This window comes from Musca autumnalis, unplaced genomic scaffold (genome assembly GCF_047663935.1).
Source record: "Musca autumnalis isolate F117 unplaced genomic scaffold, ASM4766393v1 scaffold_1, whole genome shotgun sequence".
In the NCBI taxonomy this organism is placed as follows: domain Eukaryota; kingdom Metazoa; phylum Arthropoda; class Insecta; order Diptera; family Muscidae; genus Musca; species Musca autumnalis.
The window spans coordinates 100,660,167-100,803,824 of NW_027411644.1; the positions used below are offsets into that span (position 1 = coordinate 100,660,167).

Sequence of the window (143,658 nt, forward strand, 5' to 3'; positions counted from 1 at the left end):
TCGGATCTCAATGAAATTTGAAATGTGTGACGGAATTTGGTCTAGAAATAAGTGTGCCAAATTATATCAAAATCGGTTCAGATTTGGATATAGCTCCCATATATATTTTTTGGCCGATTTTTGGTATTTGGTGCACGAAACACGTGATATGTATTTCCGATCTCAATGAAATATGGATTGTGTGACGGAATTTGGTCTAGAAATAAGAGTGCCAACTTTTATAGAAATCGGTTATATTTTTACCTATTCACAGTTGTTTATAGAAAAGTGCAAGTCTTGCTAGATTTCGGAGTACGGGAACGCATTTGTAACACTAAAAGTGAAAACTACTGCAAGTAGTAATATTTTGCAGGTTCTGAACACAACTTTTATCTATCAAAATTTATTATTATGATGTCACAACGATAAAATATTTTTTTTTTTATTTTTTCATTTGTTATTATTATATTATCGTTTTTTTTTTATGACTAATTCAATTTGCAACAGCTTGTTTTGAAAATTCATGTTCGATCAGCTGTGCATATTCATCTACCTTGATTATTGTGATATGTTTGATATCAACAAAAGAATAAGTGTAAACACCGAGATGTATTTCAGGATTTCGCGAAATCCAGTGGATTTTGGAGCGTAAGTGTAAACTTGGTATAAAAGAAATATTGTAGCTATGAAAATTCTTTAGAAGATTGCCCATTATGATATTACCATTATTGAGAAATAGAAGTTCAAATTGGGACAATGCATTGACAGTATCGTCTCCTTATAAAACAATGTCATGATAGCAGTTTCCCAACTTAAACTTATATATCTCAAAAATGGTACAAAAGGTACGAAAGCCAATCTTGTAGAGAATTTTCACAGCTATAAGATTTTCTCTACTCACATTTCGATAAGACTTACCGTTTTCAAGCAAATCGTGGAAACGTAACAAAAAAACCTACAAATGTGAACTGAACTTCTACATATATCTCAAAAATGGTAAAACCTATGAACAAATCATAATGGCCAGTCCTCTAGAGAATTTTCACAGCTACAACTTTTTTTATCTCCATTTCGATAGGACTTGCGGTTTCCAAGCAAAATCGCGAAAACCCAAAATAATCCTAAAAATGTGAATTTTGACCGCGATTTATTTAAAAAAAAACCCTGCAGCGATTTTTTTCTTGTTTTTAGATTTTTTTCATCTACGAACATTGCTGTTTCAAAATCTGCAAAAACTTTCCGGGTTTAAGCGGTTTTCACTTAAAGTTAGTTAATGCCCACCATGTATGACATTGTTTTATAAGGAAGAGATACAGTCCATGCATTGTCCCAACTTGAATTCTATATCTCAATAACGGTAAACCCTACAAAAATATCATAAAGGTAAATCTAGTAGAGAATTTTCATAGGTACAATATTTTCCTTTGTTCCATTTCGATAGGTCTTGTGGTTTCCAAGCAAAATCGTGAAAACCTAAAAAAACCCCTAAAAATGTCAACTTGAATCGCGATTTATTTAAAAAGCGCTCCGGGGGTTTTTTGTTTTTTTTTATTTTTCTCATCTATGAACATTGTAGTTTCAGAATCCGCAAAAACTTCCCAGGTGTAAGCTCCTTTCATTTAAAATTGGTTCAAGAGCACCGTGTTATGTTGACAATTATTTGTGAAAAATTTTATTATCAAGTTTTGTGGCCACTGGGAATTTAAGAAGTCAAATTACAGGGAGTACGGTCAGAAAATGTGCCTCAAAATCCTAAAAATACTGGGAGCTATACCGAAACATGGACCTAGATAGGAATTTGTTGATGGAAAGTTTTCGGACCTCTGGAAATCTCAAGAGATCTGTTAACAAATGTAGCTAAAATCCTCAAAATACCGAAGATCGAGAGATATCGTTATATGTGGCTATAACAAAACATATACCTATGTTAAACATTTTTAGTGGAGAAGTTTTGTGACCACTGGGAATCTCAAGTGTCAAATTACAGCTAGTACGGCTCAAAATTGAAGCTAAAATCCTTAAAATTCTGAAAATCGGCAGGTACCGTTGACACTTTTTTTGAGAAGTTTTGTGGCCACTGGGAATCTCAAGTGTCAAGTTACAGTGAGTTTGGTAAAAAAAAATGTAGCAAAGATCCTGAAATTTCCGACAATCTAACTTACCTGCCTATTGAGAAGGACACTCGGGTGCAAAAATATAAGGTTCTCAATTACACTATGCAAAACTGGAAATGCAAACAACTTCTAGTATGCAATTTTTGAAAGTACATATTGAGACAACAAAAACCCTAGTAGGTTTTCTTCCTGTCAGATCCAGTTCGGATTTTATGGCCTCATCTAAACCGGACTAAAACGACAGTTTCTTGTATTTATCGGGCCTTTATCTCAGAAACAAATAGGAATTTAGCCTTGCTGTCTTTGGCAATATTGTAGCCCTAAACTACACCTTTTCCACGTGTAATTCGAAAGATTCCAGTTGTAGTTCGTAACATTTCATTTGTAATTCGATTATTTTATTTGTAATTCGTAATATTCCTTTTGTAAGTCGAATTATTCTACTTGTAAATCAAATTATTCTATTTGTAATTCGAATTATTCCATTTGTAATTCGAATTATAAAAATGAAATAATTCGAAATACAATTAAGATAATACGAATTACAAATAAAATAATTCGAATTACGAATAGAATAAATCGAATTTCAAATAGAATAATTCGAATTACAAATGGAATAATTCGAATTACTATAGAAATGTTTCGAATTACAAATGGAATTCTCGAATTACAAATAAAATGTTACGAATAACAAATAGAATTAAAACTAAAATTATTCGAATTACATCTGAAAAAGGTGTAGTAGATCTTATGTTTTGAACGGATAGATCTTATGTTTGGATAGAACATTGGTTGCGTCGTTTTTATTTGGATAGCTGATACAATTTTTTTTTTTTTTTCAAAATAGTCTGGCTTAATCCCGTTGTTGTTAGTTTATTATTTTAAAACAACTAATTTATTAGTGGAAAATGTTGGCATTGTTCACCAAGGGGTAAGGCAGGGAAGACTAGTTTCGTTCCACGCCACTGGATCTCATCAGTTCCCTTGTTTCTTGTTTGTGGATATTCTCCACCGAAGTTATTTTTCAACAACTTCTTCAACAAAAAACTTGTTATGCCCAAACAACAATCGTCAGCTCGAAGTATAAGGGCGGACAACTAAAAAACTTCAATGAGAAGTTTGCCAAACTTTTTCCACTAATAAATTAGTTGTTTTAAAATAATAAAATAAAACAATGGGATTAAGGCAGACTATTTAGAAAAAAAAAAACAAAATTGTAATTTTTGGATGTTCAAAGTTTCGGTGAAATCGGATGGTTGAAATTTTGTGTGGGAGGTACCTGAATGACTCGAAGTTTGGACAAAATATTGCGATATCCAAAATGTTTAGGAATCAGTGCACAATATTTTTTTGCCATCAAAACTCACGGCCTTTAGTTATAATTATAAATAGTTTTTTGTAAAAGTTTACCACATCTGACTAAGGATATGTGTAAATTCTTAGGGTGGTTCTATCCTGGTGAACCATTAAAACATGCTAATATTTTGACATTTTTTCATAAAGCGTGTAAAAAGTACCGTTATAACGCATATGTGAAACATGTTAAGTATTGAAAATATCGGCTACTATATACTATACATGCCCACAAAAATATAATTTACAATTCCTTTTCTATCGTCAGATATAACGGTATTTGTAGTAGAGGTGGGCGCGTGTCGTGCCGTGAGTAGTGCGTGTTCGTGCCTTCCCGAAAAACGCCGTGTTTGTGCGTGTCGTGCCGAAATACATTTTTGGCCGTGCGTGATTGTGTTTTTTTGTTCGACACGGTTTTGCACGACACGACTAAACACGATCTGCACTATGTGACACGATCGTGCTAAATTTTTGGTCTGCCTTTAGAAGTCGTGCAAGAGACCATATAAAACACGAAAATCGAACAAGAATATAAAACCGACCAAAAAATGCCTGTTCCAGCAAGAAGCTACTATTTTTTACTACGATAACATTTTTTCCTTTATGTTACACTATGCGACACTGAAAATGCAAACAACTTCTAGTATGCATTTTTTGAAAGTACATATTTAGACTACAAAAACCCTAGTAGGGTTTTCTCTTGTCAGATCCAGTTCGGATTTTATAGCCTCATCTAAACCGGGCTAAATCTACACTTTTTTGCATTTATCAGATCTTTATCTCAGAAACGAATAGGAATTTGGCCTCGCTGTCTTTAGCAATATTGTAGCCCTAAACTAGTAGAATTTATCTTTTGAAAAACCCACATAAGAAAAACTCCATCTAGGGCATCAAAATCGATAAAATATAGAAGATTTCACATAATTGCTGAAATTCTGTTCAGTATCAGCTGAGCTATTTGGAGTTGAACCAACTAACCTTTTGCGAAAATGTTCCAAATAAAGTTCTCAGCAATTCTTCAGAACATTCTGAAACTCTAAACTGCTTACTTCATGTTGTTTCAGTGGTATTTTGCATCATATCTTTGACAACACGTATTTCAAACACAGTTCACACAAACAGTTTATTCTCACATTTCGGATTTCACCACATTATTGACATTTTTATTAAATCGTCTTTGAAAAATATACAAAAAACAACGTGGTAGATGCATTTTACATCAATAGCATGGGTTGAAGAGTTGTGTATTACATTCCAGCGAATATTTTTTCAAAAGAAAATATTAAGAAAAAATTAACGGTTTTGGAAATACGGTGCGAAATGTATACAAATTATGGAAATTTCCGATTTTTTTTTAAATTTGAGGCTATACACGTGATTTTTCGAGTTCATTGTTTCAACAAATATTTTATTCTTGCCCTTATCTAAAAATTTGCTTCAGAGGTGAGATAAATATTCACATAGATTTCAGAGATATAGCCCAGAATTGTTGAAAAAAAGTCAATATTTAACCATGTTAAGATGGGGCCATAAAATCCAAGCTGGATCTGGCACAACAAAACCCAACTAGGGTTTTTGTCGTTTGGGTCTGTACTTTCAAACAATCGTCAGCTCAAATTTTTTGCACAAGATTACCTATAAATGTTGCACAGTGTTATTGTGGACACTGGAGTCATTACAAGGGAGAAATCTGCTCAGAATTGTATCCTGAACATGTATATATGTATATATACTTTATATGGTCGCAAATGATTACTTCAATGCGTTACGAACGAAAAACAAACTAAATATACCCTCCGTACTATGGTGTAGGGTATAATAACACGAATTTAAAATTTTTGTTTGCTTTTTTTATACCTCTCTTTTAACATTACACCGTAAATTTTTCGGCTATGGATAAACCTCGAAAATATCTGCCACTCTTATAAGACCACTCTTCTAATAATACACATAAAAATTAACTCACGACTTGTAGTAATCCAACCAAATGAAACATCCCACTTTCTTCTAGAAAATCAAAATGCTGCATTTCAATGTTGACGAATAGCATCACGGTCTCGTTCAAGGCTCCGACAGGTCTCGACGATTGTTGATAGTTTGCTAGCAATGTCTTTTTGAGCAAATCCTGAGCAATGTCGGCTGTTAAGGCTATAATATGAAAGTTACTGCGACATTATGGATCGTTGATAATATATTGATAATGAGAAAACATACCTTCTTTCACTCCATTTGCAGATACTGTCACTCCAGCAAGAGCGTAAAATATTAAGAAAAATAACATCATTTTTCTACTGACAATTTTTGCGACAAAGCGAATGTGTCTGTCTGCATCCGCCTAATAACTGAGACTAACGACGACTACTGCTAGTGCAAGTCGTAGACTTGCTCAATTAATGAATGGATAATATTAGAATACTGCTTTTGTGTGTTTTCTTGTGTAATTCAATTGAAGTAATTGTCTAATAAGCTAAATGGAATAGGTGGGCATCACATATTGTCGTCTCATATGTTATACTTCTCATACTTCTCGTTCTTAAAAACGTTTTATCATAAAAAACACAGTGGTACTAGGGAGAATATTTCCAAAAAAATATGCTAAAGAGAGTATGCTACCTCTTGAATGTACGCACATTAGGGTGATCCACCTTGCAATTTTTTCAATTTAATCCAAAAGCCTTAAATATGAAATTTTATTGCGATCGGTTTAAGTTAAATTATTGTCGGTTTAAATTAAATTATTGCTGTGGTTAAATAACGAATCCTACAAAAATCCGAATCCTGGTCATGGTTCCTTGTGTCCTTGTTTACAGTTAATATGATGGCCTCGTGAACTAAAAAACTCATAAAATGTCTTAATTATACCCTACACCACCTTGTTGTAAGGGGTATTATGTCTTTGTGCATTAGTTTGTAACATTCAAAAGGAAACGATATATACTCATAGTTCCTTTTAGGGATATACATAGAATCACTTTCTGAGTCGATTTTCGCATGTCCGTCTGTCTGTCCATGTATTTCTGTAAACAAAGTACTGGGCTATACGAAACGGGCTATAATTGTTCGATTTCAATAAAATTTGGAATGTGTGCCGAGATTCGGTCTAGAAATAAGTGTGCCAATTTATATAGAAATCAGTTCAGATTTGAATATAGCCCCCATATATATTTTCGCCCGATTTAAGGCATTTGGCGCACGAAACACGCTATATTTGTATGTCCGATTTCAATGAAATTTTGAATGTGCGCCGGTATTTAGTCTAGAAATAAGTGTGCCAAATTATATAGAAATCGGTTCAAATTTGGATATAGCTCCCATATATATTCTCAGACGATTTTAGGTATTTGATGCACGAAACGCTCTATATATGTCCGATTTCAATAATTTGGAATTTTTGCCGGGATTTGGCCTAGAAATAAGTGTGCCAAATTACATCGAAATCGGTTCAGATTTGGATACAGCTCCCATATATATTTTCGACCGATTTGAGGTATTTGATGCACGAAACACGCTATATATGCCCAATTTTGATGAAATTTGGACTATGTGACAGAATTTGGTCTACAAATAAATGTGAATAATTATATCGAAATCGGTTCTGATTTGGATTTAGCTCACATATCGTCTGCTCCGTCGGAAAAAGGTCGTAAGTCCATTTTTTTTTGGAAATCGCGTTTTTGTTACAGGATGATAGTACAAGTCAAAACACGTCGTATGATACAAAGAAAATGGTAGTATGTCGCGTTTTTCTATACGTTTTGTCCTTGTCGGAAAAGGTCGTAAGTCCACAAAACGTACAAATTTGAGAACGAAAATGTCGTAAGTCCACAGGAAAATGTATACTTAAAAAGAATACTACAGCTAATGTAGTTCAGATATAATGTTTAACGTCATCCATGGTTGGGGTACAATGTAAAGAACTAGCCTACACCTTTGTATGATAATCGGATGATATTTGGCGGAGCCTGTGGACCAAACTTTTGAACAAAAATGTGATAATTTCTATATTGCAACGAAAATTTACATTTGAAATCTATTTTCCCCTATAAGCGAACTAATTATGAAAGATGGACTTCTGGCCTTTTCTTTGATACAAATTGGGATGCTGTATGCGTTCAAATACCTCATGTATTGAAAAATTTGTAAAAAAATCAAAATTTTTACTGTTTTTTCTGTCGTATATCTTACTTAACTTTATCAACTGGTAATTTGTGGTTTCTCTAAGGACATTTATTCACATAACGAGATTAGTTTTTAATCTGAATTCAATAAAGTAATACCTTCTAACGGACGGGTAAGTGCAATGTTTATATTATTAAATGATACTAAAATAATAACACTGTGCTACAGTGAAAATTTGCAGGGGTTCTGATGCATAAATTCGGTATCGTAGTAGTCCATGGAGGACGAAAATACCTTTGGTTTCTTTGGGTCACTTCGTTTTTTGATTTTATAACGGTAAAAGTAGTGAAAAACAGGGTTTTTTGGATATTCAACTTAAAACGGACATAACTTCTTTTTTCCGCAACGGATATTTACAGCTTATTTTTTATTTAAAAGGTGAAAATCATGTCTTTCGTACAGCCTAGAGCACGAAGAAAAGCATTTTCCTGTTTTTTAATTCGTTTTTGTCACACTTAAATCACTACAACGTAACCATTTGTTACCCGATTTTTAAAAATTAACGCCTCTTCGCCTGTTTTGAAAAAATCGTTATTTAAAAAATAGGGCCAGCCCCGCCCCTTCCGAAATTCAAACAAGTAAGCAAAGGCTATAGTCGGACGGGGCCGACCATGTGATACCCTACACCACAACCTCTAGGAATTAGCTATATGCAACCACCTTGCACGCTGAATGTCCAGGTGTGATTCCCAGGCCTGGCCACATCAAATCAAACGGTAATGCTGCCGATACTTTTTGAGTATTTCAGCCATGAAAAACTTCTCTACAAGTGGCAACTTAGGACTCGCCGTTTTGGATTCGGCGATAAAAAATACGCCACATATCAATTACATAACATAAATCCATTGGTATAAGATAAGCCTCCCTTGTCCTTATTGTGATATATGTGGAACAATTATATAAATTATACTTACATATATACATATATACCAAAATTGGAAATTTAACATTGATTGTGGGTTTATTAAAGATCTATCGTCCTCACATATGCTTGGTAATGCAAACAGTTTTGTGATTTTCAGGGCATATCGAAAATAGTTCATTGTGGTTATATACATATTTTATACCGATAGAAATACAAACAAATTTATAAATCCCAAAATTATTCATATTCAATTACACACCAAGTAAGATAGTATAAGTCAGCTCCGCTAACGGTGATATACGTATGTACCTTCAGCATCTGACCAAAAAAGAAACAAACACAATAATTATGCCGTATAGAAAAAATCTATATATTTTGTATTTTGTAGGTATCGTAATGTAAGGCTATACCAAATCAATTGTAGTAAGCTAGCTTCTGATCTTTGAAAAAGTTTGAGAATTATTTTTGGAAATTTTGGACCATTACCTCAGGAAGTATGGACTTACACCGTAAAAATTGTACCGTTGTACAATGGTCCCAAATCCAAATTTTCTGGCCAAAACTATTTCAACGACCATTTTGTATTGAAATTAATTATTATTTATAGTAAATGTGTACGAACAGCAATTCTTACGTTTTGTCGACCAAAATTACCAAAAACTGCCAAAATTTGTTGACAAGGTGGTCCCGTTGTGTGGGGTCTAAACCAAAACATTGACCTATGTTAATAATTTTTGGTACGAAGGATTCATATCTTTCAAGAGGTCAAAATACCAAATTTCAGCCGATTCGGTCATAAAGTGTCGCTAAAATCCTCAAAATATCTAAACTCGGACATTACTTTTATGTAGGGGCTATGACAAAAAATTGACCTATTTTCACGAAAATTATACATACTTGTTTTCTACACTCTGAACCCCTTAATCTACACACTGAAACCCTTAAATATGAATTTTAAGGAAAATCGGTTGATATATGTGCGTATTACCGTTCTATTTCAATTGGATACTACGTACAGTCACAACAGGTATTTACAAAAAATTCTCCCATCTTAAAATAGAAAAATCCACTTTATTTTAACTGTGGCAAATTTGAGCACGATTTGACTTCTGAATTTATTAGTACAGACCCCCTGCTATCTTTCAAATTCGATTTGGAGGCGGACATATTTGGACATTTTTTTAAAAGGTTAAGTATATTTAAAAAATATTTGTAAAAAATAATTTTTAAAATATATAAAAACATTGATTTTATTACGCTAATTTTACAAGTTTCATCGTTCTTTTTGTAAATATTATGAAAGTACTCATTAACAGTATCCCGATTCATAATAACTCTTGTCTCACTTCTGTATATTTATGCAGCGAAGCAATACAACAAAAATTGTATATTTTACAGCACAAAGTCTGTTTTATTTTTACATAAAAAAGTGTCAACTTTGGTACTGCACCAATCAACGAATACTAACGTTATTTACAAAAACTAATTATTTTCAGATGACTTGATGTGTTTTTTATTATTCTGTGCAAAAAAAATTAACATTTCGAAACTTCAAAAATAATGTTTTGGCCAAAATTTTCCTGATTGAAACCTATGTGCGTTGCAATAGGTACCGTGAAAAGAACCTTCTTCAAGCAATTCAAATAGATCCAAGACTGATCCTCAAACTGCACTTTTCCCAAAATTTGTGTATGAGGTACTCGAAGGACGGGACCGATGTAGTCCATATTCCAACCTGATACATTTCTAAATGAAATAATGCAAAGTTTGGACCAAGCAGAAAATCCCCTTGAGGGTTATCTTGCGAATTTGCCATTTTAGTTAGGTTTCTTGCTTGTTTTCAGGGTTTCATGGACCTTTTCTCCCATAATCTCTGGAGGTATGGACTTGCCATTGCAATTGTACCATCGTAAAGGGGGCCGCAAGGACAATCTTCGATAGGACTCTTAAATTTCACTTTTCCAAATTTTGTGTGGGAGGTACGCGAAGGTGTGGACCGATATAGTCTTACCCGATCTATATCTGGAAGGAATAATAATATATGGAAAGTTTGGACCAAATCGATTTCGCACTTCGACAGTTATCGTTCACACAATTTTTCAGAAAATTTTTAACTTTTGTGGGGGAGGTGCCCAAAGGAAATTAAACTATGTTTGGTCAAAAAACTACGAGGAGCAAAATTTGGTTCGAATCGGTAGATGCGTTCGGGAGTTTTTCTCAGCTAGACAGTAAGACAGACAGATGAACGGACAGGGCTAAATCGACACCAAATTGTTTGAAACAAATTTCGTCCAAACATACTTGGGGTCTAAAACCATTTTTTCGATGGGCACATCTTTGGTCGTATTTTGTATATTTTATATTAACCTAAAGGCTAAGGGTATAAAATAGGGGGCGAAGCGATCCCATTTGTATAAAAATCCAATTGGACAATTGAACTGAAAATTTCTCTGTCATCATTGAGACAATTTGTAGTATGAGAGGAAATTGTGGTTCTCTACACAAAACCCATTATGTATTAGACAGTAGGCCAGTTATCTAGCAGACACGTTATTGCAATTTGCATCAGGGGAAATATCAGTATTCGTTTTCCCATATGAAGGCTACTTTGCCGGTATGAGCCCTCCAGGAAGTAAAATATGGGCCAAAAATAAAATTTGTATATTTTTTATACAAAAGTAATGGTCCATTTCACCCGCTAAATAATATCGGATCATCATACAAAATTGTAGGCATCTTCTTCGATCTAAACCCTTACATCGTGCAAAATTTCGTGACTTTTTAGCTATAATTGCGACCTCTAGTGTGTTTTTGATTATACTTCAAGCAAAAAACTGGATATATTAGGCTGTAACTCTGTTATCTGAGATCAACGTAATTGGCATCAATGGAAAGGTCAAGCGTTCCTCTTCCAAGTATAGCGTACTTGCCCGGAATGTCTCTTCCGGGAAAAAAGATATAAGCTGTATATTAAAAATTTTCACAATTTTCACACAAAAGTTGTGGTCCATTTAACCCTCTAAATATTATCTGATCGCCATCTCCAATTGCAAGCTTTTTCTTTGTCATATACTCTTACTTTATTTAAATTTTCTAGGCGATCGGACTATTACTGCGACCTACAGAGCAGCTACAAAATCGAATAAAAATTATGTTTTTGGTCCATTTCACCCGCTAAATATTTCACGATCATCACCAATTAAAATAGCGATCTATTCTGATGTGAAACCGACCTCCATACCAAGTTTCGTGACGATCGGTCCATAATTGCGGCCTGGAGTTTGATTACAATTTATAATGGACAGACGGACACACGGACGGACGGACGGTCACACATCTCAAAATCGCTTTATCTCGCCGAGATATGAAGATTGGTATACCACATTGGGGGTCTCCGATGAATATTTCGCGGTGTTACATGAATTTTTACCAAAACAAACTTATAATACCCTTTCCACATAGTGGTGTAGGGTATAAAAATATAAAGCCTATTTTCACCTCCGTTGTTCCTTGTATATTCTCTGAAATTTTCAAAAAATCGGTTCAGCCGTTTTTAAGTCTATACGGAACATACAAACATACACACATTGTCTTTTATATAAAGGATTTCACATAAACGTTTTAGTCCATTAAACCCGCTAATAATTATTTCATCACAATGTTAAATTGCAAGCTTATTCTTTGTCTTAAACTCAAATCATTCTTAAAATTTCGCTCCTATCGGAATACAAAGTCGGGTAAAAATTGTGGGTTTGGTCCATTTCACACCTTTCGATCATAACCAACATCTAATGGGGTCACTTCTGGTCGGAACCCGACCTCTCCACAAAATTTCGTGACGATCGGTCCAAAATTGAGGCCTGGAGTTTTATTACAATTGTTAATGGATGGACGGACACACATAGCTAGATCGCTTTATCTCGTCAAGATATGAAAAAATGGCAACGGGAGGGGTTCTACGACGAATACTTCGCGATATTACACGAATATTGGACAAAACAAACTTATAATACCCTTTCCACATTGTTTTGTAAAGTATAAATATTTTATTTTAAAAACTTCCGTAAATTGTAGGAAAAGGTCGTAAGTCCCTACCAAAATACAAAACTGTACAAGTAAAAGGTCGTAAGTCCAGAGACATCCAATTGTCTCCCAAACGCGACGGAATTTTATCAAACAAAGTAGAGGTATTGAAGCGGAATAAATAAACGAAAAATACTGCCTTTACCACCATAATAAAATCTTTAATACAGAAAGCGCTGGAATGTTTTTTCTTCCTCCTGAAAAATTTATTGAGAGGGACTTACGACCTTTTCCGACGGAGCAGACGATATATATTTTACATATTCACAGTGGTGTATGGTATTATATAGTCGGCCCCGTTCGACTTTGATCCTTTCCTTACTGGTTCATGTTTAGAGATTCCTGGCGATTGGATATGATTTACAGATTTGGTGTATTCTGAGACCTATAGTAAAATTTTATGGCGAACAATTGTGTAGAATATGTGGATATGACCACATTTCAAAGGAGTTTTTGAAAGATTTTCGAAAAACGGACCAAAAAGACCCCTTTCATGAACCGCATAAATGTTAAAATTTTTAACAAAAATATCCTCTGTATAGTTGCCAAAGACACTATATACCTTAAATGCAAGGTTTACAAGATATCTTTACTCGAATAGTTCGAAAAAACAAACTAGAAATGGGCGGAACTTTCCCCGCCTACTTAAGTTACTTTTCGACGTAAACTTTAAAAACGCCGATACACGTGTCTCATATTTTTAGCTCTACTTTCATCATCTACTCAGTTTTTCCCATCATTTTGAAAAATGTTGAATTTTGTTGCACAGTGTTATTGATAAATTTCGTACTTCAGGAAATGTATCAGCCATGTTGTCGCAGAACATACAATAGCAAAATGCTTACACCATTCCGATGCTGTCATATATTCATTAACCACTTATTTATTCATGAACTTTCAAACGTATTGTTAATTATACGAGGGCAGTTCGGAAACTTCTTAGCCTAGCACAAAAAGCGCGGTATAAACAGAAAAAAGTTAAGTGTTTTGGAAACTTCCAGCTCTGTTATGAACATATGTTAAATTTTGTTTCGATCTGGCAACTCCTTCATATAGAAACAGGTGTTCAAAAAAGACGCATCCGCAATTTTTTTACAATGGAAAAATTAGAAATGCTTGCTGTCATTAAATATTTACATAAAAAAGGTTTATCGGGACAAGAAATTCATAATGATATGGTGAATGTGTTAGGTGAAAGTGCTCCTTCATATGCAACAGTAAAAAATTGGGTTGCTGAATTTAAACGTGGTCGTACAAGCATTGAAGATGAACCACGTAGTGGACGTCCAAACACAGCAACCACAACAGAAATTGTAGCCAAAGTGCATGATATGGTATTAAATGATCGACGAATAAAAGTGCGTGAAATTGCTAATATCATGGGCATCTCAAATGATCGAGTCCATTTAATTTTGCATGAAGAACTACAGATGAAAAAACTTTCTGCAAGATGGGTGCCGCATTTGTTAACAGTCGATCAAAAACGCATAAGAATGAACATTTCTCAAGCTTGTTTGGATCGTTTTAAGCGAAATAAAATGGATTTTAAGCGTCGTTTCATAACTGTTGATGAGACATGGTTCCACCACTATACTCCAGAGACAAAAGAACAATCCAAACAATGGACTGAAGCTGGAGGAAGTGCCCCAAAGAAGGCAAAAACAATTCAATCGGCTGGTAAGGTTATGGCAACGGTTTTTTGGTACTTCAAAGGTATTTTATTGATTGACTATCTTCAAAAGGGTAAAACAATAAATTCAGAGTACTATTGCAACCTTTTGGATCAATTAAATGTACAAATTCGAGAAAAACGACCTGGCTTACAACACAAAAAAATAATTTTTCATCAAGACAACGCACCAGCGCACAAGAGTGTTTTAACAATGGCTAAAATCAACGAATTAAAGTACGAGTTGCTTGACCACCCACCTTATTCTCCTGATTTAGCTCCCAGTGACTTTAACTTGTTCCCAAATCTAAAAAAAATCCTTGCTGGCAAGCGTTTTACCTTAAATGAAGATGCAATTACAGTTGTAAACCACTATTTTGAAGACCTTGAGGAAAACTATTTTAATCAAGGGATAGAATTGCTAGAAAAGCGTTGGACTAAGTGTATTGAAGTTTCAGGAGATTATATTGAAAAATAAAAATATTTTTGAAAAACTAACTATTCTCTTTCATTGATAGGCTAAGAAGTTTCCGAACCGCCCTCGTATTCTTACTAAATATGTTTATTATATATATCCATCCTTTTATCTATGCAGATCACTCTTATCATATATTACAATTATACACAGTGCTGTCATACAAGTTCATATAAAAACGATGCAATCGGGTCGGTCAATAACTAATTCCAGGGACATTTGTTATAATCTGGTTAGAATCCTATCTAAGCAAAAAGAAGGATTAAAAATCCGCAATTTTAATTCACAGAGTCTAGTGAACAAACTTCAAACATACATATCTTTGAAAACTCAGGCGTATACGTAGTGTGTATTTCTGAAACTTTGCTTAGCTCTTCGATTCCTAATGCCCTAGTCAACTTCTATGTTCCGTTCAGATAGAGAACGTCGTGGATGAGGAGTAGCTATTCTCACCAAAAACAATGTTAATGCTATATTTATTATTAAATCCAATGATGGTGATGAAATAGAATATGCGTTCATTGAAGTCAAATTAGCAAACAAAAAAAAATTTAATTGGTTGTATATGAGGCTCTCAGCGCCAATTCGGCCTAACCCACATGCCCAAAAAGATCAAACTGACTACAAAGATCTAACCGGAATCTTTTGAGATAAATACTCAAAAAAACTCCATATTTCATTGTATAACACTAGGATATACTACCTGCTAAAATAATGCAATTTGGAGTTTTTAGTATTTATTTCAAAAGGTTCCGGTTAAATCTTTGTAGTCAGTTTGATTTTTTTGGGCATGTATGTTAGGCCGTTTTGGCGCTAAACACCTCATATATCGTCCAAACAATAATATCGACCTTGACATTCTCCAAAACACTCCAGAACTGAAGTGTGTTAGAGTATTATTGACATAAAATCAACTGGGATGAAACATATAATTTAAATTCTCTTGATCAACAATTACAATTCACTCAATAAAGTATTATCCTTCTCTATAATGATAACATACCGTTAAAAACTAAACGTGCCGCAACAAATAATAAACCCTGGTTGAACTCAGATATAAAAAACTTTATTGTAGATAGAGACAGAGCTAATAACAGGTGGAAACAATATAAAACACCCGAGCTCTACAAGGAATTTCCGTTCGTAAGACAGTAAACTACCACATTTATCTTGCTAAAAGTGAGTATTATTCAACTAGGATCAATCGTAAATGGAGAATTATAAATGAAATTGGCGTTGGTAAAAATACGGGTTCTGTTTCCTTTCAAGGCGATCCTGATGACCTCAACAAATCTTTCATCAATAAACCCACCATCCCGGCTAATCCTACTTTCTATAACACTTATAATATAAACACTGAGCGTATACTTGATGATAGATGTTCTGAGTTTAGATGCGTTACCATTGACGAAGTAATTCACAGCGTTGGAAATGTCGGGTCAAATGCAATTGGTTCTGCCTCACATGTTACCGTATTTAACCTTTCTCTTTAATACTATATTGACTTCAAGTATTTTTCCTACTTTTTGGAAACATGCGAAAATTGTTCCTGTCCTGAAATAATCTCCAGAATACCACCCCATTGCAATTTTACCCTATCTATCGAATTTTTATGAGAAACTTTTACATAGTCAAATATCTGAATATCTTAATAGAAATTCACTATTAGCCGATGTGCCCTCAGGATTTAGAGCCGACCACAATTGTATAGGGGGATTAATATAAATATCAGAATCAATAAGGAGTGATGTCGACCAAAACAAGACATTTTATTCAGTCGACCACTGTAACCTTTATATAAAAATTCAGCGCTTTTTCAATTTTTCTAATACGTCGATGAATTTTTACAAGTCCTATTTGTCTAATAGATCTCAATCAGTTTATTCCAGAAGCTCAATATCCAAACCTCTACCTGTATGTAGAGGGGTTTCACAAGGATGTAATTTAGATCCTTTATTATTCAGTATGTATGCAAAAGACCTCCCCAATTAACTAGACCACTGCAGTGTGCACATGTATGCTGATGATGTGCAAATATTCCTGACCACTAATGAGTATGATGCACATCATTCCATTCATAACCTAAATGATAATCTAGACAAAGTTTGTAAGTGGGCTAGAACAAATGGTCTTCTACTGAACCCAAATAAAACAAAATGTCTGGTTATTCATAAAAATAAAATATAATTTAAAAAAATTAAGTTTCAGTGTTTTATTTAGAAATGCACTTAAAACTAGGAAATAATTTGTCGCTTAGCATCAGTAAACATATTCATTCTCATGATGGAATCTCTCAAATAAAACGCTTGCCGTTTAATTTTGCCACCATTTATAATTTAAATGCAAGTGTTTCATTTGAGAGATTCCATCATGAGAAAGAGTATATTTATTGAGGCTAAGGCGGATTTTTATAGACATGCTCAATACCAGTGCTTCAATATTAAGTACTATTTAATACTTCTAGTACACTTATTATCTAGTACACTTATTATCATTGGAAATGCCAAATGACAGCTAATTCGGGCAAAAATGAAGATAAAATCCTCAAAATAGCTGAAATCGGGTGCTACCGCTATATGGGGGCTGCTTATATTTATGTACTGTCATCCAAATCTGAAAAGTGTGCAAAGTTTCAGTTCGATTGGTCAACTGCAACTGTGTGGAAAATGAGTTACCAGAGTTGAAATGCAAGTTAAATAAAACTCCGTTAAAGCACTGTAAAATGAACCAATCTTTGTTTTAATTTCATGTTCATGTATTGTCTTCCAAATCTGAAAAGTGTGCCGATTGGTCAACTGCAACTGTGTCAAAATTGAGTTACCAGATTAGAAATGCAATTTAAATAAAACACCATAAAAACACTGTAAAAATGCTAAAAATGGACCAATATTGGTTTTGATTTCATATTCATTTATTGTCATCCAAATCTGAAAAGTGTGCAAAGTTTTAGTCCGATTGCTCAACTGCAACTGTGACAAAATTGAGTTACCAGATTTGAAATGCAATTTAAATAAAACACTGTGAAATGGAACAATCTTTGTTTCAATTTCATATTCATGTATTGTCATCTAAATCTGAAAAGTGTGCAAAGTTTCAGTTCGATTGGTCAACTGCAACTGTGTTAAAAATTTGAACTAAACGGACCAAAGCAAGTTAAATAAAACACTGTAAAAACCGATAATGGAAAACATTGATATACTTGTAAATCAAGAAGAGATTGAATTTGTCTTTAGTGCCAAAAACCCAGGTGTAATATTTAACTCTACACTTAGTTGGTCAAACCTATACACAATTACGTGCCTTATGGCTAACATACTCTTATACCCCCTTTAATATACGCCGACTTTTGGCTAAAATGTATCTGGGGTACCTGGTCTGATATACGGCTCTGATCTCTAGCAAACTGCGACTCTGTTTGTAGACGTAAACTGAATGCGGTTTTTAAAAGCATAACACGTTAAGTCTTTGGTCTGAGAAGAACTCAGCATGTATCCCAATACTCTTCCTATCTTTATGGTAGCAGTCTCAACTCTCTTCTTAATATGAAAACTTTACTATTTATATATCAACATATGATTATTTACAAAGGAAAACCAACATATCTGTTTAACAGGACACAATTTGCAAGATCAAATCGAGAAAATAAGATCATTCCCTTTAGACGGAGGAGTAGACTATCTGAATGGCATTTTTATCGGAATAATACGTCTCTGGAATAACCTACCCCATAACATACAGCGTATGTATATTTTTTAAGAAAAGGATTCATAGTTATTTTCAAAATTTGAATACTGTCACATAATACGAGTATACATTCTTATATTCATATTGTTGTAAATTTATCTATATATAATTAACAATTTTTTATAAATAAATGATTAAAATAATATTTTTGTATTAGATTAAACTGGGGATGTCCCTTTATAGTTGGAAACCCTCACTGTAATTTATAAGATATTTTGCTTGTTGTGCAGGAAGAAATAAATAAATAAATTTCCTAATCGATGCGTTCGTAAGAAAATCCCACCGCCGAACGCTTCATGTCAACATCAAGTGCTTTGATTTAGAAGATATTGCATGATAGAAATATTTTTTCGGTACTTATACAATGAGCAAAATAATCAAAATTAAACCCTTTCCTTTCGTAAAAGTTAACATCAGCCTTCTCCTATCTCTAAGTTGTTTCTAAACATCAAATGTCTTAGAACCTTTTGAAATTCCAAGGACTTGATGGTGACATGGAGCGTTCGGCGGTTGGATTTTCTTTATTTTTTGGAGCTATAGATAACCACAGCCAACGAAACTGGGTGGAACCCATCGATTTGCATTCACTTTCCTGAGATAAAATATCAATTTTTGGATTGGAAAGGTAGAAATTTGATTTATCTTTACTATATTTCCTCTGTTTCGGACTCATAAACCTATCAAATGTGACTTTTTTTGTAATTTTATTGTAGTCTAGGAAATTTTGAACATAATTCAGTATAAAATTTTGACTTTATAAATTGATTCTACCGACTTCTGCATATGAATATTTTTTGGAGCTGTAAGCTTAGTTTTTCATCAAATTCCAAGAACCTAATGCAAATTTTTTGCACAATATTTTTTGGCAATCAACACTCACGACCTTTATTTATAATTATAAATAGTTTTTTGTTAAAGTTTACCACATCTGACAATGGATTTGTGTAAATTCTTAGGGTGGTTCTATCCTGGTGAACCATTAAAACATGCTAATATTTTGACATTTTTTCATAAAGCGAGTAAAAAGTAGTAGTAACAAGTAGGAAAAGCGTTAAGTTCGGTCGGGCCGAACTTTTTATACCCTCCACCACAAATTTCAGCCATTTCGGTGGATTAATGTTGCCACAACCTTCAAAATACCGAAAATCGGAAGGTACCGTTCTATGGGGGCAATATGATGGCGTGGACCTATACCTAAAAATTTCTGGGGGAAAGTTTTATACCCCCAACGAAGACTAAATGCCAAATTTCAGCCATCTCGGTGTGATAATGAGGCCAAAACCTTCAAAATACCGAAAATCGGTAGATATCGTCCTATGGGGGCTATATCAAAACGTGGACCTATATAAACACTTTACGATTTCTTAGCCTCCGGAAACACAAAATACAAAGTTACAACCGATTCTGTTGTCAAATGGGACTAATACATTCAAAATATATTAAAATGACGCGTGCTTTATATGGGGCGTTATATGGGGGCTATACCAAAACGTGGACATATAAAAACCAACTTTGGTAGGAATGTTTTTTGGCCTCTGGAGACACAAAATACCAATTTACAACCAAGTCGTTGGTAAAATGGGACAAATACCTTAAAAATTCCTTAAAACGACGACGCGTCACGCGTCATTTTATATGGGGGCTACACGAAAGCGTGGACCTAGATAGCCCACTCTCAATACCAAAAGTCCTACGTACATATAATAGATTTTCCCAAAATTTCATCCACCTGCGTCAATCCGTTCGGACGATAGAGTGATTTCTACAGACGGACGGACATGGCTATATCGATGTAGAATTGCACGCTGATCAAGAATATATATATACTTTGTGGGGTCTACAATGATTGTTTCGAGTAGTTTTAAAGGTAGTGACAAACTTAATATACCCCCATCCTATGGTGGAATGTATAAAAAGTGCATATGTGAAACATGTTAGGTATTGAAAATATCGGCTGCTATATACACTACATGTCCACAAAAATATAATTTACAATTCCTCTCCTATCGTCAGATATAACGGCATTTGTAGGCAAATATTGGTTGGTTCTATTCAGATAAACCGGAGTGTATAACATATTTAAAAATGGGCGTGTTAAAATAGCGTTAAAAAGGTTCACTCCCCCGTGAACCCCGCACCAACCGAAATTCAACAAAATATACATATGGTAAATTTCAAATTTCTTTTGCAATTCCATTGGAAGAAATGTAAAAAAAATTTTTGCGAGCACATCCGCAATTTTTGGAACAAAGATTAAGAAAAAAGTCGTGGTTTCAAATCTGTTCGCGTTCACAGAATTGGATGCTGCGCTCCAAAGTTATGGGGGTTTTATTCCCTTATAAAGAACAAATATTTAAAAATTTCATTTTTGCTGTAATAAGAAAATGTATATATAAAGCGTTAACAGCATTTAATATCTATCCGTAGATGCCTAAAAATAACCAAAGAAAATCGCGGTTCAATGCGCGGAATCATCAAAATATAATTTTGCAGAATTTCCTACTTTCGAGGTATCTATAACCGCCGTTTTAGTGGATGGATTTGAAAGCGGAAGGGTTCATTAGATCCGGCGCGTAAAAAACTAAAATCACGCGGGGTTCAAGGGTACCTGAGTCACAGTTGTAAATTTTGAAGCCAAAAAATAGGTTTTTAAAGAAAATTTACGCATCAAAATTTCGACTTTGGGCTCCTATTACTAGGGAGCTGTATGAAGCACACTCATAAGATATACATCAAACGACGTGGAATCACGAGTTCTACAATCCAATAAATAGTTTGGGTAATTATCTAGTTGCGCCCTCCAATTATAAGAAAAATTCAAAAAACCCAGATTTCAAAACTTCAAAATGTCAGCATCGATTTTAGGGGGATGCAGTGTATATATCGAAAAGTCGTAGATTAGAACCATGTTGCCCAAGGGGTATTCTTCAATTCTTTCTTTGAGCTCAGGTCTGAATTTTCCGTGGTTTGACCAGAAATCAAGAAAGAACACAAAAAAACTTGTAAACTTCAACACATTTTTACCCATTTTAATATTACCACCAACACAGCTTCCACATAAATTATTTGTTATGGTTCATTTTATGCGATCCCGGCTAAAACACTTCAATTAATATAAATATATTCATATTGTATAAAATATATTGACAGTTCGCGACTTATTAAATGGTGAACCTCAACTTCAACGATTGTAAAACATTTTTGAATATTACCATATCGACGCCTCCAAACAATAGTATGCTAAGTCGACTTAGCATGTTTTTAAGTTCTTTACATTTTTATATTTAACGTCCTTTAACTTTAATTCTGTCAAATTTTGGTAATGATCGGACAATCCGAACAGAAGTTATAAACAAATATTTACTTAGCATAGTACTGAAGGTCAAAGAAATTTCCAAACTTTGAGAGCTTGTGCTGCAAAACGCGCTTTTCAGAATTAGCAAACTATTATTTGGAGGTGTCGAACGTCCTTTAACTTAAATTCTGTCTAATTTTGGTAATGATCGGTCAATCCGAACAGAAGTTATAAACAAATATTGACTTAGTATAGTACTGAAGTTAAAAAAAAATTCCAAACTTTGAGAGCTTCTCCTGCAAAACTCACTTTTTAGACTTAGCATACTATTATTTGGAGGTGTCGATATAGCCTATTTTCACCTTGGGTCCTCCCTGTACATTCTCCGAAATTTTGAGAAAAATCGGTTCAGTCGTTTTGGATATATAACATATTTTGAAAAGTGGGCGTGCTAAAATAGCGTTTTTAACAAAATAGGGCATAGGAAATTCGACAAAATATATAGCCTATTTAAAGAAAATCGGTTCAGCCGTTTTTTTAGTCTATACGGAACATACAAACATACATACTAGGGTTATAACTTTTTTGCAATTTTTGCAAATATCAAAAACACCACCGCATAGCCGTGTAGAGCATGAAAAATTGCTATGAAATACGGTGTCATTTTTTCTCTATCGCGAAAAAATTAAATTTTTCAAAATAGCGTCATTATCGCGCTTTAAATTGCCGTCAAAGTGAGAATTTCGAAGAAGAACTAATAAAATATATATTGTAAGGCAAATTTCAATGTATTTAAAACCGCGATAAAAATAAACCAAATATAAATATGTATATGTAAAATGGAATAGATTGGAAATTGAGAGAGGAATTTATTTAATATATAATATAGCTTAAATAAATATTTTATTTTTCTTATACTCACTTAATATACTCGTATATAATATACTAGCAAAGTGCCCGCTACTTCGTATGCGGAAAAGGGTATAAAAACAAATAACAATATATAATATGAAAATGGCGAATTTTAATCAATATTTATTTTAGTACTGTTCGTCCCTTTTTAGTTCGATTTTCAAAAAGATCAGCCTTATCTCACCTTTACACATTAACAGCGAGACAAACGTTGCAATACTCACTCTAACTCCAAAACATACAGATTCCAGCACAGTCCCTACACCCAACAAATTGAGTACACTTATAGCACGTTTTTCGACGATATGTCTCAATCCTACACTAACTTGAATACAAAATAAAAACAGTAATCGTAATTCTAAATCTCAAGATTCCAGGTGTATCCGTTCATCCAACTCCAAACTGTATCATTTCGTACTGTTCGTACCCATAAGTAAGGTTTTCGAAAACTACCTCAATTTTTCACTAAACAGTAATCTTAATTCCACATTTCAGAACTTCAGCTCTACCCGTTCATACAAATCCAAATTGTACCAAATTTAGTACCAGTTAGTACTTTTCGTACCCATAAGTACAAATTTTCAAAACTATCTCAGTGCTATGTTCAAACAATAACCTTAATTCCAAATTTCAGGATTCCAGATATATCCGATCACTCAAATCCAAAATTGGTACCATTTAGTACTACTCGTATCCAAAGTACGAGTCTCTAAACCTACCTCGATCAACACTCCAACATCAATTTTAATTCCCAATTTCACGATTCCAAATGTATCCTATCAATGAAATCCAAATTGTATTATATTTAGAACCATTTAGTACTTATCCTACCCATAACTAAAAATTTCCACAACTTTATCAATGCTACACCCCAACAGTACTCCTTATTTCAAATCTCGGGATTTCAGCTATATCCGTTCACCCAAATCCAAATTGTACCAAATTTTGTACCTTAGTATTATTCGTACCCATGAGTACGAATTTCTACAATTACCTCAATCCTACACGCCAACAGTAATCTTAATTCCAAATTTCCGGATTACAGCTGCATCCAATCACCGCAATCCAAATTTGGTACCATTTAGTAACTTTCATATCAACACTCTAACAGTAATCGTAATTCCGAATTTCAGGATTCCAAATGTATCCGATCACACAAATTAAAATTGTACCAAATTTGGTACCATTTAGTACTTCTCGTACCCATAACTACATATTTCAAAAACTTCATCAATTCTACACACCAACAGTAATCCTTATTCCGAATCTCGGGATTCCAGCTATATCCGTTCACCCAAATCCAAATTGTACCAGATTTGGTACCATTTAGTACTTTTCGTACCCATAAGTACAAATTTTCAAAACTATCTCAGTGCTATGTTCAAACAATAAGCTTAATTCCGAATTTCAGGATTCCAGATACATCCGATAACTCAAATCCAAATTTGGTACCATTTAGTACTATTCGTATCCAAAGTACGAATTTCCAAACCTACCTCTATCAACACTCCAACATCAATTTAAATTCCGAATCTCACGATATCACTGAAATCCAAATTGTACCAAATTTAGTACCATTTAGTACTTTTCACACTGATAACTAAAAATTTCCAAAACTTTATCAATCCTACACTTCAACAGTACTCCTTATTCCAAATCTCGGGATTCCAGCTATATCCGTTCACTCAAATCCAAATTGTACCAAATTTTGTACTATACGTACCCATGAGTACGAATTTCCACAACTACCTCAATCCTACACGCCAACAGTAATCTTAATTCCAAATTTCAGGATTACAGCTGCATCCAATCACCGTAATCCAAATTGTACCAAATTTAGTACCATTTAGTACTTTTCGTATCCAAAGTACGAATTTCCAAACCTTCCTCTTTCAACACTCCAACCGTAATCTTTATTTCCAATTTCAGGATTCCAAATGTATCCGATCACCCAAATACAAATTGTACCCAATTTGGTACCATATAGTACTTTTCGTAGCCATAAGTAAAAATTTTCACAAGTATCCCAATCCCACACTCCAATAGTAATCATAATTTCAAATTTCACTATTCCTGCTCTATCCGATCACTTAAATTCATATTGTACCAAATTTGGTACCATTTAGTACTTTTCGAACCCAAAAGTACGAATTTCCAAAATACCTCTATCCTACACTCCGACAGTAATCCTAATTCTAAATTTCAGGATTCCAGGTTCATCCATTCCCCCAAATCCAAATTGTACCTTATTTGGTACTATTTAGTACCTTCCGTACCCATATGTACGAATTTCGAAAAGTACCTCCATATCTCAAACCTACACTCCAACAGTAATAGTAATTCCAAATTTCAGAATTCCAACTTTATCGGTTCGCCCAAATTCACATATTACCAAATTTAGTACTATTTAGTACTATTCGTACACATGAGTACACATTTTCAAACCACCTCCTTATATCAACTCATCTTCTAAACCTTGATTTTCATTCCAAATTTCAAGATTTTAGCTCTATCCGTTCACGTAATACCAAATGGTACTAAATTTAGTAACTTTTAGTACTTTTAGTACACTTATAGTTCGAATTTCCAAAAATCCTTTGGTACACCTTTCTAACTCTCCATCAGTGAACCTCATTCCAAATTTCAGAATTCTAGCTCTTCGCGTTTGCCTAATACTAAGGGTACCATATTTAGTACCTTTTAGTACTTTTCGTACTGTTCTAGTTCGAATTTCCAAAAACCGAGCCTTATCTGACCTATTCGGACCATGAGTGACCCTCACCCAAAATTTCAAGATTCTAGCTCCAGCCGTTTAGCCTGGGCGTTGATTATCAGTCAGTCAGTCAGTCAGTGAGTCATCATTACTGAACTCTTTTAACTATAAGTATAGATAAGTCTTTCCACAAACATCCCATAAGGGACAAGGGAGACTTCTCTCACTTAATATAGACTTATACTAAATTGGCCGTGATTTCTCTACCTAGAACACATTACTGAAAGTCTTCTGCATTGGTTTGGTGGTTTCAAAACCCGATTTTGCCCGTTTTTTTTATTTATGAGATTTTATTAGGTTACTTCTCAATAAAAAGTCTTAAAATTGTGGAAGTTTGGTCTGAGGAAATAAATAACACTGTGCAGCAAAATAGAGGTGAAAGTCTGGGGCACGGAAAATTCCTCTTGGGGAAGAAAGGCCCAGGTGAGTATATTAAGAACCCCGAAGGTTGGATCCGCCGTGTGTCGAACTTCCGCGTTATGGCGTGATGAAGTTTTTGCTAGAGACCCTGTAAGCCATCAGGAATTAGCGTTATATCTTTGTTCACTGTTGCTTCAGCTTATTTTTGAGATGACATGTCTTCAGTCAAATCGAATGACGATTATTTTTGTAGAGCACTTCGACCTTCTAAATCGCTTTCTTCAATGCCCTTTTCGTCCTTTATTTTAAGAGCCGCTATAAAAGTACCACAAGATGACGTTTTTCAGCTTCGAAATGTTCTGCAAAAATGTCGCTCAGAAAATTTTAGATAAGGCTCTCATTGACAACTAATCGATTTTGTCGCGTATAGGTATATCATTTGTATACATATATAAAAGAACTTAGTGATGACTGAGTGAGTGAAGGAGTGACTGACATATCATCGCCCAGACGAAACTGCTGAAGCTAGCATCTTGAAATTTTGGATAAGTGATGACTGAGTGAGTGACGGAGTGACTGACATATCATCGCCCAGACGAAACCGCTGAATGTAGCATCTTGAAATTTTGGTTGCGCGGCGAGATAAGGTTTTGGGAAATTCGAACTAGAAGGGTACGGAAACTACTACAAGTTACTGTAAAGTGTAGCCTTTGTATTAGGCAAACGTGAAGTGCTAGAATTCTGAAATTTGGAACGAGGATCACTGATGGAGTGTTAAACAAGTAAGAAAAGTCTATAGTCGGACGGAGCCGACCATGGGATACCCTATATCACTATCCCTGGACAATCGCTCTCCACGGAACTTCTTTTCAATGATTGTGAAAATTTAATTATCAAATATCAGAGATGCAATGTATAATACTTATGACCAAAACCAAAAAGTTATCTAGCATGACAAAGACATTTTTGTAGCAGGAAAGGAAAATTTAGTTCACACAAACTAAAATATAATGAAACCCACTTATGTAGTACTACTACTTCCGTTGTTTAACCGCTACGTTATTGAAATTTTTACAAATTTCACACAAAAGTTTCAGTCCATTTAACCCGCTAAGTATTCTCTGATCTTCACGTTGGTTTGTACGCTTCTTCTTCATCATAAACACAAACTTTGTTCAAAATTTTGCGGGTTATTATTTTGACCTACAGAGGCGCTACAAAATTGGTTTAAATTTTGTTTTTGGTCCATTTCCTCCCCTGAACATTTCACGATCATCACCAAAAATTAATCATTTCTATTCTGGCCCGAACCCAACCTCCTTAAAAAATTCGTTACAATCGGTCCATAATTGCGGCCTTAAGCTTGTTTACAATTTTGAATGGACGGACACACATTGCTAAATCGCTTTATCTCTTCGGGATATGAATTTTGGCATACCAAATAAGGGGTCTAAGACGAATATTTCGTGGTGTTACATAAACTTTTGGAGAGACAATATGTAGAATGGGATACAAATGTGGTTCTCTACACAGAACCCATTATATATTAGGCAGTAGACCCGTTATCTAGCAAACACTTTATTGCAAATTGCATCAGGGGAAAGGTCAGTCGTTTTTTCCATATGTATGCTACTTTGCAAGGAATTATAATATCGACCAAAAATAAAATTTTTATATTTTTCGTACAAAAGTAATGGCCCATTTCACCCGCTACAGAATATCAGATCATCATTCAAAATTGTAGGCATCTTTTCGACCTATACTCTTACCCGGTGCAAAATTTCGTGACTATTGATGTATAATTGCGACTTCTAGCGAGTTTATTATTACACTACAAACAAATAACGGAATATATTAGGCTGTAACTCTGTTATCTGATCATGCACACCAACATAATTGGCATCAATTGAAAGGTCAAGCGTTCCACTTTCAAGTATATCTCACTTGTCCGGAATGTCACTTCCAGGAATTAAGATATAAGCTGTATATTAAAAATTTTCACAATTTTTACACAAAAGTTTTGGTCCATTATTATATATTATCCGATCGCCATCTCAAATTGCAAGCTTCTCCTTTGTGATATACTCTTACCTTATTTAAAATTACGCGTTGATCGGACTATTATTGAGACCTACAGAGCCGCTAGAAAATTGTATAAATATTATGTTTTTGGTCCATTTCACCCGCTAAATATTTCATGATCATCACCAGTAAGAATAGGGATCTATTCTGATCTGAACCCGACCTCCACACAAAATTTCGTGACGATCAATCCATAATTGCGGCCTGGAGCGTGTTTACAATTTATAATGGACAGACGGACGGACGGACGCACATCTCAAAATCGCTTTATCTCGTCGAGATATGAAGGAAGATTGGTATACCACATTGGGGGTCTCCGACGAATATTTCGCGGTGTTACATGAATTTTTACCAAAACAAACTTATAATACCCTTTTCCACATTGTGGTATAGGGTATAAAAATGTACAAAAGGGTTTCTGTAAATTTGACCTATAACAGTACGAAAAGTATATTCTCAACGGTTGTTGCTAAAATCTTAAAGTTCTGTATGGGAATCAAGTTTGGGAAGTGGTGTGGTATGGGAATCAAGTTTGGGAAGTGGTGTGAACCAAGGTTGTGGGAATGAAGGTCGGAAATGGTTCTAGAAATTAGTACTCTTATGTGTGAAAAGTACTAAATGGTACTAAATTTGGTACAACTTGGATTTGGCTAAACCGATGAAGCTGACATCCTGAAATTTGGAATTATGATCACTGTTGGAGTATAGTATTGAGGTAGTTTTGGAAATTCGTACTTATGTGTACGAAAAGTACTAAATGGTACTATTCGGATGTGCTTGAATGGATATAGATGGAAACCTGAAATTTGGTATTATGCTTACTGTTGGAGAATAAAATTGATGTAGTTTTGGAAATTCGTACTTATGTGTACGAAAAGTACTAAATTTGGTATAATTTGGATTTCGGTGAACGGAAACTTGAAATTTAGAATTAAGGTTACTGTTGGAGTAAAGGATTGAGATATGGAGGTAGTTTTGGAAACTCATTCTTATCTGTACGAAAAGTAGTAAGTAAATGGTACTAAATTGTATACAATTTGATTGGGGTCTGACATCTGGAATTAAGGTCACTGTTGAAATATAGGATAAAGGCCGTTTTGGAAATGCGTACTTATGTGTACGAAAAGTACTAAATGGTACTATATTTGGTACAATTTGTCTTTTGGAGAACGGATAGACCTGGAATTCAGAAATGTTGAATTAAGATTACTGTTGGAGTATAAGATAAATATATGGCGGTAGTTTTGAGAGTTCGTGCTTATGTGTTCGAAAAGTACTAAATCGTACCAAACTTGTTACAATTTGGATTTTGGAGAACGGATGGAGCTGGAATCTTGAAATTTTGAATTACAATTACTGTTGGAGTATATGATTGAGGTAGTTTTGGAAATTCGTACTTATCTGTACGAAAAGAATTACATTTGGTACAATTTGGATTTGGGTGAACGGACAGAGCTGAAAACCTGACATTTGGAATTAATGGAGTTAAGAAAGAGACCTCAGAAATTAGTGCTTATGTGGAATTCGTAAATTTGGTATTAAAGCCGGTGTTGGTGTGTATGGTTGGAATATGGATGTGGAAACACAAAGTAAGTATTGGAAATACAAGGCTACGGAAAGTACTAAATGACATAAAGCAAAGACATAAATACAACTAAGACTAGACAAAATGCATGCAACAAAAAAATGTTTACGAAACTTTGTATAGAAACATTACCCTTAACAGGTTGCAGTTAATTCAAAATCGCAACCAAGGAGGAACATTTCATGTAATGGTATCAGAAACGAAATTTATGAATTCAAGGATCTATTCAAGAATAATTCTATGTCAATTGGATCGGTAAATTCGGTTGAATACGTAAAAATGTATAAAAGAAAAAAATGTTATATCACCATATCGTGATATAACATTATGTTAAATTCAAAAGCCATTCACTGAAGAATGATAGCAAACAAAATGTCTTATCTTGTTGTATTTATGTCTTTGCATAAAGTATGGAAATGCTTTTTAAACACGAAAAGAGCCGGAAACATTTTTTTCCTTTTAAATCTCTCGATTTTTCAACTACGATATTTTCCTGCTGCCCCAAATTACGAAAACAATATTATCTTTACTCAAATGTACTATTCAGCTTCAATTCTAACTTCTTCTCTAAAATTTATAACTATATATAAAATTATATATCCTTAGAAAAAATTGCAATTTTCGAAATTAACAAAATAAAATAATTTTGAAATTAAAAAAAACAAAAGTTGTTGGGGGTTATGTCCGGGCACCACATTAAATATTGTATATTTGTTTATAATTCCCTTTCCGCATACGAAGTAGCGGGTATTTTGCTAGTACAAATGAGGCGCTCAGCGCCAAAACGGCCTAACCCACATTTTCAAAAAAATCAAACTGACTATGCTGGACGAACCGGAACCTTTTGTAATATATACTAAAAAAATCTCCAATTGCATAGGTTAACCCTATGTTATTCTACATGCCGTAAACAGTTTTTCCTTTACTGAAAGTTTGAAAAAATGTGGACGCCAAAATGGCCTAAGCCACATAGGCAAAATCGAATACTGGAAATAAAAAAATGCGTGTGGGTTAGCCCAAAAACGCATGTTACGTTTTAGTCAGCATATTTGAAAAATAACATAAAAATAAATTTTCGAGAAGAATTTGTAAGTAAAAACCAAAGGTTATGTAATAAAGTTGACTTACGCCCTGGCGTCAATGTAGAATGTAAAAAGTTAATAATGTATCGCGATCAATATGGTGGCCAAAACCGTAACATAAGAATGAACACTATTTGCACATACATACATGGTCAATAATTCGGCATTCTCAGTGGAACGGATAGACCACAAATTTTTAGTGTCTGGCCATTCATGCCTACCATGCGATCAAGATTTTGATCTCATTGAAAAGGAAAAAAATATTATAAGGGAATTTTTATGCCTGATGATTGGGATCGTGTAATCCTCACGGCAAAAAAGGAACCATGTCACTTGGTAAAGATGACGACAGATGAAATAAAAAGCATATCCTCAATTGAGAAACTAGTATCAAACAGAAAAATCTCCGAAGACAAGACTTCATAAGTTGAAGGGCTTAAGATTCAGTGCCTTCGATTCCAAAATGCGAAGCCATTTATAATTCAATACCAATATTCAAATAACATGAATGTTTTATTTCAAGAAGTTAATATTTCAAAAAGGAACTCCAGCAAGTACGTAAATTTTGAATTGGAACCGCTTTATCCGGGAGGAAGATTCATTAAAGCTGCAAAGCTAAGAATTTACAGAAACTCAAAGGGTAAATCATGCATTTTATAATAATTTAAAAACAAATTCGAGAGCCGAACATGGAGATATTCAGGAAGAAGCCCAATAATTTTTATTAATATGTATCAATTAAAACGCTCACAGTTATTTTTATTATTCATCTGCATAATATTTCTTTTAATAAATGGAGACAAAATGGCCTAACCCTCAGTTCATATCAATATATTTTTTTAAGTGGATGCCAAAACGGCCTAAGCCACATTAATTTTTTATTAACTGATTAAAACATTCTTTATCTATGTAAACTAATACCTAATGATTAACCTAAAACAAATATTACAACTAATATGTATTTATGATTAATAAAAAAATTATAAAAATATTTTAAAAAGTTGTTTTCTTACAACTTCGTTTTTCTCAGAACCATTTCTATGTGGGTTAGGCGGTTTTGGCGCTGAGCGCCTCAAATATATGTATTTATATTATTTCTCCAAAAATGAGTGAGCAAAAATAAAGAAGATTATATTTTTAACGAAATATTTTTCAAAAATTAATTCAAATTCGATTTGAACAAAGAGCTTTTTATAACTGTCCACCAAACACACACACAGACAAAAAATAAAGCTTTTATTTTTCTTTGTGCTTTATGGCTGCCACTTCCGTTCACAACAAAGCTTGTGGCTGACTTTCATAACTGTCACTTTTGTTTATTGTTTGGACTGACAAACAAAAAAAACTTATTTTGTGCTTGCGGAACACAGCTCTCAGTATTCAGCCCTTATTTACAATGATGGGATAGTTTTATGATGGGCGCATATTTTATGACAGGCAGGCATTATGTATTCGTCATTTGGTTTAATGGTTAACCTTTCATGGTTTATGGTTGGTCGTTGTAGTAATCGTCTAAGATGTTGACAACAACGAGGAACGACGATGATGACAGCGTCGACGCCGCCATAAACACATCAGCTGTTTATTGTCTATTCGGTATTGTTTTCTTGTAGACTCTTCGTCTAACACAAACAATTTATTGCATATTTTGTTGTTGTTTTTCATTGTATTCATTGAAGGCATTATTTCTATTGTACTTGAGAGCAGAGTTGCCGTTGTCAGATTTTATTTTTTATGACCAAATCGTTTAATAATCTTGCAGTTAATGAATGGCAAGACGAACCAAAGACATAAATACAACTAAGACTAGACAAAATGCATGCAACAAAAAAATGTTTACGAAACTTTGTATAGAAACATTACCCTTAACAGGTTGCAGTTAATTCAAAATCGCAACCAAGGAGGAACATTTCATGTAATGGTATCAGAAACGAAATTTATGAATTCAAGGATCTATTCAAGAATAATTCTATGTCAATTGGATCGGTAAATTCGGTTGAATACGTAAAAATGTATAAAAGAAAAAAATGTTATATCACTATATCGTGATATAACATTATGTTAAATTCAAAAGCCATTCACTGAAGAATGATAGCAAACAAAATGTCTTATCTTGTTGTATTTATGTCTTTGGACGAACTTTCAGGAAAAATATCAGTAGAAAAAGAGGGAGAAGAAATGTATTACAGGAGCAAAGAGAACAAAAAACCAAGTAAAAAAAATTTAGTTCGGCCTGGCCCAACTTTTTATACACTTCACCGTGAAATATTCGGAACATATATGGAATTATTAGTCGACTTTATGTTACGAAACCACAGTTTGTGGTGACCACTGGGAATCCGGCCATACTAAATTTGCACCTATGTCTGCCATTTTTGGTGGTGGTGCCTAATCACGTCCAATTTGAACCTATAAAATTTTAAAATACTTCAAATCGGGCAGTACCTTTATATAGGGAGCTATTCCAAAACGTGGACCTATGTCCACAATTTTTGGTGGAAAAGTTCCTTGACCACTAACAACTTTAAAAATAAAAACTTCAAAATAACTGAAACTGGGAGGTACCGTTATATGGAGGTTATTCCAAATAGTGGGCATATGTCCACAATTTTTTGTGGAAAAAATTATTGACCACTGGGAACCATAAATGCCAAATAACGTTCAAATTGGGCCGAAAACGCCGAAAAAAATCTCAAAATACCTAAAATCGGGCGTCACCGTTATATGGGGGCTATTTCAAATGTGGAACTATGTCCACACTCTTTGGTGGAGAAACTTCTTGACCACTGGGATATACATACATATATGTATACTCTATAGGGGTGCAAATGATTATTTCAATACTTTACAAATGGAAAAAACAAACTAAATATAACCTTTAGACTATGATGGAGTGAAAGGCGTTAAGTTGGGTCAGGACGTATATTTTATACCCTCAACATAAGACGAAGATAGCGAAGATAGGGCGCCCGTAATCATCATCAAACTATACCTGACTTCAAACAAAAGACACATCTGTGTAAATTGTTAGACTCCTATAACTATTCGTTTGGATACCAGAAATATTTCTAAGCTTCGGCACTTTTGGTCGACCCAACCCAAAACGGCAACACTGATCGTGCGTAAAGATATACAATTAAGTTTGACAGACTTACTGGATGTCTGTCCGTCAATCTTTCGCGGTGTTTTGACACAGAAGAGAAAAAACAAACCAAATGCGAGGGTGGTTGCAAATGTGTTGGTATGGGCGGTTTGTTTGTATAAGTTTGACAAAGAGCTGACTGTTTACAAATGAGAGTCGATTTAACTTCTGTAACAATAACACTTTGTAACAGACCTGCGCCTTACATAAGTGAGAGTATTTTCTTTCTGCCTGGTTTTTGTACGACATTCAAATATTTACATAGCCGCAGTGAGTGAGACTATATTCTCTTCACATGGGTGTAATGTACCCCAAGGTACAATAAAGTGGCATGTGCCTGTCTGTCCGGGCACCAAACAGATACTTCGTATTCTCTATGAATACAAAATTGTAAATAATGCTGAGCGGCAACGACTTCTGCTGAGTCGTGTGATAATAACATCACCAAAAAACCAAACACAATGTTCTTACATTCAATGTTTGCTGTTGTTGTAGCTGTTTGTTGTCTTATTTTGTTTACATGTTTGTCTTATTCCGTCCGTTCATCCGCCTTGTATTGTTTTGTTATTTTCTTAGAGGAAAATGTTCTCAATTTGTATCGGATGTACTGGCGGATGACCCAGCAACTGAAAATAATGAGCAAATCTCTTTTCCAAAAAAAAAAAAAAAAAAATAGACAAACATCTGGTGAAATTTAATTAGATAATAACCATAAAATTTTGGTATGGAAACAACAAAAAAAATAAAAATAAACTTGATTATGGATGATTTGACATTTTCACCAAACTGCCAAGTGGTGCTATTACTTAATGACATGCAATGAAACTAAAAAATACTTGTGCTGAAAAACATTATTTTCTTTTTATTCATGGCAATAAGATATCAAACATTTTGAACGAGGGGGCAAAGTAGTCACTAAACAAGTCGCAGCGGATTACTTTAAAAATGCCACCAGTAAATTGAAAAAAATGTTAGAAGATAATTCAATCATATTGCAATCATAATAATAATTCGATTTATCTCTTATATTTGGTCGCGATAATAGGTCCAGGCATAGCTTTTATTTTATTATACCATGTTATGATCACACTATTTGCTCACTGAATGAACCTACAGGTGGTAGGTGAATTGCTTTCAAATATAAGAGATATGTAGTTAGGAATTCTTCAATAGAAGCTACAGGCATGTCAAGGTTCTGTGTTGTAGAGTCCCAGTCCAGCTCTGACGCTAGTCTCAGTCGTTAATCTGAGGCATCGCCCGTTTTCCTTAAATTTTTATTTACATACATACATATGTAACTGCCAAAAAAGAATAGATTCGGTGGGTCTGATTTTTTACTTTGTCACTCCATGTACTGCTACTACATTCACCACTATAAACACGGATGTGTCCATTGATCTTGCGATGATTGATCAAGCACATAAAAACAATCTTCTCATCTTCTTTAACAAATTTCGGATACATACATAAGCACCACCCGTACTGTCAATTTCTTGAAGTATTAGTTTGATTCTAAACTAAAGTAGTATATATGATGTGGGTAGACAGGCAGACCTATTATTACATTCTTCATATACCAATACTGCTGTTGTTTTTAGCAGTGTGGTGTCCCATGTTCGACCCTCTAATGACTTGGAAACTTGTACTCCCACATCCTAACAATATCAAAGTTAATGATGAGATCTAATTTTGTAGTACAGGAAAATCTCATCTCTATTTATTTATTGTCTCGTCAACACACTGTAATTTTCGTCCACTAACAGCAAATTTATCACTCCAATTACCCTAAAGCAGCAACACGAGAACTTTTGAACCGAATCAAACAATTCCACAAGACTCGAGCCGAGTTTAAACACAACATTTACCTAAACGAGTTGATTCTAATCAGCCGACTGTAACCTTCCGATTACCCTCTAACTGATTATAAACATCCAACTTTCTCCGAAGACTTCAACTTCAACTAACTCAATATTATTACGTCACTATGTTTTTTTTTAATTTTGGGTCAATTTCCCAAGAAGAATGGATTTTGACCCCAACAAATTGCACTGTCGTAACAAATGCCACAAAGACAAAAAATGCAAAAAAAAAAAAATTAAACAATCCGAGAAGAGTCCTTAAACGGCACTCTTCCCAAAATTTGTGTGGGAGTCACCCGAAGGAGTGTTCCGATGTAGTCCATATTCGGACTAATCCAAGTCTCTAAGAAATAATACGATATATAAAACTAAGACCAAACCGGTTTCTCCCTTCGAGGGTTTTCTTAGGCACTAGTCAGTTTAGTTGGCGTCGCACTATGTCGCGAGTTCATATTAACTGTGGCCAAAAATAGAAGGAGTTGTCGTAGGTGCATCAATTTTGGTACACGTACCTATTATTGACTTACAATCTTCAGGACAAAAATTTGGGTTGGTCGGTCCACGTTTTGATATAGCCCCCATAGAACCGTACCTCCCGATTTTCGGTATTTTGAATGTTTAAGACACAATGACCAACCGAAAGTATTCAAATTTTGTGGTTAGTCCTCGGCAGAGGTATCAAACATTCCAACAGAGAATTGTGGGCTTAGGTCCACGTTTTGATATAGCTCCCATATAACGGTACCTCCCGATTATCGGTATTTTGAAGATTTTAGCCTCATTATTACACCAAAATTGCTGAAATTTGGTATTTAGTCTTCGCAGGGGGCATTATACCTTCACCATGAAATTTGTCTGCATAGGTCCACGCCTTCATATAGCCCCCATAGGATGGTACCTCCCGATTTTCGGTATTTTGGAGGTTTTAGCCTGATTATCACACCGAAATGGCTGAATATCGGTATTAAGTCTCCGTTGGGGGACTTATAACCTTCCACCAGAAATATGTCGGTATAGGTCCTCGTCTTCCTATAGCCCCCATAGAACCGTGCCTCCTCATTTTCGGTGTTTTGAGTGTTGTGGCCTCAATATCCACCCGATATGACTGAAATTTGGTGTTTAGTCTTCATATTGTTTGTGAGCATATTGAATATATCAAACTCTTGTCTTTATATATGAGAAATTTCCTTTAAAAAAATTTTTGACCGATTAGTGGTGAAAAAACGGTCAATTTTTTGTAAAAAATCGAATTTTGATTTAAAAATTATCTCGTTTTAAAGCAAGACTATTAGGTACTTAATAAGCCCACAAAAATATATGATCATCGGTTCATTCGTTTTCGGGCTATAGCCAACACCGCAAAACGATTTGTTAAAAAAGGGGGTATCCTCTCAGTGAGGTGGTCGCTGAAAAAGAGAAGTGACACATTCGTCTGCAAACCTCTGCAGCTGGGACCTTTATATATTTGAAGTACTCACTTTTTACTACTCATACAGCAAAAAATATCGATATACACTTTTATACAATTTTTTTCCCACTCCACTCAATTTAAAATTTGCTTCAGAAAATTAATAAACTTAGTAATACATGTTTGGGTAAATGTAAACACCATATGATTAATATTTACATGCAAACAAAGGTGTAGCCAAGTTTATTACATCCCAAGAGAACTTAGGAACCATTTTTGCAGCGACCGTTACTTTTAAATTTTAAATATTAACGCATAATATAATTTATTAATTTTAGAAAAAACACACAAAAATACGTATTAACTAAAATTGTCGGATTTAAATCCTCATATAGTAAAAACTACTTCACGTATCAGTACCAAAATTCAGATTCTTCTTAATTAATATGTTTTCTATCACTCCCCATCAATAAATTTGTTCAACGAAGTATTTAGTTTTTACCATTTTTGGCCACGGTCGTGACACTGTGCGTCGTCTCAGGAAGTATGGACTTGCCCCAAAAACGAATTCGAAAAGAGCTGTTAAACTATACTTTTCCCAAAGGTGTTGGCCGATATAGTCCATATTCGAACCTGATATATGCATGGAAGTAATATTTCCACATCCCTAGTTTGGAACAATTCGGTTAGTCCCTTCTAGAACTATCGTGCGAATAATCTTAGCGAACAATGTTGAACTTTTGTGGCGGTAATTAACGGAAGCGGTAGACCACCGACGTAACCGAAGTGATTTTCATTTCCATAGACTATTAGCTATTGTTACAATTTTTTTTAATTTTTGAGTAAATTTTTTAAACTTTTAAATTTTTCAAGAAATATGTAAAATATTTACAAGAAGTATTACAGAGAACTATTTAACTACATTGGTATTATTGACCAAAATATTTGGAAGTATAAATATAATGAAGAAGTTAGGTTTTTTGAGCAATTTTCTGCATAGTTGTTGTTAAGTTTTATGGTGTTGTTTAAGCATTTAATCGTAATTTTAGGCTGACTGTAAGTGTTACTGGATAGCATATTACGTCCAATACTTTGGCTTATAAACAAAAAACATTCTTGCGTGTTTTGGTTTTGAAATTTTTGATAAGAGCAATTCAACAATAAAAGATAAAATCTCTTAATCTTTGTGCTTTTAAACTTTTGTATATAGTCTCTAACACGTTGTTATAATGAACTATTTTGAACATCATAACAATTACAAATTCTTTATTATGTTTGAAATTTGCAAAAAAAAAAATATATAAACCATTTTTTATGATATAACTAGCTGAACCCGGTGAGCTTCGCTACCCCGAATAATGTAAAATATATTTTGACAAATTTATTTGTAGGCCAATTTTCGTCACACATTCCAACTTTCATTAAAATCGGCTTATATAGCGTGTTTGGTGCATCAAATACATGAAATCGGACGAAAATATATATGGGAGCTATATATCCAAATCTGAACCGATTATAATCGAATATAATCGACCATTTTCGTTTATGCGATCCGTGATGGTTATATGTACAAAAAAATTCCGTTAATTATGCGGTTTTAGCACACCCAATAGTCAACTACGACCAATAGTCGACCACGATTAATAGCCGACTATGAATAATATTAGACTACGACTAATGGTTGACTACGAATAATAGTTGACTCCGTCTTCCGAAAGTCGACTAAGAATAATCGATTTTTCGGTTTTCGCACAGTCAATAGTCGACTACGACTTTTGGAAATTTTACGGTTAATAATCAATTAACCGAAATCGATTTTACGTATCCCTATTTCGTCACACATTCCAAATTTCATTGAAATTTGACATACATAGCGTGTTTAATGCATAAAATGCATGAAATCGGCCAAAAATATATATGGGAGCTATATCCAAATCTAAACCGATTTCAATATAATTTGGCAAATTTATTTCTAGACCAAATTCCTTCACACATCCAAAAATTTGAAGACATTATCTGTTTCCATTCTATAGATATTTGCATAAAAATCTAAATTTTTTGAAGGTACCTCCGATTCTGATGCTATATCTCCGGATCAACGCGGAATTTCAGAAATTTTGATAGCCTAGGTTACTTTCAGGCCATGTAGTGATATACTCGATCGGTAGTGGTTTTTGAGTGCTTAAACTTTAAACAAACAAACGTACAAACATTTTTCTACTTTATAAATATTGATTTCTGTTTCACCGCAGTGTCGTAGTAGTGATATACTCTGACAATTTCAGGAAGATCGGTCAGCGGTTTTTGTGTGCATAAACTTTAAACAAACAAACGTACAAACATTTTTCTACTTTATAAATATAGATTTCTGTTTCACCGCAGTGTCGTCCGTTGAGATTATTTGAAACTGGTCTCTTGCTACAAATTAGTAAATGTCTATTGTACAAAAAAGGATTTTTCTGTCGATTACTCTTTAAATTGTATTTTGGGAAGTACTTTCAATGGATGCACATTACTTCTTCGGCAAAGGACTTTGTGACGACAAGCGAAATAAAAAAAACCGATCGGAAACAGATTCTTCTTCGTCAAAATCTCAACAAGTATCAGTCGGCTTTGCGGACAGGAATATACCCTGAGCCTGTGTGAACTGAAGCTTTCATCTATGGATAGAACGAATAGTGGCTACACAACCAAAATCCTTTAACCCAAAGCTATGCATGAGGAGATTTTCAGAATTGTGTAGCCATTTTCGGACGTGTGAACTTGACAACAAAATATGGATTTTATCATTGATCACAAGCGTTGCGAAGGAGGTATCTGAAGAAATGGACCGGACCCACATAGTTAATTTTGGAAGTAGATCTTATTTTGGGAGTCATTCATTTTAAAAGATATTGCGTCCATCAGTCATTTCAGTTCGAAGGTTTGTGAGGGATGTTCCAGTATGGTCCATTTTCGAGCTAAAACTAAGTTTGGGCAAAATATTACTAAATCCAATGATTAGACCAAATCTTTTGCTCCGTTCAATAAAAATCACACATATCACTTTAACTGAAATTCTTGAAATTTGGGAGAAAAATACCAGAAGATCAAACCGAAAATCACCATATTCGAACTTTATATAAGGCTCGCAGAAATATTGCGATAAATAAAGTTTGGACCAACGCAGTATCCGTTTCGAAAGTTGTCGTGCGGACCAGCCACTACACATGATGGCCGTAGGTGTTCTTTACAACTTTCGGCCATTTTCTCTGGAAGTATGGACTTGTCCCTGAAAAAACTTGTACTGTAGTAATAGGGGCTCCCAGAGCACTTGTTGCAAAAAAAGAAAAACGTTTCCATAGAGGTATTTTTTTACCCTCAGCATTTATGCTAACGAAATAATGGTTTTAGACCCCAAGTATGTTTGGACGAAATGTGTTTCAGACAATTTGGAGTCGATTGAGCAATGTCTGTCCGTCTGTCTGTCTGGCTGGGGCGCACGATAACTCTCGAACGGATAAACCGATTCGGTTCAAATTTTGGCTCTCGTAATATTTTACCCAAACTTAGTTTAATTTCGAAGATGGGCTATATCGGTCCACTCCTTCCGGTACCTCCCCCAAAAAAGTTCAAAAATGTTCGGAAAAATTGTTCGTATGGTAACTTTTGAAGGGAGTGGCCGAATTGGTCTATACTTTACACATCCTAATATATCTACCAGATATAGATCAGGTTCAATTATGTACTATATTTGAACACTCCATCCGGTAACTCCCACACAAAATTTCGTATAAGTTCACTTTAAGAGCTGATATCGAATCATTTTGATTTTTGTTGAAGCAACTTGAATTCGCTGCCTCAATTACGATGGTGAAAGTTTTTTAGGGACAAGTCTATACTTTTTTAAACAAAAAGCCCAAAGAGTGTAAAAACCCCTATGGCACCATATGTTGTGAATTCCATAACGGTAAATGTCGATCCATTCCTCCTAGTATCTCCTCCGCAAAACTTTTGATATTTAATCCTAATCAACATATTTGTCGGTTCAAACGCCCAAAATTTGTAAAACCCCCTAAATACATACGTATTTGGGAATAAATTGTTTCAATATACACAGGCTGAGGGTATATCTCTGTCGGCAAAGCCGACTGATAATTTTTTACTTGTTATTTATTTATTTCATATTTTTACTTATAACTAAATTATTAGCATAAAGGAAGTGAAGTCATGACTACTGAGGTCTTAAGCTTACCCAGGTATATTTACAAATTATCCAGAGAGGTCTTAAAGTGCACTTCTCTGAAAATTTTTGAAATACTCTGTGGAAGGTTGCCGAAAGAGTGGATCGATATGGTCCATCTTCGAAGTTGATCAAAATTTGGACAAAATATCACGAAGGCCAATTTTAACCGAATCGGTTGATCTGTTCCAATTATCGTGTTCGCCAGGCAGCCACCCAGACGGACGAACATAGCTAAGTCGTCTACAAGTTTCTGAAACAGATTACTTCCAAACACACTTTGGCTCTAAAACCATTATTTCTGCATAAATCAATTATCTACTAATCCCATTTTCATTCCAAAAATTCCTCAATAAAATTGGAGTGGAAAATTGAAGCCGTGATTTTGAACACTTGTGAAGTAGAAAATAAAGGAAAGGTCCTCAACATTCCATGTAAACAAAAAAATTAAATGTTAAGATATTTCTAAGGTTTTCCGATTGTATACTCTTTCTTTTGGTCATACCGAAGTGATATCACTGAATTACATAACATTCACTGTAGTTGTGAGTTATTTGATAAATGATACACCCAAAAATATATGAGATTATTAATATATCCATTGTTTTGAACATATATTAACTCTGATATGTTGTCAGAAAAGTTCTGAAAACAAGGGGAAATTGGGCAAGAAGTCTTACGTCTTTTTAATTAAAAATAGTAATGAAAACAAGTAAAAAAGTATCAGTCGGCTTTGCCGACAGAGATATACCATCAGCCTGTGTATATTGAAACAATTTTTTCCCAAAATACGTATGTATTTAGGGGGTTTTAAAATGTTGGGCGTTTGAACAGACAAAAATGTTGATTAGGATTAAGAATCAAAAGTTTTGCGGAGGAGATACTAAACGGAATGGATCGACATTGACCGTTATGGAAGTGGATTTCCAGCCACAACATATGGTGCCATAGGGGGTTTTTACACTCTTCGGGCTGTTTGCTCAAGAAGTATGGACTTGCCCCTAAAAAACTTTTACCATCGTAAATGAGGCAGCGAATGCAAGTTGCTTCAACAAAAATCAAAGTGATTCGATATCAGGTCTTAAAGTGAACTTATCCGAAATTTTGTGTGGGAGGTACGGATGGAGTCGACAAGTATAGTCCATATTTGAACCTGATCTATATCTGGTAGATATACAAGGATGTGTAAAGTATAGACCAATTCGGCCACTCTCTTCAAGAGTTACTTTTGTGGGGGAGGTACCTGACGGAGTGGACCGATATGGCTTATCTTCAAACTTTAACTATGTTGGGACAAAATATTACTAAGGCCATATTTTGGACCGAATCGGAAGATCCGTTCGAACTTTAAACTGAACTTTTCCGAAATTTTGTGTGGGAGGTACCCGAAGGAGTAGACCTATTGAGACCATATTGGAACCTCATATTCCTCTGGTAGAAAGTTTACGCTATACAAAGTATGGACCAAATCGGTCACTACCTTCAAGAGTTATCGTGCGCACAAACTTTCCGAACATTTTCGAACTTTTGTGGGGGAGGTACCGGAAGGAGTGGACCGATGTAGCTCATCTTCGAACTTAAACTAAGTTTGGGCAAAATATTACGAAAGCTAAAATTTGAACCGAATCGGTTTATCCGTTCGAGAGTTATCGTGCGCTCCAGCCAGTAGGACAGACAGACAGACGGACGGACATGGCTAGATCGACTCCCAATTGTCTGAAACACATTTCGTCCAAACATACTTGGGGTCTAAAACCATTATTTCAGTGAGGCACATTTTCATCGTATCAAAGTGTATATACCCTCCTTAGCCTAAAGGCTGAGGGTATAATTAGTTCATCAACAATATAAGTCTAAAATAAGGTTTACATCATTGCTAAATAAGAAATTTTCGCTAACATGAACTTTCAAAATTTTTGTCAACCATATTCTGGCACCGCAGCGTGATAGAAGACCACAAAAGAGAGGACACGTGTCTCGCCGTTTTTTCGTATCTCATCAACTTTCGCGGTTATAGGCCTCCAAAGGATTGAGGCTTTGATGTAAAAATGGTCATTTAGTCAGGACTATATCTTCCAAACCGTTAGGAAATTTGAATTTATGTCAGGGGCAAAGTTGTAGCTCTTGTCTCAAAGAACAAAAATTGTGAACACATATAATCCATTAAACTTCATCTGCAAGGTCAAAATCGCCATGGTCAAATTTGTTTTAAAATTTTTTCTCAAGTTTTGTTATACAGCTATCAAACCTATCAAATTTGAAGCAAACAACCAACTACAAAGATGTACCTCAGATCTCAATAAACATCTTTTTAGAATATACGAACTCTGTATAGACGGTTCTTAAAGGTCAATATAGCAAAGTAAATGTGATTTCTATCCTGTTTCCTGTGGTTCTGGTCCACAGATACTAAACCGTTCAATATTCAAGAAAACAACCAACTACAATAATGAAGCAAAGGCATCAGTAAACAACTTTCTGGGACATCCGACATGTCTATGAACGATTCTTAATGGTGTTCTATCACACTGTGGAGTCAGAATATGGTTAATCAAACATGACTCAAAAAATTACACACAGTATAAGCCTAACATCTTTTTTATAAAAACATGGAGAAGTTTTTTGGTCATTGGGAGCATCAAATGTCAAATTTTAGCTATCGGTCAGAAAATGTAGCTGAAAGCTTCAAAATACTTAAAATCGGGAGCTACCGTTATATGGGGGCAATACCAAAACGCGGACCTCTTTTGGCAATTTTTAGTGGATAAGTTTTTGGTCATTGAGAACCTCAAGTGTCACATTTCAGCTAATTCGGTCAAAAAAATAGCTAAAAGCCGCAAAACACTATAAATCGGGAGGTACCGTTACATGGGGTCTATACCAAAACGTGGACCTATCTTGAAAATTGTCAAATTTTAGCTAGTTCGGGCAAAAAATGTAGCTAAAGTCATCAAAATACCTTTAATCGGGTGGTACCGTTATATGGGGGCTATGCCAAAACGTGCAGCTATACAGCCCATCTTTGAACTTTACCCGCCTATGGAAAAATACACAAAACGCGGTCCTATCTCCACCATTTTTGGTGTAGACGTTGTTTGACCTCTTGAAACTTCAAATGAGACATCTCTCACATCAATGAGTGTACGCCGATTAATATTGGCTCAATGACACCACTAGTACAGAAGTTTTTCATGACTAAAATACTCAGGAAATGTCACATTACAGAGAGGGGATTTGAAACCGCCAAAAGTGTTGATGTTGTTGTCAGGGATTGAAACTTTTGAGTACAAAGCGGACGTGTATACAACTGCACCACGTTGGCTTGAGGTTTGGAGGCATTACATTACTTCCAAAACGATATAGGAACCCACATATATTATACCCTCAGCCTTTAGGCTAAAGAGGGTATTTACACTTTGATACGGCCAAAAATGTGCCTCATCGAAATACTGGTTTTAGACCCCAAGTATGTTTGTACGATATCCGTTTCAGACAATTTTGAGTCGATCTAGCAATGTCCGTCTGTCTGTCTGTCTGGCTGTCCGTCTGTCTGGCTGGCTGGTGCGCACGATAACTCTCGAACGGATCAATCGATTCGGTTCAAATTTTGGGTATCAAAATATTTTGTCCAGATTTGATTTGAGTTCGAAGATGGGCCATATCGGTCCACTCCTTCAGGTACCTCCCCCACAAAAGTTCAAAAATGTTCGGAAAAATTGTCCGCACGATAACTCTTGAAGGGAGTAACCGAATTAGTCCATACTTTGCACATCGTGACATTTCTACCAGACATAGATGAGGTTCCAATATGGACCCTATTGGTTCACTCTTTCGGGTACCTTCCACACAAAATTTTGCTTAAGTGCAGTTTAAGGCCTGCTCTCGAATCGCTTTGATTTTTGTTGCAGCCACTTGTATTGACTACCCCCATTACGACGAGGAGCAAGTCCATATATCCTCAGAAATCACCACGAAAACTGCAAACCACCCATATAATACCATGTGTCGTAGTTGGAGTGCACGATAACTCTCGAACGGATCAACATATTTGGTTAAAATTTTGTGTCTTTCAATATTTTGCCCAAACTTAGTTTAAATTCGAAGATAGACCATATCGGTCCACTCCTTCCGGTACCTTCCCCACAAAGGTTCAAAAGTTTTCGCCAAGATTGTGGGCATGATAATTCTAGGAGGGAATAACCGAATTGAGCCAAACTTTGCTATTGGTAATATTACTTTCAGGCATAGGTCGAGTTCTAATATGGACTATATCGGTCCACTCATTTGAGTACCTCCCAGTACAGTTCAACAAATGTCTAACAAACTCCTGTTTTAGAACTCCTTTATAAGTTGTCGTGCGCATTTAGGATGAACTAAATTGACGCCCAAGTCCTTCGTAAATGTTAAGGACTCTCCTCATTAAGTAAACAATTGCATAACTATATAACAATTATTTTCGTGTCTATTGAATGAAAGAACATCTTCTAAATTGTTTCTGTAGCGATGAATGTGTTTTTATTGTGCTGGAACGCATTACTAATTATCAATTTAGTTTACCCTAGGTGACAGTACGCTTCCAAAAATAAACTTGTTGAGAGAAATAAGCAAGCTTTGTTAGGCATTAAACCTGATTATTTAAAGAATCCTTGCCAAAGCAGGATATACGGATGTATCCTTAATCAGGAGGGATATCCTTTTACTGAATAGTACTGAAAGTACTTCCTTTTCAATATATAGTGAATATGCATCGCTATTTTAACACAATCTTTCTGCATTCCCAAGTTTTAAAGGGGGGTTCTATTCAAATGAGTCAAATTTTTTACTCCAATTTTTGACTTTATTTAGCTTTTCTTGTATAATTCTTATATAAATTGGATTTGAATGAATGACTAAGTTTACTCCAAACACATGACGCAAAATATAATAAAAGTTAAAAATTTCATATCTTGTATAATTCGGAAAAAAATGGAGGTTGAATAATATTTTGCAGGGGGGTTCTATTCAAGTGAGCGGCAGTGTATAACTGTGACCTCTAGCTTGATTATGGTAACTCTACTCACAACAAAAAGTGTGGGATCCATGTGCATATTAGGCATAATGGCCATCAATGAAAAGGTCGAGAGTTCTTCTTCCAAATATAACTAACGTGGGTAGAATGTGTCTTCCAGGAATAAAGATATAGTAATTATACTAAAAATTTTACAAATTTTCACACAAAGGTTTTGGTCCATTTAACCCGCTAAATATTATGTTATCTTCACGCAAACTTACAAGCTCTTCCTTGTCATAAGCCCAAACCCTACTTAAAATTCACGCTCATCAGTTTGTTATTGCGACCTACAATAGTTCCTTCGCTACAAATAGTTCGTACGGTCCGAACTATTTATACCCTCCACCTCCATTGTATTGAAGTAAATATGAATACTAAGTAACTGCTAAGCTCTTTCTCTACCTTAAGTATAATTCCTTGGAATATAATAATATCTTAACTAATTACAATCATTTTATACTGATAATTTTCGGTGTGGAGGAGGTTTTCTACCCATTGAGATTCCAAAATACCAGTTTACATTCACTTCAGAAGGAAAATGTAGCCACACTCTTTAAAAAGAGCTCGTCGTTGTTCTTTCTATCCTCTGACTAAACAAATAATACCAAATTACAGCAATCTCGGTTCGAAAATTTGACAAAAACGTCTCGAAATACATAAAATTGGGCAATACCATGGGGGTAAGATTAAAACCTACACATATCGCTCATTTACTCAAAGAGTGACACATCTCAGAAAACAAGTACCGAGAAAAACGCGTTTTAAGTTGGCTATTGAAATTTGACTTCCCAACTTAAAAAGATTATTACACAAAAACTAAAACAACTACTTGGACCATATTTTGCAGACAGCTAGCCAGATATCAGTGCTAAATTTCTGTGCAAGACCAAGCATGATTTAAATTGTTTTAGTGTTTCATAAACTCAAAAAAACTTTTGTGTTGAATTATGCGAAACTCGTAGTAAATGAGCTGTAACTCGTCGATTTTTAGAGATGTCAGCATGAAAATTTGACACAAGATAAATTAGAAGTTGTAGAAAAAGAAATTGCTAACACAGAAAACGCGATATGTTTATGCATAGTTTTTTTGCGAGTAAGTATTCTATCCTTCGGGAACACAAAATGCCAATAACAACCAATTAGGTAGGAAAATGTGACTAAAATCTTAAAAAAAATCTTAAAGGAATGTTTTTTACCTCTTATCACATTTTGTACCTCTGGCTAAAACTTTTAAAATATCGAAAATCCGAGAGTGCTACACAAATTTTAGTAATTTTGGGGAATATTGAGGCCACAACTTTTAAAATACAAAAAATCGGGTTTGACATATACCGACAAATTTCAGGTGAAAAGTTTTATACCCCCAACAAAGACTAAATACCAAATTTCAGCCATTTCGGTGGGATAATGAGGCTAAAAACCTTCACAATACCAGAAATCGGAAGGTACCGTTCTATGGGGGCTATTCCGACAAATTCAAGTGGAAAGTTTTATACCCCCATCGAAGTCTAAGTACAAAATTTCAGCTATTTCGGGTGATATTGAGCCTAAAACTTCAAAATAAAAATATGTGAGCCTACACCGACAAATTTCATGTGGAAAATTGTATATCCCTAACGAACTCTAAGTACCAAATGTCAGCCATTTCGGTAGGATATTGAGACTAAGACCTTGAAAATGCCGAAAATCCGGAGGTACCGTTCCATGGTTGTTATATGAAGACGCGGACCTATACCGACAAATTTCAGGTAGAAATTTGTATACCCCAATACAGAATAAACTTGAAAATACCGAAAATCGCGAGGTACCGTTCTATGGTGACTATATGAAGGCGTGGACCTATACCGAAAATTTTCAGCTGGAAAGTTTTAAGCCCCAAACGAAGACTAAGTACTAAATTTCAGTCATTTCCGTGGGATAATGAAAATCGGGAGGCAGAACGTGGATCGATATAGCCCAGTTTCAATACCAACCATCTTAAGAGTTAAAGAAATTTCTATACCAAATCTTAAAAATATACCAATACTAAAAATTGCGAGCTGTATCTTGATTTTGGCAGACAGACGGACATGGCTATTTCGACTTTGCATTTTATGCTGATCAAAACAAGTAAAAAAGTGTCAGTCGGCTTTGCCGACAGAGATATACCCTCAGCCTGTGCAAATTGAAACACTTTTTTTCACAAAAAAATTATGTATTTAGGGGGTTTCAAATTTTTTCAAATTTTGTTCATTAAGATTAAAGTTCAAAAATTTTGCGGAAAAGGTACTTAAAGGAGTGGGCCGACATAGACCATGCGGGTGCCATAGGGAGTTTTTAAACCCTTCGGGCTGTTTTCTCAAGAAGTATGGACTTGCCCCTGAAACAACTTTTACATCGTAATTGCTTCAACAAAAATCAAAGTGATTCAATAGCTGGTCTTAAAGTGAACTTATCCAAAATTTTGTGTGGGAGGTACGGGATGGAGTGGACAAATATAGTCCATATTCGAACCTTATCTATATCTGGTAGATATTATGAGAATGTGTAAAGTATGGACCAAATCGGTCCCTCCCATCAAGAGTTATGGGCACAATTTTTCTGAATATTTTTGAACATTTGTGGGGTAGGTTCCTGAAGGAGTGGACCGATATGGCTTATATACGAACTTAAACTAAGTTTCGAGAATTACCTTGCGCTTCCACCCATAAACATGGTGTCATAGGGTTTGTTTTTCAACTTTCAGGCTATTTTTTTAGGAAGTATGGACTTGCCCCTGAGGAAACTTGTACCTTCGCATAGGGGACAGTGTATACAAGATGTTACAATAAAAACCAAGGCGATTCAAGAGCAGGTCCTAAACTGAACTTTTCCGAAATTTTGTGTGGGAGGTACTCGAAGGAGTTTACCGATTGAGTCCATATTGGAACCTCATCTAAGTCTGGTAGAAATTTCATAATGTGCAAAGTATGGACCTAATCGGTTACTCCCTTCAAGAGTTATCGTACGCACAAATTTTCCGAAAATTTTCGAACTATTGTGGGGGAGGTACCGGAAGGAGTGGACCGATATAATCCATCTTTGAACTTGAACTAAGTTTGGACAAAATATTACGAAAGCCAAATTTTGGACCGAATCGGAAGATCCGTTCGAGAGTTATCTTGCGCTCCAACCACTACACACGGTGTCATAGGGTTTTTTGTAACTTTCAGGCTATTTTCTCAGGAAGTATGGACTTGCCCCTAATGAAACTTACAGCGTCGTATAGAGGACAGCGAATACAACTTGCGTAAACAAAAATCAAAGCGATTCGAGACCAGGTCCTAAACTGAACTTTTCCGAAATTTTGTGTGGGAGGTACCCGAAGGAGTGGACCTATTGAGTCCATATTGGAACCTCATCTAAGTTTGGTAGAAATTACACGATGTGTAAAGTATGGACCAAATCGGTTATTCCCTACAAGAGTTGTCGTGCGCACAAGTTTTGCGACAATTTTTGAACATTTGTGGGGGAGGTACCTGAAGGAGTGGACCTATATGGCCCATCTTCGAACTTAAATCGAATCTGGACAAAATATTTCGATACCCAAAATTTGAACCGAATCGATTGATCCGTTCGAGAGTTATCGTGCGCACCAGCCAGACAGACAGACGGACAGACAGACAGACAGACAGACGGACGGACATTGCTAGATCTACTCAAAATTGTCTGAAAAGGATATCGTACAAACATACTTTGGGTCTAAAACCATTATTTCGATGAGGCACATTTTTGGTCGTATCAAAGTGTAAATACCCTCTTTAGCCTAAAGGCTGAGGGTATAATTATATATGATACATGGGGTGGCTACGCCATCGCCGATTTTCTCGAAAACTTGTAGCTAGAAAAAATCCGTTAAATGCAAAATTGTGAGTTTAATGAAGATCTATCATCTCCCAAAAGTTAGAAGTTGAGTCATAGGTATGAAAGCAGACGCACGCTGTTTTGTGTTTTCAGGGTATTGGTATGTTTTGTGATATCTTCTTTACCTTTTATGATATCAAAAACATATTTTGTACCGTTAGAAGACAACTACTGAAGAATATAAATCCCAATAATTCGCATAAGAAAAGCAATTACAAATGTCAATATATTAATATTATGAAGTATGTAAGGGGTTGAGCGCCTACGCCATGATAGGGGTGTGGTGGATTAATGTTAGAAATTTGTAATGTTTAACTTAAATTCTTTATGCCAAAGATATACCACCCTATAATGTGAAGTTAAAATCAAATATTATCCTATGGTAAATTACACTTTTAGAGTCCGTTGGAAAATGTTCCATATCGATGGCGAAGCTGCCCCATGGGTGGCGAGGCTTCGCCACTTTTTAGACATTTTGTAAAAATAATATTTTAAAAACAAAATTATAACCATTTATATATCAAAACTTATAATCAAGATATGCTTATATTTTTACCAAAAATAATATTTGGAAAAACTTTAACGGTGTCGATATGAGAACATTTTGAACAAAAACGTGGCGAAGGCGCCCCATGCACAGTGGTCCCACTTGTATGGAAAAAGTGCCAAAAATAGTTCTAGTCGAGCTACCGCCTCCATATTTTAAACGTAGGTTTATAAGAAGCCAAAAAGATAGAAAACCATTTTTAGTGGATGTAGGTCCATATTGGGTATAGCTCCCATAGAGAGGTACCGCCCCATTTTTGGTATTTTGACGATTTTGTCCAAATTTACCAACCGATTTGCATGTTATCTTGCATTTTGAGTTCTGAGTGAATAAACTAACTCCTTGCAAAAAATATTCAATATAGGTCTACGTTTAGGTAAAGCCCCCATATAAATGTACCCACAGATTTTAGGTATTTTGACAATTTTAGCGAAATTTTCCAACTGATTTGGCTGTAATTTGGCATTTTGAGTTCTGAGTGTACCAAACACCTCCGTGCAAAAAATGGTCAATATCAGTCTACGTTTAGGTATAGCCCCCATATAAACGTACCTCCCGATTTTCGAAATTTTGACGATTTTACCCACATTTTAAAACCGATTTTGGCTGTAATTTTGCATTTTGAGTTCTGAGTGAGCAACATACCTCCTTGCAAAAAATGTTCAGTATAGGTCCAAGTTTAGGTATAGCTCCCATATAAACGTACCTCCCGATTTTCGGAATTTTGACGAGTTTACAGGGGAGGTATAAGAGGAATAACTTAGCGGGTGGCAGATGGGGGCAGCTGGACTTTCTTTAATCGTAAACTAGAGACTTTCCCCTGCATTTTAAAAAAATTTCGAGACTCACAAATGCTCACAACATTAGTTAAACTCAACATAAATTAACAGTAATTATATTAAAAATAGCAGAAAAAGTCATTTATAAAGAATTTATTTTTAATGAAGTTAGAAAACGAATTATGGATTTGTTTTTATACCCTCAGCCTTAAGGCTAAAGAGGGTATTTACACTTTGATACGACCAAAAATGTGCCTCATCGAAATAATGGTTTTAGACCCCAAGTATGTTTGTACGATATCCGTTTCAGACAATTTTGAGTAGATCTAGCAATGTCCGTCCGTCTGTCTGTCTGTCTGTCCGTCTGTCTGTCTGTCTGGCTGGCTGGTGCGCACGATAACTCTCGAACGGATCAATCGATTCGGTTCAAATTTTGGGTATCGAAATATTTTGTCCAGATTCGATTTAAGTTCGAAGATGGGCCATATAGGTCCACTCCTTCAGGTACCTCCCCCACAAATGTTCAGAAATTGTCGCAAAACTTGTGCGCACGATAACGCTTGTAGGGAATAACCGATTTGGTCCATACTTTGCACATTGTGTAATTTCTACCAAACTAAGATGAGGTTTCAATATGGACTCAATCGGTCCACTCCTTCGGGTACCTCCCACACAAAATTTCGGAAAAGTTCAGTTTAGGACCTGGTCTCGAATCGCTTTGATTTTTGTTTACGCAAGTTGTATTCGCTGTCCTCTATACGACGCTGTAAGTTTCATTAGGGGCAAGTCCATACTTCCTGAGGAAATAGCCTGAAAGTTACAAAAAGCCTTATGACACCGTGTGTAGTGGTTGGAGCGCAAGATAACTCTCGAACGGATCTGCCGATTCGGTCCAAAATTTGGCTTTCGTAATATTTTGTCCAAACTTAGTTCAAGTTCAAAGATGGATTATATCGGTCCACTCCTTCCGGTACCTCCCCCACAAAAGTTCGAAAATGTTCGGAAAATTTGTGCGTACGATAACTCGTGAAGGAAGTTACCGATTTGGTCATTACTTCGCACATTATGAAATTTCTACCAGACTTAGATGAGGTTCCAATATGGACTCAATCGGTAAACTCCTTCGAGTACCTCCCACACAAAATTTCGGAAAAGTTCAGTTTAGGACCTGCTCACGAATCGCCTTGGTTTTTGTTGTAACATCTTGTATTCACTGTCCCCTATACGAAGGTACAAGTTTCCTCAGGGGCAAGTCCATACTTCCTGAAAAATAGCCTGAAAGTTGAAAAACAAACCCTATGACAACCTGTTTATGGGTGGAAGCGCAAGATAATTCTAGAACAGAAATGCCGATTCCGGCCAAAATTTGGCCTTCGTAATATTGTTTCCAAACTTAGTTTAAGTTCGTAGATATCGGTCCACTCCTTCAGGTACCTACCCCACAAAAGTTCAAAAATATTCGGAAAATGTGTGCGCACGATAACTCTTGATGGGAGTGACCGATTTGGTCCATACTTTACACATTCTCATAATATCTACCAGATATAGATCAGGTTCGAATATGGACTATATTTGTCCACTCCATCCCGTACCTCCCACACAAAATTTTGGATAAGTTCACTTTAAGACCTGCTATTGAATCACTTTTATTTTTGTGGAAGCAACTTACATTCGCTGCCTCAATTACGATGGTAAAAGTTACTTCTTGAGAAAACAGCCCGAAGGGTGTAAAAACCCCCTATGGCACCCCCATGGTCTATGTCGGTCCATTCCTTTAAGTGCCTTTTCCGCAAAAAATTTGAACTTTAATCCTAATCAACATTTTTGTCGGTTCATACGACCAACATTTTTAAACCCCCTAAATACATAAGTTTTTTGTGAAAATAGTGTTTCAATTTGCCCATGCTGAGGGTATATCTCTGTCGGCAAAGCCGACTGATAATTTTTACTTGTTTCATAAAAACATTGTCAATGACATCACCTATAAGTTTCATTTTGAAAATTACACATTTACCTCTCCAATTTTTTATAATCTTACTCATAACCTACGAATGCTTTGCGGATGTATTTTTCGTTTTTAAGGCCTCACATACAAATCACAGTTTCTTCCACTTAACTTGGAGTATAACCGATGTAAATTTACATAAATAATGCTGGATGTTCAAAATTTGATATGTTTAGAGAATATTTATTTCAATCGCAATCAGATTTGTCGCCATCAATTTTTCGATTTTTGTCCACGGGCGGAACCACTGTGCCATGTTACCATACTTCATAGGGTCTCCGACGAATATTTCGATGTGTTACAAACGGAATGACACACTTAATCATTTCCTGACTGCTTACAATACCAAAGTATAGCAAATTCGATCCGGAAACGTAGGTAAACTAATATAAATATACCTTAAATCGGGTCGTACAGTTGTTATATGGGGACTGTGCCAAAACATGGACCTCCTTTGTCTAAAATGATTGCTGGATAAGTTTCTTGAATGCCAAATAACCGAAATTTAATAACTGGAAATGTAGTCAAAAATTTAAAAATACCTGAAATCGGGTGGTATTGTTTTATGGGGTACATATATACCAAAACGTGAACCATTTTTGTTACCGAGACTTCGGGTTAATAGGGAACTCGAAAATCTGACTAAAACCACATTAAATCGGTAGGTACCATTATGTTGGACTAAGTTTGGAAGAAATATCGAGCTGGAGAGACGGACGTACATGGCTAAATCTACCCAAAGCGTCCGAAAAAGATTTGGTCTTGACATGTGAGATAAAACCTACATATATTGAAACTTTTCTGTATCTAGTTCGATTAAAAACTGGAAATTACATTTATTTGGGAGCTAAACAAAATCGTGTACCGTCATAGTTCTTATACTAATTTGACTTAAAGGACTGATTTGTCTAAACCAATTTAGAATTTTACTTAAATCAAAACTATATATTTATCTACTACAGACATGAACACTATGCTATAAAAACGTCAACCAATGAAGAGCCCTACTAAGAATTTTAGATTTCGTGCGACACCAATTATAGAAATGTTTATTTACAACAGAAATGCACAGTTAATCTGACCAATATTTCACTGAGGGATTTGCAACCGCGTGATGTCCTGTTCAGGAATTGAACCAAAGATCTCGGTGTGCAAGTCGCTTCCATTTTACATACGAGGGCAGTTCGGAAACTTCTTAGCCTAGCACAAAAAGCGCGGTATAAACAGAAAAAAGTTAAGTGTTTTGGAAACTTCCATCTCTGTTATGAACACATGTTAAATTTTGTTTCGATCTGGCAACTCCTTCATATAGAAACAGGTGTTCAAAAAAGACGCATCCGCAATTTTTATACCCTACACCACTGTAACATACAAAAGGAAGAGAGATAGACCCATAGTTCCTTCTAGGGATATACATAAAATCACTTTCTGAGTCGATTTATGCATGTCCGTCCGTCCGTCCGTTCGCAACATACAGGTCGCATTTGTTGACCGATTTCGCTGAAAATTGGGGAATACCATTTTTTTGCCATCGGAAGATCAAGTTCGAAGATGGGCTATATCGGTCCAAGTTTTGGTATAGCCCCCATATAACGGTACCTCCCGATTTAAGGTATTTTAAGGATCTTAGCCGCATTTGTTGCCCAAACCAGCTGAAATTTTACATTTGAGGTTCCCAATGGCCGCGAAATTGCTCCACTAAAAATTGTCAAGATAGGTCCACGGTTCGGTATAGTCCCCATATAACGTTACCTCCCGATTTAAGGTATTTTAGGGATCTTAGCCACATTTTTTGCTTGAACTAGCTGAAATTTTACATATGTGGTTCCCAGTGGCCACGAAATTTCGCCACTTAAAATTGTTAAGATAGGTCTATGTTTTTTGTAGCCCCCATATAACGGTACCTCCCGATTTTAGGTATTTTATGGATCTTAGCCACATTTTTGCCCAAACTAGCTGAAATTTTATATTTGAGGTTCTCAATGGCCGCGAAATTGCTCCACTAAAAATTGTCAAGATAGGTCCACGGTTCGGTATAGTCCCCATATAACGTTACCTCCCGATTTAAGGTATTTTAGGGATCTTAGCCACATTTTTTGCTTGAACTAGCTGAAATTTTACATATGTGGTTCCCAGTGGCCACGAAATTTCGCCACTTAAAATTGTTAAGATAGGTCTATGTTTTTTGTAGCCCCCATATAACGGTACCTCCCGATTTTAGGTATTTTAACGATTTTCCCCAAATATGGCTCCAATTTGCCATTTGGAGTTTAATGAGTTCAAAAAATTTACTTTAATGATTGTTTTGGGTTATTAAAAAACTTCTCCACCAAGAATTATAATATAGCCCCGAATTTTGGTATAGCTTCCATATTAAAGTACCGCTAGATTTTAGGCACTCTGCAGTTTTTATATACTTTTTATACCCTACACCACTATGTGATAAGGGGTATTATGTGTTAGTAAATTTGTATGTAACATTCAAAAGGAGTCTGAGTCGATTTATGCATGTCCGTCCGTCCGTTCGCAACGTACAGGTCGCATTTGTTTTCCGATTTTGCTGAAAATTGGGGAATATCGTTTTTTTAGCCGTCGGAAGAACGCTATTTATTTTGGTGAGAATCGGTTCAGATTTGGATATAGCTCCCATATATATGTTCGTCCGATTTAAGGTATTTGAAGCACCAAACACGCTCTATCTGTCCAATTTTGATGAAATTTAGAATGTATCAAGGAATTAGGTCTATAGATAAATGTGCCAAACTATATCGAAATCGGTGCAGATTTGGATATAGCTCCCATATATATGTTCGTCCGATTTAAGGTATTTGAAGCACCAAACACGCTCTATCTGTCCAATTTTGATGAAATTTAGAATGTATCAAGGAATTAGGTCTATAGATAAATGTGCCAAACTATATCGAAATCGGTGCAGATTTGGATATAGCTCCCATAGCTCCCCGACTGGTGTAGGGTATCACATAGTCGGCCCCGCCCGACTTTGGTCTTTTCCTTACTGGTTTTACAATGGAAAAATTAGAAATGCGTGCTGTCATTAAATATTTACATAAAAAAGGTTTATCGGGACAAGAAATTCATAATGATATGGTGAATGTGTAAGGTGAAAGTGCTCCTTCATATGCATCAGTAAAAAATTGGGTTGCTGAATTTAAACGTGGTCGTACAAGCATTGAAGATGAACCACGTAGTGGACGTCCAAAATCAGCAAAAACAACAGAAATTGTAGCCAAAGTGCATGATATGGTATTAAATGATCGACGAATAAAAGTGCGTGAAATTGCTAATATCATGGGCATCTCAAATGATCGAGTCCATTTAATTTTGCGTGAAGAACTACAGATGAACATGTAAGAAAAGCGTTAAGTTCGGTCGTGCCGAACTTTTTATACCCTCCACCACAAATTTCAGCCGTTTTGGTGGATTAATGTGGCCACAACCTTCAAAATACCGAAATTCGGAAGGTACCGTTCCATGGGGGCTATATGATGGCGTGCACCTATACCTACAAATTTCTGGGGGAAATTTTTATACGCCTAAAGAAGACTAAATACCAAATTTCAGCCATATCGGTGTGATAATGAGGCTAAAACGTTCAAAATAGCGAAAATCGGGATATATTGTATTATGGGGGCTATATCAGCACGTGGACCTATATAAACATTTTATGGTAGAAATGTTTCTTAGCCTCTGGAAACACAAAATACAAAGTTACAACCGATTCTTTGGTCAAATGGGTCTAATACATTCAAAATATATTAAAATGACGCGTACTTTATATGGGGCCTTATATGGGGGCTATACCAAAACGTGGACCTATATAACCCAACTTTGGTAGGAATATTTTGTGGCCTCTGGAGACACAAAATACAAAGTTACAACCGATTCTGTGGTCAAATGGGTCTAATACATTCAAAATATATTAAAATGACGCGTACTTTATATGGGGCCTTATATGGGGGCTATACCAAAACGTGGACCTATATAACCCAACTTTGGTAGGAATATTTTGTGGCCCCTGGAGACACAAAATACCAAATTACAACCAATTTTACCACCAAAATGGGCCAAATATCTTAAAAATTCCTTAAAACGACGACGCGTCACGCGTCATTTTGTATGGGGGCTATACGAAAGCGTGGACCTACATAGCCCGCTTTCAATACCAAAAGTCCTACGTAAATATAACATATTTTCCCAAAATTTCATCAACCTACGTCAATCCGTTCGGACGCTAGAGTGATTTCCACAGACGGACAGACGGACAGACGGACAGACGGACAGACGGACGGACATGGCTATATCGATGTAGAATTGCACGCTGATCAAGAATATATATACTTTGTGGGGTCTACAATGATTATTTCGAGTAGTTACAAACGTAGTGACAAACTTAATATACCCCCATCCTATGGTGGAGGGTATAAAAAGCTTTCTGCAAGATGGGTGCCGCATTTGTTAACAGTCGATCAAAAACGCAGAGAATGAACATTTCTCAAGCTTTTTTGGATCGTTTTAAGCGAAATAAAATGGATTTTAAGCGTCGTTTCATAACTTTTGATGACACATGGATCCACCACTATACTCCAGAGACAAAAGAACAATCCAAACAATGGACTGAAGCTGGAGGAAGTGCCCCAAAGAAGGCAAAAATAATTCAATCGGCTGGTAATGTTATGGCAACAGTTTTTTGGGACTTTAAAGATATTTTATTGATTGACTATCTGCAAAAGGGTAAAACATTAAATTCAGAGTACTATTGCAACCTTTTGGATCAATTAAATGTACAAATTCGAGAAAAACGTCCTGGCTTACAACACAAAAAAATCATTTTTCATGAAGACAACGCACCAGCGCACAAGAGTGTTTTAACAATGGCTAAAATCAGTACGAGTTGCTTGACCACCCACCTTATTCTCCTGATTTAGCTCCCAGGGACTTTTACTTGTTCCCAAATCTAAAAAATTCCTTGCTGGCAAGCGTTTTACCTCAAATGAAGATGCAATTACAGTTGTAAACCACTATTTTGAAGACCTTGAGGAAAACTATTTTAATCAAGGGATAGAATTGCTAGAAAAGCGTTGGGCTAAGTGTATTGAAGTTTCAGGAGATTATATTGAAAAATAAAAATATTTTTGAAAAACTAACTATTCTCTTTCATTGATATGCTAAGAAGTTTCCGAACCGCCCTCGTAGGATAATAACATTTACATTTTCTATTAATAAAACTTTTCGAACGACCTACGCACAATTTCCTCCAGAAGATGACACTGCTGCTGTCAGCATGCACTAAACTCTTTTGCACGCATTTCTTTTTGTTTTTATGTTGTTGGTTGCTCTCGCATGTACACCCACAAATAACACCCCCAAAATTTCCCCCAAACAATTGACATCAACATACAAACACTTTCTCTCATTTCTTTCTCTCCTTACAGAGAAAATTTCTAGTCAATTGAAATGCGAGCAGAAGAAAGAAAAAATATGCAGGCATTTTTCTCATAGCTGGAGACTAGCTAGCAGTGAAAGCCAAGCGAGGAAATTAGTTTGAATTGAAAAGACGAAATATGAGCACCATCAACGACGTTTGATGAACAAGAAAAAAGTAACACTTGTCTGTTTGTCTATTCGGGGCGCGTTTGTTATTGTCAATGGCAAATATTGAAAACAAAATATTCAAAACATATTGTTTTTGTTTATTCAACAAAGTTTACAACAAATCCGCTTGACCGGGAATATCAACAACAAAGAGCGGTTGCCTATTTGGGATTTGTGGACAAAATATTGTCTGCTACCACTCAAACTACTGGACACACAAATGAGCCGAGCAAAATGTCTTTGGCCTGTCTGTCTGTCTGATGTCTCACTTGATTATTAGTTGAGTTAGCTGCCGTTTGCTGCTGTTTTTGCCTGGGTGCTCTTCTTCCACTCCAAGTACTGCTCTTCTTGTAAACGCTGCCTGAGTGTTGCGGAGCGGAGTTAACTAGCCTCCTGTCAGTAGGCTTTAGAATTTCAAATAGAATTGCAAACCCGCAACAACGAAACACAACTCAAAACCATTAAGTCCCCAATAGAGAAAGAAGTGTTAAAAGAATTATAAATTATTAAAATAAAAAACGTTTTGACATTTTTAAAAATTTGTGAAAATTTATAAAAATACCAACAAGATAAAGATAAATAAGTGATGGAATATGTCTGAAAAAATCCAGCCCAAATAAGAAGTCACCAGCAGCAAACAAAAGCCAAATGAAAAGGTAAAGAATGCCTAGAGAAGTTTTGCAGGAAAATTCTCCTACTTCATTTCTCCTAGATGCCGAAGTAGACGAAGAATAAAAATTTTCCATTTCATGTGTATGTGTTCATCTCAGTTCGTGAGTGTCTGTGTGTGTGTAAAGTTTGTGAAGTGAAAAGTGAAAAGCCCAAACGAAACAAATGAAAAAAGCAATCCCCAAACGGGGTACACGCCTTTTAAGGTGCATACACAACGACGAAATCGTCCCGAAAAAGTGTTAGAACGTTTGCTGAATTTCAACGGTGCGTACTTCGCCAGCTACTTCTCCGCGCTCGTATATGGAAATGTGGCAAATAAATAAATAATAATCGAAACTTATTGCCAATAATAAAAGTTACAAAAGTGGTTAATAAATTTTAATTCAATTTGTCAAATACACAAAGTGTGCGTCTATGTGCAAATGATTCACTTCGCATAACGGTTAGTAGTGATGGCATTATTTTAAAGCAAAAAATATTGTATATAGAAAAAATGTATGTAGAATAAAATGTTGGCATTATACCATAAATGAAGAAAAAAGAAATCATGTTAAACAGTTGTCTATCACAAATAAATAATATGGCAAACAAATTTAAATAAATATTGAATGCAAAGAATATTTCAATTTAAAGTGAATACTCCAAATAAGAAACACACAATTAAACACACATTTTTCGTTCATGCGAATTATAGTCCATCAAACTAACATTCAAAAGCCATATGTATGTATGTAAACAAAAATAAGTTTTCATTAAATAACTTTTAAAATTCTAGTCACGTTACACTTACAAGCTGCTACTACCCTATTCGTTGAATTCCGCATTTGTTATTACATTTTATTAATTTATATTAAAGGCAAGAAACACAAATGATTCATAGAAATCCCAATCAGATATTACAAGATTCCCATAAACCAAAACCACATACCAGTACCCATTACAATGGTGGTTTTGTTTATTCTGTCGTAAAACGAAATGCGGAACACACCTCTCAAATTAAAGATGTTAAGTAAATATTATAAAAACTTCGTGCGTGTGATATTTTTGTTGTTGTTTTTGTATTCATAAATATGTCTACATTAAGATGTGTTTATAAACAAACATAACTACCTGTCTGCCACCTTCTTTCTAGTACAGGTATGGATACTAAACGACACAAAAAAAACAAAAAACAACAACAAATAGTATAGGGAGAAAATATATGATTGTTGAAAACATAAGATCTAAATAAAATTATCTCCCAAATCTCTAAGATGCCTAAGCGCTTTGTAAATAGAAAATTTAAATATTTTGTCAACAATAATTTGGATACAATAAATTAATTTGGAATACACAATATTTGCATGTCTAATCCCTTCAATTCTATTTGGGCCAAAAGAATGTTAGAACTAGTAAGGAAAAATTCTGGGCTGTAAATTATACACATAACAAAAGACGCTAACGTGGTTGAGCCCAATATCAACCAACAATTCAGAAGAGCAAAGCATAACTCATTCTTAACTTAATGATAACTTACTTTATCATAGACGCAGAGAAGGAATATAATCGGAGCAAACATACATATATATTTTGAAAGAACAATAGGGCATTATATGTTTATTAATAATTTATATTGTTGCTGCAATCATACACGGAGGAAAAAATATATCCCAAACATATTTTGCAGCAAACATGTATACATATGTATGTTTGCAAAAATCCCGAACAGAGACGTAGTCAGAAATGCATCTCGAGACCATTTCGGGGGGATGGACAAAATTTGAACGTTTACAAGTAAAATATACAAAAAATGTGTAAACAAAAATTACCATTTCGGCCCGACCACCCTGGCCACGTCGCACTATGTCGCGAGTTCATATTAACTGTGGCCAAAAATAGAAGGAGTTGTTGTAGGTGCATCAATTTTGATACACGTACTTATTATTGACTTACAATCTCCAGGACAAAAAATTGGGATGGTCGGTCCACGTTTTGATATAGCCCCCATAGAACCGTACCTCCCTATTTTCAGTATTTTGAAAGTTTTAGTCATAATGACCAACCGAAATTACTGAAATTAGTCTTCAGCAGAAGTATGAAACATTCCAACTGAGAATTTTTGGTGTAGGGCCACGTTTTGATATTTTGACCATTGATGATTTTGACCATTTTTGGCCACGGTCTTGACACTGTGCGTCGGTGGCCCCATACATAACATATGTTTGGGTCCTGCAAACAAATATGTGTTTGGGTGCAAACAAAAATTGATTTGGGTCCAAAGAAATATTTATACCCTACACCACTATGTGGAAAGGGTATTATAAGTTTGTTTTGGTAAAAATTCATGTAACACCGCGAAATATTCGTCGGAGACCCCCAATGAGGTATACCAATCTTCATATCTCGGCGAGATAAAACGATTTTGAGATGTGTGTCCGTCCGTCCGTGTGTCCGTCTGTCCATTATAAATTGTAATCAAACTCCAGGCTGCAATTATGGACCGATCGTCACGAAATTTGGTATGGAGGTCGGTTTCACATCAGAATAGATCGCTATTTTAATTGGTGATGATCGTGAAATATTTAGCCGGTGAAATGGACCAAAAACATAATTTGTATCCGATTTTGTAGCTGCTCTGTAGGTCGCAATAATAGTCCGATCGCCTCGAACTTTTAAATAAGGTAAGAGTATATGACAAAGAAGAAGATTGCAATTTGAGATGGCGATCAGATAATATTAAGAGGGTTAAATGGACCACAACTTTTGTGTGAAAATTGTGAAAATGTTTAATAAACAGCTTTTATCTTTGTTCCTGAAGGACACATTCCCCACTCGTGAGTTATAATTGGAAGACGATCTCTTGACCTTTCAATTGATGTCAATTACGTTGATGTACGTGATCAGATAACAGAGTTACTGCCTAATATATCCAGTTTTTTGTTCGTAGTGTAATCATGAACCCGCTAGAAGTCGCAATTATAGCTCAATAGTCACGAAATTTTGCACGAGGTAAGAGTTTAGGTTGAAGAAAATACCTAAAATTTTGCATGATGATCTGATATAATTTAGCGGTTGACATAGACCATTACTTTTGTATAAAAAATATACAAATTTTATTTTTGGTCCATATTTTCATTCCTGGAGGGCATATACCGGCAAAGTAGCCTACATATGGAAAAATAACTACTGATCTTTCCCCTGATGCAAATTGCAATAATGCGTCTGCTAGATAACGCACCTATTGCCTGATATATAATGTGTTTTGTGTATAGAACCACAATTTCCTCCAATGCTGCAAATTGTCTCTATCATGACAGAGAAATTTTCAGTTCAGTTGTCAAATTGGATTTTTATACAAATATTGCAACATGGGGTCGCCTCGCCACCTATTTTATACCACAGGATTTAGGGTAAAGGGGACACAAACAAAATACGACCAAAGATGTGTCTCATCGAAATATTGGTATATTTGGACGAAATTAGTTTCAGACAATTTGGAGTCTATTTAGCGCTGTCCGTTCATCTGTCTCTCTTAATGTCTAGCTGGCTGGTGCGCACGATAACTCTCGAACGGATCTACCGATTAGGACCACATTTTATACAACGTAATATTTTGCCCAAACTTTGTTTAAGTTCGAATGTAGGCTATGTCGGTCCACACAGAAAAGTGAACGATAACTGGCGAAGTGAACAATCGATTTGCTCCAAACTTTCTATATATTATTATTCCTTCCAGATATAGATCGGATAAGACTATATCGGTCCTTAGGGTACCTCCCACACAAAATTCGAAAAGGGAAATTTAAGAGCGCCGCAAATCTGATTGGTCAAAACTTTACATATCGTATTATTTCATCCAGTCATGTGTCAGGTCGGAGCATGGACTATATCGGTCCGTCCTTCGAGTACCTCCCACACAAAATTTGGGAAAAATGCAGTTTGAGGACCCGTATCGGATCTATTTGATTATTATTATTATTTTTTTTTTTTTTTTTGAAGAAGGTTCTTTTTACGGTCCCTATTCTGGTCCCTTTCCCGGGGTAAGTCATGCTTCCTGAGATAATAATCCAGAAGTTCCAAAAACCCCTGCCGGCTCCAACTAAAATTACAAATCTGAAAAAATAATTCTCAAATATTTCTCAAACTCAGAATTTAGCTTACTAAAATAGATTTGATATAGCCCCATATTACGATACCTACAGATTCCACATATTTTGAAGCAAACTCGTGTTACAAAATAAATATATTTTTAGAGGCTGAAGGTATATCGCCGTTAGCGCAGCTGACTTATACCGTCTTCTTTGCTGTATAATTGAATATGAATAATTTTGGGATTTATAAATTTGTTTGCATGCAAAATTTTTGAATTTCTATTCATTGTTAGTTATTTCTACCGGTATAAAATATATTTTAGATATCACAATATATGCCCAAAAAGAACTATTTTCGAAGCATATGTGTGGTACTAGTGCACAATTTTGGACGACAGATCTTCAATAAACTCGCAATTTTCCCAATTATCAAATATACAAAATTGCGTGGTATATATATGTATTTATTTTAGGTGTATTCCAAAAAGGAACCTGACAATTTGAAGATGTAGCAGGAGTATTTTAAATTTTCCAATTTTCGAATATTTTTTATAAAATAATAAAAAATAAAAATAATTTATATATGTTTCCACAAACACCCAGTAAAGACAATGGATTCATATTAAGTTATTGATATGTGACCTAGTTTTTATCGCAGAGTCCGAACTGCGTGTCCTAAGTTGCCACTTGTAGAGACGTTTTTCATGGCCGAAATACTCAGGAAATATCGCCAACAAAAGGGGTATTTTGCCACCGTAGACAATTTGATGGGAATCGAACCCGGACATTCAGCGTGCAAGGCGGTTGCACATAGCTAATTCCTACAGGTTGTGGTGTAGGGTATCACATGGTCGGCCCGTCCGACTATATCCTTTGCTTACTTGTTTTTTAGATGAAATATAAATACAAACCCAAAATACGCAAAAACATACATTTATAAAGCGATTCAAGAGCAGGTCCTAAACTGAACTTTTCCGAAATTTTGTGTGGAGGTACCCGAAGGAGTGGACCGATTGAGTCCATATTGGTACCTACTCTAAGACTGGTAGAAATTTCACGATGTGGAAAGTATGTACCAAACTGGTTACTTTCACGAGTTATCGTGTGCACAAATTTTCCGAACATTTTCGAACTTTTGTGGGGGAGTTACCAGAAAGAGTGGACCGATATAACCCATCTTCGTAGAGCACTTCGACCTTCTAACTCGCTTCCTTCAATGTCCTTTTCGTCCTTTATTTTAAGAGCCGCTATAAAGGTACCACAAGATGACGTTTTTCAGCTTCGAAATGTTCTGCAAAAATGTCGGCCAGAAAATTTTAGGTACGGCTCTCCTTGACAACAGATCGATTATGTCGAGTTTTCGTGGTCGTTTTGTGCATTTTCCCTGTTTTTTGTTCAGAAAAATACTATATTTTGTTTTTTGTATATTCGTTACAGAACATACAAAAACACAAAACACAGTTTTTTTCTGAGCAAATAGTGGTAAATGCACAAAACGACCACGAAAACGTGACAACATCGATTTGTTGTCAATGAGAGCCGTACCTAAAATTTTCTGGCCGACATTTTTGCAGAACATTTCGAAGCTGAAAAACGCCATCTTGTGGTACTTTTGTAGCGGCTCTTAAAATAAAGGACGAAAAGGACATTGAAGGAAGCGAGTTAGAAGGTCGAAGTGCTCTACGAAAATAATCCTCATTCGATTTGACTGTCATATAAAAAATAAGCTAAAGCAACAGTGGACAAAGATATAACGCTAATTCCTGATGGCTTACAGGGTCTCTAGCAAAAACTTCATCACGCCATATGGCGAAAGATCGACTCACGGCGAATCTGTCCTTCGGGGTTCTGTATATACTCACCAAGGGCTTTCATCTCCAATAGGAATTTTCCACCCCCAGACTTTGAGCTCCATTTTGTTGCACAGTGATATAAGTCCTCGTATATTTAGAATTGAAAATAAAATATATCGAAGTTTTTAATCATCATTTACAACCTCAGAGAACTGCAGTTGTTTTTGCTATCACAAGATTTTCAGTATTTCGAAGATCTTAGATTAGATTTTGCGATTCCTCTTAATCCAATCCCTATACAACTCAATTCGCGAGTAGGACGAATTAAGTTATACACGGGTTTAATGTGTTGGAGGGTATAGTTCGACCCGAACATAACCCATTTTTCGACTTCTATGAATAAAATACCTCGAAAAAGAAGAATAACTTGAATCCGCTAGTGCAACTTGGACTTCTATATCTAGATATTGTGTCGATAACCTAGGACTAAATTATTATGTTATGTCATAAAAACGCCATATTTGCTACTTACTAGAAGTGATAGAGTCTGTGCAAGACAATTAAAATTTTCAGAAATTTAAAATCGGACGACACAGATAACGACTCATAGACTCCGAATCCTTCTCGCAGTACTGTATGAGACTACAAAACTCATGTTTTTGCGATTCCTCTTAATCCAATCCCTATACAACTCTATTCGCGAGTAGGACGAATTAAGTTATACACGGGTTTAATGTGTTGGAGGGTATAGTTCGACCCGAACATAACCCCTTTCTCGACTTCTATGAATTAAATACCTCGAAAAAGAAGAATAACTTGAATCCGCGAGTGCAACTTGGACTTCTATATCTAGATATTGTGTCGATAACCTAGGACTAAAATATAATTTTATATCATAAAAACGCCATATTTGCTTCCTTACTAGAAGTGATAGAGTCTGTGCAAGACAATTAAAAATTTCAGAAATTTAAAATCGGACGACACAGACAATGACTCATAGACTCCGAATCCTTCTCGCAGTACTGTATTAGACTACAAAACTCATGTTTGGGCTATGCCAAAGCATGGTCGAAACCAATCTTAGAAATTAATCGGCAAACTCTTAGCTAAATCGTGACAAAACCCTTTAAGTCGAAAAATTCCATGATTGTTGTTCTGGCTGTATTCTCTACTTTCGGTATACTGTTACAGAAGAAGCATTAATTTTTTAATTGTACGAGTGGACGTTTTTGGACTCGATGATATTAAACACTTTGCTGGACTGAGTTCTTGCAACTTATTGGAACTAGAATTTAAATATTTTTTAAATTAAATGTATTGCTTCAAATGTAAAATAGTTTTGACAAATAACAATCGATCCTTAAAGAACCCCAAATAATTATTCGCTAATAATAAGCAAATTAATCAAGAAGGACCACTTGTGTCCAAAAGAGTTTTATATTTGTCATAACTTGTAATCGGTTGGAAACGAATTAAAAAACTCGTGAATTTTGATTTATGAAAATTTTGCTGAAAGATGTGTATGTGCCCTCAGCCTGTGTGAATTTGCGACAATACAAAATATTTTTCCCCAAAAATTATTTATTCAGAGAGTTGGACGGAAAAAATACTAATAAAAATATCGGAACTTTTGGGATATTTATCTTAACGATTGTGGACGTTACGAATAACTGCATACGTTTTGCTAATAAATTTAATTTAGATCAAAGCGCTGAAGTGTTAAACTTTCGCGGAGAAGGTAGACATAGTCAATTTTGGAAATGGATCTTATCCTTTCAATAGTTACACCGCCACAAGCCATTTTAATTGGTCACCGCAGTATTTTGAGCTTTGTCAGGAAGACTACAAGTGTAAACAAAAAGAAATGTCCAAAGGATCCTCGAACAGTCCTTAAACTGCACTTACGTTGAACTTTTGTGAGGGATATAACTGAAGATGTTGTCCAAACATTCTCTTGGAACTTGATGTACATTTGGAAGTAATTTTACGATATTTGAAGGAGTGGGCCGATATAACCCATATTAGGTTCGATCTATGTCTATGTCAAGTTTAGATAGAATCGATTACTCTCTTTGAGAAATATAGTATGCACAATTTTTGCGAACATTTTTGAACTTTTATGGCGGGGGTACCGATATGACTTAAACTTAAAATATTACGTTATCCAAAACATTGATCAAATCAGTTGATCCGTTCGACAGTTATCATGCGCTCCATCCTGCCAGACAAACAGAGATACAGACAGACGGATTGTGCTAAAGGCCCTAAATGTTGAGGATACAATTATACTGTGCAACACTAAAACGACCATTTTTTCGCAATATTTGTTTTCAGTCTTTAGCAATATTGTAGCCCGACCTCAGGCAGCATAACTTATATGTAGACAGCGGAATCCTATGCAAATGCACATATGGTTAGGATGGTCGTAGAGAAAATCTGATTAAACAGAAACTCGTTTTATCACAAAATAAAACGAATTAGGCCCAGAAATTTTTGCATATTTTGCATATTTGCATATCGTACATATTTTGACATATTTCTACATATCTGCAAAAAATGAGCATATGCAAAACCATATGCAAAATATATACAAGGCTCTGTGGTCTAAAAATCCCACCGAAATGGTTGAAATGTAGTATTAAGTCTTCGTTAGGGGTATGAAACTTTGCACCTGAAATTTCTCGGTATAGGTTCACGTCTTCATACAGCCTCCATAGAACGGTACCTCCGGATTTCTGGTATTTTGAAGGTTGTGGCCTCAATATCCCTCCGAAGTGGCTGAAATTTGGTATTAAGTCTTCCTTGGGGGTACAAAACATTCCACCTGAAATTTCTCGATGTGGGTCCACGTCTTCATATAGCCCCCATAGAACGGAACTCCGGATTTGTGATATTTTGAAGGTTGTGGCCTCAATATCCATCCAAAATTACTGAAATTTGGTATTAAGTCTTCGTTGGGGGTATAAAACTTTCCACCTGAAATTTCTCGGTATAGGTTCACGTCTTCATACAGCCCCCATAGAACGGTACCTCCGGATTTCTGGTATTTTGAAGGTTGTGGCCTCAATATCCCTCCGAAATGGCTGAAACTTGGTATTAAGTCTTCCTTGGGGGTACAAAACATTCCACCTGAAATTTCTCGATATGGGTCCACGTCTTCATATAGCCCCCGTAGAACGGTACCTCTGGATTTCTGGTATTTTGAAGGTTGTGGCCTCAATATATATGGTATTAAGTCTTCCTTGGGTGTATAAAACTTTCCACCGGGCCCCCTGGCTCGTTAGCATAAATGCTGAGGGTATAAAAACGTTTTATACCCAAACATCAATCGTGGGCTCGAATAAAAGTGTGACAAAAAAAAAACTTCTATGAGAAGCTTTTCTGAGGCAAACTCATATAAAGTGTGAAAGTGTTGACAGAAAAAACTCCTCGCCCAATGCTATTTGCTTAAAAAACTCGACGCTAAAATATTGGCAGGAGAAATTTTCGGAATAGTAACTTTGAAATACAGTTGAACCTCGAATATCCGTTAATCGATTATCCGGGAACCTCCATTATCCGGGATAGAAAAGAAGTGTTGGTATTTTTCCATTTCCTGTATTTTTCGTTATAAATGTCATTATCCGGGAGAAAAAACACAGTTTCCAATTAATTTGATTAAGTAAACAAAAGGCAAACAAAAGAAAACTGGAAATTCTCCCGCATTACACAATTTGTAATACCATAAATTACAAAAACCACGGGACAAAATCAATTAAGATGAATCTGATGATGATGATATTATGTATCCTTTTAAAATTTAGTGGATTACCTTAACAAATATAATCAAAATTACAGAGTTTATTATTATTGCACATAATTATGTTATGTTTTACTTAAAAATATGTTCAAAAACTGCATAAAAACATTACCTCCATTTTCCGGGAAAATCAATTATCCGTAGTGCCTCCGGTCCCGACCATCACGGATAATCGAGGTCAGACTGTACGTCCTTTAATATACACATGTAAAAAATTAAAAAGGCTGTAAAAAGAAGTAAACAAGCGATTAAATAAATAATGAAGTTTTTGAAACCTCGAATAACAAATTATAACTAATTCGGTCAGAAATCTTTAACATGTAAAATCGTGCCGTACCGTTACATGGGGGAAATATAGTTTTGGTTGATAAATTCTTGGATACAAACTTTAAAATACCTGAAATCGAATGGTATTTGAGGGCTATTTTCTAATTACAGACAATAAAGATCAAAAATGTAGATAGACCATTAAGGAAAGAATCATCATCATCGAACGGACATGCATAAATCAACTCAGAAAGTCATTTTATGTTTATCCCCACAAGGAACTATAGACCTTTCTCGTTTTATTTTTCATGTTACACACAAATGCACAAAGACATAATACCACAAGTCAGTTTTGTTGGCGTCGTCTCAGGGGGCGGTTCACGCCCCCATAGAACGGTACCTCCCGATTTTCGGTATTTTAAAGGTTGTGACCACAATAATCCATCGAAATGGCTGACCAGGACATGCGTGCTCAGATTGACCACTGTACATTGTCAGTTCTAGGAACCGTTGACACCATCTCGTTGTCAAATGGACAACGGCGCACAGTGTTGCCGCTTCTATACAAAAGTGGACAAAAATAGAAGGAGTTGACCTAGGTTGATGAATTTTTGCACAAGTACTTGTAAGGGCATGGGAATGAAAAATTGCAACTTTGGTCCATATCGGTTCAGATTTGGATATAGCCCCATATATATTTTTCTCCGATTTTGCTATAACTCGGTAAATTTTGATCGAATAGCCTTCAAATTTAATATGTAATATTTTCTTAGGCCCCTGAGTAGCTCTACCGATTTTCTCAAAAATCGGTTCAGATTTGGATACAGCCCCCATATATATCTTTCCCCGATTTTGCTATAGCTCGGTCAATTTTGATCGAATAGCCTTCAAATTTAATATGTAATATTTTCTTAGGCCCCTGAGTAGCTCTACCGATTTTCAAAAAAATCGGTTCAGATTTGTATATAGCTCCCATATATATCTTTCCCCGATTTTGTTATAAATCGCTCAATTTTTGATGAATAGCCTTCAAATTTAACATGGGATGTTTCATCACCTTTGATTTGATTTCGCAAAAATTGGTACAGACTTGGATATAGCCCCCATATATAGCCTTCAGATTTAACATGGTATGTTTTCTTAAGCCCTTTTTAAGTTTCACCGATTTTGATAAAAATCGGGTTAGATTTGGGTTAGGAAAATATGAAGTAATTATACGTAATTGAGTGACATCGGGCGAAATTATATATGGAAGCCATATCCAAAGGTTGCAGGGACGGGCAGAATGTTTTTACACATTTCGCTTCTGAAGAGATGTCCAATTAACGAAAATCAAGAGCCAAGGTGGCAATAGGTGGCAATCAAAAGATATACTCTACGAAATATTAAGAATTTATACTTTTTTATCAAATTTAAATTTTTAGTTCTTGATAACGGTTCTTTGCCCATGTGCAGTTGATGTCAACTTTTTGTACTAAATTTTTTTTTTTTTTTGTTTATAGCCCAATCATCAAATCCCCATCCAAAACTTTTAATATTATCAACAAACTTTTCAGAAAATGTTATTTTAAATGTTGTCTAATTTTCATATGATTATCACTTTAGATTACACTGTGACACAAAATGGAACTCAAAGTCTGGGGGGTGGCAAATTTCTATTGTAGATGAAAGCCATTGATTAGTATACTAAGAACCCAAAAGGAAATTTTCGTCATAGGTAAAGTTTCTGAGATATCGCGCGATTAAATTTTTGATTTTTTCCCTATAATACTTGGGAAAATAGCTCCATATCTCTGTTTGGCGTTGTTGTAGCATTGTTTTGAGGTGACATGTCTTCAGTCAAATTGATTGGCGAATCTTTTTGTAGAACATTTCATTCTTCTAACTCGATGCCTTTCATGTCCTTTTCGTCCTTTATTTATTGAACCGTAGTGAAACTACCACAAGATGAGATTTTTCAGCATCCAAATATTCAACAAAAATGTTTCTCAGAAAATTTTAGGTACGGTTCTCTTTGACAACTAATCGATTTTGTTCCGTTTTCATTGTCATTTTTGACATTTATTCGGACTTGGTTCAGAATTAAACTATCAGCCCAATCATGAATGAAAATTCCGTGCGGAATTTCTCTCTTTTCCCTTCTTTGCTATCACAAACAAAAAATCCGCACGGAAAAAAATTCCGATGGAGAAAAAGTAGGTATCATGAACGCTCTCAAATATGTGTTTTCCTCCAAAAAAATCTCCCTTGCAAAACTGAAGGGAGTTTACAAAAAATCTTAGTATTTCCCACAAACTTTGTACAAAACATGCAAAATAAACACTTTTGTTGGGATTTTTGCTAAAATCTTTTATTTATGGTTGGAAATTTATTAAAAATTAAACAAATTTTATTTACAAAATAACATCACTTTGCAAACTCAGTCACTCTCCACTTTTTGAACCGATCAACCATGGGATGAGAGAATTTTGGACATACAAAATTGTTGCACAACAATTATTGAAAAAACACTGGATAAAAGCATATTTTCAATTATTTTTATTTCCGAATTCGTATTTTTTCAATTTTTGCCACTATTTAATTAAAAACACTCGTTTCTAACACATTCATGATAGTGGCAGTTCCATAGCATAATGGAGTCAATTGCACTGTCTTCTTAGAAATTTCCAATCACATCTGATGTTTTTCATAATTAGTAACATCTTCTGAATGTCTTTGATGTAATAAAGTATAATTTATTTGATTAAATTTGTTGATTTTGTCTAAAAACACAAACACTTAAAATTTTCGCTTTGTTTTCACAACAATTAGGGCACACAATGTATGAAAAAGAACCTTCAGTGCTGCCAAATTCAATGATTATTTTTCTCACATTATTCATGATAGGAGGAATGTTCTCTCGAGAAAAATCTATTCCGCGAGAGTTGTATTCCGCAAGAATATTCATGATTGGGCTGTATGTTTTGTTTTTCTGTATATTCGTTATTGGTTATGCATAGGTATGTAGACATTACCAATGGGTATTGCTTATGTAGACATCTGTTAATAACAAATTTTCTTGGAGGATAGATCCGGTTATCTCAGTTTTCGAACCTGATATTCCGACATTAAAACCGATTTTGGAACCGGTTTTAAGTAACCGATTAAACTTATATGTATACCATTAAACAGCTTATAGAGTTGCCAATCAAATTAAATTAATTCGCTTATGAAAACTTTGCTAGTTGCAATTCTAGAACAAAAAAACCGAATTCTTAAACCGTTTTTAAGGAAAAATATCAGTACGCGCAAATATGGAGATCAAAGGCTGGGGGTGCAAAATTCTTTTTAGCTTTGAATTTCGATGAAGATAATATGTATATGTATACTCCCCAATAAGATCATAACCCTAATGTGCAAATGTACATATGTATGAGTGCTTTCAAAGAAGAGCCCCTTACTTCTTTAATAGAATACAATTTCGCGCCCAACTGGCTACATTAGAAAAAATCACAAAAAAAAATTAACAATCGCCAAACTAAGCATTTTGTTCATATTACCACACCAGCACAACAACAAAGAGAACAGCACTTATCACCACCACCAACAAATAAAATCTCAATTTGCCAAAAAAAAGGTACGGAAAGGATTGACTTCAATTCTGGTTCAATTTTCTTCTTTTGGCAATAATAAAATTTTATTCTTTCCATACAAATTTCTCTATTAACCCAAACGACAAACAAACAACAACTCGACAAAAGAACAGGCAAGATAATGGCAAACCGACTAACGAGCGACCCAACAACATCAGAGAGAATCGACGAAAGAAAGGCATGGCACAGCACACAAACACATCTATGGACAGAGCAAAAAAACGGCAAACAGAAAATTTACAACCATTTCCTCGGTCAATATCCTTTGACCCAAATTTTGTCAATTTTGCTCTGTTTTTGTATACTGCTGCTCTGTTCTTTTCTGCTCTTTGTGTATATTTGTCATATATATATCGTCGTCGTCGCATCACATCGTATCGCATCTCATTGCTTGCATCCATTCAAACATGCCCACAATCAGATGAGATTTCATACAAACAAAAACATTCATCCTAACACACAATAAGAATAACAACAGCGCCAGTCAGCCATACAACAATGTTAGTTCTACAATCGTATGTGAGTATTTCCTCCATGGATGCAGGCTATGTGAATGCGAGGGAGTGTGCGTGTGTGTGTTTGGACGGTTGTGAATATTTTATAAGCTTAATTTGCTTAGTGTGTTTGCTTATGGTGCATATAACCAGCAAGCTAGATATCCAGCCAGTCATCCATCCATTCAACCAGCCATCCAGCAGCATCCAACAAACAGCTGCCACTGCCGATGTTGATGATACTGATGACGTTGTCATTGTTGCTATTGTTGGTGTTTTGTGTAAATTTTTGTTGTTGATTTGTGACAGCCGCACCCCAACACCCTATCCCTTACCAACCCCACTCGAGCACACAGAACCACTTAGATTATTGTGTGGTAGCAGCTGATGGGGCACAGTGTCGTGTGCGTGTAGTCCAGAAATAGATCGACCCAATGTTATACTTTTTTCTTCTCTTTTCTCTTAGATTTAAATTGAATAATTTAATGGAAATGACTTTGCCCAGATATTATCTGGAATTGAATTTATGGCGACTCTAAGTACTTGGGGTGTGACAAGAATAAACGAAATGTGAGAATATATAATGCCACTTAAGTTGGAAGGCATTAAGGAACAAGAATGTTTTCTTTGGTAAAATCTATTTGCCAGATTTTAAAGTTCGACAGGCTAATCCATAGCTTGTTTTGATTTCATTGATGTATTGAAGATAGGGACTGTAGGCATTTTTGTGGAAAGCCACATTTTGTAATTTCCTAAGAAATACCCATTATTTGTGGTGAGATGTGTTGAAACGTTTGCTATGAAATACTTTAGAAGTTAGAGAATCCTCTAATAATTATGTTAAATTATGATCCGGATTAGTTAAAGAAATATGATTAGTGGGAGCAATTTAATAGATAAAGCTGACAAGAAACGAAATATCAGAGTTGACATACATACCTGTGTTGAAAAGAAGAAGAATAAATTTGATAGGTAAAGCTGAAAAACCGGAAAGTCGGAGTTGGTATGCCTACTTTTCACCCAAAAAGGGTTCTGTCAATTATCAGTTTCACATGGTGCGTCTGAACTAGCTTTAAATGAAGAGTGCATACACCTGGCAAATTGTTGCGGGTTCTGAAACTACAATAATGGGAAAAATAAAAAAAATCGCCGGAGGGCTTTTTATATAAATCGCATTTTTATTTTATTTTTTTAGTTTTTCGAAATGGGATTAATAAAATGATGTAGAAAATTTTTGCTGCTACAACATTTCCTTAGTCCCATTTCCATAGGAATGCGGTTTCCAAGCAAAATAGTGAAAACCTAAAAAACCTAACAAGTAAAAAGTCGTTAGTTCGGCCGGCCATCCACCATAAAATAGTCTAAATTAAAATTGAAACTTTAGTTGCCTTTCACAGTTTTCGCCCACGGATACACCAAATGCCTAAATTATCTAATCTACTCTAAACAAGTGAGCAAAGGCTATAGTCGGGACGGTAAACATTTATTTTAGGGAATATAATCCGACTACCACTAAACATAATATGTCTCTTTCTCTCTGGGACCCCCATAAGCAACCAAAATTTCGTGACCATCCGATCAAATTTGCGACCTGTAGCATGATTGCAAAAAACAAGTGAGAAAAGACTATAGTCGGTACGGGGCCGACTATGTGATACCCTACATCACTACCTCTGTGAATAATCTTTTCACTCGAAAACATTTATTTTATGGAGATACGAAAGTTTTCACCTATCTGGCTTTTATACCAAATGACTTAAGCGAACTGAACCAAAATAATTAATATTTAATTTTATATTTGACTACTGTCGACATCACCAACATCAATAGGTTTCTATCTCTGTGAGAAAATTTCGTGATGATGCGATCAAAATTCCGACCTGTAGTGTGATTGCAGAAAAAGTGAAAAAAAGGGATGCATTAACGACTATTGCGATATCTCTATTATTTGACTACCTACGCCAACCTACTTTGCATAATTTCAAAGATGGGATTTTCTACTTTCTTAATCAGGCTTTGCTTTTAGATGGTCCCCAACCAAAGTGTGATATCCGTCATTATTATTAAAATCGCAAAAATGAGAAGTTGGGTTTTATTGGCGACTATTGCGATATCTTCGTTGTTAGACCACCTACGACAACCTACGTTACATTGTTGTAAAGGTGATATTTTATACTTTCATTGCCAGGTTTTGCTTTCTGTAGACCCCTTATAGACGCTGAGATATTTGCTTAGGAATAAAATGTTGACTTTTTCTCCAAATAAAGTTTTTGCTCATTCCGAACCCTAAATATTATCCGGCCATCATCAAAATCAATCGGCTTCTTCCTCTGTGAGACCCTCATTTACCCTCGAAATTTCGTGACGATCCGATCAAAATTGCGCCCAGTAGCGTGATTTCCAAAAAAATGGAAAAATGGGATGTATTATCGAATATTGCGATATCTCCGTTATTTGGTCACCTACGCCGACCTAGTTTGCATCATTGTAAAGATGGGATCTTCTACTTTCATAGTAGGCTTTGCTTTTGGAAAGTATCCAACTAAAGCTGTGATATTCGTCATTATAACTGAAATGGCAAAAATGAAAATTTGGGTTTAATTAATAAAATGATGTAGAAAATTTTTGCTGCTACAACATTTCCTTAGTCCCATTTCCATAGGAATGCGGTTTCCAAGCAAAATAGTGAAAACCTAAAAAACCTAACAAGTAAAAAGTCGTTAGTTCTGCCGGCCATCCACCATAAAATAGTCTAAATTAAAATTGAAACTTTAGTTGCCTTTCACAGTTTTCGCCCACGGATACACCAAATGCCTAAATTATCTAATCTACTCTAAACAAGTGAGCAAAGGCTATAGTCGGGACGGTAAACATTTATTTTAGGGAATATAATCCGACTACCACTAAACATAATATGTCTCTTTCTCTCTGGGACCCCCATAAGCAACCAAAATTTCGTGACCATCCGATCAAATTTGCGACCTGTAGCATGATTGCAAAAAACAAGTGAGAAAAGACTATAGTCGGTACGGGGCCGACTATGTGATACCCTACACCACTACCTCTGTGAATAATCTTTTCACTCGAAAATATTTCTTTTATGGAGATACGAAAGTTTTCACCTATCTGGCTTTTATACCAAATGACTTAAGCGAACTGAACCAAAATAATTAATATTTAATTTTATATTTGTCTACTGTCGACATCACCAACATCAATAGGTTTCTATCTCTGTGAGAAAATTTCGTGATGATGCGATCAAAATTCCGACCTGTAGTGTGATTGCAGAAAAAGTGAAAAAAAGGGATGCATTAACGACTATTGCGATATCTCTATTATTTGACTACCTACGCCAACCTACTTTGCATAATTTCAAAGATGGGATTTTCTACTTTCTTAATCAGGCTTTGCTTTTAGATGGTCCCCAACCAAAGTGTGATATCCGTCATTATTATTAAAATCGCAAAAATGAGAAGTTGGGTTTTATTGGCGACTATTGCGATATCTTCGTTGTTAGACCACCTACGACAACCTACGTTACATTGTTGTAAAGGTGATATTTTATACTTTCATTGCCAGGTTTTGCTTTCTGTAGACCCCTTATAGACGCTGAGATATTTGCTTAGGAATAAAATGTTGACTTTTTCTCCAAATAAAGTTTTTGCTCATTCCGACCCCTAAATATTATCCGGCCATCATCAAAATCAATCGGCTTCTTCCTCTGTGAGACCCTCATTTACCCTCGAAATTTCGTGACGATCCGATCAAAATTGCGCCCAGTGCGTGATTTCCAAAAAATGGAAAAATGGGATGTATTATCGAATATTGCGATATCTCCGTTATTTGGTCACCTACGCCGACCTAGTTTGCATCATTGTAAAGATGGGATCTTCTACTTTCATAGTAGGCTTTGCTTTTGGAAAGTATCCAACTAAAGCTGTGATATTCGTCATTATAACTAAAATGGCAAAAATGAAAATTTGGGTTTAATTTGCGACTATTGTGATATCTTCGTTGTTTGATCACCCACGAGAACCTGCTTTTCATCGTTAGAAAGGTGATATTTTCTACTTTCATTGTCAGGTTTTGCTTTTGGTATACCCCATATAGACGCTGAGATATTAGCTTTGGAAAAAACGTTGTCTTTTTATCCAAAAAAGTTTTTTGCCCATTCCGACCCCTAAATATTATTCGACCCTCACCAAAATCAATAGGCTTCTTCCTCTTTAGATCCCCATTAACTCTCAAAATTTCGTGACGATCCGATCAAAATTGCGGCCTGTAGCGTGATTTCCAAAAAAATGGAAAAATGGGATGAATTACCGACTATTGTGATATCTCCGCTATTTGGCCACCTACGCCGACCTAGTTTGCATCATTGTAAAGGTGGAATCTTCTACTTTCATAGTCAGGCTTTGCTTTTGGAAAGTCCCCAAGCCAAAGCTGTGATATTCGTCATTATAACTAAAATCGCAAACATGAAAATTTGGAGTTTATTTGCGACTATTGTGATGTCTTCGTTGTTTGATCACCTACAAGAACCTTTAGAAAGATGATATTTTCTACTTTCATTGTCAGGTTTTGCTTTTGGTATACCCCATAAAAAAGCTGAGATATTCGCTTTGGAAAAAAACTTTGTCTTTTTATCCACATAAGTTTTTTGTCCATTCCGACCATCACCAAAATCAATAGGTTTCTTCCCCTCTGGGACCCCCATCAACACCCAAAATTTCGTGACGATCCGATCAAAATTGCGACCTGTAGCGTGATTACAAGGTTTAGATGGACAGACGGACAGACGGACGGACGGACGGACTGACGGACGGACACACAGATCGACTCAGCTCGTCGAGACATTCATTTTGGTATATATAAGTATGGGTCTACGACCATTATTTCGATGCGTTACAAACTTTTTGGCCAAAACCAACTTATAATACCCTCCCCACATAGTGGTGTAGGGTATAAAAATGAAGAATTGGATGCATTACCAACTATTGTGGTATCTCCCTTGTTTGACCACCTTCACCAACCTACTTTACACCAATGTTAAGGCAATATTTTCTTCTTCCATTGACACGCTTTGCCGTTGGAATACCCCTACTAGAAGCCGATATATTGACAATAACAATTTGAATTTGCCCCAACATGAGTTTTTCCCCATTCCGCCCCCTGAATATTATCCGACTATCACCAAAATCAATAGGCTTCTTCCTCTGTGGGGCCCCCATCAACCCCCAAAATTTCGAGACTATCCGATCAAAATTCCAACCTGTAGCGTGATTATAAAGAATGGAAAAATTGGATATATTACTGACTTTTGTGATATCTCGGTTGTTTGCCCACTTATGCCAAAATACTTTACATCATTGTAAAGGTGCGATATTCGACTTTCATTAGCAGGTTTTGTTTTGATAAATCCCCTATAGATGCGGAGATATTCGCTTTGAAATAAAACGTTGACTTTTTCTCCAAATAAGTTTTTACCCATTCCGACCCCTGAATATTATCCGACCATCACCAAAATCAATAGGCTTCTTCCCCTCCGGGACCCTCATCAACACCCAAAATTTGGTGACTATCCGATCAAAATTGCGACCTGTAGCGTGATTACAAAGTTTAGATGGAGAGACGGGCGGATAAACATAGCCGGATCGACTCCGCTCGTATATATAAGTATGAGTCTATGACCATTATTTCGATGCGTTACAAACTTTTTGGATGAAACCAACTTGTGTCCAGTGGAAGGTACCACCTACGGGGATATATCAAAGTGTAGACCCATATTTAAAATTGTTGGTGGAAAAGTTTTATAACTGCAGGGAACATCAAAAGTCAAATTACGGGTAGTTCCGTCAAAAAATGTAGCTAAGACCCTGAAAATACCGAAAATCTGGAGGTACCGTTATATGGGGCCAATACACATACTTGGACCTATGTTGACAATTTTTGATGGACAAGTTTCCTGGCCACTGAGAACCTCAAATGTCAAATTACAGCTAGTTCGGTTAAAAATTGTAGCTAAAATCCTCAAAATACAGAAAATCTGTAGGTACCGTTATATGGGGGCTATACCAAAACATGGACCTATTTGACAATTTTTGATGGAGAAGTTTCCTGGCCACTGAGAACCTCAAATGTCAAATTATAGCTAGTTCGGTTAAAAATTGTAGCTAAAGTCCTCAAAATACCCAAAATCGGGAGGTGCCGTTACATGGAGGCTATACCAAAACATGGACGATTTTAGGTGGAGAAATTTTGTGACCACTGGGAACCTCAACTGTCAAATTACAGCTAGTCAGGTTAAAAATTTTAGCTAAAATCCTCAAAATACCGAAAACCGAGAGGTACCGTTATATGAAGGCTATACCAACACATGGACCCATATTGACGATTTATGGTGGAGAAGTTTCATAAACACTGAAAACTTAAAATTCCAAATTACTGCTAGTTCGGTTAAAAATTTTATCTAAAATCCTCAAAATACCGAAAATAAGGAGATACTGTTATATGGGGGCTATACCAAAACATTAACCTATATTGACAATTTTTGATGGAGAAGTTTCCTGGCCACATAGAACATCAAATGTCAAATTAAATACCCAAAATCGGGATGTACCATTATATGGGGGCTATACCAAAACATAGATAGAGAGACCAAGTAAATAAAAGCGTTAACTTCGGCAGGGCTGAACTTTTTATACCCTCTACGATGAAAAAATTTGAAATAATACGGAATAATTAGTTTCCTTTCTGTTACGAAAGTACCAATGGAGAAGTTTTTGATCACTGGAACACCAAATATCTAAAACCTATATCAACAATAACAAAATACTAGAAACCGGGCGGTACCGTTATCTGGGGTCTATAGCAAAACGTAGACCTATGGCTACAATTGCAGAAAATTTGAAAAAATAATGTAGGTAAAATCTTCAAAATATACCACAAGGTGGGCCTATGCCCACAACCTTTGGCGGAATAGTTTTTCATCACTACGAACCTTAAATGCTAAATTACAGCCAATTCAGACTGAAAATGAAGATAGAAACTTAAAATACCTTAAATAAGGGAGTACTGGTATATGGGGGCTCTACCAAAACGTGGTCCTATATCCACAAATTTTAATGGAGATGTTTTTTGACCACTCGGAATCCTAAATGCTAAATTACAGCCAATTTATATGGGTAGCGTTATAGGACATTACCAACAAATTCGTAATTATGTATAATTTGGTCTGAAAAGGGGGCATCAAATACAAGTTGTTACAACAAAAAGCAAAGCGTTTCGGGAGCAGGTCCTAAACTGAACTTTTCTGAAATTTTGTGTAGGATGTACCCAAATGAGTGGTCCGATAGAGTCCATGTTGGAAACTCATCTATGTCTGGTAGAAATTTCACGGTCCGCAAAGTATGGACTTAATCAGTTACTCTCTTCGAGAGTTATCTTGCGCACAATTCTGAACATTTTCGAATTTTTGTGGGGTAGGTACCGGAAGGAATGGTCCGATATGGCTCACCATCGGAGTTAAACTAAGGGTGGACAAGATATTACCACGGCCAAATTTTGGAGCAAATAGGCTAATCCGTTTGAGAGTTACCGTGGGCTCCAACCTGACAGACGGACATTGCTAAATCGACTCCAAATTGTCTGAATCGGATTTCGTCCAAACATACTTGAGGTATTAAACATCATTTGGACTAGAGTAAATGATGTAGAGCATATTCACTGACGTAAAGAATTTTCACTGCTACCAAATTTTCGTTAGTGCCATTCCGCGATTTATTTAAAAATTCCTCCGGCGACATTTTTTTGTTTTTTGATTTTTCTCATCTATGAACATTGTAGTTTCAGAACCTGCAAAAGCTTCCCAGGTGTAAGCTCCTTTCATTTAAAGTTAAATCAGGCGTAGTAAAAGTTCCAGTTCATTCACCTAAATGACCACAAAGCATTAATTTGCTTTGGATCCTTTAGCCACTGTGTTGGTATGGCATGCCATTTAATCATTACCATCATAATGATGTTATGCCAAAGACTCTTGAACTTTTGTTACAACGTTTCATGTATGACACACAAACCGTGGATGCTTTTCGTCTGGCATTATGACAATTTGGCAGTTGATATTGTTGTGGTTGAGTGTGTGTGTGGCTATGCGCGAATAGTAACTGAAATTGACACCATGGAGCAGAACCCAACCCAAATGTCTGGCAAGCGGAAACTCCATAAAAAATAATTATGATAACAAATTTTTGTATGCTACAGTTTTCCACTCCGCTCCCTGTTTCCTGCGACATGCGCACATACACACATTCATGGACCTAACCATATCCATTTAATTTTGTGTTTGGTTCCCCTGGAGTTGGTTGACATTTCCCATGCGAAATTTTCAGTGACGCCAGTCGGCAAGAATTGAGTAAAAACCAAGCACACACTGATATACTTATGCACACACACACACACAACACTTGCACATAAACGGAGTAGCTTCTGTTATGTAGCTTTGCAAACATCAATATTTACTACGACAGTAGCTGTGGCAGGATACATAACTATGCTTTGGGATACACACATCAAACAGGGAAGAGGACACACATACATATGCATACGAAGCTTTATATTTGGGAGTTGTCTCCGTACTCTAAAAATTGGATACATACACATATTCTACAACTTTTACTCCAACAAAAATACTCACACCACAAACACAAACACACACAAACATGGCTCTATTTGCCAATTTGCTTGGATCCTGACTATCATGCTTCATTACGCCCTGTCCTTAGAAAGTCTCATTTAAGTTGTGTTGTGTAGTAAAACGTGCTGCGCGTAAATGGCTCCAACAAAAACCCGAATACACGTTGTTCCCGTATCCTATACAATATTTATCACATTGGAGCATTCACATTGATGACAGAGGCTCTCTCTCTCCCCTGTTGATTACAATCAACCCCTTTTTCCTCTGCCCTGGAATGGTTTGTTTTTTTGTTTTGTTTTTCTTTTCATGTGTTTTCTGTCGATTCTTTGTTGTCCTACAGGACATAACCTACCTTTGTATTTTCTCAAGTATCCCTAAGATGTTATTTTTCGTATAGAATTTAAGTTTGTGAGTGGAAGAAACTTTTGTGATTTGCCAGACATTGTGGCTGCAGCTGTTGACTGCCTCATTGTCTGGTTTGTCTGTGGTTTTTGTTACCAGTTTTTTATCTATTGCGGTAGAATCAAAAAGTTAGCATTCTTTTATACGGACGAAGTGTTTTTAAACGATACTCAGCATTTCAATTATTAGATTTTCTTAATAGGGTTAAAACAATAACCGAATGATGCGAACAAATAACGTGCACAGTGTTAAGAGTTGAGAATTTGTGTCGACATTTTTTGAAAATATTTAATGAACGCAATGTAAGAACCAGGTAAGCATAATATGTGTTTTATTAGATGTTCTTACTGATGGTTGACATATTCGTATAGACAATTACATTACAATTTATTTGCGTTACATTAAATTGTTAATATGTCCATGTGGCTTATTTGAAACGTTAAATATCTCTGTTATGATATAGAAATGCCAAATGCATTTTAAGCTGTTTGAATTCGATCTAGCCATATCCATCTTTCTGTCTGAGTATTGCGAGCTCTATAGTTTGCCAACAGAGTAAGGGATTTGGTCAAAACGTTGTGCAGACTAATATTTTTTCTAAAATTGGATAAAGTTAAAAGTTGAACCTCTGCTTCTAAAGTAAAAAAATTCTCGCTCTTGTACTGTCATAGCGTTATCTGACGGCAAAACCGATTAAAACTAGCATGGTGTAACGCACATGCGTATATTTCCCTCGTATATACAGTCTGTCGCAAAAGTTAGTATACACCGTTGAAACCAAAACGTATTAGGGATAAATATCACTATAGCTTATTGAAAACAACAAACAATTAGTTTTATTTGATAGACAAGAAGGTTGTCTTCCGTAATAACAATTAAAAGTGCGCAATATTTGCATACATTAGCAAATGTACGGTTCGAATCCCAAAAAGACCAAAATTTATGTCGCAAAAGTTAGTATACAACGGAGAATCCTCCTGGAACTGTGTAAAAAATTCTTGATATTTTTGAACAAAATGAAACTAAATCTGTACCTAAGATCATAAAGAGCATATTAATTGGTTTTAGTGGCAGTTATAGTACTTATAGTAACAAGTCCAACGTACACTGGATCGTAAAATCCACAAAAATTGGTCATCTACAAATATAACAACTGTAGTGACAAAATTCCGGATGTTATGTCTTGTTTATGAATTTTAAAGCCATGAAATGCTCAGAAAGGCTCTAAAGTTTCAATATGGGATGATCTTGATCGAGTTTCGACTTGTCCCTTTTGAAGAAACGGGAATTTCTTGAAGGAAACCCATACGTTTGAGGCCGTTGTCCTCTTGAAACATGTAATAATCCTTAATCCTTACTCAAAAGGACTTTCCTTTTCAGTTAATTTTCTCACAAATTATGTCCCTTTTCACATTCCCACCAAAAATAAATAGTAGGAGAACCTCAAGTTCTGGTGTAAGCTCTACAGTGATACTCCACCACCACAGAAGGATATGATAGCTAATTTAAAATTTTAATACAGAGCTGTCTCTGCTGTTATAACGCATGGATTGTGCAAAACCGTTCTGAAAAGCTGTGTTCGCTTCACTTAGGACCAAAATACAATTAAATGGATCAGTTAGAAGTAGTTCATTAGACATTAGTAGTAAATTATACACTAGGGATACGATAAGCATGTCCGATACTGCTGAAAGGCCGGTAGGACAGTATAACTGTAGGGCTTACAACGGACCTTGAGGTTCTCCTACTATTTACTTTTGGTGGGAATATGAAAAGGGGCAACATTTGTGAGAAAATTGACTAAAAAGGAAAGTCCTTATGTGTAAGGATTAAGGATTATTACATGTTTCAAAAGGACAATGGCATCAATAGTGTGGATTTCCTTCAATAAATTTCGGTTTTTTCAAACAGGACAAGTCGAAACTCGATCAAGATCACCCCAAATTGAAACTTCAGAGCTTTTCTGAGCATTTCATGGCTTTAGAATTCATAAACAGGACATAACACTCGGAATTTTGTCACTACAGTTGTTGTATGTGTAGATGACCAATTATTGTGGATTTTACGATCCAGTGTACGTTGGACTTGTCACTATAAGTACTATAACTGCCATTAAAACCAATTAATATACTCTTTATGATCTTAAGTACTGATTTAGTTTCATTTTGTTCAAAAATATCAAGAATTTTTTACACAGTTCCACGAGGATTCTCCGTTGTATACTAACTTTTGCGACATAAATTTTGGCCTTTTTGGGATTCGAACCGTACATTTGCTAATGTATGCAAATATTGCGCACTTTTAATTGTTATTACGGAAGACAACCTTCCTGTCTATCCAATAAAACTAATTGTTTGTTGTTTTCACTAAGTTATAGTGATATTTATCCCTAATACATTTTGGTTTCAACGGTGTATACTAATTTTTGCGACAGACTGTATATACTATACTAGCTGAACCCGGTGCGCTTTGCTGCCCCGACCAAGATAAAATATAATGGAATGTTATACTCAAATTAAAATTATTCTTTAAAATACTTTAATGCAAATGTCATATCGTCACGATAAATGCCCCCTTTAAAGAAGAGAATTAAATTAGGAATAATGTTAAGATTAAGAACGTTTTTCCAAGGGCATATATCAAGCTGTTGTGACACCTTAAATTACTATTAGGGTAACTCCCACTTACATTGACAATTTTTAATCCAAAAATAATAATGAGGATAAGGACATGTCTTAAGTAAATATAGGCAACTGTTTGCCCTTCGCCCATCCCACCTAAGAAGTCTCTCAGATATATGATATTTGATTTTCTCCAACTAAAAGTACACGCATACTATAATGATGACTTCTACTGACTTCAATGACACTTCCTTAAATAATGAATCAGAGATTCAATATTTTATTATTATTCCTTATATCTACTCATGTGATATTTTTTATCAAAAGGATGACCTAAAATCTGAACGGTTTTCAAGATATTTTTTCGAACATTTTTTAGTCCAAATTGTGCACACAATTTACAAAACTCGACCGATTTCAATATAATTAATATATAGTCCCAATTCCTTCACACTTTAAAACTTCATTGAAATTGGACATTCATAGCGTGTTGGTGCATCAGATACCTCAAATCGGCCAAAATTTTATATGGGAGCTACATCCAAATCTGGACCGATTTCGATATATTTTGGCATATTTATTTTTAGGCAAAATTCCGTAACAAATTCCAAAATTTATTGCAATCGGGCATATATTGCATGTTTGGTTAAAAGATTTATATTCAATAAAATATAGCTTTTTTTAAGAACAACTTTTTGCCGTAATGGCGAAATGAAAGAAATAACTAATTTTTTACACCGCTATGTGGTATTTTCGATATTTGTAAAATATACAAAAAATGTATGACCCTAGTTCACATATTTTTAATCTGCATAAAATGTCAATTCGATGTCCCTCGATCTGCCCGTCTATAGGAAAGTAGACAAAGCTCTCAACATTTTTGATGGAGTTTTTAATGAAAATTATACAGCTTCTAAGACTATGGACGGGTCTGCAAGAGGAACGAAGTCTTTTGAAAGCCACCAGAAGGCTTTCGATAATTGAATAGAAATGTATTTAAATAATTTTAACAATTAGTTAAGTTAATTATAGTAACACGAAATTGTATAATCTGAAACATCCGAATACAAATTGTAGGATGAAGAAGAAGAAGTGATTTTTTATTGAAGATGATTTTATCGGTCGTTGTTTTAAAATAGACTCCATAGAACAATACAATATTTTCGGTATTTTGAAGGTTCGGAAATTAGATATATATCACAATGTAGTAGAAAATTGTTGGTGTAGACCCATAGTATCCGTAAAACAATACCTACATATTTCCGATATTTTGTTGGTGTTAGGCACATTGTACAATAAAAGCGTGTGCAATTTTTATCTTGGTCTTCGGTCGAGGTTCAATCATTTCTTGCCGAAAATGTTCGGCGAAGCTCCACGTTTCGGAATAGCACCCATAGAACGACACCGCCTGAAAGCGGTATTTTTGGAGTTTAGCATCAATCACTGCGCTGTGGGTATTCTTGATCACTTATATACCATTGATTGTGGTAATTTCGAATTTTCAGACTCGTGGTACAGGAATACAAAATTACTTACGGTTACAAAATTAACATCGGAATGTATTTGCTTTCCCAAATAATAAAAAAAAAAACAAAACAAAAATTAAACTTGAATATAAACATTTTAAGAAAATCGCGAAACAAAACAGTTGTAAATTAGTCGAATTTTTGATCCACGTAGAAACAACATTTGAGTTTTATATAATAGAAGTCGAGGCATTGAAATACATATGATAGAACATGTAGCAACCACATAATAAGCTTTTGTCGTTACTTACGGCCACAAAATTAACATTGAAATATATTTACTTTCAGAAATGTAGGTATTTTCTTACTAAACCAATAATAATAATAATTGCCTCTCTCGAAACTACCAATAATCGTTGACAATTTGTATCTTTTTAATTTCCTTTAAATTATTTCAATGCAAATTAAATTGATTGTCGTAAATAAAACATTTTAGAACTTTCAAATATTGATAAAAATAAAACATAAAATTTCACATTTTTTGCATATTAGGAAAAGTCAGAGTTTTTTAATATTCCATTTGAAAAAAATTAAAAAAAATGTTTGACGCTATTACGCGGTCACAGCTTCCGCGAAAATTAACTTTTTAACCACATTTTTGAGCGTTGATTAAAAACACTTCGTTTGATGCAAACCTTGGCTCATCAATGTTAAATTTTTTTGACTTTTCGTCATATACACTTTTAGCTAAAAATTTGAAAAAAGGTGGAAAAAAGCAAGTCGACAACAGAAGCCTCCAACAAAATGTGAGGAAAAAATTAAGTTTCTTCAAAATATATTTTTGCAAATTTTAGCGGATTTTTCGCGCTAAAAAATTTAAAAATGTGGAAATAAGCAAGTCGGCAAAAAAGCCTGCAACGAAATGTGAGGAAACAGTTAACTTTCTTCAAAATATATTTTTGCACATTTTAGCGGATTTTTCGCCCTAAAAAATTTAAAAAAGGTGGAAATAAGCAAGTCAACTACAAAAGCCTCCAACGAAATTTGAGGAAACAATTAACTTTCTTCAAAATATATTTTTGCAAATTTAAATACGAACATTTTGAGACAAACGCGAAATAAATCGGTTGTAAATTAGTCGAGTTTTTGATTCACGTACGAACGTCATTTGAGTTTTATATAATAAAAGAAGATACTTGATTGAAGTTCTACATCGATATAACCATGTCCATGTCCTCTGTCGGTCTGTGGTAAACACTTTAGCCTCCGAACGGATTAATGTAGGTCGATACAATTTTGATCAAATATAGTCTAGGTTTTAATATTGAAATGGGTATCAGTCCACGCTTTTAAGGAATTTTAAAACGTATTAGTTCCATTTGACCTCCGAATTGGTTATAATTTAGGATTTTGCGTTAAAAACATGTCTACCAAAAATTGTTTATATAGACCCACGTTATTGGACACAAATTCCAAATTCAAACTACAATCAGTAAGGAAAGGGTCAAAGTCGGACGTAGCCAAAGAAATTAAATAATTTGTTTTCCTTCAGTAATGAAAGGTACACTTAAATTGCTTAATTCTACCTACATTTCTAAATAAGTAAGAATAAAGGTTTTCGTTATTTAAAAAAAGGTGATAATGAGTGTGAGGAGTGATACTTACTTACTTAGCGGGCTCATTACAGAACATTTGTTCCATAAGCCGAACTAAGAAAATATCTCCAATTCTATCTGTTTCCTGCTTCGCTTTCTGGAATACCGCGCCTTTTCCTCTCGTCATCCACTTGTTTGCGCCATCTATTCCTTGACCTGCCAATTCTGAGTGCACCGCCAAGCGTCTCGTATTTATACGCCTTTTTAGCGGGTTCATCATCGCTCATGCTTATGATATGGTCTAGCCAACGCAATCGTTGAATCTCGATACGTTTAACTATATTGATGTCGTTGTATAACAGATACAGCTCGTGGTTCATGCGACGTCGATATTCGCCGTCAACGCAGATTGGTCCGTAGATCTTTCGAAGAATTTTTCTCTCAAACACACTAAACACTGCCTTGTATGCTTGCGCAAGTACACAGGCTTCGGAACCATACATCATCACGGGTAGTATCAGTGTTTTGTAAAGCGTTGCTTACTTAAGCCACAGTATCATCTGTTGGCCAATATAATTCTTCTTTTTATTTCACAACTGATGTAGTTTGTTGCGTTTACGGCGGTGCCGAGATAGATGAAGTCTTTTACTACCTGAAAATTATAGGGACCAACGTCAACAGTTGGTCCGATATCCGTGGACGCATTGTGCGTCGACACAATCATCTTGGTCTTCTCGCCGTTTACCGCCAGACCCACTTTAGCGGATTCCCTTTCGACTTTTGCAACGGTACTTGCATAAGCAAGTAACTGGCTGTTTGTATATATTGTGCCACTCGTTTTGATCTTCGCATCTCGTATAACCTTTTCCAGCAGAATGTTGAATAAGTCACACGAGAGGCCGTGTGAGTACGTTGGATTACCTTGGGACGTAGGGGACTGTCCAAGGCTGCCTTATAATCAACAAAAATGTGATAGATGTCGATTTGCATCTCATGGGTCTTCTCCAGGATTTGCCGCAGGATCTCCAGGATCTGATCAATGGTGGACTTGCCAGGTCTAAAGCCACATTGGTATGGTCCAGTTATTTCGTTGATCATAGGCTTTAATCGTTCGCATAATATCCCTGACAATATTTTGTAGGCAATATGGAGAAGACTTATGCCACTATAGTTAGAGAATACAGTATTATCTCCTTTCCTGTGGACGGGACACAGGATATCCAGGTTCTAATCATCGGGTACGCGTTCTTCCTGTCAGATGGTGCTGCTTTTTTTTCAATGATTGTAGTGTAGCCATATATGCCGCATTTTTCTCTTCGGTAGCAGCACGACACTCCTGGTTATACCATGGATTCCTTGGCTTGATTTCTTGTTTTCTGACCCGGACACAGCCAGGTGCCCTTATGAATGTCGAGATGCTTAAATCTGGTGAAGCTAATTATCATGTTTTTTGCCACTGCAAAGTCCATCAGCATCATACCGTTGTCAGATGTTTCACTGTGGAGACTGAATTTCCCGACCGCTGGACCAAATATATTCTCCTTTACAATTTTGGCATAAAACTCGCCTAGAATAATTTTAATGTCATGGGCAGGACAACGGTCGTATGTTTCTTCTAATCTCTGGTAGAATGTATCTTTGGTCTGTTCATCCTTGTATTCGAAATCTGTTCTGATTTGGATTTAGCTCCCATATACATTTTACATATTCACAGTGGTGTAGGTTATTCTATAGTCGGCCCCGCCCGACTTTGATCCTTTCTTTACTATTTTTTTGTTTTTTTGATTTTCTAATCTTCTCAGATGTAAGCACATAAGCACTAATGTTAGTTTAGGCGCACCGTATGTACGAAAGAATTAGTTGCACGATAACTTTCGAATAGATCAACCGATTCCGTCCAAAATTGGCGTTCGTAATATTTTGTCAAAACTTAGTTTAAGTTCAAAGATGTCCCATACAGTCCAATAATTCTGGTACCTCCCACCGTTATATGGGGACTATCCCATATCATGAACTTTGACAATTTTTACAACGATGTGAAGTAGGTTGTCATAGGTGATCAAAGAACAGAGATATCGCAATAGTCTGTAATGCATCGCTTTTTCCATTTTTTGTGCAATCACACTGCAGGTCGGAAATTTGATCGGATCCTCACGATGGGGGTCTCACAGAGAATGAAGCCTATTGACGGTTGGCGTACATCCCACTTTTCCATGTTTTTTTTTTTTGAGTTGTACTGACGATGCACTTAAATGCGTTTCAACAAAATTAACCTGTATTAACGAAGATATTCAGAGCAAAGGCGCTAAGCTATCCAAATTTTAATATTTTGAATTTTACCAGTCAAAAGCTTATGCACAGGGGTAGTGGTGTAGGGTATCACATAGTCGGCCCTGACCCGACTATAGCCTTGGCTCACTTGTTTAATTATAATATTGGTCAAAGTTCAACATTTATGCTTAAGTGCTGCAATTTCATGTCTGTTCGAATATCCTTTAGCAATTTATTCCGATCTACTCCTTGTGGTCCTGTTTACAGTGATATTATCTTTTCATGGGCAAGTCCATGCTTCCTGACGTAGTGGTCCAAATAACAGTGTGTCGAACTCATCAAAATTGGGTGTAATGTGCGTTGCAGGAACGCTTTGAGTGTGTTCGATACACTTGAGGTGTAAAGGTTAATACCAGAACACGCCCGATTAATAGGTCTTGAAATATGTATTTGTAAGCAACAATAACTCTTAATATATGCAGAACACCTTAAATAACACCTTAAATAATATTTTGAAGAGTCTGTTGACAGTAGCCTTTGTTCTCAAACTTTTCGCGCCACCAAAAAAAGAGTAAAAATTCTTTATAAAATATTCGAATTTCCACTTTGGCAAATGAAAACAAATTACAATCAAGAATTGTTTGCTTTCATGAATATTCGTTCAGATTTAACAAAAAAATTGCTTTCTTTCATCACCATCAAATTTAGCTAAATACCTTGCCCTTGGCCATAAGCAGTTTGTTCCGTATCTTGAAGTGACTTACAAGTTGATTTATGACACTCACTCTCTCCCTCAAGTACATTCATTAACTATCAAGTTCATTTTTGCATTGAAGTACATAGTTGTCGCTGTTGTTGTTGCTGTCGTCCTCTTTGGCGGACGTCTTTTCATTTTCTTTCAACTTTTGTGTAGCTAAGCTAAACCCAGCACGCGATTAAAAAACGAGAGGGTGGTCGGTTGCATTCATTTACGGCTTTTCACACGCCAAACCTTTGGGATATTATCTACACATAGTTTCTAATCTTTATTCATTTTCGAGATAACTACGCTGACAATATATCAGGTTTATGTTGAGGTGGAGAGGGGGGCACAACTTGGTCTATTGTACGAAATTAATTGCCATCATAATCTCTGCAGTATCTTTTCATGTTGTTGTTGGGGGTTTTTTTAGTTCACAGGTGAATTATCAAAGAGTTTTTTTTGTTTTGTTTGTAAATCATAATCGCAATCATAATGAATCTCTAGTGGGAAAAAACAACAAAAAAACATCAGAAGTCACTTTCTACAAAAAGGGGAAATTGTGGAGGAGATAGGTATGAAACAATTATAAATTCATCTGTGGAAACTATTTAATTCGAAATTATGTTGGAATTCAATGGTTTCTTCATTAAATCCAAACCCAATGGGAAATCATTTGAATTTTCTGTGGGAGAGGGGTAATAAAAAAGTTGGCATTCATTAAATGGCGGAAGGAAAATTTATTATTTGTAGATTAAAAAGTCCGAAATACGATATCGCGCGAGTAGATTCCTTGGGACACTTTTACTGAATTTAAATGAAATAATATTTTTTCTTGCAGATAACCTTGGACAATCGTTGACCCAGCATCATTAAAACTCTCACACCTTACATTCCATATAAATCCGCACAAACAGAGGAGGCTATCGTGTCGTAAAATAAGAACAAAATGGGCAAGGATCAGGAATTTTTAGAAGCAGCCCGTAATGGCAATATCTCCTATATTGAAAAAGTACTTAATCAAAAGGCCAAACGGGCAGGTCCTTTGGCCAGTTTACGGCGTGGCACCGGAGTAAATGTCCAAGATAGTGGTGGCTATTCGGCACTACACCATGCCTGTCTCAATGGACATACGGATATAGTGCGATTACTGCTAAATCATGAAGCATCACCAAACTTACCCGATATGCGAGGGTCATCTCCACTCCATCTGGCAGCATGGGCGGGGGAAGAAGAAATTGTCAAAATGTTGTTAACACATCCATACAGGCCGGCCAATCCTGATTTGCAAACCATCGAAAAGGAGACACCATTACATTGTGCCGCCCAACATGGCCACACAGGTGCTTTGTCTATACTACTGGCCCATGAAGCGGATCCTAATATGAGAAATACCCGGGGCGAAACACCGCTCGATTTGGCCTGTCAATATGGTCGCTTGCAGGCAGTACAAATTTTAATACGGGCTCATCCCGAACTCTTGGCACCCTATACAATTCAAGCCACCGAGATTCAGAGTAATAATCGTTCAAGACATTCATCACCTCTGCCACATTCGGGGTCAATGTCCACACCCTCACCATCATCGCCAGCTACCCCCAACAGATGTGTATTTTCTCACACCTGCCTTCATTTGGCCAGTCGCAATGGTCACAAAGCTATTGTTGAGGTCTTATTGGGATCTGGAGTTAATGTTAATCTCCTCACACCATCGGGGTCGGCCCTACACGAAGCTGCCTTGTGTGGCAAAGAATCGGTGGTGAAAACATTACTGAAAGCTGGAATTGATTTAAATGCCACCGATGCTGAAGATCGCACAGTTTTGGATATTTTAAAGGAATTTCCACCGCATGTAACCAAACACATTATTGATGTTATAAACAGTAAGTTCCGGAAGAGAAAAGGTCGAGAGGTATAGGCCACCTAATTTACTTACTAATTCTTGCAGATTTCCGCAATCAAATGGACACCGATGATGGCGATGAAGTGATATATCGCCATCAGCAGCAATCCAATAATTCTACACAACCACGAAATCATGCTGGCAACACAGGAAGCCACCACCAAAAGCAACAACACAATAATCACTACCATTTCAACTCCAACAATCATCTTCTCAATCATTCCCTATCCATGCAACAGTCTTCGTATAACAAACAACGATTTAGTTCCGGGGCCACCTTTAATGGTGGTGGTAAGTCTTTGGATAGTGGCTTACAGCTAGATGAGACCTCAAGCAGTACAGGGACAGGAGGTGGTGGTGGTCAAAGTGGTGGAAATCGTTTCTATCATGATACGCTGAGTTCACCAGTTCGCAGTCAATCGAATACATCACAAAAGTAAGCTCACAAATAATCCCTTACATTACTTGAAAATAATAATAAATCTGTTACGTGTTCCAGTGAAATGGGTGTCAGTCCCTCGTCTTCGATGAGTAGCTTTGAGCCTTCCTCGGTTTCACCCAGATCAAGAAGTTCAACGGGTATTTACAGACATTTTTCTCTCCAATAAATGCATACTAACCCTAATTTATTCTAACCCTTTTCCTAGGAGGCATTTCCAGTTTTGTTGGCAACCCTCCGGCCCTAAGTAGTTTTGGTCCCGCTGCACCACCCAAGAAACCACCACGTCGTAACCTTTCAGTCTCACCCACAAATAGTGGCCAACCCTTCAGCTACACCTCACCTAACCATCAGCAATCGCAACAAGCGCAAAACAATTTCAATCGAAGTCAAACCCGTAGCCCCTCGAATGACAGCCCCTTTTCACATCAAAGTCACAGCAGTGTCAGTGGCATGAGTTTTGATGAATCCCAAATATGTGATCGTCAACGGGGCAGCCGTTTGTTTGCCAGTGCCCGAGAAACCACAAGATCTTCTGCAGGAATATCGCTAAGCTCGAGTAGTAAGTTTGTGAAGACATCTAACGCCCTAATGGAATAGTTTGATTTGTTTCTTTCTTACTGTTTTCTTTCAGCTGATATGTTAGAGAAACGTCATCACATGGGTGATATTGAAAATCTTGTGCCAAATTCAAATCAGGATATTAGCAATTCAATGAAGAGACCAAAACCAGCACCAAGAAATTTAAATAATATTCCAACGGATACGGGTAGTAGTGATAATGCCACATTGAAATCGTATAACCCCAATCGGAAATTGAAAAGGAATCGCAATAGCTAGTAAGTACTAAAAATGTAGTTTCAAGTGCTTCATTAGGAATCAAATTCGGGATGACAAAAGTAGTTAATGATATTTACCGACAAAATGCTTTTTACAAACTCAAAGGGGAATGTTTTTTTTACATTTAATGGAAAAGTTATTTACTCTGTATTGCAGCCAACTTGCTCACTTTACTGTATACTCTGGTAAGGCATTTCATTATACTTTGTTTGAACTATGTTATGGCTTTCTAGACTTTCTTTGTTGGAAAAATTGGTTATTGACTGTTTTGACTGTCACTGTAGTGGAAAATGTTCGTCAAGACATCATCACAGTGGCAAAAACAAAAACTACACTACTAACACTGTGCAACATTATCAAGGTAATTGTGTGCAAACAACTTCTACTGCAGATTTTATGACAATACAGACCAAATCGACAAACAACCATATTTGGGTTTTGTGTTGTTAGATCGGGTTTAGGTTTTATGGTCTCATCTAAACATAGCTAAATATTGACTTTTTTGAAAAAATCAAGGCAATATCTCTGAAATCACTTCAAATTTTGTTTAAACCTCTGAAGCAAACCTATAGATAAGAGCATGAAAAAAAATTTTGGAAGAAACAATCAACTCGAAGACTGCATTCATTGCTTCAAAATGCATAATATATCTAAAAATTCAATTATTTGGCATATTTCGCACCATATCTACTATTACTTTTTTCGTTGACTTTTCTTTGTAACAATTATCCATTGGAATGTAACTCACTAATCTTCAGAACATTCCATTCTTGTAAAATGCCTCTATCACGCTGTTTCTAGCTCATATTTCAAAGACAATATGATAAATATATAAACAATGCATTGAAATACCAAATATGAAAAGAAACAGTGTGTGAACATTGTTTGGAATATGTTTTGTAGAAAGTATGATATGAAATACCGTATAAACCACGTGAAAGAAGTATTTAAGAGTTTCAGAATATGAAGAGTTGTTGAGAACATCATTTGGAAAAATTTGGCTGAAGCTTACTTGGTTCAACTCCTAATAGTTTAGCTGCTACAGACAATAATTCCAGAAATTATGTAAACTTACATATATTTGACCGATTTTGATCCGATATATGCAGTTTTTCCTAGTTCTTCTGTTTAACACTTAAGTTATACTATTTTAGGGCTACAATATTGCTGAGATAAAGCCCCGAACCACAGTAGCTGCGCCCAACGACAAAAATCAAAAATTCTAAGTCATAATTTTAAAAATTTAAAGATGCAAATCGTTTTTAAGCATTTCAAATTTTAGAAACTCAATTTATTTTTGCTATTTTTCGCGGTTCTTAAGGAGAAAAAGTCTTACAAACATGACTAATTTTGGGGAAAAAATTAATCTAAATTAGAAATAAGTATATAATTTAAAAAATTAAGTAACAGTGTTTTATTTATAAATGCACTTAAAAGTAGAAAATAATTTTTTATGATGGAATCTCTCAAATAAAACGCTTGACGTTCAATATTGTCACAATTTTTAATTCAAATGCAAGCGTTTTATTTGAGAGATTCCATCATGAAAAATTATTTTCTATTTTTAAGTGCATTTATAAATAAAACACTGTTACTTAATTTTTTTTAATTATATACTTATTTTCTAGTTTTTAGTGCATTTAAAAATAAAACGCTGAAAGTTATTAATTTTATAATTGTTATTAATTTTTCGGAAATACATTTTTAAGATTTTCAATTTTATTTGCATATACTTGAGATTATAAATGATATTTAATGATGGGCTTACATTTATTAATTAAATGTATAAATGTTAGTAAAAATTTATTTAGGTTGGTAGTTTCTCATCCTATTGATTTCAGTTAACGCTTCGTTATTGCATGGCTTCTTTCCTGTTAGTTTCGAGCAATCCAGTTCTTATATTCTTAATCCATCCAGCGATCTTACACGACTCAATGCCACATAACCAATTTAGGCCGAAAATCTAGATACAAACTTTAAAATGCCTGAAATTGGGTGGTACCATTTATAGGGGGCTATATCAAAACCTGGACCAATGTTCACAATTTTTGGTGGAGAAGTTGGGAACTCGAAATCACAGTTACAGCCATTTCGGCCCAAATATTAAGACAAAAAACACTTGAAATCGGGTGAAGCCGGAATATACGGGCTATACCAACACCTGTAGTGGGATTCTGTAACTCATTTTTGCTTTTATCGATAATTGTCGGTAAAATTAAAATGCTTATAATTTCGATAATTATCGAAATTTTTCGGTAAGTTAACGATGAATAAAAAGTAGTCGCTAGCCTCTACCGACACAAACAGTGATGCCAACTTTTCTTTATGTTTTTAGTCATAATTTTGGGATTTAATTTTACCGATTTTTGTCGGTAACAGCAAAAATGAGTTACAGAATACCACTACTGGACCTATGTCACAATTTTTGGTGGAGAAATTTCTGTACCACTGGGATCTCCAAATGCCAAGCTACAAGTAATTCGGTATAAAAATGAAGATAAAATCCTTAAAACACTTGAAATCCTTCGGTACCGCTATATGGGGGCTATACCAAAACCTGGATCTATGTCCATAATTTTTAATGGGTACGTTTCTGTACCATTGGAAACCCTAGTTGTCAAAAAACAGCCAATACGGGCTTAAAATGACGATAAAATACCTTAAATCGAGTGGTACCGCTGGATGGGAGCTACAGGAAAAAATTGACCCATATTGGTTTTGGTTTCATATTCATGTATTGTAATCCAGATCTGAAAAGTGTACAACGTTTTAGTTCGATTGGTCAACTACAACTGTGTGAAAAATGAGTTACCAGATTTAAAAAGCACATTAGATAAAAAAACTGTAAAACAGTCTAAAAATGGACCAATATTGGTTTTGATTTCATATTCATGTATTGTTATCCATATCTGAAAAGTGTGCAAAGTTTTAGTTCGCTTGGTCAATTACACTGAAATCTCGTAAAAGAAAAAGAAAACACATTTGGGATGTTCAATTTAATAAATAAATTTTCTTTTTTGGGACACCCTAATGTTGGACCACGTCAAACGTGGAGATTTCCCCCCGCACTGAGAACCACGAAAAATGGAAAAACAAAGTTGAGTTTCGAAAAGTTTGAAATGTTTAGAAGCGTTTGGCATCTTTAAATTTCTAAAATAATGACACGAATTATTTGATTTTTGTCGTTGGGCGCATCCACTGTGCGATCTGTGGAAAAAAGGTAGTTTTAGCCCGGTTTAGATGAGTCTATAAAATCCAAACCCGATCTAAAAACATGATACCCAACTAGGGTTGTTGTAGTCTCAATATGTACTTTCAGAAAATGCCCATTTAAAGTTGTTTGCATTTTCAGTGTTGCACAGTGTAATCATACAATAACTACAGTTGGAGTATTTTTTTTTTACATTCTTGTTGACATTGCGTAACAGGTTGTTCAATTTTCGTGTTTAGTACGTTCTCTTCACACGAATTGTTGAACCCAAAAATAAAGCACGATCGTGACACATCGTGTCGTGCTAAATCGTGACGTATAAAAAACATAATCACGCACGGCCAATAAGTTATTCCGGCACGACATGCGCCCACCTCTACCTGGAATACCTTTGATCGTATGGGGCTGTCGAATGCTGCTTTTTAATTAGTTAGAGTTCACAGTGTTATCTCCTTTCTTGTGAAAGGGTTTCAATCGCTGCGTACTTGGCTGGTAAGCCCTTCGCTCCTGCTGTCTTCTTATACCCTCCACCATAGTATGGAGGGTATATTAAATTTGTTTCTCCGTTTGTAACGCATTGAAGTAATAATTTGATACCCTAAAAAGTATATATATTCTTGATCAGGATAAAATTCTGAGTCGTCTGTTGTAATCACTATAGCGCTCACAATAACTGAGCTAGAATAATAATTGAGCTATATTTCTGCACCAGAGTGTTTTTGTGCCAAAGGCAGTTCAAGTTCGAAGATCGGCTATATCGGTCCATGTTTTGGTACAGCCCCGATATAACGGTACCTTCCGATTTTCGGTATTTTGAGGAATTTAGCTAAAATTGTTAACCAAAATAGCTGTAATTTGACATTTATGGTTATTAGTGGTCACAACACTTCTACAAAAACTAAAAAAAAATTGGCAACATAGGACCATGTAAATACCGAACATCGGGAGGTACCGTTATATCGGGGCTATACCACCCAGATATAACGGTACCTCCCGATGTTCGGTATTTTGAGGAGTTTTAGCTAAAATTTTTATCCAAAATAGCTGTAATTTGATATTTAAAGTTCTTAGTGATTTCACCACTTCTCCACCAAAAATTGTCAGCAGTGATCCATGTTTTGGTCCATAAAACGGTACCTCTCCATTTTCGGTGTTTAGTTACACTTTTTAACAGCTGGTCACGAAATTTCTCCACAAAAATCGTGAACATAGGGCAATGTTTTGGTATAGCCCCCATATAAGCTGCCTACCGATTTTCGGTATTTTGGGGATTTTACCTAAAATTTCTAACAGAACTAGATGTAATTTGACATTTGAGGTTCTCTGTGATCAAGAAACTTCTCAACCAAACATCGTCAACATAGGTCCATGCTTTGTTATAGCCCTCATATAACGGTACCTCCCGATTTTCGGTATTTTGACGGTTTTAGCCTAATTTTTATTAGTTGTTGCCTTTTCCACTTCATTAGCCCCATTATCATATAGAAATGACTAAAATTTGGTGTTTGTCTTCGATGTCTGTGCAAAGCATTCCACCTGAAATTTGTCGGTATAGGTGCTCGTCTTCACATAGCCCCATAAAACGGCACCTCACGACTTTTGGTATTTTGAAGGTTTTAGCCCCATTATAAAACCAAAATGGCTGAAATTTAGAATATAGCCTTCTTCATTGTGGTGCAAAACTTTCCACCTAAAATTTGTAGGTGTAGGTCCACGCCTTCATATAGCCCCCATAGAACAGTCCCTCCCGACTTTCGGTATTTTTAAGGTTTTAGCCTCATTAACACATCGAAATATCTGAAATTTGGTCTTAAGTCTTCGTTGGTAAAGGTCCAAGTTTGTCAGTAAAGGTCCACGTCTTCATATAGCCTCCATAGAACGGTACCTCCCGAGTATCCGTATTTTGAAGGTTTTAGCCCCATTATCACACCGAAATGGCTAAAATGTGGAATAAAGTCTTGGTTGAGGGCGCAAAACTTTCCACCTGAAAATTATCGGTATAGGCGCACGTTCATATAGCCCGCATAGAACAGTACATCCCGATTTTCGGTATTTTGAAGATTGTGGTGTCAATATCCCATCGAAACGGCTGAAATTTGGTATTTAGTCTTCGTTGGAGGTATTCAACTTTCCACCTAAAATTTTTCAGTATAAGCCCTCGTCTTTATATAGCCCCCATAGAACAATACCTCCCGACTTTCGGTCGGGTCTCAATGTCGCAGCGAAATGGTTTAAATTTGGTATTTAGTCTTCCTTGGGGGGCATAAGACTTTCCACCAGTAGTTTGTATAGGCCTCGTCTTCGTATAGCTTCCATGAACGGTACCCTACAATTTTTGGTGTTTTGAAAGCTACAGCCACATTCTTCAACTGGAATAACTGCAAAAACATTGATTGTATAGGTCCCCGTTTTGATATAGCCCCCATATAAGGATAGCCTTCACATAAGGGTAACCCCCATTTAAGATTTGTTGAAGATTTTAGTCACATTTTTCTACCGAACTGGTTATTAATTTGAATTTTGTGTTCCCAGAAGATAGAAAATTAACTCAGGAAATAAGCTCTCCATATATACATAGATCCAGGTTTAAGTCTAGATGGTATTACCCAGAACGTAGCAACCGCTTTGGTCTAAACTTTGCATGTCATAATATTTTTCCAAAGAGGGATCTGGTTCGAAGATGAACTTTATCTGACCACTCCATCAATCAAATTTATCGCAAAAGTGCAGTTTAAGGGTATGTCTTGGATCGTTTTAAATTTTTTAGAATTATGTTACCGCCGTGAAGGGGACAAGACCATACTTTTGCAGATAATAGAATAAAAGCTCAAAAAAACCCGTCGGTACCAACTAGATTATTGATGAGCATGATAGTTTACGAATTGAATATCTGATTTGGTCGACATGACTTCAACAAATTTGTTTAAAGTCTGTTTAAGGATCTTTTGGAAATGTTTACTGAAGGTACGGCTTCGTGAGCGAGTACATACTTCCTGGCATATTGGTCCAAAAGCTCTAAATCTTGCGTTGTGGTAATTGATATGACTGGTTGACGCGATATCTATAAAATAGTGGCTCCATTTAGTCCATTGCTTCCTACTCCGCAATTGTTATGATAAATTAGCGAAACTTTTTGATTTTTTCGGAAGTTCATACGTCCAAACAAGGATTTTTGTTGTGTAGCCGATGTTCGATGAGAAGAGCAAAAATCAATATAATTCGTGCCACATTTCCATATTGTCGCCGCAGTTTTTAAATAAGTTCTTTAACCTTCATTTCAATATAGAGACCTATAATGTCCAATTTTCCTTTTCCTCTATTTGCAGTTCCATTACGCTAGGCGATAATAGTGAAAACGATACGAATAAACCACAAATACCACAAAGTCCTACAAATTATAAACAACCACCGACCCCCGATCATCCGCCACCATCATCAAGTCATGCCGAAAAGGTTATTCACGAACGCATTCGACCATTGAGCCAAGAATATAAACGACGTTCAGCATTGTTGCAGCTACAAAAGCAACAACAACAGTTACTTATTGACATCGGCACATCACCGCTGAAACAATTGAACTCAAATACCAATCCAAAGCCTACATCAAATTACGATTACGCTTATATACAAACGACCGCAACAAATATGGATACTCTTTCATCGAATATTTATTCAACAATTGGTTCAGGGCAAGTACGGGGTTCTATGGGTTCACTTAGCTCCAGTATATCTTTGTCCGATCACAGTGGTTCCACCGACAATGTTGAAGAATTTGTAGGGGATCAACCTTTGGCTGGTCTACTTAAAGGCTCCACTGCCACCACAATGAATAATGGTAATAAGAAACTTGAACCTGCCTATGCTACGGTGAACAAAAGCTCTAAAATGCAACCACCTCAAGTTCAACTACCACCTCCAAGACCCCAACAGCAATTGCCACCGAACACCCAGGTGCCAGTTTATGCAACGATCCATAAGAAGCGTGGCATTTCGACAACGGCTCACAGTAGTAATGAACCCAACGTGGCCAAGGCAAGGCCACCAATACCTGCAAAACCCATTATACCAGAGAGACGTTTATTTAAGGCTGCTGCACCCCAGGTGCCCACAATGGAGGGCCACGAATCAACTACAACGACTCAGTTGAATAACGATTTAGATGTGGATCAAGAAATGACAAATGATTCCGATGATCTGTATGAAGAATTGAATGAACCAAAAACTGTGGTTGAAAACAACATTCCAAAAGTTAGTGAATCGAAAACGGAGGCTAAGGAAAATGCTAAGCCGGACAGTAATGACACCTTACTCAGTCACCAGAGTTCCGTGAATAGTTCATCGATTGAAGATCAGTCACAGACAACACAAACAACTTCATCGCAACCTACAACCACAACCACTGAGAGTTCAAATGAGGACAGCTCTTCCACCAATAATAACACATCATCGACCTCGCATGAAAGCAGTATCCTAAGTCCCTTCAATGCTGAGGAGGCTCGCAAGAAAATATCTGAAATTTTAGAATCTTTTGGTAGTAGCATTTTGAATTCGGATATTTCACCAACAAATGATTTGGATTTTGATGATATTGAAGTTCCTGTAGAGCGCCAGGAGTTGACAAGTCGTCTCAGGAAGGCAGGGTTGGGTCAATTGGAAAAGAAGCTGCTGGAACATGGTTATGATAATTTTAAGTTTATGGTAAGTCGAGAGAAGATGTTCATGAAGCTTGAGGGTTTTAATCAAAATGTTCATTACAGAATGGTGTTTTGGAGGAGGGCGATTTAGAGGCTATGAAAATTAATAAACAGGATGGTGTTAAGTTACTAAGATTTGTGGCAACACTGCCCAAGGCAGCATTTCCATCACAAGTTCCACTACGGTCTCAGCAGGAGAATAAGACAAGCAACGAAGTAAAGGGTGTTTGTTCTCTTAATCAGTGGTTGAATGCCATACAACTGCCACAGTATATAGACTCCTTCAAGTAAGTTGGCGAGAAGACTAGTTCATTTTCTTTTGATACAAGTTGTAATTTTTTTAATTTGTACAGTAAACACCTCTACAACACGTTGGATAGTGTATGTGGTGTTTGGGATGTGGAACTCCAAACTGTATTGGAAATAAATAAATTGGGCCATCGTCGTCGTATTCTGCAGTCGATTGCCTTCATCAAGCAAATGCGCGAACCCAAATCAGCTAAAACACCACTGGGTGAAAATAATGAAACCAATAAAATACCTACAACTGGCGGTTCGGGTGTTCCACAAAGACAATCGGCAACAGGATATCGTAAGAATAGGTAAATGTTTTTTATTTATCCCAAAGTGATGTTTACTCATATTTTGTTTCCTATTTTAGACCTGCTCCACCACCACCAACCCAAAAAGCCACCCAACAAACTCCCACATCAGCCCAATCTCTGGAGATACGTGCACCCTCGGAATTGCTATTGGGATTACCCGATAATTTACGCACAAAATGGCGTCATTCAGCAAATGATTTGCTCAATGATCAAATAAAATATGAAGTTTATGTAAGTATCATAATATTGATGTGTAAGGAAATCATGAAATTCACTGAAATAAAATCTGCTTAAAAAGGTGGTTAAGAACATAAAAGTCCTTGCTATCTATATTGACTTTCCAGTTTATTTGTATATTTAACCACCTTTACAACTATTTTCGTGGTATGCCCAAGAGTCGCTGTAGTCCCCATACAATTTTTTACGTCACATTTGATTTAAATCGGCCTTAGAGTATTATAAGTTCGAATGGTAATTACACTGTGCGACAACAAAAAAATGACAAGGAAAATCGAGTAGATTATGAAAGTATAGCTAAAAATATGAGACACGTGTATCAGCGTTTTTAAAGTTTTCGTCGGAAAGTAACCAAAATAGGCGGGGCAAGTTTCGCCCATATTTAAATTTTTCGGAATATTCGAGTTTAGATATCTTGGAATCCTTCCATTTCAGGTATATAGTGTCTTTGGCAACTTTACTAAGGAGGGTTTGGGAAATATTTTTGTTAACAATTTTAACCCTCATGCGGTTCATCAAAGGGGTCTTTTTTGTCCTTTTTTCGAAAATCTTTCAAAAACTCATTAAAAATGTGATCGTATCAAATCCGAATATTCTACAAAATTGTTCTTCATGAAGTTTTACTATAGGTCTCAGAATACACCAAATATGTAGCTCTAATCGCCAGGAATCTCTACAAATGAAAGACACGTTTTAGGGTTAAAGTCGGACTTCATTTGAGTTTATTCAAAATTGTCCCACAAAACATAATTTTAGAGAGATGATGTCAGAGACAAAAATATTTTTCGTCAAATTTCACCATAGGTCACCAAAGAAATGAAATGTCTATTTAAATTTTATAGCATGAAAATATCAGTATCAACTTTGCTAAAAAAATATAAAAGTATTTCCCAATTTTTTTGATGAAAATTGTTTCCTTCTTTTTTCTAGTTGATACATGGAAGTAATATAAAACTTGGTTATAGGTGAAAAGTGTCAAAGGATGAAAAATTCTACACAAAATTTTGCTATGAGTTTCAAAATAAACCATAAATCTATGTACACTATTTCCTTAAAAAAATTAGATTACAAATTTATATATATTAGGATGAAATTATATGTTTTAATTTACATAATTCCATACTGGATCAAAATCTAGCAAAATCCTTTACTTTTTGGGAGTATTGTTAAAGAAAGAAATGTTCCAAATGAAATTTCGTTATGAGTCTCTGAATAAAAGAAATCTGTAACCATAACATATAACATTCTTAGCAGCACTTGTTATTGATATATAGGTTTTAGGGCCATATTTTCCAATTTTCATACAGATTGTCGTTGTGATGGAAAAATATAAATATCTTATTGATGGTTTTTCGTTATAAATTCATACAGAAGATGTTGTGCGTTCAATTTAAACAGCTTTAAAAACATTTGTGGTGAATATATATTTGAAAAATATAAAAAAAAAACCAGATCGGGACTGCCAAAATTGCGTATTTTTAATGCTTTCAACTTAAATTCCGTAGTTAGGATAAGCCATTGGTTACTTATATTGCATGCGAAAATACATTAGAGGTCTACGGCTATGGTCCAGTGAAAATATAGGTGTCATATGGGCTCTCACATGCACATTTTGGTGTGGTCCAAAAAAAAAAAAAAAAACTACAATTTGGTGTGGTCCAAAAAAACTACAATAAACCTTAGAAATTGACATAAATGACTATATCCTAACTGGGTTCGTTATGGTTATTCATATTTATGTCAATTGCTAGGGTTAGTTCCGTGAATGCCACCAAAGTAGAAGTGAGTCCCATCATTGTAGTTTTTTTTTTTTTTTTTGGACCACACCAAAATGTGCATGTGAGAGCCCATATGACACCTATATTTTCACTGGACCATAGCCGTAGACCTCTAATGTATTTTCGCATGCAATATAAGTAACCAATGGCTTATCCTAACTACGGAATTTAAGTTGAAAGCATTAAAAATACGCAATTTTGGCAGTCCCGATCTGGTTTTTTTTTATATTTTTCAAATATATATTCACCACAAATGTTTTTAAAGCTGTTTAAATTGAACGCACAACATCTTCTGTAGGAATTTATAACGAAAAACCATCAATAAGATATTTATATTTTTCCATCACAACGACAATCTGTACGAAAATTGGAAAATATGGCCCTAAAACCTATATATCAATAACAAGTCCGCTGCCCTTTGCGGACATAACTCCCAAAATTCGTTGGGAGTTATGTCCGTAAAGCAAAGCGGACATAACACCCAAAAAAATTGCGGACATAACTCCCAACGATTTTTTCTTAAATTATAAACTATTTCTTTGCTTAATTTTGAAATTTATAGTTATACATTTTTTTTAAATTTTAGAGTAGAAGTTAGAATGTAAGCGGAATTATACATTTGAGAAGGCCTAAGTGCCAAACAATACCGAAGTATCCACAAAATGCTCCTGATTTCATAAAATTATTTAAAAACGAAATTATGCCCGAAATGATGTAAGTAGCAGTTAGGAGAAGTTTTATATTGAAAAAATATTTGTTAAAAAATATTTTTGTTTTTCAGAAAGTATTTGAATATTTGTACAAACACTTTTTATCTTCTTAAATAACTTTTACAAAAACTTTTTATTTTCTTAAATTTTGAAAATATTTTTGTAAAAAATCGCGAATATTTTTGCAAAAACTTTTCATCTTCTTAAATTGTGAAAATATTTTTGTAAAAAATCGCGCAATTTTTTTAATATTTTTGCCTGCGGCGCTTTTTATTTTTCAGAAAGTATTTGAATATTCCTACAAAAACTTTTTATCTTCTTAAATTGTGAAAATATTTTTGTAAAAATCGCGCGATTTTTTCAAAAATATTTTCGCCTGCGGCGCTTTTTGTTTTCTAGAAAGTATTTGAATATTTTTTACAAAAACTTTTTATCTTCTTAAACTGTGAAAATATTTTTTCAAAAATATTTTCGCCTGCGGCGCTTTTCGTTTTTCAGAAAGTGTTTGAATATTTTTACAAAAACTTTTTATTTTCTTAAATTATGAAAATATTTTTGTAAAAATTCGCGCGATTTTTTCAAAAATATTTTCGCCTGCGGCGCTTTTTGTTTTCTAGAAAGTATTTGAATATTTTTTACAAAAACTTTTTATCTTCTTAAACTGTGAAAATATTTTTTCAAAAATATTTTCGCCTGCGGCGCTTTTCGTTTTTCAGAAAGTATTTGAATATTTTTACAAAAACTTTTTATTTTCTTAAGTTGTGAAAATTTTTTTGTAAAAAATCGCGCGATTTTTTAAAAAATATTTTCGCCTGCGGCGCTTTTCGTTTTTCAGAAAGTGTTTGAATATTTTTACAAAAACTTTTTATTTTCTTAAATTATGAAAATATTTTTGTAAAAAATCGCGCGATTTTTTCAAAAATATTTTCGCCTACGGCGCTTTTCGTTTTCCAGAAAGTATTTGAATATTTTTGCAAAAAAATTTATTTCTTTAGTTGTAAAAAAATTTTTGTAAAAAATCGCGCGATTTTTTTCAAAAATATTTTCGCCTGCGGCGCTTTTCGTTTTTCAGAAAGTGTTCGAATATTTTTACAAAAACTTTTTATTTTCTTAAGTTGTGAAAATATTTTTGTAAAAAATCGCGCGATTTTTTTCAAATATATTTTCGCCTGCGGCGCTTATCTTTTTTCAGAAAGTATCTGCGAATTTTAACAAAAACTTTTTATTTTCCTGTAGGCAGCATTTTTCGTTTATGTTGGAAGGCAAATTTTGCATATAGTTCGATTTGAGATGGCTACTACTTATATTGTACTTAATTTTCTTAAAAATTTTAAATCAATTATAAATTATTTTATGAAATGAAAAATGCATATGAACTTAAAGTTAATTTTTAATTTTTTTCTTATACATTTGAAATAAAAATTTTATTTAAATAAAAATCACTTAAATTTTAAAAACGGACATAACTCCCATTGGGACTTATGTCCGCTAAGGGGGGTCGGACATAGCTCCCAAAAAATTTGGGAGTTATGTCCGCAAACCAAGGCGGACATAACTCCCAAAATCGTTTTGGGAGTTATGTCCGTTGGGAGTTATGTCACGGCACCGAATGGGTGCCCGGACATAACTCCCACGGACATAACTCCCAAAATGATTTTGGGCGTTATGTCCGCTGCCCTTTGCGGACATAACTCCCAAAATTCGTTGGGAGTTATGTCCGTAAAGCAAAGCGGACATAACACCCAAAATTATTGCGGACATAACTCCCAACGATTTTTTCTTAATTTATAAACAATTTCTTTGCTTAATTTTGAAATTTATAGTTATACATTTTTTTTAAATTTTAGAGTAGAAGTTAGAATGTAAGCGGAATTATACATTTGAGAAGGCCTAAGTGCCAAACAATACCGAAGTATCCACAAAATGCTCCTGATTTCATAAAATTAGTTAAAAACGAAATTATGCCCGAAATGATGTAAGTAGCAGTTAGGAGAAGTTTTATATTGAAAAAATATTTGTTAAAAAATATTTTTGTTTTTCAGAAAGTATTTGAATATTTGTACAAACACCTTTTATCTTCTTAAATAACTTTTACAAAAACTTTTTATTTTCTTAAATTTTGAAAATATTTTTGTAAAAAATCGCGAATATTTTTGCAAAAACTTTTCATCTTCTTAAATTGTGAAAATATTTTTGTAAAAAATCGCGCAATTTTTTTAATATTTTTGCCTGCGGCGCTTTTTATTTTTCAGAAAGTATTTGAATATTTTTACAAGAACTTTTTATTTTCTTAAATTATGAAAATATTTTTGTAAAAAATCGCGCGATTTTTTCAAAAATATTTTCGCCTGCGGCGCTTTTCGTTTACCAGAAAGTATTTGAATATTTTTGCAAAAAAATTTATTTTCTTAAGTTGTAAAAATATTTTTGTAAAAAATCGCGCGATTTTTTTCAAAAATATTTTCGCCTGCGGCGCTTTTCGTTTTTCAGAAAGTGTTTGAATATTTTTACAAAAACTTTTTATTTTCTTAAGTTGTGAAAATTTTTTTATAAAAAATCGCGCGATTTTTTCAAAAATATTTTCGCCTGCGGCGCTTTTCGTTTTTCAGAAAGTGTTTGAATATTTTTACAAAAACTTTTTATTTTCTTAAATTATGAAAATATTTTTGTAAAAAATCGCGCGATTTTTTCAAAAATATTTTCGCCTGCGGCGCTTTTCGTTTTCCAGAAAGTATTTGAATATTTTTGCAAAAAAATTTATTTCTTTAGTTGTAAAAAAATTTTTGTAAAAAATCGCGCGATTTTTTTCAAAAATATTTTCGCCTGCGGCGCTTTTCGTTTTTCAGAAAGTGTTTGAATATTTTTACAAAAACTTTTTATTTTCTTAAGTTGTGAAAATATTTTTGTAAAAAATCGCGCGATTTTTTTCAAATATATTATCGCCTGCGGCGCTTATCTTTTTTCAGAAAGTATCTGCGAATTTTAACAAAAACTTTTTATTTTCCTGTAGGCAGCATTTTTCGTTTATGTTGGAAGGCAAATTTTGCACATAGTTCGATTTCAGATGGCTACTACTTATATTGTACTTAATTTTCTTAAAAATTTTAAATCAATTATAAATTATTTTATGAAATGAAAAATGCATATGAACTTAAAGTTAATTTTTAATTTTTTTCTTATACATTTGAAATAAAAATTTTATTTAAATAAAAATCACTTAAATTTTAAAAACGGACATAACTCCCATTGGGACTTATGTCCGCTAAGGGGGGTCGGACATAGCTCCCAAAAAATTTGGGAGTTATGTCCGCAAACCAAGGCGGACATAACTCCCAAAATCGTTTTGGGAGTTATGTCCGTTGGGAGTTATGTCACGGCACCCTAAGAATGTTATATGTTATGGTTACAGATTTCTTTTATTCAGAGACTCATAACGAAATTTCATTTGGAACATTTCTTTCTTTAACAATACTCCCAAAAAGTAAAGGATTTTGCTAGATTTTGATCCAGTATGGAATTATGTAAAATTAACAGTCCAAAATTAAAACATATAATTTCATCCTAATATATATAAATTTGTAATCTAATTTTTTTAAGGAAATAGTGTACATAGATTTATGGTTTATTTTGAAACTCATAGCAAAATTTTGTGTAGAATTTTTCATCCTTTGACACTTTTCACCTATAACCAAATTTTATATTAATTCCATGTATCAACTAGAAAAAAGAAGGAAACAATTTTCATCAAAAAAATTGGGAAATACTTTCATATTTTTTCAGCAAAGTTGATACTGATATTTTCATGCTATAGAATTTAAATAGACATTTCATTTCTTTGGTGACGAATGGTGAAATTTGTCGAAGAATATTTTTGTCTCTGACATCATCTCTCTAAAATTATGTTTTGTGGGACAATTTTGAATAAATTCAGATGAAATCCGACTTTAACGCTAAAACGTGTCTTTCATTTTTAGAGATTCCTGGCGATTAGACAAGAGTTACAGATTTGGTGTATTCTGAGACTTATAGTAAAATTTCATGAAGAGCAATTTTGTAGAATATTCGGATTTGATCACATTTTTAATGAGTTTTTGAAAGATTTTCGAAAAAAGGACAAAAAAGACCCCTTTGATGAACCGCATGAGGGTTAAAATTTTTAACAAAAATATTTCCCAAACCCTCCTGAGTAAAGTTGCCAAAGAGACTATATACCTGAAATGATTCCAAGATATCTAAACTCGAATATTTCGAAAAATTTAAAAATGGGCGAAACTTGCCCCGCCTATTTTGGTTACTTTCCGACGTAAACTTTACAAACGCCGACACATGTGTCTCATATTTTTAGCTCTACTTTCATAATCTATTCGGTTTTTCCCATCATTTTAAAAAAAATTGAATTCTGTTGCACAGTGTTATTATAAGTTCGTATTGGCTCAAAAGTTGGTAACACATCTTGTCTGTTCCAGAACTGCAAGAATCTACTAATTTTTACTATTTTTTCCGATAACATTAAGGAAAAAATATTATCGTAGTAAGAAATAGTAGCTTCTTGCATGTTCTGGGAAATAAGGAAATAGTGTACATAGATTTATGGTTTATTTTGAAACTCATAGCAAAATTTTGTGTAGAATTTTTCATCCTTTGACACTTTTCACCTATAACCAAATTTTATATTAATTCCATGTATCAACTAGAAAAAAGAAGGAAACAATTTTCATCAAAAAAATTGGGAAATACTTTCATATTTTTTCAGCAAAGTTGATACTGATATTTTCATGCTATAGAATTTAAATAGACATTTCATTTCTTTGGTGACGAATGGTGAAATTTGTCGAAGAATATTTTTGTCTCTGACATCATCTCTCTAAAATTATGTTTTGTGGGACAATTTTGAATAAATTCAGATGAAATCCGACTTTAACGCTAAAACGTGTCTTTCATTTTTAGAGATTCCTGGCGATTAGACAAGAGTTACAGATTTGGTGTATTCTGAGACTTATAGTAAAATTTCATGAAGAGCAATTTTGTAGAATATTCGGATTTGATCACATTTTTAATGAGTTTTTGAAAGATTTTCGAAAAAAGGACAAAAAAGACCCCTTTGATGAACCGCATGAGGGTTAAAATTTTTAACAAAAATATTTCCCAAACCCTCCTAAGTAAAGTTGCCAAAGAGACTATATACCTGAAATGATTCCAAGATATCTAAACTCGAATATTTCGAAAAATTTAAAAATGGGCGAAACTTGCCCCGCCTATTTTGGTTACTTTCCGACGTAAACTTTACAAACGCCGACACATGTGTCTCATATTTTTAGCTCTACTTTCATAATCTATTCGGTTTTTCCCATCATTTTAAAAAAAATTGAATTCTGTTGCACAGTGTTATTATAAGTTCGTATTGGCTCAAAAGTTGGTAACACATCTTGTCTGTTCCAGAACTGCAAGAATCTACTAATTTTTACTATTTTTTCCGATAACATTAAGGAAAAAATATTATCGTAGTAAGAAATAGTAGCTTCTTGCATGTTCTGGGAAATAAGGAAATAGTGTACATAGATTTATGGTTTATTTTGAAACTCATAGCAAAATTTTGTGTAGAATTTTTCATCCTTTGACACTTTTCACCTATAACCAAATTTTATATTAATTCCATGTATCAACTAGAAAAAAGAAGGAAACAATTTTCATCAAAAAAATTGGGAAATACTTTCATATTTTTTCAGCAAAGTTGATACTGATATTTTCATGCTATAGAATTTAAATAGACATTTCATTTCTTTGGTGACGAATGGTGAAATTTGTCGAAGAATATTTTTGTCTCTGACATCATCTCTCTAAAATTATGTTTTGTGGGACAATTTTGAATAAATTCAGATGAAATCCGACTTTAACGCTAAAACGTGTCTTTCATTTTTAGAGATTCCTGGCGATTAGACAAGAGTTACAGATTTGGTGTATTCTGAGACTTATAGTAAAATTTCATGAAGAGCAATTTTGTAGAATATTCGGATTTGATCACATTTTTAATGAGTTTTTGAAAGATTTTCGAAAAAAGGACAAAAAAGACCCCTTTGATGAACCGCATGAGGGTTAAAATTTTTAACAAAAATATTTCCCAAACCCTCCTAAGTAAAGTTGCCAAAGAGACTATATACCTGAAATGATTCCAAGATATCTAAACTCGAATATTTCGAAAAATTTAAAAATGGGCGAAACTTGCCCCGCCTATTTTGGTTACTTTCCGACGTAAACTTTACAAACGCCGACACATGTGTCTCATATTTTTAGCTCTACTTTCATAATCTATTCGGTTTTTCCCATCATTTTAAAAAAAATTGAATTCTGTTGCACAGTGTTATTATAAGTTCGTATTGGCTCAAAAGTTGGTAACACATCTTGTCTGTTCCAGAACTGCAAGAATCTACTAATTTTTACTATTTTTTCCGATAACATTAAGGAAAAAATATTATCGTAGTAAGAAATAGTAGCTTCTTGCATGTTCTGGGAAATAAGGAAATAGTGTACATAGATTTATGGTTTATTTTGAAACTCATAGCAAAATTTTGTGTAGAATTTTTCATCCTTTGACACTTTTCACCTATAACCAAATTTTATATTAATTCCATGTATCAACTAGAAAAAAGAAGGAAACAATTTTCATCAAAAAAATTGGGAAATACTTTCATATTTTTTCAGCAAAGTTGATACTGATATTTTCATGCTATAGAATTTAAATAGACATTTCATTTCTTTGGTGACGAATGGTGAAATTTGTCGAAGAATATTTTTGTTTCTGACATCATCTCTCTAAAATTATGTTTTGTGGGACAATTTTGAATAAATTCAGATGAAATCCGACTTTAACGCTAAAACGTGTCTTTCATTTTTAGAGATTCCTGGCGATTAGACAAGAGTTACAGATTTGGTGTATTCTGAGACTTATAGTAAAATTTCATGAAGAGCAATTTTGTAGAATATTCGGATTTGATCACATTTTTAATGAGTTTTTGAAAGATTTTCGAAAAAAGGACAAAAAAAGACCCCTTTGATGAACCGCATGAGGGTTAAAATTTTTAACAAAAATATTTCCCAAACCCTCCTAAGTAAAGTTGCCAAAGAGACTATATACCTGAAATGATTCCAAGATATCTAAACTCGAATATTTCGAAAAATTTAAAAATGGGCGAAACTTGCCCCGCCTATTTTGGTTACTTTCCGACGTAAACTTTAAAAACGCCGATACATGTGTCTCATATTTTTAGCTCTACTTTCATAATCTATTCGGTTTTTCCCATCATTTTAAAAAAAATTGAATTTTGTTGCACAGTGTTATTATAAGTTCGTATTGGCTCAAAAGTTGGTAACACATCTTGTCTGTTCCAGAACTGCAAGAATCTACTAATTTTTACTATTTTTTCCGATAACATTAAGGAAAAAATATTATCGTAGTAAGAAATAGTAGCTTCTTGCATGTTCTGGAACAGAGCAATTATTGGTGGAGATAGGGTCCTACAGTAAAATAAGCCTATTAATGTTGGGTATGGTTGGATAATATTGTGGGGTCGGAATGGACATAAACTTCTCAGGGGGGAAATATTCAATTCGCTATTCTTCTTTGCTATTCCAAAACGAAATCAAAATAGAACATTTCACATTTACATTTATCAAAGTAGGTAAAATATCGAATATCCCAACTCTTCTGATAACATTTCAATAAAAGCGCTAAATATTAAGGAGGATCAGAGTCGGGCGGGACCGATTATATGACCCATTACTGAACATTTGTTTCATAAGCCGAACTAAGAAAAGATCTCCAATACTATATCTATACTGATATCGTTGTATAGCAGATACAGCTCATGGTTCATACGACGTCGATATTCACCGTCAACGCAGATTAGTCCGTAGATCTTTCGAAGAATTTTTCTCTCAAACACACCAAGCACAGCCATGTCCGCTTGCGCAAGTACCTAGGCTTCGGAACCGTAAACCAGCACGGGTAATATCAGTGTTTTGTAAAGCGTTGTTTTGCTTGACGAGTTGTGGCTCTGTCCTTAAACTGCTTACTTAAGCCACAGTAGCATCTGTTGGCCAATATAATTCTTCTTTTTATTTCACAACTGATGTTGTTTGTTGTGTTTACTGCGGTGCCCAGGTAGACGAAGTCTTTTTCTCCCTCAAAATTATAGGGACCAACGTGAACAGTTGGTCCGATCTACGATCTACGCCAGACCCACTTTAGCAGATTGCCTTTCGACTTTTGCAAAGGTATCAGTTACTTCCTTTACCGATCGACCCATGATATCAATGTCATCGGCATAAGCAAGTAAAATATGGCTGTTTGTATATATTGTGCCACTTCTTTTCCTTGTATAAACTTTTCCAGCAGAATGTTGAATAGGTCACACGAGAGGCCGTCTCCCTATCTGAAACCTCTTTTAGTACTCAACTCTTCGAAGAGGTTCTTTCCTATTTTAACTAAGGACCGAAGATCAGTTAATATCATTCTACAAAGCCAAATTAGCTTTGTTTTGACGATATTGGTTACAATTGTTTACCAAAGAAGCTGTAATTCTCCGGAATAGCCCCCATATAAAGGTAACTCCTATTTTCGGTATTTTGAGGATTTTAGATACAATTTTTAACCGAACTACCTGTAAGTTGACTCTTGAGGTTGTCATTGGTGCCGAAACTTCTCTACCAAAAATCGTTGACATAGGTCCATGTTTAGGTATAGCCCCTAACCCCGATTTTAGGTATTTTGAGGATTTTAGCTACAATATTTAACCGAACTTGCTGTAATTTTACACTTGAGGCTTTCAACAGTCGCGAAACCTCTTTACCAAAAATTTTCCATATAGGTCCATTTTTTGGTATATCCCCCATATAAATGTACCAACAGATTGAAGAACTTTTTAAATACAGTTTTAAGTTTAGGTCGAAAAATATTTGTACCTAGTTATTCCATTTCAGCTCAGAATATGCACGATAACTTTCTGACCTAACAATTAAAACGCGAATATTTTATTGTTTTCTTAAGTACTCCCCAGGTTGATTTATGAACTTTTGCATGCGCTCAAACCAATTATTGAAGCATTTTTTCCACTACGATTGAACCACCAAAACATGGCTTTTGAACGCTTCAACAGCATCTTCTGGAGACGAAAATCGTTGACCACGCCTTTTTTCTTGATGTGCTGGAATCACAATGCTGTACGACGGATGACCCATCAATTCCACGTTTTGTCCGGTCAAAAAGGCACTGATATGAATCGATATGTGGGAGCTCACATTGTCATTTCCTTTTGTTCGTTTTTCGAATTTATCAGGACACTTAGGCAAGCAAATTGTAGTGCACCACTCAGGATTAACCCTTCTACGTTCCGCAAGCTGTATAGTCGCCACATGGTCAGTTTAGCCGATGAAACATGCGACCATTTGCTTCGAAGTACTTCTTACATAAACAATTTTCGTTGGCTTTGGCTCGCTTTCGATGACCCTCACGGTAGATTCCTGTTTTGTTTCGGTCTCCTAAGCATAGGTCCAATAGTATGTGACGATCTTATAAACGTCGTTCGAAGCACTGCGATCGGTTTTATAAACAAATTCTTTGCACCAATCCACAAGAGCCTTTTTTGAATGATTGTCCAATTTTGCTGGATTTAACGAGAAAATTCAGAAAAATGGATCAAAGAAGAAGGTTATTCTCTCTGTTTCCTTCGACTGTAATGCGCGGCACAGTGGTTCAGAATCGTTTTTTTCCTTATCAAAATTCTGTAACTTTTGAACGGACAGAGATATTTTCATAATTCTTTTTTTGTTAAACAGATAACACAATGAGCCTTTATATAAATTATAAGCATTCTTTTACTATTTTTCATCAATATATATTATATATTCCTATATATTAAAGATGGTCAAATGCAAATAAATCTATATATATAAAAATGGTGTAAAAAATATATAGTAATTCATAAAATGAGAACGGCTAGGCCGATTTCTGTAAAATTTTTTGTCAGTTATTCGTATTTTCGAGGAGAAGGTCTTTACGGAAGAAAATTTTGGAAAATCTCTCTGGAAAAGTCGGAAAATTGGAAAAATCGAAAATTGAGTTTTTGTATGAAATTTTATTCCTTAATAGCGAGACGAAGTCCGCCGGGTCCGCTAGTAAACTATAAAAATACCAAAAAACAAGAAAAAAATTTAAAATTTTTTCTTCAAAAATTTTTTCACAAATTAAAAAAAAAAATACAAAAAAATTTAATTTTTTCAATAATTAAAAAAATACTCCTTGGATTTTCACAAAACTAATATAACTCGTATAAAAGCTCATATACTTAAAAAATTTCAATTTGTGTAAAAAAGCTGTAATTCATATTGGAAACGGTGTGGAAAAAACACACATTTTTACCCAAATATGGCCTGTTCCAGTACTGCAAGAATCTACTAATTTCTACTATTTTGTTTTTTCGATAACATAAAGGAAAAAGTGTTATCGTAGTAAAAATAGTAGCTTCTTGCTCCTTGCAGGTTCTAGAACAGAGCAATGATTTCAATAATTTTAAAAAAGTGTTAAGCGGACGGAACGGGAGCGGTACAAAAGTATATATGGACTGAAAGAGGAGACACTCGGACATCTTTTTGTGTAGTGTAAACGCTATGGTAATTTATTAAAACTATTTTTAAAGGCCACAATCCTACCTACCTTACAAAAAACAATGAACGTATTACCTGTTATAGTTTCCGAGAAATATCGACTTCTTTCTCCAGAAATTTGCAAAAATTACATATTTCTCAAAAATGAGAAAAATGTTCGTCTTTAAGGGCATCCCACGCCTACACCTTCCAATATTTTGACCTAATTGTTTGATTTCCTTAGTTTTAATATGTTTACTATCGAATCCCTAACAGCAATTAAATATTTTTGACAAAATAAACTTTTGATTTTTGGCCAGGAAAATCAATTTCTGAACCACAGTGCTCTGTCTTCGGGAAGAAATTCATTGGGAACGCACAGAATTGTGGAAAAGCAAATAATGGATATTGCTCCATGATAACGCACCAGCTTACCAAGAACAATAGCGGTATCAACCACCGTATTCAACGGACTTGGCCCCGCTGACATATTCCTCTTCCCAATTACGCAAAAATTTGAAGAGTTCCTAAAGTACATGCTTGCTTTTTAAAGTCCCTAATGTTTGTAAGCGAGGTACAGTGTAATAGGTTTTGCTACAAATAAGAATTTCAAGTTCCGCCATTGTTGGTCTGCGAACATACTACATTCGTCAATGCTTCAGATAACCCGAATATTTTTAAGAGAGTCATTGCCGAGGGAGCTTTGTCATAACCAATATATTTTGAATATAAAATAATTGCCGTTGGAAGACGATGTCATGTGTAGATGCCTCACGTAGAGACTAAAACAAAACCAAATGCCTTAACAATAATCCTTCATCTTAATATCATTTAATTTCTTCATTAATGTCGACAGCGTAATTCCTGACATTAAAACTATGACCTACATCCTTGACATGGATATTTTTCCTTGGAAATCCAAAGTGTACAACTTTCCCCAAAAAATACAAAAAATGTTGTCATTTAGTTTAAAAGAAATTCCAATAATCTAATATGTGCGGCAATTAATCATTATTACAAGTCATTTAACACCACCGCAAAAAAAAGAATACCGCATGTCATTCATTCATCCTCTTTTGTATTTTTATTTTTGTCTTTCCAATCATTCCCAACTGTGCAGTATTTAGGCTCAACGGTTGTGAAGGAACTGCGCGGCACCGAATCAACGCGCAAATCCATACAAAAACTAAAACAAGACGCCCAACATACGACTGCTACCAACATGTTAATGTCTTCCCAGTCAGAAACCAATGCTGTCCGTAATCAATCATTCAACAAACAGAAACGCATTCTTGTGACACTGGCCATCTCGCATCATGGTGTTGAATTTTTGGATGTGAATACTAAGGTAAGTGGCACACACACGAACGTACCCAAGCACACAACACTGGACACCGTGAATGAGTGAGTGACATATAAATTTGTAATTATTGTTTGTGTTTTGCAGAACACAATTTGTGAACACGAGATACAGAATATAAATTGTGCATGTCAAGATGCGGATGATTTAAGACATTTCGCCTACATAACCAAGGAGAATGAGATACACTATTGTCACGTGTTCTATGTGGAGAGTCAGGTTAGTTGCCAAGTGGCAGTACATACATTTCAACAGTTTTTTAGTATGCAAAACAATTTGGCGAGCATATTTTTTCATAATGAAGAAAACATTGCTGCGGATTAATTTTTCCCTATTTTGAGATTTTAATGAAATTTATTTTGCTAAATATCCCACTTCATTTTTTCTATCATAGGATTTAGCTTCAGACATAATACTAACATTGGGACAGGCCTTTGAGGTGGCATATCAGCTGGCCCTACGTGATGGAATAACCTCAACACCACTCTCCACTCTGAATCACAGCATACTACAGGGCTTGGATTACTCTAAGCAACAAACAGCTTCGGCAAGTAGCAGTAAAACTCAAGAAGCGTAAGATGACCAAAATAACAACACTTTCAAAGACTTTTTAAAAGAATTTGTTTTTGTTTAAATTTTCTTTATATAAACGTAATTTATACTTATACATTATATGGACAAACAACTATTATAAAACTAGATTTAAGACAATAGACCAAGTTAACTTTAGTTAATTAGCCAACTAAAATGGAAAAATGAAAGGAACTAATGACATTGAAAAATAAAATGAAGTTAAACGATTCTAGTCTCTGTAGAAGCATGGGATCCTTGTGAGGTTAAGACCTATGGCTTTGTGAATTATTAAAAAAAACAAAATTTCGAAACATTTTGCACAAAATGACAATTCTATACAATAATTTAAATAATAATAATGAATTTGTAAAGAATCTTTTTTTTACCAAAGGAATTTTTAGCACAAATTTTTTAAGTGTTTTTTCCAAATCGCACAATGTTAACAACAACAAGAAAATCACAATGGAATGAATTATATATAGAAATGTAATTACAAATATAAAAAATATGATTTATTTAATTGAGCTTAAAACAATCAAATTTAATTCACGAATATTTTTCTGTTGCTTTTAGGAGAAATGCATGATTTTGTTCTTTTGTTGGTTATTTTTTTACTATTGATTTTTTTTATCATCTTATCATGACCATCCATTTCCCAACCAACTCACCAATCTTTCTTCCTTTCTCTCTCTGTCTGTCTCTTCCCATATTTCTTCATGCCGCATTCGTTTAGTAAATCCATAAATATTGATATCTTTCAAACATCTTTCATTAATTTGTGGATCATATTGAGGAAAATTTTAACAATACCGCCAAATTGGTGCACCCGGACATTTACATAATTAATATTTAATCTAAATAATTTAGTTAATAGGTAAGAAGACAAATTTATTAAATTTAAACTATGCTTGTAAGTGACTTATGCCCTAAACAAATTATTATTCAACAAAAACCGATTTTTTATTAGAATCGCGGCAATTTATAATGAGGAAACCTCAAATAATGATATATTTCATTTAAAGGATCGAAGCAATTAAAAGCTTTTTGTTAAGAAAATAATACAGATTTCTACATTAATCTTAATCACAATGAATTCACTAGTGAAATTAGAAATATCCGCCTGGGAAACATTCCCATTCTGTATTCTAGACAGTGTAGGCCAAAGCGATTCAATTAAATAGGTGGTGGATACCATTACTATTATCTTTTGTTATTACTTTTTAATTTTTTTTAAATTTTCGGAATTGTTTGCCTTGATCATTATTTAAACTTGAAATCTTCCGTTTTAAAGTTTTAAACACAAACGCACCAATCTTTGCTTCAACCGACAAGAGCTTTTTTTAAGCAACTTTCAAATTGTGCTGGATCTAACGAGAAAACCGTATTTTACGGTCATGTCTTCAAGCAATATGAAACGTAAAATGGTGGAAGAAATGTCGAAGAATGCCTCTATCATACAGTATATAACATGGCGATCTTGCATTATCCGTTCACGCACGGCTTATTTTTTTTCTAGCACAACGGCCGATTTTGGCCGATCGTCACAACCTTCCGTTTTTTGGCGGCTGTCGGCCCCGATTGAATTCATAAAACCAGTTTTGAAGATTTAATTTGATCGATCCACCCATTCCGTGATTACCTACGTCGAAATTTGTGAAAAATGATCGAACGATAATGTTCACAAGTAAATTCCATAAAATGGTCGTATGAAAAACTGTCCAGTAGTGGAATTCTGCAACTCATTTTTCGAGTTACCGACAAAAATCGGTAAAATTAAAAAGCTTATAATTTCGGTAATTAACGAAATTTTTCGGTAAGTTAACAACCAAAATAAAGTCGTCGGTAAGTCCTATCGATCCCAAGAGTGTTGTCAACTTTTATTGATACTTTTCATTCATAATTTGGCGTTTTAATTTTACCGATTTTTGTCGGTAACTCCAAAAATGGGTTAGAGAATTCCACTACAGGGGACCTTATTACAAATGTTTCGAATTTTGACAGTTGTATAAAGGAAAAGTTGCTGAAACAAGTGTTTCAGCACCATTTAGTAAGTACGAAGACAAACCTATTGTAACCATCAAAGAGTACTTACATCATTTTCAGTTAGTGGATTACCTGTCTGTTATTGACAACGTCCTCTATTCTGAGCAGTACTCGACTTCCGGCCTGTTTCTCTAAGACCAATTTGAAACCAAATTCAAAGACATAGAACTATTAAGACTAGAAAAGGTCCACAATGCAAAAATGTTTTTGAAACAAATTATATAAACATTTTATCAGCAACAGGGGTATGTTAATAGGTGTGTCTTTTTACTTACTAAATGTTGCTGAAACTATTTCTTCAGCAACTTTTCCTTTATACAACTGTCAAAATTTCAAACACTTGTAATAATTATTACAAATTATCGAGTACGCAGACACACTTATTATTACTAATTATCACGTAAAAAGACACGGCTAATGCTATAAACCCCATTAAAGCGCAATTCGGCATATAAAAATTGTATGAAAGCAAAACATTGGACTCAGGATTGTATTCCATAGCAGTTTCCAGTTCATTGAGTATGAACTTAGCGGTTAAAATCACCGAAAATGCTCAACTACTTAACAGAATGTTGTTATGATACGATTGTCCTCTCTCTAGGGACAAATAGCCCATCCAGCACGTGGGTAAGCCAAACGGTGTAGGCTTGTACGTTAGGGTTTTGACTTAGAGATTCGAAAAACAAGCTCCCGTACAAATTTATTTGAAAATTTTTCTATATGAGCTTTTTTGGCAAACTTTTGAAATCCCTATAAGCTGATATATAACTGAAAATAAGCTTTGGGGCCACACGACATAACAAAATTGGCATAACCTTTTGCTTCTCACTAAATATAGCATCATATCATTACATATATATCATTTTATATCATACTAGCAGACCACGGTTCGCGTTGCTGACCCGTCGTAATGAGTTTTAATGACAACTTTTTATGGACTTTATTCTTGACAATTAAAAAAATAGGTATTTTCTATCTCACTTCTTCGGTCCATTGCCAAACCGAGGAGGATTTTAAATTTACCAACAGATTTTGTCTATAACCTTTCTTTTCTCTTACGGACTGTCTGATTTTTGCCCATTGATGCTGTTTAGGATTAATTATTGTCCATGTCCCCTGTCTTTCTCCTAAAGCGATCTAATTATAAAAGTTAAAAAAATGGATAAGTTGAATTCTCCCGCTTATTTAGACTTATATGTTTTAGTTTTCCGTGGCTGATGGACCGTTTAAACTCACCATTTAAGGAACTTTGAAAATATATCGTTTTTCTAGATCGGGGTGCGCAACCACCGTTGTCTCGAAAATAATGTTGCAAGCCGATGCACTCATAAGTTTAACAAATATAGCGATTATAAAACCACGGGATTATCCTGAACATTTTCTGAAAATTGCATGAGTTCAGTAGGTTTGGAAAAATAATGTATATAAAGGGTGGGCATAGACCGAACAAAGAAAAGATCTCCAATTCTCTCTGTTTTTCGCTTCGCTTTCTGGAATACCGCGCCTTGTCATCTCTTCATCCACTTGTTTGCGCCATCTATTCTTTGGCCTGCCAATTCTGCGTGCACCGCCATGTGGCATGTATTCATACGCCTTTTTAGCTGGTTCATCATCGCTCATTCTTATGATATGGCCTAGCCAACTCCATCGTTGCATCTCGATACGTTTAACTATATTGATGTCGTTGTATAGCAGATACAGCTCGTGGTTCTTACGACGTCGATATTCACCGTCAACGCAGATCGGTCCGTAGATCTTTCGAAGAATTTTCCTCTCAAACACACTTAAACACGCTTTGCGCGTCGACACCATCAATTTGGTCTTTTCGCCGTTTTCCGCCAGACCCACTTTCGCAGATTCTGCTTCGACCTTCCTAAAAGTATCAGTTACTTCCTTTGCTGATTGTCCCATGGTGTCTATGTCATCAGCATAAGCAAGTAACATGTGGCTATTGGTGTAAATTGTGCCATTTCTTTTGACATTTGCATCTCGTATTACCTTTTCCAGCAAAATGTTGAATAGATCACACGAAAGGCTGTCTCCTTGCCTGAAACCTCTTTTGGTACTGAACTGTCCGGAGAGGTGATTTCCAATTTTAACTGAGGACATATTATCAGTTAAAGTCATCTTACAAAGCCGAATGAGCTTTGCGGGGATAGCAAATTCAGACATTGCATGGAATACCTTTGATCGGAGGGGACTGTCGAATGCTGCTTTATAATCGACAAAAAGGTGATATGTGTCGATCTGCATTTCTTTGGTTTTCTCCAGGATTTGCCGCAGGGTAAATATCTGATCAATGGTGGACTTGCCAGGTCTAAAACCACATTGGCATGGTCCAATTATTTCGTTGACCATTGGCTTTAGTCGTTCGCACAATATCCCTGACACTATCTTATAGGCAATAGGGAGAAGACTTATGCCCCTATAGTTGAAGCATACAGTCTTGTCTCCTTTCTTGTGGACGGGACACAGAATACTCAGGTTCCAATCGTCGGGTACGCGTTCTACCTGTCACATGATGCTAACTATCTGATGCATACACCTTATCAGCGTGTCGCCTCCGGTTTTGAACAGCTCGGCTGGCAAGCCATCGGCTCCTGCTACCTTATTATTCCTTAGCCGGTTTATTGCTGACTTTACCTCATCTTGGCTGGGCGGTATACATTCAATAACATTTTCAGGGATTGGATTTGTGGTAATTCCGTCGTCTTCGCTACTATTGGACACCAACAGTTTGCTCGTTCCATATCATGAACACACTATCTGTATCAGTTACCAGATTATCTTGCTGGTCTCTACAGGAGGATGTGCATGTACCAAAGCCATCTGTTTGATGTTTCACTCTTTGGTAGAATTTTCGGACTTCATTCTGGCTACTGTAAATCTCGATTTTTTCACACTCCCGCTTTTCCATTTCTCCCTTTTTCTTGTGGAAAAGACGTTTCTCCTCTCTCCTTTTCTCGCGAAACCTCTATCGTGCACTACACGTTGCTACTGATTGTAAAGTAGCTCTATATGCCGCATTTTTTTCTTCGGTAGCAGCACGACACTCCTGGTCATATCATGGATTCCTTGGTGGAGGTCTCTGGTATCCATGTATGGATTTTGCGGGTGTTTGCATGGAGTGGGCAATATTTTGCCATTGTGCTGATATGTTATCGGGACGAGGAGTGCTTTCATTAAGCAATTGGGATAATTGAGTGGAATATGCTGTGGCTATCTGTTGTATTTGCAGCCTATCGTGTTGTGTATGTTCGTGCTTTATTTGCAACGTTTAGACGGGTACGTACCTTTGCTGCAACAAGGTAGCGGTCCGAATCAATGTTTGCGCCTCGGAACGATCGTACATCCAACACGCTCGATGAATGTCTTCCATCTACCACAACATGATCAATTTGATTACATGTTCTTTGATCTGGAGACAGCCAGGTGCCCTTATGAATATCGAGATGATTAAATCTGGTACTGCAAACTACCATGTTTATTGCAGCTGCAAAGTCTATCAGCCTAATACAATTGTCAGATGTTTCACTGTGGAGACTGAAATTCCAGACTGTTGGGCCAAAGATATTCTCCTTTCCAATTTTGGCATTAAAATCGCCTAGAATAATTTTAATGTCATGGGCAGGGCAACGGTCATATGTTTCTTCTAAGCGCTCGTAAAATATATCTTTGGTCTGTTCGTCCTTTCCTTCAGTGGCAGCATGAGCGCAAATAAAGCTGATGTTGAAGAATTTAGCTTTTATTAGCTTTACATTCACTGGGGTGAAGCTGGATACCAGATGTTTTAGTCTCCGACTAACTACAAATCCGCAACCAAACTCATGCTTTACGTCATGGCAGCTATAATACAGTGCGTCGCCTTTAGGTGTTGTTGTGACGCCTTTCCCGTTCCAGGCAGTAATGTTGGCCTTGTACTTTTCAAGTACATCTGCCAATGCGTAAACTGCACCTTCTCTATAAAGAGTGCGAACATTCCAGGTGCAGATTCGCAGATCATGTCCCTTAAAACGTTTGCGGGGGTCGTCCACTTTTGAGGGATTTGTTTTTCTTATCTTTCGTTTTTTCATAGAAGGCTGTTTTTTCTAGGGGAGGGTTACTAACCCGATCCTGGGCTTTGCCATGTTAAAACCGGTCAGGGCCTTTCCTTGGTATCTTCCATCCCCTACGTCACCCCTTTCAAGATATAACATATTTAAAAAAGTGGGCGTGGTCCGGTATTTTGGCTCCAGATATATACCTAGGGTTATGCTGAAACTGATATAATTATAAGTTTGGCTTATACATACATATTGCATTTAAAAGAAGGGCGGCCATTCCAGTACATTCCCCGAAAATTTCAGGAAAATCCATTTAGTAGTTTTGTAGATGCACATATTTTAAAAAGTTGGCGTGTTAAAGTCTTTGAGTCCTAAAAAAGATAGGTAAGATCGGAGACATAACCACAATTGTCTCGCAAATTAATTTCCAATCCGATACATTCGAAATTATTTTTAATATAGCATTTAAAAAAAGGTTGAATCACTAAACTAAAATTGCTGAATGAACCATTTAGCTCACTCAAAAAAAGAAATTTTAAAAGAGCGATAAGCTGAATATCCTAAAAAGTACATACATACAGTCAACCAAAAAAGTCTACATACACCCTATAAATCTCGAGTTTTAAGGGTAAGGAAACATTTTTATGAAAATCCAAGTACATAGATCTATTTCATATCCCTAATAAACAATATTACATACAACAAAAATATATTCCATAATACAAATAACGGTAAATTCTATAAAAATTAAAAAATTAATAGAGAAAAAGTGTACATACACCCAATGAAATATTAAGATTACCGTAAAATTTATGGAATAAGCAATACAAATTTTACATTTTATTGCTTTATTGCATGTCTCTGGTTGTCTATGATATATTTTTGATAAAATAGGAACATATTTGTGCTTTAATTGACGTTATTTAAGGTCAGACTTCGCGTATAGATCGTTAAGGCGGACCCTTGCAGATTTCTTTGAGTTTTTCAGTCTAGTAGTTTATGAAACCCCAGGAAATACAGTGGGACTAATTATTTTGAGATCCTAGAGCACTTTGAAGTTGTTCTTTTGGATAATATATGCTCCTGAGCTTCGCTAAATATGCGAATTCCTGAGTTTTTTTATAAATTTTATAGTTTTCACAGCATTCCAAGGGTCAAATTACAAGCAAGAACCTTGGAATTACTTTGTAATAAATTTTTGGACCTTAACTCAATCAGAAATGTACAACATTATTCTCCAAACCCGCTCCTAAAGTTTCCAAAGCATCAAAATAAAAGCACCACCAAAGAATGAATGAAATTTGTATGAAATTTACACTGTTAACTAGTATGCCCTCGTATTATGACCGTTAGGGTCACTTGAACCGCTACAAATGTCGGATGCTTTTACATTGCTGATTCAAGGCATGCTCGAGGATTGCACCAGACCTTATTACAAGGTAATTCGAAGGCTTCTGCATGTAATTTGCCCCTTGGAATGTTGTGAAATCTATAAAATTTATAAAAAACTCACGAATTCACATATTTATCGAAGCTCAGGAGCATATATTATCCATAAGAACAACTTCAAAGCGCTTTAGGATCTCAAAATAATTAGTTCCACTGTATTTCCTGGGGTTTCATAAACTACCAGTCTGAAAAACTTAAAGAAATCTGCAAGGGTCCGCCTTAACGAGCTATACGCGAAGTCTGATATTAAATAACGGCAATTAATCCACAAATATGTTCCTATTTTGTCTAAAATATATCATAGACAACCCGAGACATTTGATAAAACAATAAAATGTAAAATTTGTATTGCTTATTCCATAAATTTTACGGTAATCTTAATATTTCATTGGGTGTATGTACACTTTTTCCCTATTAATTTTTTAGTTTTTATAGAATTTACCGTTATTCGTATTATGGAATATATTTTTGTTGTATGTAATATTGTTTATTAGGGATATGAGATAGAACTATGTACTTGGATTTTCATAAAAATGATCCCTTACCCATAAAGCCCGAGATTTATAGGGTGTATGTAGACTTTTTTGGTTGACTGTACTTATTGAACGAGATCGTACATTCAATGAGATCATATATTTCAAATTAGCAAGTCGATCTTACAGTCAATAATTAGGCAGTAGATTAGATCGATCTGATTTTTATAGGTCATCATCAGTATTTGACATAGAGTGTATTGACACGACCCGATTATTTCATTGACCATTGCCTTTAGTCGTCCAATAATACATTGTTTGCGATGGGGATGAGACTAATATGCACCTACCCACCAGTGTAGTGTAGAATAAACATTGGGCCGCTATCACAAGTAATATTTGCCTGCCAGAAACTGTGAAATAAAATTATATATATGTATGCATGCATATATTTCCCACGAACATCCCGAAAGATATTAAGGTGACTTCTCTAATACCAATGAGTGCTCCCCAATTCATATCAACTAAATGATGTGTAATATCGCAGAGTCCGAACGGCCCATCTAACACTTATCGCCTTTCGCCTACATTACATTAAGACGTTTTTGGTTGCACTGAATTCCCTTCATCAATTTTGGTGAATTTATCATCGGTAGCTATACATCTCAGATTTATATTTCCATTTTATATATCAACGCGTATAATTGCAATTAAAAATGGCAGAAACTTCAACCTTCATAAATTTCAAAACAATTTGATTTTTCTTTTTCATATCAATATTCCATAAATTTTTGAAAGAATAAACCCACCTAAATAGCGCATGGAACCACAAATGAATGCATTTCTCTAGTTAAAAAAGAAATAACAATGTAAACATTTTTTACTGCAAGTTTTTTGAAACAAAAGCATTTATTGAAAACCGGTATTTCAACAAAAGAAATCGTTAATATTATTAACAAATATATACCAATAAAATCATCTTTAAAGCTAACATAACACAAAAATATCTTATATAAATACATAAAAAATAATACATTCCTTAACAAATTTACTATAAAATATTTAATGTATATTAACTATAGAACTACAAAATAAACAAAACTATATAATAAATAAAAAAAAAAAAAAAAACAAAAACATAATTTAAAAACTGTTTACTAAAAACAATTGTTGTTACCAAAATCATCCAAGATTATTACACCAATACAAATAAGTAAATATTTATAAACTTTATTATTATACATATATAAAACCATATAGATAAATCTAAAAAAAATATGAAAACAACTTTTCTTTTCTCTAAAACGCGAAGATAAAGACGGAAAACAAAAGCGAACAAACAAATCATAAAACCTTTAGCAATTAGTTACCATATCTGAAATTCAACAACAAATATAAAAACAAAAACAAATAACATATACAATTGGAACATTTATCTTACTACCTATCCCCCTACTCCCCGTATATTATATTTATTAAATAAAATTGGCTTTAGAGAAAATTTAAAAATATATTAAAAAATATTAAAAAAAATTATAAATGTTACAAGAATTGGAAAACTAAATATAAAACAAATAATAATAATCAAAGTTATAAGCCGTTAATGCTTACAAAAGAAAAACTATATAAAAACGAATTGTAAATTGTTTTTAAGCGTTACATTATAAGACTTATTTTATTTAATTATTTATTAATTTTATTGAGTTTGTTATTAATATTTAAGTGTAATTAATATTTATTGGTTTCAAAAGAAAGCTAGTCTGATGTTTTTGATTTTTTTTCTTTGTAATAAGACATTTGATGTATGATTCTTGAATTTGTTATAATAAATTGTGGCAATTTTAAAACACTATGGTTCAGTTTCGTAAATGTTTCATATTTTATTTATTTGGTTTGGATATTTGGAAGGGTACATAGTATACAAAGGATCTTCAAAATTTGGTTTATTTTGATTCAAGGCAAGGCATATTGAAAAGCAACTCTTTGTAGTAAAATTGTTATTGTCGTAATTCCCCCAACAACATAAAGAAATTTTGCGGCATAACATATTCCAATATGTCGATGACACTATCTATTAAATGTATGTCTTGATTCAAGTTTGGGATACATAATGGTGTAGTAGTGGCCGGAAATGTAGCGTACATTAAATATGACCACGGAACCGTATACCATGGAAATAAATTGAACGCAATGATAGCTGTAGCAGAATGCCGAACGTACGATAGACATACGATAGAAACATGCAATTTAGGAAACCTGCATAAGTCTTGCAGTTTTGAAGGTAAAGGTCTTTAGCAACCAACCTTGAAATAGACAAAAACAAGGTAAGTATCAATATGCCTCTCAAATCCTTATGATTTGACTATACAATGGTGGATTCATTTCGATCAGTTTGTAGATAGATCACACATATTTTTCTACCCTACACCAAAAGGGATAGAAATGGTTCGATTTGTCAAAAATCAGGGAAACATTGATCGAAGGAGAAATGGAATATATCGATCTAGCTTTGTATGGCCGCAATTATGAACACAATTTTTTCACGAAATTTTGAACTGTTTTCGGATTCAGACTAGAATAAACACCTACACGGAGGAAAACAAGGCCCCTCTAACATATGTCCTAAACCTATATTGCAGCATACATATATTAGTTTGCAACCAGTCCCAAACATAACATATGTTTGGGTCCTGCAAACAAATATATGTTTGGATGCAAACAAATATTTGTTAAGATATAATATTAATACAAACCGAAAAGCCACAAAAAACAAACACATGCACCAGTGGGCGCTTACTGAGAGCAAGGGAGCGTAAATTTCAATGTAAAACATATTGAAATGAATGCTAACTTGCTCTCAGTAAGCGCTCACTGACTATCTCTAACATATACACACATATATAAATGGTGGTTTAATGAAATGCTTAGAAATACCAAACACAAAAGCAACAACAGACACATAGGTACATACAAAATTCCAAAAAATACATAACAGCTTTAATAAAAGAAATACGGAATGAAATAATTTATAAAAAGTCACACTTTTAAAAAGAAAAAAATATATAGAAACATCGTTGAACGCTACTCCTTAGTTGTAAAATAAAACACATTTTCCTCAAAGTTGAAATGATCAGGGGAAATCGGCATATGGAATCAAAGGAGTATATAATGTAATAAATAGGTACATCCATATTTCAAATATACATATTATGTATGTATGTATGTATATGAAAAATGTATTGATGTAATTACCAATATTAAATGCGATTTCTTGCTTGTCCAATAAAATATTTCCATTCACCTTCTTGATTCAATTATAAAATGCATTGGGCATTTAATTTACTAAAAAGCACAATTTCTTTAAGAAAAGACAAAACACTGATTTATTCACTCACTTTACCGTCTTTACTCAAATATGTTCTCTAGGACACTGATGAATAAATACCAACATAATCAATACCATTTTTTCTTTTCCTCTTCGCTTGCTACGTTGGTTAACAACGCATCACACCATGCACACAGCTCTTTATTATAAACCAGCATTCCGCAGCTGCGAGAGCCTTGTTGTTACTCTCTTTGACAAAAATCCTCTCCACCCATACAAATTTGTTCTAACATAAAAAATATGTTGGTACCCAAACATACTAAATTGAGATATGTTAAAAAATGTTGCAAACATATATTTGTTTGGACACAAAAAAATTATGTTTGGATCAAAACATATATTTGTTTGCAATCAGTCCCAAACAAATATTTGTTTGGATCCAAACATATTTCTAACATATATTTTTCTGCGTGTTGTTATAGCTACACGTTTCAATGTGGCCCCTATGGAAGTGGTACGCCCCATTTTCGACATTTGAAGCTTTTAGCCAAAGTATTCATTTTTATCCACCATAAGATGTGAGGTATATTAAATTTATCATTCCGTTTGCAACACCACTAACTTTTTGTCAGATAATCTAAAAACTAAATACCTACGAGGGCTGCTCGATAACTTTCTTGTCTAAGCAACAATGCGCTATCCGAAATGTTTTGGAAAGCTTGACAGTTTTTAGCCTAAACGTACTCTGGACAGTTTGATACGATCAAATGTTGTGTTGTTGAAAGAATCACTTTGTAAGGAAATGGAATTTACTTGTGAAAATTTTCGTCCGATCATTTTTTACAAATTTCGACGTGGACAATCACGGCAAGAGTGCATCCATCAAATTAAATCTTTGTATGTCGTTAAAGGTCCATCCTATAACAATATGGAAAACTGGTTTAATGGATTCGATCGTGGCCGACACTCGCTAAGAAACGAAGGTAGTGAAGGTCTTCCAAAAACGACCGTTGGGCCAGAAAAAATTAAGCCGTGCTTGTCGATTTGTGCTATGAAATTGTGAATAAGTACGATCGCCGTGCTTCAAACGACGTTTATAAGACCGCTACAGACGACAAATATTGGATATATGCATGTGAGCCCGAAAATAAACTGCAATCGACCGTGGGGATTTTCGAAGGCGAACCAACGAAAGTTTTTCATTGTGCACCATGACGATGCGAGCTCCCACGCATTGATTCAAACCAGCGTATTCTTTACGGGACCAAACGTATAATTTACTTAGAACCCAGTGATTTCATTTGATTCCCGCACATCAAGGAAAAGAACCATGTTTTAGAGGTTTCTCAATCGGAGTGGAAAAAGTGCTTCAAAAATTGGTTTGAGAGCATGAAAAAGTATATGTATTAATCATGCTGGAGACTACTTAAGAAAACAATAAAACTAGTTTGGTAGTAAATTTTCGCATTTTCATTGTTAGGCCAGAATGTTATAGAGCAGCCCTCGTATATGTATGCTTGATAACCATACAATTTCAAGTCGATTAAACTATGTCCGTCCTTCTGTCTGTTGACATCAGGTTAGAAATCAGTAAGAGTAGTAGCCCTAACATAATTGCTATAGAAAATGGGTCCAAATTTCCATCCCCATTTTTTGCTATTTTGAGGATTTTAGCAAATTTTTCACACAATAATCGCTGTAATTCGACATTTAATGGAAATGGAATGTAACATGAAATTTCGGATTCTGACTAGGTAGAAAACGTCGATGTCTCATTGGAATTAAACCTTGTTTACAAGAAAGTGATATTTATACCCTACACCACTATGTGGAAAGGGTATTATAAGTTTGTTTTGGCAAAAATGCATGTAACACAGCGAAATATTCGTCGGAGCCCCCCAAGAATTATATAGCGGGTGAAATGGACCAAAAACACAATTTTTTCCAATTTTGTAGCGGCTCTGTAGGTCGCAATAATAGTCCTGTCGACTCGAAATTTTAAATAAGGTAAGAGTATAGACAAAGAAGAAACTTGCCAACAGAGAAGATGATCAGATAATATTTAGAGGGTTAAATGGACCACAACTTTTGTGAACATTTTTAATATACAGCTTAAATGTTTGTTTTGTTTATTGTTGAAGATTCAATCTCATTTGATTGCTTGGCTCAACTTCATTTATTACACTCACTTTTCGGCTTTTCCAAAGAAACACCAAAATCAAAATATTCTGCAACATGTCAGCACGTATCAACTAAGAATTCGTCGAATTCTGTGAGTGGAAAATAACATCACCACGTTTAAAAACTCCTTTAAAATGAGATCGTATCAGATCAAAATATTCTACAAAATTATTTGTCATAAAAATTTACTATAGGTCCCCGAATACACCAAAACTCTATATCGTACCTAAACGCCAGGAATCTGCCAAAAGTAAAATCACGTTTTAGGGTTAATGTTGTACTTTATCTGAGTTTATTAAGTTTTGTCCCACAAAACTTCATTCTATATAGAAGACGTCAAAGACAAAAATATTCTCCATCAAAAACATTTTATGACAAATAATTTAATAGAATATTTTGATCTGATACGATCTCATTTTAAAGGAGTTTTTAAACGTTTTCGAAAAAATTGACCAAAAAGACTCTTTTAGTGACTCGCATGAGGGTTAATTTTTTCCATAAAAAATACCCCGCATTGTTGTCAGTAATATTGCCAAAGACACTTTATACCAGGGTTTCGGAGTCGAGGTAATTTTGGCTCGACTCCGACTCCGACTCCAGACGATTTTTTTTCACGACTCCGGCTCCGACTCCGACTCCGGGTCGACTCCGAGTGTGAATTCCAAAACCAATAAAAATGAATAAATAAAATGAATAAAATGTACACAAATTTTTAACTTTTTCCTATATTTTGGCCTATACATACATATTCATTAGAAACGGAATTCGTTCGAATACATTCAAACATATCAATATTCATACTAAGGCAATATTGTTCCGATCGACTTAAAAATTTGACCACATATCCTATGCTATTTATACTTACTACTTTTTTCTGAAATTTATAAGTAGGGATCACCCCTTAAACTAAAATTCAGCGCCCACATTTTGAACTTTGGTGTGGAGTGGATAATTTTATATAGTTAATCTATTAATTCTATACGAAATTCGGATGTTTACGCTTCTGAATTAGGGCATCATAAGTTCGTTGTTGGTCAACGACAGCTTCATCCCGCCATAACTCAGACTGACAAACTGTGAATCTTTCTTGTAGGATTCATTATATACTCAATGAGGGCTGTAGATGTAGACATTCAAATAACCGGATCTGTCCGCCAGGAACAGATATAGTTCATGTGTATCCGATTGCAAAATTTACCAAAATACGTGAACATACGGTTTTTTTTTTTAGAAAATAACGGGTAAACTGATAAAGGACAATGAAAACGTAGCAATATCGACTTCTTGGATATGGGAACCCTACATATAATTTTCGGTGGAACATTTTTGTAGAAAATTGCATTTTGTTTTACTTTTTGATTTCAAGAACAAAAAGGACATGGAAGGAACTGTGCTAGAAGGGCAGCATATTCGACAGAAAGGTTCCACATTCCATTTAACTGAAAACATGTCATCTAAAATTGATGAATCTATATCTCCAAACAGATATTTTCTCAATGATTGATGGGGGTCAATCAAAAATTCATTATGTCATAACTCAAAAATGGGTCACAGGGTATTCAGTAAGATTTCCATGGAGACCACAATGTTTTTAAAAGAAGACAAGGATGACTTCTCATAAAAAACAAGATCAGAATACCAATAGACCTTTGTGAGAAGACCAGTAAGACTTAAAGGTCCAACCTTAATTCGATTGTCATAGAACTTAACTTTTGTTTGCAAAAATGTAAATCAATTGGATCAACAAAATAGGGAAGAATATACTACATTTCAGAGGATATTAAATATCCTGTGAATTGTCCTTTAACTTAGTATAATAAATTGCATATATGTTTTCTTTTAAAATAAATAATGATTTTTTAAAAAAATGCTCTTGTTCCAATTTGAATGTTATATTTCTATAACGTGGAAAAATTTTTGCCCGGAGTCGAGTTATTTTTTTCGACTCAGACTCCGACTCCGACTCCAGCAAAATTGCTCGACTCCGACTCGTAGACTCCGACTCCGACTCCGAAACCCTGCTTTATACCTAAAATGCAAGGATTCCAAGAAATCTGATGTCGAATATTTCAAAACCCGTAGAAATGGGCGGAACTTGCCACGCCTATTTAGGTTACTTCTCGACGTAAACTTTCAAAACGCCGATACACGTGCCTTCTTTTTTTCGGTCCTCTTTCATAATCTGTGCGGGGTTTCTTGTAATTTTAAAAAAAGTTCAATTTTGTTGTACAGTGTAATCAGATAACAGGATTACAGTCTAATATATCCATTTATTTGTTTGTAGTGTAATCATAAACACGCTAGTGGTCGCAATTGTAGCGCAATAGACACGAAATTTTGCACGAGGTAAGAGCTTAGGTAGAAGAATATGCCTACAATTTTGGATGATATGATATTAATTAGCGGTGTAAATGGACCATTACTTTTGTATGAAAAATATACAAATTTTATTTTTCGTCCATATATGAATTCTTGGAGCGCATATACCGTCAAAGTAGCCTACATTAGAATTACAGGCTTTTCCCCTGATGCAAATTGAAATAATATGTCTGCTAGATAATGGGTCTGCTGCCCTAATATATAATGGGTTTTGTGTAGAGAACCACATATTCCTCCCATGCTACAAATTGTTCCTATCATGACAGAGAAAGTCCAGTTTTTACATTATTGCAAATTACGTGGAGCCATAGCGTATTAATTGTTCAATACATATATTGCATATTGGGGTCGCGTCGCCACCTTGGCATCACGGAATATAAACATTTTTTGTCTTTCACTCATATATAAGTTAACATCACAATGATGTCACCCTGAAAAGCACAAAACCGTGTGCATTATCAAGAATAAGTATGGCACAAGTGCACAATTTTTTGACGATAGATCTTAACTAATTTCACAATTTCCCTTTGACAATTTTTATGTAGCATTTGTAGTGTTCAATAATTTGGAGGAGTGTCATTGTAACTGGAAATATTCGTATTCCAAAAACGAACCTGATATTCAAAGAAAATTTAATGATGTAGCAGAAGGGGCTAAACAATGTCAATTTTCCAATTTTAGAATATTTGTATGAAATGTATAATATACATATGTAATTGTTGCACAAACATGGCAACATTGATTTTTCAAACCCTTGGTAATTTTGGCGACATTTCCTGAGTATTTCAGCCATGTAAAACTTCTCTACAAGTGGTATCTTAGGACACGCCGTTCGTACTCGGCGATTAACTGTAGGTCCCATATCATTGCACTATATGTAATATTTATAATTAATAATAATTTTTTAGTTGGCGTTGAAAAAAGAACATGCCAAAATTTCTGAATATGGATGACTTTTTTCAAAATAGCGCCATTATCGCGGTTTAAATTGCAGTCAAAGTGAGAATTTCGTAGAAAACCTAAAACCAATTAAATGCCAAGGCCTTTTTTAATATGTCTAAGTCGGTGGAAATATAAATCAAATGTACATATATGTAAAATGGAATAGATTGGTCATCGCGAGAGGAATTTATTTAGTATATAAAATAACATAAACATATTACGTAGAGACCATTCACTCATGTAGACTTTTATTAAATTGGCCGTGTTCGGCCGTAATTTTGCCACCTAAAACGCATTACTGAAAGTCTTCCGCATTGATATTACTAGGTTTCAATACCCGATTTTACCCGTTTTTTTATATTTATAAATTTGTATTATGTTACTTCTCAAGAAAAACTTGTAAAATGAATGTTTGGTTTAAGGAAATAAAAAAATAAATATGAAAATATTGTTGTCTACAATTTCATTGCAAGTAAAATACGTAGTGGTAACACATTTTTCGTTATGTCCGTGGTTTGCTACATATGGAAACCTTTATTTTATTTCTTTTTTTACATATTAATCATTGATACGATTTGAAGGAGTAAGAAACACGCCTTTTTAACCGTATACATATTTCAAAAATATTCAAAATTTTTTAACAACTCGTATGAAATTCTACTCGCGGGTTCAACATTTTCGCTACTTACTACCGTGATCGTTTTCAGCACTTTGTTGTGTATAAGAAAACTAATGAGAATCACATTGGACGAAATAGCTTTGTTCGTTATATACGTAGTTGCTTATAACCGTTGTTCGTTATATCCGAATTTATCTGTTTTGTCTCAATTTTACATATAAATCATTTAAAAAGGTAAAATATTGTCTAAGTCCGCCGTTATTAATTTTTGCCTTAAAAAACAGGTCAAATTACCATAGAATCAATATGAATCGGGGTACACCCATTGAAATGAGAGAAGTGAATTTGTTCCATAAAGGAATTTTGATTCGTTGAAAGCTAATTCCCAGAGGTAGTGGTGTAGGGTATCACATGGTCGGCCCCGTCCTACTATAGCCTTTGCATGTTTTCAGTTAGCATATTCCAACTGGCGTTGCAGAAGAGCTTACCACCTCCATAAACACGAGGAAACAAACAATACAACCCATGGTGGAGGGTATCAAAAGTTGGGTCCGGCCGAACTTAAAGGTCTTCTAAATTGTTTAGTTATAATAATTCACACAAAATATTAATACAGATGTATTTGCATCCAAAACTTCCAAACACGATTAAAATACATTCAATAAGGTTATCCGATAGTATGGAACGACGAGTAATCGTAACAGATAAAAAATATTTTTATTTATCTCGGAGGAAAAAATCGTAGTTCAAAGGATTAATATGTAAATTTGTTCTTGTGTCTTAAGTCATTTGTTTTGTTAGTAAGTACCACGTGCTCGTGTCTTAAGTTTTTTAATTAAAGCCAAGATATTGAATTTTCTTCCTTATCAGTCATAGGCTAAATACTCCAATATTTGTAAAAGAACTTCCTATGATAAACTACTCGTCATTTTTTAACTGTTTCGATATTTCCAATAGAGCTCTCCATAAGCTTTCCCCACATCAACTTACAATACATATTTTTTGAACTGACAAACTAATTTAAAAACAATTACCAACGCACGTTCGCATAAATCTATAATTTTTGACCATAAATTTATACAAAATATCTCTATTGGCGAATATTTTACCACTATCCTCACAACAGTAACGCCGCACCAAACCTGCAGCAATCTATTGATTATGCGAATGGTGAAAACTTCGGCAAGAGTTGTTTTAGAGCTTCCCATAAAAATGGCAACAACACTTTGCTGCCACCAAAAATTTATATGCATTGCTAAACAATTATGCAGCACTTTGTTGTAAATTTTCTCACCATGCCCTGCAGCAGTTTTTTGCTTGTAATGGTGTGGGGCTGGAAAATACAACAGCTACGAAAAATTGCAATGTAAATTTGCAAATGATACGACTAATGATATTGCAATTTATTTGAATTTCTGTTACAAATAAAACTACTACCACACCAAGCCCCACCAGCAAGTAGTTAAACATCCATAAATGTAGTTCGCATAATTTTAAAACGCTGCCAAAAATTTTAATCCTTGAATTATAAGACAGTAGTAGGGGGATGTGGTCCATTTGGTTGATATACTAGAGTTCATAAACTGCTCTTTATCACCAAGGCAGTACGGGTGAGACTGGAACTTTCATTTATTGAGCGGAAAATTTTCAAAGCAAAATAATCTATGCAAAATTAATTTAGGCGTAACCGTAGTTCGAAACCCAAAAGAAAATATAGATTCCAATTTCTATCGGCTTTCTGTTGAAGAAAATTTTTGTAAATAAGTTTCAATGTGATGGAGTGATTGAGCGATTTTACTACTTTAAAGGAAGTTCAATGGAACGAGGAAAGAGTACAGAATTATAGCTGCTTTGAAATCAGGCAAGATATTAGCCATGAGTTTTTAGTTAACCTGAGTTTGTAGTTAAAATAGTCTTCAACTTCAGTCTAACGTACCTTCATGGCCTGGCAGAAGGGGTGGGTATAGAAGCAGCGATATTAATTATTCCACTGACAGATCCAATCATCATACTCTACATGAAGCACTAAGCAATATCACGCAGGAGCTGTTCGACGATAATCCTTAGATGTGACGCGAATTCTTACCACTTTCACTGCAGAGGCAGTGACACCAATGCCATAGTTGAGTTTATGCGAATAATTACCATCAAAAATAGTTTTATTGTTTTTTAAGTAGTCTCCAGCATGATTTATACATTTTCCATGCGCTCGAACCAATTGTTGAAGCAAACACATTGTTTTTGAACGCTTTTATAGCATCTTCTAGCATCGAAAATCGTTAAACACGCCTCTTTTCTTAATGTGCGGGAATCAAATGAAGTGATTGGGTGCCAAGTCAGCGTGTACGACGGATGTCCATCAATACCACGTTTTGTCAGGTCAAAACAAGTAAGAACACCGTTAAGTTCGGCCGAATTTGTTATACCCTCCACCACGAGTTGTATTGCAGTAAAATGGAACAATTAGTTTCTTTTCGTTTAGGAAGAAGATTAAAAACCAAATTTCAGCAATTTCGGTAAAACAATGTGGCTAATCTTCAAAATATTGAAATTCGGAGATACCATTCTATGGGGGCTATATCACAATGTCTATCTCTTTCTGGCGGAAAGAAGACATAATAATATAAAACAAAATTTCTGATATTTCGGTAAGACAATGTGCTTCAAAATACCCAACATCAAGAGGTACGCTTTTATGACAAAGAAACACGTGGTCCTATACTGATACTTCTCTTCTGGAATATTTTATAACCCCTGGAAGACAAAATAAAAAATATAAGTCACAACCGCTCTATGGGGGCTATATTGAAACGTGTACCTATACCGACGAATTTCAATCGTATATGAATGCGTGGAGCTATACATAAAAATTTCCAGTGGAAAGTCGAATACTCCCAACGAATTTAGAGGGAAAAGTTGAATAATCCCTATATACTAAATTTCAGCCATTTCGATTGTTACAATAACCACAACCTTCAAAATACCGAAAATCGGGAGGTACCGTTCTATTGGGGCTATATTGAGGCGTAGACCTGTACCGACAAAATTCAGGGGGAAGTTTTATACACACAACAAAGATTATATACCAAATTTCAGCCACTTCGATGGGTTATTGTGACCACAACCTTCAAAATACCGAATATCGGGAGGTACCGTTCTATAGGGCCATATTAAGGAGCAGACCTGTACCGATAAACTTCTGGGGGAAAGTTTTATACCAAAGCGAAGACTAAATATCAAATTCGTTCCATTTCAGTGGAATATTGAGGCCGAAACCTTCCAAATACCGAAAATCGGGAGGTGCCGTTCTATGGGGGCTATATGAAGGCGTTGACCTATACCTACAAATTTCATATGGAAATGAAGACTAATTATCAAATTTCAGCCATTTCCGTGAATTATTGTGGCCACATCCTTCAAAATACCGAAATCGGGAGTTACCGTTTTATGGGGGCTATATGAAGGCGTCGACCTATACCAACAAATTTCTGGGAGAAAGTTTTATACCCCCAACGAAGACTAAGTACCAAACTTCAGCCATTTCGGTGTGATAATGAGACTAAAACCTTCGAAATACCGAAAATCGGGAGGCACTGTTCTATGGGAGCTATATCAAAACGTGGTCCGATATAGCCCATTTGCAATACCAAACATGTTAGGAGTGACAGAAACTTCTATACCAAATTACAAAGGTCTATCTTAAAAATTAGATCTGTATCTTGATTTCAACAGACGGACGGACGGACTGATCAAGAATATATATACTTTTTAGGGTCTCCGATGAATATTTCGATGTGTTACAAACGGAATGACAAATTTAATTATACCCTCCATACTATGGTGGAGGGTATAAAAAGCCCTAGTTTGAGTCGATGTTTGAGAGCTCGCATAGTCATGGTGCACAATGATTCGTCTTCTCTTGCTCGTTTTTCGAATTTCTCAGTAGACTTCAGGCAAACAAATTGTAGTGTACCACTCAGAGTTAATTGTCGTATAGTGGCTACATCGTCAGTTTTGCCAAAGCAACAGGCGACCATTTGCTTCGAAGTGCTTCTTCCATAAACAACGTTCTTTGGATTTGGCTCGCCTTCGAAGACTCACACGTTTGTCTGCTGTTTTGTTTCGGGCTCATACGCATAGAACCAAGATTCGTCATCTGTGACGATTTTATAAACGTCGCGATCGCAATTTCACAATTTCTTTGCACCAATTGACAAGAGCCTTTTTTTGAGCGATTGTCAAATTGTCCCGATTTTATGTGAAAACTCCATTTTTGTGGTCAGGTGTTTATGCATTACACTGTGCAACACGAAAATTATTAACCATATTCTGACATCGCAGTGTGATAGAACACCAAAAATGAGAAGACACGTGTCTGGCCGTTTTTCCCTATCTCATCAACTTTCGCGGTTATAGGCCTCCAAAGGTTTGAGGCTTTTATGTAGAAAGGGTCATTTAGTCAGGACTATATCTTCAAACCCGTTAGGATATTTGAATTTATCTCGCAGGCAAAGTTGTAGCTCTTGTCTTAAAGAACAAAAATTGTGAACACATATAATCCATCAAGCTTCATCTGCAAGGTCAAAATCACCATGGTCAAATTTCTTTTAAAATTTTTCTCAAGTTTTCTTATACAGCTATCAAACCGATCAAATTTGAAGCAAACAACCAACTACAAAAATGTACCTCAGATCTCAATAAAAATCTTTCTAGGAAGGAACAGGTCTTAATGGTCAAAATAGCAAAACCATTGCGATTTTTATCCTCTTTTCTCGGCTTCTGCTCCATAGATATTAAACCGTTCAAAATTCATGAAATCAATCAACCACAAAAGGGTCGCAAAGGCTTCAATAAACAACTTTCTGGAATATGCGAAATGTCTATGAACGGTTCTTAATGGTAAAAATAGCAAAAAATCTTTTGAAAATATCCAATTTTTATACTTTTTTTCTCCGACTCTGGTCCAAAGATACGCAATCGCCCAAAAATTAAGGATACCGTCAACCACAAAAATGTACCTAAGATTTCAGTAAACAACTTTTTAGAACATATGAAGATTCTAGGAATGATTCTTAGGGCTGAAATTCACGAACAATTAAATGTTTTTAACATTCCCCCTGCTCAGGTTTGGAAATACCAAACTGTTAAAAACTCAAGGAAATTTGAAAGGTTTGTGATTTACGGACCTGAACAGGAAAGAATGATCTAAAATAATCGAATTTTGAGCTTGAAGAATCGTTCCTAGAATCTTTATTTGGTCTAGAAACTTGTTTGTTGAAATCTAAGGTATATGTTTGTAGTTGACTGTATCCTTTATCTTTGGACCAGAGTCGGAGAAAAAAAGTATAAAAATTGGATATTTTCAAAAGATTTTTTGCTATTTTTACCATTAAGAACCGTTCATAGACATTTCGATATTCCAGAAGTTGTTTATTGAAGCCTTTGCGACCCTTTTGTGGTTGATTGTTTTCATGAATTTTGAACGGTTTAATATCTATGGAACAGAAGCCGAGAAAAGAGGATAAAAATCGCAATGGTTTTGCTGTTTTGATCATTAAGACCTGTTCCTTTAGGGTTCGTATATTCTAGAAAGATGTTTATTGAGATCTGAAGTACATTTTTGTAGTTGGTAGTTTGCTTCAAATTTGATCGGTTTGCTAGCTGTATAACAAAACTTGAGAAAAATTTTAAAAGAAATTTAACCATGGCGATTTTGACCTTGCAGATGAAGTTTGATGGGTTATATGTGTTCACAATTTTTGTTCTTTAAGACAAGAGCTAAAACTTTGCCTCTGAAGTAAATTCAAATTTCCTAACGGTTTGGAAGATATAGTCCTGACTAAACGACCCTTTTTACATCGAAGCCTCAAACTTTTGGAGGCCTATAAACTCGAAAGTTAATGAGATAGGGAAAAACGGCGAGACACGTCTTCTCATTTTTGGTCTTCTATCACACTGTGGAGTCAGAATATGGTTAATACAACATGACTCAAAAAATTACACACAGTGTTATCAAATGTTTGTTGGTAGAAGAAATCCCCATAAATGCATCTATTTCTCGGTATATAACATGGTGATCTTGCATTATCCATTCACCCACGCCATAATTTTTTTCTGTCGCAAAGGCAGATTTTGGACGTCCCTCACAACCTTCGTTTTTTGGCGAGTGTCGGCCACGATTGAATTCATTAAACCAGTTTTTCGTAGTGTTACGGGATGGTCCTTTATTTGCATAAAAATTTAATTTGATCTATGAACTCCTGCCATGATTATCCACGTTGAAAATTTTGAAAAATTATGAGATGACAATGTTCAAAAAAAATCTATTTCTTTTTGTTTTTTTGCAAAGTACTTTTTTCAAGTCACAAACAACACAACATATGATCCAATGCCAATCCGTCCTGAGTACGTTTAGGCTGAAAACTGTCAAGCTTTCAAAAAAAAATCAGATGGCGCCTGGCAACACGCAGTGTTGCCTAGGCCAAAACAGAATAAGAGAAAAAGTACTTGATATAACCATCGACAGCATGGACGACTCGGACATTAGGAATAGGTGGGTGGTTGTCTGATTATACATTTCCAAATCTATATACAGTGGAAACCGCTTATAACGTCATCGTGTATAACGACGAAATCCAAAAATCCGAATTTCTGCCCTTGTAGCCCATACAAATAAATATCGGTTGTAACGTCGTTTTTGCTTTTTTTTTTTTGAAAAATTTGAATTTTGCTATCGGTTATAACGAAAATACGAAAACAAGTAAGAACGATGCCATGTTGGGAAGGTTCGAACCTTTTATACCCTCCACCACGAGTTGTATAATTGAACAATTAATTTCCTTTTCTTTATGAAAGTACTAAGCTCTTCCGCCAGACTAACTGAGGAATATCGCTTCCTTTTACAAAAGGTTTAATGCCAAAGAGACATCGAAATACCATGTTACAGTCATTCCATTTGGACGATGTGTGTACAATAAGGTGACCCAAAAACATATTTTTTATTTATTTATTTCCTACCACCAATATTTTCATTTCACAGTGTTATAGGGGCATAAATCTGCTCCGTAGTGCGTATAAGAAAAATATTTAAAAAAAAAATCCACTTCAACTGTTCTTAAAATAGAACATATGTTCTTATACCCTCCACCATAATATGAAGGATATAATTAAATTTGTCATTCCGTTTGTACCGCATCGAAATATTAGTTGTAGACCCTATAAAGTATATACACTCCACGTCAGTAGAATAGAACACCTAAATTTTTGTTAATGTTAGCTTATTTATCCCAAAACGGAATGAATCTGCGTTTCAATCTTGTGGGGATTTTTAAGTCTATGATGTTCCGTATCAAACACAGAAAATTATGTTTCTAGCTCTTCGCGAAATGATTTTTTGATCAATTTTCCGATAGTACTATGAAAAATAGGCATTTATTTTTGGTCATCAGGATAGAACAGTCACTTTATTTTCGCGAATTTTTGAGATATTAACACCTAATTTTCTTTCAGTTGATAAAACAAGGATTTCTAATCTTTTTCCACCAAAGAAAACCTATAATTATTCCGCGGACACCGAAATAACAGCGTTAAAGGGTTTAAATTGACAGATATTTGAAACATCTCAGAACATCATAGGAGTCGCGCTG

The 143,658-nt window shown here is 35.1% G+C and overlaps 2 protein-coding genes across 3 annotated transcripts in view; one reads left to right on the forward strand and one right to left on the reverse strand.

The window, feature by feature from the left end:
• LOC141390694 (acetylcholine receptor subunit alpha-L1-like) overlaps positions 1 to 5,860 on the reverse strand; it is a 15,554-nt gene extending 9,694 nt beyond the window's left edge. Inside the window, exons 1-2 of the mRNA XM_073963634.1 lie at positions 5,661 to 5,860; positions 5,413 to 5,594 (exon numbers count right to left, since the gene is read on the reverse strand). Of these exons, the coding sequence (XP_073819735.1) occupies positions 5,413 to 5,594; positions 5,661 to 5,730 (252 nt within the window). The 5' untranslated portion in view covers positions 5,731 to 5,860. The remainder of the gene's footprint in view (positions 1 to 5,412; positions 5,595 to 5,660) is intronic.
• A 53,143-nt stretch (positions 5,861 to 59,003) lies between these two features.
• Positions 59,004 to 118,733, forward strand: LOC141403604 (uncharacterized). Of its 2 annotated transcripts, none has more exons than XM_073986294.1 (13): positions 59,004 to 60,171; positions 92,412 to 93,453; positions 93,519 to 93,909; positions 93,973 to 94,052; positions 94,121 to 94,474; positions 94,547 to 94,751; positions 101,290 to 102,661; positions 102,721 to 102,944; positions 103,011 to 103,259; positions 103,319 to 103,493; positions 117,746 to 117,973; positions 118,073 to 118,204; positions 118,380 to 118,733. In XM_073986294.1, exons 2-13 carry the CDS (start codon positions 92,520 to 92,522, stop codon positions 118,560 to 118,562), a joined length of 4,527 nt encoding a protein of 1,508 aa, XP_073842395.1. In that variant the 5' UTR covers positions 59,004 to 60,171; positions 92,412 to 92,519; the 3' UTR covers positions 118,563 to 118,733. The 2 variants fall into 2 exon arrangements, with proteins under 2 accessions (XP_073842395.1, XP_073842386.1); XM_073986285.1 differs by having other exon boundaries at positions 59,004 to 59,713.
• Positions 118,734 to 143,658: the final 24,925 nt, after the last annotated feature.

Excerpts from the sequence above, each read along its gene's own strand:
- LOC141403604 (XM_073986294.1), top strand. The coding sequence starts at position 92,520 with ATGGGCAAGGATCAGGAATTTTTAGAAGCAGCCCGTAATGGCAATATC. Across the intron at positions 94,752-101,289 it reads AAAAGGAATCGCAATAGCTA|TTCCATTACGCTAGGCGATA; the intron begins GTAAGTACTAAA and ends CTCTATTTGCAG. Across the intron at positions 102,945-103,010 it reads CAGTATATAGACTCCTTCAA|TAAACACCTCTACAACACGT; the intron begins GTAAGTTGGCGA and ends TAATTTGTACAG.